Genomic DNA, 144,179 nt, shown 5'->3' on the forward strand with positions numbered 1-144,179 from the left:
ATCTGCTTCCTCAGACCATTCTTGGCTCTAACTGTTTTAGATGGGCTCCCCTGAAAACCAGACTGAGATAGTGATTTGGATGCAAGCTAATCACTGTGATATGCCATTGGGATCAAAGCCTGAAATCTAAAGGAAGTAGGATGAGGCAGAGGGAAGAGTTAAACTGCAATGCAGTCATGACAAAGGCTTTAGCTGATCCCATGGGTAGCACTGGAGCTGGGATGGCCTTTCCGAGTTGTCCTGCCTTAGCCAAGTGGGTTGGGCTTTTATAACTTGGATGTAGGATGTCTTTGGAGAGGAGTCGTCGTGACTTCAAGTGAAGTAGCTCCCTTCAGCTGGTGGCAATTCTCAGCAACTCAGCTGAGTGCTCGTAGCCACCAACACTGCCAGCAGCTGAGGAAATGAGTGCTTCAGTCCTAAAGGATGCATGCCACAGCATCCACTACACCGAGGCACCTTCTCCTCTGCTTTACCCCAGAGTCCACATGCATAGCCTCGGAATTCTAAAATATCACCAGTACCAGGATTACAGAAAACAATTTAATTTGGGAGGTGGGCAGGGAAGGTCTTTTAGTCTTTAGTGGTGTATAGTCAAGAGTTTTAAAGTCATGTGAAGCAGTTCCCTTTTGGGTGATTATGCCACCAACTCATCACATAGTTCAATTTATCTGCTTTGCTTTTAATTTTTAGGGCTTACTTTTTTAAAGTTTAAGTTTGATTACTAATTACTTAAAATATTTACAGGGTTTCAAAACAAGGTACATTCTAAGAAGTCTAGCTTCTATCCCCACACTTCTGCCCTGTTTCCTCCTTCTCACTATATATATAATATATATGTTGTATATATGTGTATGTATGTATGTGTGTATATATATATGGCTTATCCTTTCATTTAGAAGTACACACAACACACACACCGCTCACTCTCCCTTTTTCTTACATAACTGGTAGCATACTGTGATGGTTAATTTTGTGTGTCAACTTGACTGGGGCATACGGGTGCCCAGACATTTGGTCAAACATTCTGGGTGTTTCTGTAAGGGTGTTTTTGGTTGAGAGTAACATTTAAATCAGTAAACTGAGTAAAGCAGATTGCCCTCCCTAATGTGGATGGGCCTCACACAATCAGTTGAAGGCATGAATAGAATTAAAAGGCTGACCTCTGTCCAAGTATGAGAAATTCCTCCTTCCTGCCTTCAAGCTAGGACATCGGCACTTTCCTGCCTTCAGACTTTGAGTTTTATAATAAATCTCTTATTTAAACAAAATCACCAACTTGATGATTTTATTTAAAAAGATTATAAGGAATGCGCCCCTGTGATTATGGAAGCGTATAAGTCTCAAGGTCTGCAGGGTGAGTTGACAAGCTGGAGACCCAGAGAGCCTAAGATGGAGTTCCAGTCCAAATCTGAAGGCTGGAAAACCAGGAGAGCTGATGGTATAGTTCCAGTCTGAAGGCTGGCAGGCTTGATACACAGGATGAACCCATGTTTCAGTTCAAGACTGAAGGCAGGAAAAAGCCAACATCCCAGTTTGAAGGCAGTCAGGCAGGAGGAATTCTTTCTTACTTGGATGAGGGTCAGCCCTTTTATTCTATGCAGGCCTTCAACTGATTGGACGAGGCCCACCCACATTAAAAAGGGCAATCTGCTTTACTCAGTCTACTGAGTTAAATGTCAATCTCATTACACACACACACACACACACACACACACACACACACACAATACTGGTTCTGGAGAACCCTGACTAATACACACACCATCAATATACTTTTTTCCATCTTGGTTTTTTTTCACTTAACATTATATTCTAGGGATCAATTTTCAGCAATACAGAGAGATATTTTTCACTTTGATAGCTTCCTAGGACTCCACAATGTGGATGTAATCCAGCTTTTCAACCAATCTCCTTCTAATGGACATTTGGGTCATTCCAGTCCTTTGCTATTACAACTAGTGTGGTAGTTACAATAATTTATTCAACCATTTCCTTACTGGTGGGCATTTAAGATATCTCCAGTTTATTATTATTTTGTTTTTAAAAGTTGATGAAATAATTACCTTTGTATATAAAGATATCCAGGAATGCTAAGAGAATAGAGAGTTCCCAAAGTGAGTCACAGGGTACGTATGATATGTGTATTTTTGATTTTTAAAAATTTCCACAGAACTTGGCATATTCTTTTTTTTTAAAGTTACAGTAAATTACATTCCCACGAGCAATGTATGATAGTTCTCATTCCTCACATCCTCTCCAACACTGGATACTGTCACCCCTTTTAATTTTTGCTAATATGACAGGTGAAAATAAAATCTAATTGTCCTTTAAACTTGCATTCCCTGGCTACTAGTGAAATTAAGCATTTCTACATATTTAGCGGTCACTGAGAATTAGTTTTCTATGACTTGCCTATTTCTATCATTTGCACATGACTGGGTTTTCTTTTTCATACTAGAATATAGTAAAAGATGAAACCCTTTTGACTATTTCTTGAGGTTAAAGTATGATCCGGCCCAGAAGTTTCCCTAATTTTGGTACATTCTAACCAAATCAAAACTTAAATCTTTCCATAATCCACCCCCACCCCCCAAAAAAAGGGAAAAGAGAAAAGTGTGGTACTGCATATATGTCCATGAGGACAGGGACTTGTTCACCTGGCACATTCAAATGACTGAAGACCAGGGACCTCCCTGCATGTTCTGCTTTGCATAACCTTCCTCTAGGACTTTTATACATCTCTGAACTGATGGAAATCCCAATAATCACAGACTGAGTTTCCTGTTGCCTCAGTAGGATGAGGTTTAGAGTCAGATTAATTTTATTTAGAAAAAACAGTGACTTTTCTTACACCCTAGAGCTTGGAGTAAAATTCATACATGCCACACATCTAAGGAAATGTTTCAAAAAATAATATTTGGGGAGGGAGGACTAGAATTAGAAGGAAAACCTTAGTCTAACTGGAAGAAGAATCCCACTCATGAATCCCAAGATAAGATTAAATAAGAAAATGTGGGCAAATTATGAGAAACCAGAATATGAGAGTATTAGGACTTAAGAAAGTCTTGACTTTGGGATGAAACAAGTGGGGCCCCAAAGGGTTTTGTGTTCAAAAGCAACTAAGTATTTGCTATGAAATTATTTTTCATCATCTTAGCAAGAAGGGATCAGATGCAAGACTTAAACCTATGTGTATAAAACGGATTTTGCAATTTCTCAATATGGATTTTAGAAAAGATTTGTCATCTCCCACTCCAGATCTCATCCTACACAATATACAATGAGATACACTACTCTTGACTTGTGAAATAATCGAGTTTTAGAATAATGAGGTTCTGAATATTAAAAATATAAGTATAAATTAAATAAATCAACATTAACAGCTGCTTAACAGTGATAAAATATACTTTTATTTACTTCGTTGAGTCAGAGGGTTGTAAAAAAAATTATTGCTAAAGTAGATACCAGGCAAACAGAACGGTGCTTTAGAAGTCCAGTTACCTTGGAGTTTATTTAAACTAAGAAAAAAAGGTCATAATGTTTTCATGCAATACATACTTCATTCTTTAAATAACAATTCTGACAAATAACAGAGAGAATTAAGGAATGCTGTATTTGTGATCCATACAAAACACCAACATTTGGGGTTATACATAATTTAAAGAAATGTCCCAAACACTTTTCAAAATACTGTAGTAGCCAATACATAGAGGCATGCCTTAGGTGGCCATAGGAATGCAGTTTAGAAAATAAAGAAAAAAATCACACTGTAACTACTCAATTTCTTCAAAATCACTGAGCAAGAAAAGCAACAATGAACTTCCATACTGATTTTACATAACTTCTATACAGTACCTTGACTTAAATCCAAGAGCAAAAGTTTAGACTCTCCTCCTCTATTTTTGGTAAACAACTGCATGGTAAACTTAGATGACATTTCCCCCGGATTTTACCTGGGAGTGGCCTTTTAAATTTTTTATTTAAAAGAGGGCAGGTTTGGCACTTTTATACTGATGTCACCAATGTTAATATTTCTTGGGATCTCAGGAAGATTCATATTCTTTACAGCTGATACAGCACGGGCTGGAGCTCCCGCTAAGCCAGCCTGTATACAGAAGCAAATAAAAGAAAAAGAAAATGTACAGCTCAGGTGTAGCCCATCACAAAACACTAAAACTGGAGGACAATGATAAAAGAGTTTCATAAAACAAGCTTAGAGACCAGATGGTAGTTTGAATTGGTATGGAATGGTTACTTTGAAATACTAATCTATAAAGAGAAAACAGTTGACACCTTAAAAAATACAGTGAATACATGCAGTGATAACAATGTAAAGATCTAAATACAAATTAACCTGACTACAGAAACATCACACACAATATTCAAATGACAAAGCTAGGTCTTCACTTATATTTTGATTTAACGGACTTATGATATAAGCATAAAGCATATTTTACATTAGTTTCCTTATTAGACATCTCTTGCAACAACTGTGATAGATTTTGGGTTTTTGTTTTTCAACTGTCATGTATTATTAATAAATGCTGTGAAATAAAAACTGAAAGTAATAAATCATGTTCGTTTAGTTTTTTTAGGGCTAAACCCTTAAAACATTTCAAAACAATAAAGTTTTTAAAAATTATTTTTTAAAATTGTAGAGGCTCTTCTAAACTTTTCTAGGAAAGTTCTAGGACATTTAAAAAAAAAATCAGGCTTTTAAAGTGAAGCCTCAGGACTTCCCTGGTGATCCAGTGGTTAAGACTTTGCCTTCCAATGCAGGGGGTGCGGGTTTGATCCCTGGTCGGGGAGCTAAGATCCCACATGCCTCGAAGCCAAAAAACCAAAACATAAAACAGAAGCAATATTGTAACAAATTCAATAAAAATTAAAAAAAAATAAAGTGAAGCCTCAATCCAAAGAGAACGGTTCTGCCTAAAAATGAAACTGCAAGAAGAGGATCAATCCAACCCTTCAATGAATTAGTAAAAATATAATGATTAAAAATATTTTGTCATATAAAGTAGATTCAACATATGTTCAGTTTACAATATGCAAATTTAGAGAAAGAACAGCATAAATGCAAAAGGTAGGATGTATATAAATAAATGAATTCTAAAATTTCCAATACCATTAGTGTACAATATTTGGCTTTCATCTTAGTTGGAAAATTTATAATTTGTGAAATAATTTTGAGAGAAAATATGCTTAAAAATAAAGAAAAATGCATATATATCACCTTTCTCAAATAGCTACATCAACAGTCTTCATATTTTTATGGTTTAATTTATATACCAATTAGATTTCATCAATTTTTATTCAGGTTATGTAATAAAGCCAACAAACAGATGTGAATTCAGTGTCATACATTATCTTGCACAAAAGCATTTAAGTAACAAAAACAAATCTTCTACTTTGCTTAGATTACATATATGAGACAGTGTCCATGTAATCAGAAAGATTAGTTTTAATGTCCCTTTTTGTAATTTAGTTTTTTTCTCTCATGTAATCCTACCTCTTTTGTTAATTAAAAAAATAATAATAATAAAGCTGTTACCTGAGAAAAATCTTGAGTGATACAAAATAGGCCAGTGTAAACTATTTGCTGAATAAAGGATACAAACATTGTTAAGCAATGAAATAAAAGCCATGGATTATCAAGTTAGAATTGGAAATAATAGAAAAATCAGTAAAATAGTATTTTATATGGTCCACACAGGCAATGATAAGGGTGATATGGATGAAAAACTCCATACCCAATTAAAGACTGAATAGGGTTGGAGAATTCAATTTCTATAATTTAATGGAGTGTAGTCGTTTTTGATGTATAACTAAAAATCTGACTGACCTCTACATTTATACCTACCTGAAGCAATGCAGTTTTTGTTATACCCCACCTCTCTCCAACTGCCCCCCAAAAGATGTTGGAGATATAGATGAATATTATTTAGGGTAGCATGAATCATATTCAAAAGGATCTTTAACTTGATCTTTTCAAGTTCAGTGTTTAGCTCCCAAAATTTAGAATGGTTGAGAATCAGAGAAGACTCTAATTCAAAGAGCTTCCTTTTGCTAGGAAGTATGTTGTTTGCCAAGGGAACAAAAATTATTTTACGGGCCTCCCTGGTGGCGCAGTGGTTGAGAGTCCGCCTGCCAATGCAGGGGATACGGGTTCGTGCCCCGGTCCGGGAGGATCCCATATGCCGCGGAGCGGCTGGGCCCGTGAGCCATGGCCGCTGGGCCTGCGCGTCCGGAGCCTGTGCTCCGCGACGGGAGAGGCCGCAACAGTGAGAGGCCCGCGTACAGCAAAAAAAAAAAAAAAAAAAAAATTATTTTACAAACTTACAGATAACCTGGAACTAAGTATCATTTTTCCAGTAGAAGGATTTTATATTTTTTCTAATTAAAAAATCAATTTGCCACTATTTCTACTTCGGAATTTCTGTACAGGGTGCTAATTATGAGTAGGCTATAGAAAAGTAATGACAAGGTATTTAACTATAAACATTTTAAAAGCATGAATTATTAGAGGATTTTATTATTGAGAAAAAGAGAGAAAAGGTAGGGTGTGTATGTGTGTGTCCGTCTGTCTGTTTTACTGGATGCTATGGTTAACATTTATAAGTAGTAAAAATACTTTTTTTAGTATTAAATGTCATTGTCAAGAAGCCTTCTTTTCCATAATATCCTGTACCATGAGCAGCTAAACTAAAGAATAAAACTTCATCCTGTTAAATGTCATTAGATTAAGTCGTTTCTTTGTGACCACAGATGGTGTTGACTGTTAGCTGCTAATGAGAATACATAAAGTCAATATAGCAATTGATTTCAATAGCATACATGTGCCAAATTCATATTATGTAAAACCAAAAGAAGTTTCTAAGTCAACAAACTACAATTTCTCTAAACATAAGCAGCAAGCCATAGACATGCAAAGGATGGTAACTACTCAGAACACGCAAATGAATCAAGAGAATCAAATTATTTCTCAAGCATGTTCAATACTTTTGTGTAGTTATGTCACAAATTTAGATAATAGTAAATTTAAAAATTGTAATGTGTACTTCAATTAAGTTTTAATTAAACTAACATTTTAAGAAATCAGATTCTGTAGAATATAAAATGTAAAGAAAAATATGAGAAGGACTGTTGATCACTACTCAGATGCTTAAATGAGCTGTCAATGTTTATATACAAAAACTCAGGGTTTAAAAAAAAAAAAACTTCATGTCACTCAGGTAGTTAACACCAGAACTGCTATAAAACACATTTCAGTTTCAGACTTCCACGAACGTGAACTCTGAAACATTTTTATTAAAGAATAAAATGTAAAAGAGGTAATTTGCCATTAGGAAATAAGTTTGCCAACACAAAGGTATAAAGGAATTTTCATCTTAGTTAAGATTTTTTTTTTAGTAAGATATACTCAGAACAACAAGATAACTTTTATTAAACACAATTTTTTTGAACACTATAATTTACAGAAATTAAGTTTACCTGACTTGTTAGTGGTATGTACAATTTAAAATGTAAAAATAAGATAGTTCTGACAGTACAGCATAGTTCTTATAGATTTAAGATTACACAGTTGACATAAAGGAGAAATAAAAAGAATGAAACCCTACTGGAGAAATAACTTGTTTCCATCTATGTTGTTATAATTGAGCACCACCATGGCAGGTAAACTGCAGCAACTCCACTAACAAAAACAAATACATGGATCCAAAGCAGTTAAGAGTATGAATCGGATGGAAGAATGAAGTACAGCATATAAAAGAATGGTCATGTTTTCTCTCCCATGAGATTAAACAAATTAACAGAATTAAGAGAAAGAAAACAAAATGAAGTCTGCAAGTATACCAAAATGAGGCCAAACAGAAGACTTATACAGACATACTCTCAGAAATTTCAAGCACTTGAATCACAAAGATAGTAATGGATGGATATGATTTGTTTTTGATTTTGTTTTTAAATTGCCAGACCCAAAAATAAACAAAATATGTGCAAGCGAAACTGAAAAAGCAGCATTACTAAAATATATTTCAAAGAATCTGAAGACTCCCTTTTCCTCATGCAATAAGCAATTAGCTTTCTCCAAGGGAAAAGGAAAGAACCTAGATATTTACTTCATCTAACACATAAAATATCCTACCATCTTAAAATATTTTTTCAAGCTTGATATATAGCATAATAAGATGGTAGTTGAAATAATTTGTACATACTAAAACCTTTACCCACCCATCCTGCTGGAAGTTGCTATATGCACATTCATAATTTTGACCTAACAGCAAGGTGAAAGAACATCAACATTAATAAACACAGTATTAAATGGTTTCAGACTCAAAATCATTAACAAAATAATGGCAGATTTTGAAAGCATGCTTTGAGCAGAATAGAAAATGTCAATATTTTAATTTCTGAATTTAAGGCAGAATAACTTTTAAACTGGGGACAGCCTTGCTCTTTGCTTTAAAGGCAGTGCTTTAATACTGCAATTATAAACAGATTAGAAATGCTGATGACGGTCCTCTAGTAAGCAAGAACTATGGCATTTTATGAAAATTTTTATCAAAATGAGAATATTAAAAAATTTTTAAACCTTTCAGTACTAGTCATTTTATGTAATCTTAAATTACAGCTTTAATTTCTAGCATAGGATTTACCTGTGTGAAATAAATATAGCAGACCAATGTCATTTATGGATTTAATATAAATAGTTTTGACCCTCACAAGTGACCTCAAGGGTCTTCATCATAATTTTGAATAAGAGGGTAACTGTGCATGTCAAAGTAGAGGGGCAGAACCAACTCACAAGCTGGCTTTCCAACATCTGTATCTTAGGGCCGCTTTTCTTGTTCTCTATTCTTTGAAAATAGATACTTGATTTAAAAAAAAAAAAAAAAGCAAATTACTAGTTCTAGTGATGGAAGACCTAAGTGATTGATGGTTCTTTGGTAGAAAAAGCAATTTAACATAAATTAAAGACTGGAACATAGAAACTGGCAGTAATTGAGATCAATGGAGTAAATGAGGCCATTACATATTTTCTATTCCCAGGATAAAGTAATACAGATCCAGGGTCCAAAAGTGGTGTCCCTAGCTTCATGATACATATCCCACTAACTTGGGATAAGAAATTGTAAAGCTACCTGTATGTTGCTGCTTCTTAAACACATCCAGAAAGTAGTAATTTAGTGTCTAAAAGGCAATGCCAAATTCCCAGTGGCATTTTTCTAATTACTAAAGTGGTTAATCTAACTTGTTAAGTTTACACATTTTTTTCCCTGCATGACACTCAATAAAGTATTTTCATTTTGAAATTTTTAAATGGAAGTATATAAACATTTTCATTTTTTTGAAATGGCTTTGTACAAAAAAGTTGTTCATCACCATCTCTACATGGAAATGTTTAAAGAGTAATTCACACAGGTAACTTATGGTGTGTAAAATGCACAGGAACTAGCAGAGAAAATTTAGTTTTGTACGGCTAGGAGTCTATTTAAAACATTTCCAATTTTTGCCAATATGCTTTGCAAAAATTTTCAGGGTTTACAATACCTTATTGAGTCTCACTATGATATGTTTGGATATCAGAAGGTTGCTACAGTGAAGATCCATTTTATTTTGGTCAATATATTTAATTCCATGTTATAGAGTATTTATTTCTATTTTAGAAGATTTCTGATCTTACTTTTTGTTGGCTACTTCTAATATTCACCTGTTAGTCAAAACTGCAAAAGCAATTGTTAAGACTTTGGAACTGAAAACCATTAGGTGGGGAGAAGGGGACTATTTAACAGTCACTGTTCTAAGCCTTTACCAGTTCCCACTTTGTATGCTAATCTCTAAAGGTTCAGCTTTTGGTTTGTAAATTCACAGCTTCCAAAACCCAGCATACAATTTTATGCTAGAATCCTAATTTAGAAACATGGGGGAAAAAAATCTGTGAGAGCTAAATTAAGGTTCTGCCATATGATGCTAAAAATAAACTCTGATTTACATACAAAGTAAATTGTCATTTCTACAAATGTAATTTGTCAGTTAAATGACAATGTTTAAAAAAAAAGAACAAAAAAACTTAAACTTTCCTTTTACAATGCAGGCACACAAAACAGAACAAACATGACATCAATGATATACTAGTAAAATACACTAAGTCCAATAAAAGATGAATAAACTACAAGGAGAAACTAGAATGGAAAATAGGCTACAGGGACTATATGGGTTCATTAACACAAAGAATTTTTGAGTCTGGCCTAAATAATTAATTGCCTTTGACATCATTTTGCTTTCCCTTTGTTAAAGTACATTTTTCTCAAAGTCAGCAATACCTTGTCTACCTGTCCTGTCTGGGAGATTGAAAGATAAAGGTCTGTAAGAGAGAAGAATGGAAAGAGCTAGAAAGATCAGGATGTTCGGAAAAAAGAGGACTGACTTTTAAAAAGTAGTGACTAAATTCAGACCCATTTATTCATCTTGAAAATCACATGAAATACATAAAAGCTAACAAGTCTCCCCAACCCCACCCCTCTACCTCCACCCCCAGGGAGTCCTTTTACTCCTAGGCAGATTCCTGAGTGCCTCTTACACTTCCCCCAAATCCCACCAACCTCCCAGCTTAAACCCTCCTTTCCCAAGACCCCAATGTTATAGTAAACCATTTATCTATCAAAGCAGGATAGATGAAAATATATTCAGAGCATATCTTTGCTTCTCGTCTCTTTAAAGATCTGGGTGATCTTTGCTTCTACCTGTCTAGGTAATGGGAATTAAACTGGTTCACTTTTGACTGTTACCGGAAATATACTACTTTTAAGATAAAATAATAAAATCTTTGATTTCTGACAAAGTAAAGGCAACTCGATACATCCATGTTATATTTTAAAAGCTGTATCTTAATTATATCCAGGCTTTTTAAAAGATAAATGATATTCTAAACATTACTTAAATTAATTTTTAAAACATGATAAACAGGTCTTTTCATCAATCATGGTATTCTGAACTTTAAGATTTACTTTGTAGCTTTTTGCTTACATGATACATTTTAACTAAAATTTTGTAAGAGTAAGATTAATAAAAGCTTATAGCTTGCTCTCAAATAATTTTGGATTATTCTGCAGTCATATATTTGGTAGATATAACAAGTTTAAATAACATGGAAAAGGAACCCATATGAAAACTCTTGACATTTCACTGCGTCTGGTATAAAGCTGGTGGCCTTCCAAACATACTTAAAATATAGGAAAATTACTGAAAAATTACACAAAATCAACATTATTTCAACACAGTTTCTTAAAGTATGATCAGAACTATATGGCTTCACTGTGACTCAAAATCCTACTTTATGAGGAAAATATTAGCAGACATCACATATAGAGAAACACTTGATAAACATATGTTAGTTTATCCATCAGTTTTAAAACATACTTTTTTTGTAAAGGAGAAAAAGAAAAATTAATTTGGTAGCAGATAACAAATGATTATACATGTTAAAAGATAATCAGTGGATGAAAAACAAATATTCACCAGTATTCAAAACCATTTTAAATAGCATGTTTCTGTTAAAGGACTTTAAGTTATAATGTTCTTATAACTATTTCCACTGAAAATGTAAATTCTGTATTTTACTGCTCTTTATAGATTAAAAAAAAACTGGCTCATTAACAAAGTTTTACTGGACAATCAAAAAGCAAATATCCATTATGTAATTATTACAGGTCCTTCATGACTTCTGTCAATATTATATATAGCAAACCTAAGGAGGAAAAGGTGGGCAGGCGGGAGGAAGGGCACCACCAATGGAAAGGAGTTAAATACCTGGAAATGTGATAATTCCAGACAAGAGGTCGATATATTTTTACAGATGATTACATGGAATTCACAAATTACCACATATCCACTCATTTTAGACTAATTATTAATGGATTGTATCACTGTCTCTTGGCATTTAAAATCTATAACCATATAGTTTTGTAAAGCAAGGTTTAACAGACATAAATTTCAAGTTATCATTTTAAGACTTTAAAAACTATACCTTAGAGTTTATGGTAAACCTTTTGCCATACTGAACAATACACTGCAAGCCAACTCTATTAAATAATATTCTTAGCCCTTTTCCTTGTCCTAAAACAAAATTTTCTCTATTAATCTAGTTTGTTTTCCCTTTTCAAAAACCAGTATTTTAAAAATTGGCTGTAGAACACACAAAATATATACAATTACTTAAAAAGAGTCATAATTTTAAGCTCTTCCCCATTACAACCCTCTCCTTTGGGAAACCAAGGAGGATGATAACTTGAGATAAGGAGAAATGAAGGACTATTTTAATTTAAAACAGAACATTAGAAAATGTTTTTATATAAAACTTCAACTGTTTCTAATCCTCAGATTTCAGATTTATCCACCATCCTGTGTTTCATTCCATTTCAATGAGCACAGCATTTTAAGCTGATCCTTTGAAGAGCCAACAAGATAAAAATTCTTCAGAACTCACCTGTTGTAAATTAATGCTAGCAAATTTTTAATATCTTTCTGCTTTTATAGTAATATTTACTTTAGATCAACCAAATAACTGTACTAATAATTATAAATAAAATTATTTACTGCATTATGACTATAAATACCAAAGGTAAGAGTATCCTCAAACATGTGTAGTATTGAATGAGATATCAAGACTATTCATCTTTCTAAATTTCTGTATAGCAATAAGAAACAACCAAAATCATGTAAACTTGAGAGGCTCAGCTACAGCACCTGTTACTGATATTCAGCCTTGTTACTGAGGGAAGAGTCATACAATTCTAAAGTAGAGTTTTACAAAAGGCTAAACTGCCGGTCGGTCCTCATTCACTCAATTTAGCAGCACAAAGTTAGCTGTATATAACTAACCAAATCTTTCTCTTCTAGAATGCAATAAAAGCCATGAATACGTGTATCATTATATGGAATGTATGATCTAGCTAACTTGTCAGTGAACTTTAGGAAGGATCCAGAATTAAAAGATTAGAGCATTGAATTTCTTCTTTCAATGTGCACTCAGGCCTACTAAGCACCCATTATAACATTACTTCCTTATGAGAATTCCATTTTCTCTCCTTTCCTTTTGCAGAAATAGTTTTATAAAACACTAAATTTATATCTCTTTAGAAAACCAGTTCTAAGACTTCCTTGATAATTAATGACTCAGGTTTAATAACAAATATTGATTGCATTATTCATAATTTCTTTTTTAAGCAACAAGAATTGGGAATTTTATCCATTACCCAAAGCAATTACGACTGTGGTTAAAAGAATACACAAACCTATTTGGTGGATAGTGGTCACAGAACATTTAACATACTAAAATGTGTATATTCCACTTCTTTTTAAAATCGAATAAGCATACCAGCTGTACCTAAAGGGTGATACTGAAGGACAAACAGTGAAAGCTACAAATCATGCATAATTTATGATCATGCTTATTACTACCTTCATTAACTAAAGCACTTTCCATTCTTACCTCAGATTTCTCCAGTTTATTTTGTGCATCAATTTGTGTAACAATCTCATTCATGTTGGTCTCCAATACCATTCCCCCCATCACCATTTCTGCAAGAATATTGTGAACCTAAAGAAAGAAAACTCACTATAAGAATGTTTCATGATCCCAGTAATTTTTCTTTCAAATACTGCTATTTTATGAGCTGTAAAATAAAAATAATTTGAAGACTCATAATACACTTATGTCACTACTGTGAAGCCTTAGGCAATTATACAAACCTCTTTAAATCTTAGTTTAATAAGCTGTAAAACAGAGATAATAATAGTATCTCCTTCATAGACTGATGAAAAGATTAAGTGAGGTCAGTGACCATGGAAGTGCCCAAAACAAAGTAAATAATCAATAAACATTAGCTACCATTATAGTATCAGGATTAATGCTAAAAAAAAAAAAAGACCTATAAAGGCCTTTTATACCTGATTCTTTTTTTTTTTTTTTTTTTTGCGGTATGCGGGCCTCTCACTGTAGTGGCCTCTCCCATTGCGGAGCACAGGCTCCGGACGCGCAGGCTCAGTGGCCATGGCTCACGGGCCCAGCGGCTCCGCGGCATGTGGGATCCTCCCGGACCAGGGCACGAACCCGCGTCCCCTGCATCGGCAGGCGGACTCTCAACCACTGCACCACCACGGAAGCCCTATACCTGCTTCTTAGTCAGTAATTATTAAGTTGTTTTATGCTCAAGGTACTCAATGAGGCTATGTGGCATTCCTACAGGCTCTAGATTTAAAATGAAGTAAAAGTTTCTTTATATTATAGGTACTTTAATAATGCTTTTACCCCAAAGCCCTCTCTATATATCTAATTACTCAGATTTTTTATGATCAAATACATCTTACAATGACAAAAAACAACATTTTCCATTGGGGAGAAAAACTATAACCCAGGTGTTTTGTCATAAAGTATTTACTGGATCAAAAATCACCAAGTCAAAGCTGGAGTGTCGCAGAACAGTATACTGTGCTATAATTTTTAAAAAATAATGTGGCAGCATTAAGAATGGAGACTCTGAAATTAGATAGGTATAAATACTGACTCTATCACTTATTAGTTGTATACCCTTCAGAAGTTAGTTACTTGACCTCTCTGTTACCTTATCTGTAAAAGAGAGGTAGAAAAAGTACGGGTACCTCATAGAATTATCATAAGGATTAAATAAATTCAAGTGAAGCACCTAATAGGTGCTTAAAAAAAAAACCTAATAGGTTTTTTAAACAAAATCTTTGAAAAATTAAATATATAATTATACTGTTTGATTTTCATTCCTTTTTAAGATTTCATGCAAATGTACTCATGATTTTTAAAATATCCTATTATTTATTAATGTTTCATTTTGCAAAGATGGACACCTCACATACCAATTTTGAAGAATTACAGAAATTACTTTTCCTTAGCAAACAAAACCAGAAGCTACAATTGTTTTAAACAATAGTGCTAAATATCATCACTTCTACTACTATCTTTTCTGTTACTAGATACCATTTATTAAAACTCCATTTTGATGCTGCACTTACAGTATCTGATTTAATTCTCACATTAACCTTTGTTACAGCTGAGAGAATAAACCAGCTTACTCAAGACGCATAAGCTAGTATGTGGTAAATCAATGACTCAAACCTAAATCTGAGTGATCCAAGTCCAATACTTTGCTTTCTTCTGTTAACAATAATAAATGAAATTGATACAGCAAATCATAATCTATGAAAATTCAATTAAAGGTCAAGAAGATAACTAGGTGATAAAATAAAATTACCTTATAATAGCTAATAGGTACTGTATGCATAAAAAGTGTTTAGAAAGAAAGGCCATGGCCAGGGTACAGAGATTCATTAAAACTTCTGTTTTAGCAGTGGAAATTCCTCTTCTCTTTTTAAAACAAATTATTATGCAACAGCATGACTTGTAATGCTGATAGAAGTGTAACAACTCCACCACCCTCATTTTGCTCAGGCTTTCTTATGGGTTCATCCCTACATATACATCGTACTATTGCCTTTCGAAACATCTCAGAACACAAGCACTAGATTGGTGGAAACTACAGATTGCAGCAATACTGAAACATCTACCAACTTTAGAGGTAACAAAATATGAGCAGCCTACAAATGTGGGTCATATGTAAGAAATTCTAAGAAATGTATGTAAATATGTCCTTAAAGTAAAAATAATTCCTATGAAAGCCAGTTCAGATCCAGAAGAGACAGAAAATACAACTGAAGGGCCTGTGAGCTAAATTCTTAAACATAATCTCACTTATTATAAAGATAATAAATGCCTAAAGAGTGTATTCTCAGTGAGGAGGTACAATATGTTATGTAGAAATTTAAGGAGAGGGCTTCCCTCATGGCACAGTGGTTAAGAATCCGCCTGCCAATACAGGGGACACAGGTTCGAGCCCTGGTCCGGGAAGATCCCACATGCCGCAGAGCAGCTAAGCCTGTGTACCACAACTACTGAGCCTGCAAGCCACAACTACTGAGGCTGTATGCCACAACTACTGAAGCCTGCATGCCTAGAGCCCATACTCCACAACAAAGAGAAGCCACCACAATGAGATGCCCGCATACTGCAACAAAGAGTAGGCCCTGCTCGCTGCAACTAGAGAAAGCCCACGCACAGCAACAAAGACCCAACGCAGCCAAAAATAAATAAATAAAATACATTTAAATAAATAAATAAATAAATAAGAAGTGTAAGGAGATAAACATCGTGGGAATGAGAACTAGTAATTGGGAGGCTACTCCAATACTATTCAGATTATGGTGTCCAAAGTAAGGTGTGTCACATGAGGAGGGGAAATTAAGAAGGTGAACATGTCTATTGATAGAAAAGTTCATGTTCCAAGAATTGACAAGAATTTTTGGCAGACTTAATAAGAGAAAGAGGACGATAAAGCTCTGCTTTTAGCTTAGCCCTAACTCTATGGTTGACATATTTCAGTATTTTGTTTTATAAATTTTACTTAAAACAGATTTTTATGGAAATAAAAGGGTAACAATATGCTTATAATACAACTCATCTACTAAACTGCTTTGATGTTTACCTAAAAGTTCAACGAGTTTTCACTCTCTCTTATGAATTTTTATAGGTATTTAAGTGTTTAAAAAGTGGCAAATACCACACTAACAGTGTATTTTTGCCTTTTTCTTCTGGACATAGACCGTAACTTCTAAATTTCATTTTTATTTTTTTTAAATCACAATATAAACCATACAGAAACTTATATATAAAAATAGTCTCTACCATCCTCTGCTTCTGTTATTAGGTCCCTCTATCTAAAGATAATCACAGTTAATTGTATCTTATATATCCTTCTAGAAAACTTGTTATGCATATACTTGTTATATATGTGTGTGTGTGTATCTAATGTACACAAATGAGATCACATTGTACACATTATTCCCACAGTTCTACAAGAAAATAAAGATTGAATTGTCGGTGCTTTGTGACCACCTAGAGGGGTGGGATAGGGAGGGTGGGAGGGAGGGAGACGCAAGAGGGAAGAGATATGGGGATATATTATATGTGTAACTGATTCACTTTGTTATAAAGCAGAAACTAACACACCATTGTAAAGCAATTATACTCCAATAAAGATGTTAAATGGGAAAAACAAAGAACGACAAAAAAAAATTGAATTGAAAGTTATGAGCATTATGAATTAATAAAATAATAAAAGTCACTGGAACCAGATATATGTACAAGAATGATCAATGAAACTGTTGGTAAGAGCAAAGAAAAATACAAAACCAAAACGGTGAATCTACACTATTATCACACACCTAAAAATGAGAAATATACAGATTCCTCAGAAATATTGGTAAGTTATTAAATGAACAAATGAGAGGGACAGAACGCTATCTATAATATGGTCCCATTGAGGTATACTAAAAAAATTACACACATACACACACTTGGATATACCCAGAAAAATTCTGGAAAGGCATGAAAATAATTAGAAAAAAAAAAGACTTTATTTTTTTAAGAGCAGTTTTAGGTTCACAACAAAATTAAGAGGAAGGTACAGAAACTTTCCCATACATACAGCCTGGCCTCTGACATGCACAGCTTACCCAGAGTGGTAAATATGTTACAACTGATGAACCTACACTGACACATCATAATCACCCAAACTCATAGTCTACCTCAGGAGCTCTCTTTTGGTGGTGTACATTCTATGGGTTTGGATAAATATGATATATATCTATCATTATGGTATCACACAGAGTATCCTAAATATCCCCTATGCTCCACCTATTCACCCATCCCCCTCCCTCCCCAAGCCTGACAACCACTAATCTTTTCAGTATATGCATAGTTTTACCTTTTCCAGAATGTCATATAGTTGGAATCACATAGTACACAGCCTTTTCTGATTGGTTTCTTGCACTTAGTAATATGCATTTTAAGGTTCCTCAATGTCTTTTCAGAGTTTGATAGTTCATTTATTTTTAGCACTGAATAAAATTCCATTGACTGAATATAACACAGCTTGTTTATCCATTTACCTACTGAAGGACATCTTGGTTGCTTTAAAATTTTGGCAACTATGAAAAGAGTTGCTATAAACATCCACGTGCAGGCTTTTGTACAGATATAAGTTTTCAACTCTTTTGGGTAAATACCACGGAGCACGATTGCTGGATTGCATGATAAGAGTATGTTTAGTTTTTTAAGGTATCGCCAAACTGTCTTCCAAAGTGACTGTATCATTTTGCATTCACACCAGCAATGAATGAGAATTCCTGTTGCTTCACATCCTTACCAGCATTTGGCGTTGTCAGTATTCTGGATTTTGACCATTCCAATAGGTATATAATGTGCTGCAAATATTTTTTAATAGATAGTAGTTGCCTAAAGAATGGGACTGGAGGACTGAGGAAGAAAGGAGACTTAGCTTTCTTTCATAGTTTTTGTTTGTTTGTTTGTTTGTTTTGAAAACTTTTAACACGAGCATATATTGCTTAAAAAAAAAACCTTCCTAAAGAGTAAGAGAGATCATTCAGAGGAACAATATTAAAGGCAATGGCCATGTACCTATTTAAGTTATTTAAGAGGTAGCTCAAAGGTGGTGAATATTTGTGAGTGGTAAGAGAAGCATGCCACTTTTTACATGTGTTAAACAGTAAGTCTTTTTATGTGTCAATGCAGAACCTGAGACTTTTGCTTAAAACTACTGTAACATATAAGATTAAGTGGTCTAGAAAAAGCCTGTGCGCAGCAACGAAGACCCAACGAGGCAAAAGAAAATAAATTAAAAAAATAAAATGTAACTACCAGAAAAAGTAAAAAAAAAAAAATTATGGCAAGCTATAGAATTGTAAATGCATACTGATCTCAAAAATGTTAAAATGTGAAAGAAAATCAGCATTTTAGAATCAACGAAGTATGATATTTTCTTGTCATGCTTTAGCTCTACAGGTATTTATAAATAAAAGCTATAATGAAAAAATTTAAGTAAGAAAATGGGTGTCTTTGGGTTTTTCTGGAGTCACTACCAACATTTAAAAAAGAAAAAAGCTTAGCTTCAGAAATATATCCTCTCAAAATATATTTATCAGAGCTTCATTAAATCTAAAAATATATTAAATTTTTGTATAATTATTCTCCAACAGGATAGCTGACATATCAAAGTGTTATATAAATCAAAACTTTCACCTGGGGACTTCCCTGGTGGCACAGTGGTTAAGAAACCGCCTGCCAATGCAGGCGACACAGGTTCGATCCCTGGTCCAGGAAGATCCCACATGCCGCGGAGCAACTAAGCCCTTACACCACAACTACTGAGCCTGAGCTCTAGAGCCAGTGAGCCACAACTACTGAGCCTGTGTGCCGCAACTACTGAAGCCTGAGCGCCTAGAGCCCGTGCTCCACAACTAAGAGAAGCCACTGCAGTGAGAAGCCCGCGCACCACAACGAAGAGTAGCCCCCACTCGCTGCAACTAGAGAAAACCCGCATGCAGCAATGAACACAGCCAAAAAATCAAAACAAAACAAAACTTTCACTTGATAATATTATTAACCTGAAGAAAGTGTTTGCTAAGGAAATAATCGGTTCTACAGGTATGTGGATAATATCTTGAGATTGATGCAGTTGAGCAGGTTCTCCTGCTAAAGAGCATAATCCCCACACAAACTTCTCTCTTCTTTAATATTATATCATGAAAGAAAAGTCTAAAGTATGACAGTTTTGTAAGTAATTTTGAAAGGAATTAAGAGTACATTTTGTTAGCCATCAAAATTTTGATAAAATTTTCAAGACAAAATAGAAAGGTTAAGTATATAACATACTTTAACATACTATAATATACTAATAATAATGAAGACATTTGCTAATTGCTGACCAATAGAAAGCAACAGTGGTATAGTAATTTAAAGCAACAGGTAAAGGAATTCCCTGGCGGTCCAGTGGTTAGGATGCAGCGCTTCCACTGCAGGGGCACAGGTTTAATCACTGATCAGGGAACTAAGATCCCACAAGCCGTGCTGTGTGGCCAAACAAAAACCAAAAATAAATAAATAGAGTAATAGGTAAGAGTAATTCTATTTTGTTACACAATGCATTTTATACTTACACTGAATATGAATGTTTCAAATCGGAAAATTCAAAATATTCAAGTCTGAAAAACTAAAAAGCTGTTCTACTTGCTATTCTATATTTTGGGTTGATTATACAGAAATCCTTTTTTTTTTTTTTTTGCGGTACGTGGGCCTCTCACTGTTGTGGCCTGTCCTGTTGCGGAGCACAGGCTCTGGACGCGCAGGCTCAGCGGCCATGGCTCTCAGGCGCAGCCGCTCTGCTGCATGTGGGATCTTCCCGGACCGGGGCACAAACTCGTGTCCCCTGCATCGGCAGGCAGACTCTCAACCACTGCGCCACCAGGGAAGCCCCAGAAATCCTTTTTAAAGGCTGTTTATCATAAGGGTCATGGATGCTCATTAAAAGACCTTAGAATACTCCTGGCTTATGTGTTATTGTTGACTTGTATTTTAATGCTACAATTTTTTTTCATTTTAATCTCATAAGTACTTTAACAGTCAATGTTCTTTTATCCTTACCCACAAATTTACTTCTTTCTTTGCTCTTCTTCCCTCTTCAACTCACTCCTTATATTTCAGATTTCTTTCCGTGTAAATTGCCCTCTTTAGAATTTCCTTTAGTCCAAAGGCTTGCTGGTTGCAAATTCCCTCATTATTTCTCAAATAATGTTTTTATTTCACCCGTAATCTTGAAAGATGGTTTTGCTAATTTTAGAACTACAGTTGACAGTTACTTTCTTTCAACACAACATCTTCTAACTTCTGTGGTTGCTGTTGAGAAGTCACTTCCCAGTCTGACCACTGCTCTTGTGAAGGTAATATGTCTTTTATTTCTGGATGATTTTAAGAGCTCTCTCTCTGCTATTCAATTTTACTATCATTAGCCTATGTGTAGGTTTCTTTTTGTTTATTCTGCTTGTGATTCTTTTATCTGTGGATTGGCATCTTCCATTAATTCTGGAAAATTCTCAGCCATCAGATACTCAGATATTGGATATGCCTTATTTTTTATCAGGTTTGACTTTCTAACAACTTGCTCAGTAGAAGGGGGGGTGCCAAGCATTTGACTAGAGCTGGCAGGGGAGGGTGAAGCCTGGCATGTCTGACTTTGAACGGCCCAGCCAGGAGCTGGGTTATAGAAAGGAAGGATTAAGCAAATTAAGTAAATGCATCAACAATAATACAAATAATAGGAATGAGAATAATCTCTCACTGTCAGAGAAGCAAAGCGCAGATATGTAAAAGATGAAGACTAGAATAAATTCTGTAGTGTTGCACTAGACGCTGGGGTATTAAGAAGAACTCAATGATTTTTAATATATATAAAGATATAGAAATAGGCAGGTGTGTGTGTGTGTACATACATCTATTTCCTAGCTTGGTTCACTGAGAACCAGAAGTAATAATCACACCTCTACCAACGAGCATACATGGTGCTAGGACTGTCATTTCTATACATCATCATCCACTAAAAGGAATCTTACAGAGAGAAAACTAACATGAGGGCTAAGGCAAAAAATATATAAGATGCTCTGCCCATAGAAAAGGTGGAGAAACAATGATCAACCTCATAATTACAAGCACCTCCATCCAGACTAGGTTTCTCCATACCATTTCCCACTTTAAAAAAAAAAAATCAGGGCTCCTAGAAGGAATGACTGATAACATATCTAGAGTAGGAAATAAATAAAGTGAATCTGGAACATCTAGTTGTACCAGAACACAAAGCAGCTATCAAAGTCCATGGAGGGGGAGAGGGGTCATGTCAAGAGAACCCAGAAGACAACGTGAAGGGGTTCCCCCACTGGCCAAAGATAGGGCAATTTGAGCATCAAAAAGAATAATATCCACAGTGGATTAAAACAAATCAATTATGTTAAAATTCATATGTCACAAGGGTACTAAAAAAAGAAATTCAATGATCACTTCTGGTGACTACTAGGGAACCAAATGTTATGGAAACTGGTTAATAAAGGGAAATACTCTAGAATTTATCCTGTCTTTCCTATATAAGCTGTACCTTTTTTTTTTTTTTTTTTGCGGTATGCGGGCCTCTCACTGTTGTGGCCTCTCCCGTTGCGGAGCACAGGCTCCGGACGCGCAGGCTCAGCGGCCATGGCTCACGGGCCCAGCCACTCCGCAGCATGTAGGATCCTCCCGGACCGGGGCACGAACCCGTGTCCCCTGCATTGGCAGGCGGACTCTCAACCACTGCGCCACCGGGGAAGCCCCAAAGCTGCACCTTTTAAAACCCATCATCTCTGACTTTTAATGGATTGTTTCATTCAATTCACACTTACTATACTGAATAATACATTTATTTTAAATAATTTCCCTTTCCCCCAAAGTTGGTTGTCTTGATCAGATTTTATTTGTATTATTTTCCCCTTTTAAATAAGAGATTCTACTGTTTATAATTTTTATTAATGAAGACTATCTCTTTCCTTGCTCTTTTAATCAAACAAATATGACTTTATTCCTATTTGTAAAATATCAAGTCTTTCTACCACTGAGATGCCTTGTTTTCCTACTAAATGCTCTGTTATTCCCTACTCTCCTTTCCCCCAGGTGGATAACAGCTTCAAAATACTTTTATAATACATGTTAAATACTTCATATTCTCATATCTTTTCCTTCATGTTTTCTATCTCTTAATCTTTCAATTATATGCTTTGAGATTATTTCCTGCATTCATCTTCTATCTGTAATTCAAGCCTCAACTGTGGCCACTCTCTTCTTTAAACTCTACAGTTTGAAAACACATTTTTAAGCCCCAGGAAGACCTTTTCGAATTGCATCTCCTTAAGCACTTTTTACCATTTTAAAATTTCAAGTGTTCACCGATCTCCTCTAGTAGTTCTTTTTCATGGAGCATATGTTCTGATTGTTCAGCCTGTTCCTCATCTCTCTTGTTGAGATGGCATTCTTTTTTCTCTGTCGGCTCACTGGTACTTAGGTGTGGTTGCTGAGATACTCTTTTTTTTTTTTTTTTTTTTTTTGCGGTACGCGGGCCTCTCACTGTTGTGGCCTCTCCCGTTGCGGAGCACAGGCTCCGGACGCGCAGGCTCAGCGGCCATGGCTCACGGGCCCAGCCGCTCCGCGGAATGTGGGATCTTCCCGGACCGGGGAACGAACCCGTGTTCCCTGCGTCGGCAGGCGGACTCTCAACCACTGCGCCACCAGGGAAGCCCTGAAATACTCTTAATGGTTAGATTTCTTCAGGTGGTGAAAGGAAAAGGAGACTCTCACTCTGTGTCCTGTGGTTTAAGGATAGGCTATCAAACTCCTTAAGAGGGACTGGGCTAGAGGAAACCTCTCCAGTCTCACTCTTAATTCTTCATTCTCCTGGCCTGGAGGGTAGGAAAGACACTGAGGCCTCCAATCAGATCTCCCTTACCCTGGTCTTTTGGGGGATGGGGTGAATGCAGGGAGGAGTAGACAGAGCACTTTTATAGCTGTCAATACATGTCATACATGCTCTAAACCAAGCTCTTTATACATCTTTAGCTCTTTCATCTTTGCCCTGGGATTTGATGCTGTGCTGCAGTAGTGGTGACAACCTGGGGCTGCCCAATTAAAGCCACAGTGCTCAGGAAATGGGCAGGTAACACAGTTGCGCAAATAAGCAGACCTTCCCAGCAAACCCACAGTGGCCATGCAGTATAAGTAAGAAATAAACCAAATTACTCATATTTTAGGTGTTATTACCACAGCATAACTTAGCTGTAATAAAGAGTCTGACTCCATTTTTGATGCCTGCCTGCTGACAGCTTTCAAGTCCCACTGTTCTCCCTTCCTCTTCTGCCCACATATGGGCAAGTTGATAAGAAAGTCCAGGTGCTCCTTCCTTTGCACTGGCAGGAAGTTTAATTTACACAAGACCTGGCCTGCATGTGGAAACCCTCAACCCAGCCCTATCCCCTAACCACATAAAACCCCAAGATAGTCGCTGTTCCTTGTTTTCCCCACAAAAGCTTATTATGTGAACGATAAACCTTTTCAGATCAGATCCTCTTGGTGTACATGTGGTATCTTCAGTCTCTACATCCAAATCAATTTTGGGCAGGGGGTGCTGTTCCACTACTTCAGGGTGACTACAAATATTAGCTTATGTGACTGATACACAAATTAGTACTTGAAGGTTTGTAATGAGAAACTGATAACAATCACAATAAAGGAAAAGACACTGACTTAGGGGTTGGGCAGTAGGCCACATGGAAACTATTATATTGGAGGCTAGAAAGTTAGTGATCCATGCTCGTAGTGGCAAAACATTTGGCAAAACTATCATGTGTGATAGTTTGAAAAGCAGATAAATTTACCCATGAAAACTCTTTTCTCTCTGACATAAAAACGGATGATTTTCCAGATACTGGCAGCTTTGTCACCATGGATTCCAGACTGACAGAATGTGGGACATGATAAACATACTGTGTGAATTAGAAATACTCTGATATTGTTACTGCAGCATAAACTAGCCCATCCTGACTGATAACAAAAGGGGTATTCTTTACAACTTCCTCCTTCCCTCTATCCAAGTGTAGTATAACAGCATACAGAGGATTGTGTACAAAACTCTGTATTTGCCCCTAGAAAGAAATGAGTTGAGCTATTTAGGAGATCTCTGACTGTTGGAAGGTCCAGGGCTGCTTGAAAGTTGAAAACAAGCCTACTTTCATAGAAGGGCTGAAAACAAGACTAGCATTGTTTTAGACACAGAGTACAGGGACAGGAAATGCCTATTTTACTGGTCTCTAACTCTTGTTATACTGAAGCTTTTTTCTCATTGCATTGAAAAAAATTTAAAACAAGAGTTTAGGCCAGCTAATTTTGGCAGGTTTCAAAACAGTGATATACTGTTGTGTGAAATGAACAGGCTATACAGACTACATATGTGATCCTATTTTTGATTTTTTTAAAGACATATTTGTTTCAGTACTCATTTGTACAAAAAAGTCTAGAAATACACATACTCTAAAATGTTAAATGTTAACACTAGTGTTAATTAAAAAAAGGAGGCGATTAGACTGAGGCAGCTCTAATATATAAGCAAAGCACAACCTCAGCCTAAGATGCCTCAAGGTTAAGAAATCAACACCTAAGAGCAACCAATCACAAACAGCCAACCTGGCTTTCCCAAAGAATACAGGTGCTTAAGCAATAGCCAATCAGATAATTCCCTTGCTTTGCTTCTGACTCTTCTCTATAAACGTCTTTCCCCTAGTTCCTGTCAGTGGAGTATTCCTAACCACTTCCGGTTTGGTGCTGACCAATTTGAATCAATTTTTACTCAAATAAACTCTTAAAATTTTTAGTGTGCCTCAGTTTATCTTTTAATACTAGGCAATCTCTGAAATTGAGATAGTGTCTATTTATTCTCCTCTTATTTATATTTTCTGATTTTTCTAAAATGAACATATATTAACATAAAATAGAAGTTTTAAAAACACTGTGTATCATGTATGGAAGTTGTATATATGTAGAGCTTAATTTTCCTATTAAGGAAAACTTTTATTCTCTGCTACAAATGTGACAACTTTACTCTGGCTACAATATTTTACAATAGAATCTTCAATTTTCTCAGAAAATTGCTAGATGCAACATATAAGCTAGTGATCTTTGAGCAGTCATTTTAAACATAGAATTTTAAACAGTTTAACCATGTACCAAAACATACTTTAGAATATTGTGAACCTTAATGCCTAAAAATAACAGGAGTCTTTGTAAGTGCGAATAGCATAAGACAGATAATAGAGAAAAGCAGTAGAAAACTAAAATAATTCTCTTAAAAATATCAAGTTTAAGTTCTATATCCAAAATGAGTCAATATATGAAATTAAATCATTTAGTAAATGAGAAATATGATCTAAAGGACCAGCTAATAGTAAATGTATTCTTTTGATGTTCACAAATAATATAATGCATTCCTTGTGCTATATCTTGATTGTGGTAATGGTTACATAACTAAATGCACTTGCCAAAACTTAGTCAAATGTATGCTTAAAGCTGCTGAATTTTCATGTGTGTAAATTACACTTCAATAAAGCTGATTTTTAAAAATCACAATTTTTTGCTAAAATTTTCAGATTATTTCCAGACAATTTTATTCAATGGCTTAACCATTCAAAACAGTCTGTTACATTATATGAACTTATAGAGAAAAAAATCTATATATAGTAAAAGTGGAATCTCTTCCTCGTAAATTTCCTATCCCCGATACCCAATAATACTGGCTAGAGAATTTCAGTCATTCTTCCTTTCTCTCACCTCCTTTCAATAGGCCATCAAGTCCTATCAATTATATACTTTCTTTCATCCCCACTCTACTGCCTTAGTTCATTTCTTTCTGGACTACTGCAATAGACTTCTAATTGATTTCCTTGACTTTAATCTCCCACCTACCAATCCAACATCCTTAACACAGAAAAAAACAATTATCTTGCCCCTGCAAAAAATGAACAAAGCAACAATAATGTTAATAGAAACTTGTTTTAAAAAACCAAATTGCTTCAGAATGAAGCCCAAAATCCATGTCACTAAAGGTACTTTAAGGCCTCATGATCAATATCAAATCCTCCCCTCACAAAAAGCATGTATTTTATATCTCTGCCTGTAGAGTCATCCTTTCCTTTTCTGTCTGTGAAATATCTACTAATCCCTAAAAAAATCCAGTTTAAATATAATTTCCTCCATTCCCATTGTCCTCCTCTAGATGTGAATTCCTCTAGGCCAGGGTCTGAACCTTCTTCACTAAGCACAGTGCCTGGCTCACAGTAAATATACTTATGAATTGAATAAAGGAATAAAAACAGTATTATTCACTAAGTCTATTTTTACTTTGACAAATACAAATTAACATTTTTTTCTAAGATAAAAAGCTTAGAAAATTTGATAATGTAGAAACTGTACCTTGTCTACATGGAAAATTAAATCCAGTTCACAGACGTTTTCAAAACACTTGTCTAATGTTTCCACAAATACCTAAAGAAAAGAAAAAAGGTTAAAAGCTTTTGAGAACTGAATAAGTTCATTCAAATCTATTACCTATAAGGCAGACAATTCTTAATTGTGAATTAAAACTTCTAACTCTATTATCACATTTCTTTTTTCAATTAAAATCTGTATTAAGTGCAAAAGGAATAATTATAGCCTGTACATCTAAACTATTTTTCAATACATTAATAAATGAAATACAATAAACAAAATAAACTTCACTGAAAATTACTAAGACCTAAAAATTGTTAGTACCATTACTTACAAAAATACTGAAAAATACTCAAATCAGGCTCCCTATCTTCATATGAGGAAAAAAGAAAGCTTGTCATAAGTATCTATCAAGCTAGATGGGCACAGTCCAAGTCTCAACCACATCTAATATAGCCAATAATTTTAAATTAGCAAATCAGTATAAAAGATCACTAAAAATTAAACTTATGGGAAGAGCACAGACTTTGGAATCAGACTTACCTGGACTCAAACTCTGGTTCAAATACCTTGTACGACCTTGTGTGGGAAAGGGTTAACTCAGTAAGCCTGGGTTGTTCAACCCCTATACATTCCCCAAAATGGCCTGTTTTCAGACTAGCCTTTGGCTAGTTCCTGGGAACTGAGCTCTGAGCCCTTGGAAAGTTCTATCTGATAAGAGTGTTTCTGCATGCCTGAGGCCCTGGGCCACACTGTACCAGTGTGAGCAGACAGTTTATGCTAACAGTGTGATTTACAATGAACATATTTTTTCTCTGAGGTTCTGGAGCTTAAGTAAACAAGGTCAGTCATGGAGGTGTCACATGCCTATGTGACTGACCCCCAATAAAAATCCTGGAAACCCAGGCTAGGGTGAGTTGCCTAGTTTGGAACACTTTGCACATGTCATCACATATCACTTCTGGGGGAATTAAGCACATCTTGTGTGACTCCAGTAGAAAGGGACAACACCTGGAAGCTTGCACCTGGTTTCCTCCATACTTCCCTTCATGTGCCTTTGATGGTTTTACTCTGTATACTTTCACTGTAATAAACCCTAACCATAAACATAGCAACTTCTGAGTCCTGTGATTCCTAGCAAATCACTGAGATGGTCTTGGGGACCTCTGATACAAACTTTCCAAAATTAATCTCTTAAATTCCACTTTGCATAGTTGTCACTATTCTATCACTATTTCTGTATCCACTACCCTTCTCAGTGGTAATTTTCACAGATAGAATGATCATAAGTTTATCATTCGAACTGGGGGGTATTAAGAGTAAAAGAGAGCATCTATTAATTATTATATTATAATAACAGTATGCAATGTTATTGTACTATAATAATAACCTGGAACAACAGATGTAAACCAGGACTGTTCCAAGCAAACTGAAATGTATGGTCACTGTATTCATAGGTGATCCTACCGGACAGAGTAAAATCTAAACAACAGGCTTCTTGCTATAACTACTCCAATCTGAGGCCAATTTACACAGATCCACAATCCAAGGCTCCTTCCTGGCATCAATGTAGATGAATAAGACAGTGAAACCATGTATTTAACTATATGACCATGATCAACATTGTCTTAGACCAAGGGTTGGCAAACGTTCTCTGCAAAGGACTAGAGAGTAAAGATTTTAATTTTAGGCTTTGTGGGCCATACAGTATAGCACAAAAGCAGCCACAGACAATACATAAACAAATGAGCATGGCTCTATTCGAATAAAACTTCATTTACAAAAACAGGTAGCAGGCTGAATTTGACCTGCAGGATGTAATTTGTTGATCCTTGACTTAGACCAGGAGAAATAAAAGATCAGTAGTAACCAAGAATATACAGCTTTACACATAGTTTCATTTATGAGAAGGCAAGTTATTAAGATGACCAAGTGTGGGGCATACAAAGGTCATCCTCAAGTGAGTGCCTAGTTTGTTTCAACTGTGTGGTAAGGAGAAAATATATATTGTTGAGTACCTATCCAAACTCCCAACTTCATCTATTTCTCCTCAAGGTCTTGGTGACATGGTCCGTGAAATGACTTTATTCATTCTATTTCTAATTCTGACTCACTTTTCTTCTTCTTATAACACATTCTTGTTATGAGGATAGAATGGGATAATGCTTCTTGAACAAAGAATAAGCATTTAACAAATACTGACTTCTTGAGGAGTCAGAGAAAATTTTCCCATTGAGAAAGATGAATTTATTTTTGACACAGTATCTCTAACATGGAAGTGGTCTGAATACATTTATAAACTCATAGTTAAATAAGTTACAGGAAATAAAACCATTTAAGTTCTGTCCTTCAGTAAATTTTTACTGAAGTATAACATATGTACAGAAAAGTACACAACACTGTTTGTAGGAATGTAAATTGGCGCAGCCACTGCATAAAACAGTATGGAGGTTCCTCAAAAAATTAAAAACAGAACTACCATATCACCCAGCAATTCCACTCCTGGGTATATAGCTGAAGAAAAAAAAAACAGTAACTTGAAAAGATGCATGTACCCCAATGTTCACAGCAGCATTATTTACAACTGCCAAGATATGGAAGCAACCTCAGTGTCCATCAACAGATGAGTGGATAAAGGCATGGTATACACACACACACACACACACACACACACACACAGAGGAATACTACTCAACCATGAAAAAGAATGAAATTTTGCCAGTTCCAACAACATGGAGGGTATCATGCATAGAGAAATAAGTCAGAGAGAAAGACAAATACTGTCTGTTATCACCTTCATGTGGAATCTAAAAAATAAAACAAACGAATGACTATAACAAAACAGAAACAGACTCACAGATATACATAACAAACTAGTGGTTATCAGTGGGAAGAGGGAAGGGGGAGGGGAAAGATAGGAATAGGGGATTATGAGGTACAAACAACTATGTATAAAATTAATAAGCTACAAGGATATATTATACAGCACAGGGAATATAGACAATATTTTATAATAGCCAATATTTTATAATAACTTTAAATGGAGTAAAGTCTATAAAAACTGTGAATCACTATGTTGTACACGTGAAACCAATGTAATGTTGTAAGCCAACTATACCTCAATAATAAAAAAAGTACACAAATCATAACAATGTACAACCTGATGAATTTTCACAAAGTAAGTACACCTGTGTAACCAGCACTTAATATTCAGGTGTTAGACTATTACCAGCACTGTAGAAGTCCTCTCATACTCCATTAGGCAGCTATCAACATCAAGGGTAACTACCCTGCTTTCTAACATTAAAGATATATTTTGTCTATTTCTGAACTACTATTGACCCTTGAACAATCTGGGCTTGAGCTGTGTGGGTCCAATGCTGCGCACATGCTTAGAAACAAGTTTTTTTCAATAAATATAGTACTATACTACCCATGGTTGGCTGAATCCAGGGATGCGGAACCCACAGATACAGAAGGCCAACTGTAAGGGACTTAAGCATCCACGGATTCTGGTCATAGCAGGTCCTGTAACCAATTCCCGGCAGATGCCAACTACCATACCAAGGGACAACCGTGTATTTAAATGGAATCATACAGTATGGAACCATATGAGTGGCTTCTTCTATTCATTGATTTGTTTGTGAGATTCATTTATTTTGTTACATAATATTAGTATAACAGTTCATTCATTCTTGTTGTTATACAGTGTGCTATTGCAGAAATATACCACAATGTATTTATCTATTCCACGGTTGACAGAAGTTCGGGTCCAGCATGGGGCCATTACAATTAGTAATGATACTAATTCTTATATAAGTCTTTTAGTGAACATACATATCTTATATAAGTGTTTTAGTGAACATACATACACATATCTACTGAATGTATACCTAGAGTAGAATCACTGGGCCATGGAGCAGATAGGTTTTCAAAGTGATTTTCAATAGATTTTCAAAGCAATTATAAAAATTTACAATCCAGGGACTTCCTTGGCAGTCCAGTGGTTAAGACTCCATGCTTCCAATGTAGGGGGTGTGGGTTTGATCCCTCTCAGGGAACTAAGATCCCGCAAGCCGTGTGGCGCAGCCATTAAAAAAAAAAATTTACAATCCAAATCATAGTATATGGGAGTTCCCACAGTGCCACATCCTTGTCAGCCCTGTATGTTGTCAATCTTTTAATTTTAGTCATTCTTTTGGGTGTCTGGTGGTCTCTCATGGTGATATTCATTTGTATTTCCCTGAAGCCTAAAGAGACGGACCACCATTTCATATTTACCATTTTGATATCCTTTTTCATGATGTCTATTGAAGACTTCTGCTCATTTTTCTGTTCAAGACTTCTGCTTATTACCTGTCTTTTTCTTATTGATGTATAGAAATTCTTTACATAGTCTAGATACAGTCCTGTCATACACACATATTACAGATATCTTTTTCTACTCTGACTTGCCTTTTCATTCTCCTAATAACATTCTTGGAAGAACAGAAGCTTTAAATTTCAATATAGTCCAACTTATCAGCTTTTTTCCTTTATGGTTAATCTTTTTTTTGTCCAATTTAAGAAATTTTTGCCTACAGCAAGGTCAGGAAGATATTCTCCCAGAAGAAAATAAAAGCTTCATGGTTTTATTTTTCATGTTTGGACCAAATCTATCTGGAATTAATTTTCGTATGTGGTGTGAGGTGGTCTTTCTTAATTTAAAATCATTATTAAACTTACTATTCAGAATAAAGTTTCCAGTATGGCTTTATTTTTTCATGTTTACTTTTTCCAGATCCACTGGTTTGATTACCCATATACTGTAGCCATTCTTTCTTAACCATCAGAAGATGATTATCTTGGTGAAAATGCTGTCTGAATAGTTTCCCTTCACTTATGTATTACTTACGAAGGATCAGTGGAACCCACTGAACATAGACTACATTTGACAAAGAGAGAAAAAAATTTCTTGGTAGCATCGAATGTGCCACTGGTGAAATATAATGTGTAAAAAGTATGAGCTGTCTATAGAGGCAGTATAGCAAAGTAGTGAGGAAACCAGAAAGACCTGGCTTCAAATTCCTCCTTAGCTACTACCTAGCTATGTGAGCCTAAGCGTCACTTAACTCCTCCAAATATCAGAACTATAAAATAGTTATACATCTGTCTACCTTTCTGGATTACCTTAAAGGTTTAGTTAAATAATTTAGATAAAGTGTTGAACACTGCCCAAAACACATCGACTAAACAAAAGCCAGTATTATTTATCTGGCTGTTCAAAACATATGATTACAAAATTAAAACAGAAAGAGAAAATTCTAATTCTGCTAATAAACATTGATATAAAAGCAAGGTAACTACATACTGTGGTGTCCAAGTTTTTGGGATTTGCTTACTAACTTAGAAAGAAAAAAGGTTGTTAATATTTAGAACAGAACAATACCAAGTATGAAAAATGTAAATACTTTTTTAAAAAGTGCCCTGCAGCAATATATCATTACAACTACATGTTCTTAACTTAGGGAAAGAATGCTTAAGATTTAAGGCATTCAAATGTTAAGTTTGGATGAAAACTTAAAAACCCACTTCAAAAAACTCTCCATTAATTTTCTTTTGAGTTAGCAAGAATTACTTAACGTAATTAGAATCTGGAGCCCCAAGATAAATATACACTGATGATTCGTTGCATGGACAAGGTCAATACAAAACTAATAATCTACAAACTGAAGTTAAGAAATTAAGAAAAACAAATTAATGGGCCTTGGGGGTTCTAGCCAGGACAACCAAAAAATAATAAAACTGCTGTTGCATTATATTTCACAAAGAGAAACATAAAAAGACTAAAAAACTAGAAGCAACATGGTACATGGCACCCTCTTGTGTTTCATTTTTAAATGATAAAAGTTTAAAGTCAATTTCAATATAACTGTTATCTACTAAGTAGCTACTCATTAATCTCTGGCCTTGGAAATTCAAAGGCTGGTGGAAGAAAAATTACTTTTAATTTATTAAGAATAATATTTTAAGTTTTCCTTCATTTTAAATAATTATATAGTTTTTCAAAAATAAATATAGAGATATTCAGAAAAATGCCACATCCACATATAAACAGAGTCTCCCTTCCCTGTGCCCTTCTATCAACAAAATTTCCTTGTGTTTCCTTTATCTTTAATTACAAATCTATATCCCTGGATCACAAAGGGTAACAGGAATCTATTCCAAAGCAGCTTAGTACTTAAGAATACTTAGTACTCTACTAAAATTCCAGCTTAGCCTCTGACTATGAAATCTAGGGCAAGTTATTTAATTCTAAGCCTCATTCGGGTATAATAATAGTGCCTATGCCATGGAGTTGTTTTAGTGATTAATAAATATAAATGGCTTAGAACAGTATCTCACCAAAAAAAGTACTCAATATATTTTAGCTAGTATTATAATACTATACACAGATGCAAAAATAAAAATGTGCACTAGATAAAATAAATGCCACAAAAATATCCTTAAGCAATATCACTTATTTGGCAGACTCTTCTTTAGAGTTTCTAGGGAAAAAAAAAAATTTCTGGGTTTGGGGAATTCTGTTAAATTTCAGGAGGAATTGCTCTTACTGTTTCTAATCTATAATATTAAATAAAATACGTAAATGTTAAACTGACATGTTATAAGACAGGAAAAGTCTTAAGCCCAAGAATAGAAGGCATAAATTTAGGAATATGTCAAGAGATTAAAAAAATTTTTTTTCAGTCAGCAGCAAGATGTTCTAGAGAGATACTGGCTTAGCTCAAGTAAGGAATCAAAAAATACCACTAAAAATGTTCCAAGAAAGCTAGGGAACACAGACTGAACTTAAAATCAGATTAATTAGCTTTGAAGAACAACTATGAATACAACACTGTTGCATATAATATTCAGAATCTTTAATGTATGGTGTTTAAGGTGTGTAAGTAGCACTCAGGCTAGCCTATGACTGGATTCTGAACTGGATTTCCACTAAACCTGACCTAGACACTAATGTGCCAGTGATGACGGATATTTTTCTAACAGTAAAAATAGAGATATTTATGGTGCATTTACTATGTACCAGTTAATTTAGACATATTAAACTCTTGACTTCAATATGAAAAAATTAAGAGTTGATAAAAGGACTGTCTTCTATATTGATGTCATAATGATTCTTTAAGAGTTCTTAAAGAACTCAATGATTCATATTGTGTGATTTATTTCTATTTTTTAAAATAAAATTTTTTTTTAAGTTTAAAAGCTAACAATGATAATAGCACTTATTGAGTATATACTATTATGGCACTGCTATTGTTCCAAGTGCTTTAAATAGATTATTTTATTTAATCCTTCACAGTAATCCCATAAGGCAGGTACTTTTTATCAACCATCTGCAGAAGAGTAATTTAAAGTACAAAGTTAACTAACTACTAGCACAGTTAGGTAGGAGAGTCCTCACTAAAATCCAGAAAGTCTCATGGCAGAACCCACACTCCTATTCACTAGAGATACTCCCTCCAACAACAACAAAAATCATCTTTTATTTTTAATGTAGTAAGAGGTGATTATTCAGAAAATTTAGAAAATACATAAAAGTGTGAAGCAAAAATTTTAACTGTCCATACTTTTATCACCTAAATTAACAACAGTATTGTGCAAAGGCTTCTTGTACTATAGGAAATTTAATTACATTGTAGTCTCTCCATTAAAGTGACTTAATATGATTTGTATGTTGGATTTAGACATCTAAGGAAGAAGTAGGGTTTTGAATTTGTAAGGCTAATATATCAAATACTAATTTAGAAAATGAAAGTAGCCTCTGAATTATTTCTTTTGGTGCACAGAAGCTACTCCAAGAACATTTAAAAAACTCATATTGACATCAATTGTTAGAACTCCATTTAAACTTCCAAGCAAAAGTTGATATTTTTAATGGTATTTGGCCTTGAAAGATATTCTCTTGTGTATAATTGAATATGGTACAATTGGTATCTTGAACAGACTTAAAACAAAATAAAATGAATAAAAATCTTAGCTTTTCCTTACAGAATATCAACTAATAAGTATAGAAAGCATGATGGAAAAATCACTATTGGGCAAACACCACAATAATTCTTTCAGGCAGGAATCATCAACAGATGCTAAAAGTAATGACCAAATTATGATTAGAAAAAGGATATTTATATACTCAAAATTATTCCCCATAGGATACTTCTAAGCACAAAGGGAAAATGGAAGTTTAAGTAGGTAAACCTGGCAGGCACCTCATTAACCAAGGAATCAGAATAAATATCACAAGTAATGGGGTAAAATGATATCATGTATCTCCTGAATATGATGCACTGAGAAGGATATAACATCACTTGTGATATTCAAAAATACATAATCCGAATTTAATCATTAAGAAACATCAAATCCAAACTGAGGAATACTCTACAAAATAACTGGCTAGTACTCTTCAAAGGATTCAGGTAAGAAAGACATGAATGGAAGACAGATGAAGAACTATAACCGAGTAAAGGAGACTTAGGAGATAAGAAAACTAACACTATATGTAACCTGAATTGAACTCTAAACAAGAAAAATTACCTTAATGGGACAACTGGCAAATTTTAAATAAGATCTGCAGATTAGATAATCATATTCTATCAATGTAAATTTCATGATTTTAATTACCTACTTGAGGTTATGGAAGATGTTAAATTTGAGGAATCTGGATGAAGATACGGTCTGCAAAAATTCTTTGCATTATATTTGCCACTTTTCTAAGTCTGAAATAATTTCAACATGAAAAGTTTTTTTTTTTAAAAGAAGAAAATTTTTGAAAAACCAAGCTCAAAAGGAACTCTTCTCCTCTATATCCAACCCCTCCCTGAAACCTACTATTCTACACTGAGAAATAAGGAATTCATCATAAACCAAAGAAAAATACCAACATAACCTGAGTTTTTCACTCTCTCAAACCTACTTTGAAGGGGAAAAAAATAAGTTTTAAGTTACTTCTAGCTCCAAAACTCTGACTTTAAGTACTTGAGTTCCAAAATACTTTCTTCACCACTATAAAGTAAGTAATAACAATGTGTCTGCTATCTTCTAGGCCCTGTGCTGACTGCTTTATATACGTTAGCTCCAATTCTTATAATAATGCTGGCAAAGTAGGTATGAATATCAACATTTACAGACAAGAAAATTGAGGATGAATAAGACTAAGTAATTTGCTCAAAGATATAGAACTGTTAGATGACATAGCCAATATTTAAACCCATACCATCTAACTCCAAACACAATAATGCCTCCCAAGAGCACTGATGAGAGGTCAACAAAACATGTAAATTAGAATGGTAAGTATCATCAAATTGTTACCTGGGTTTATCATTAAGAAGAAACAATGTAAATAACTGAAAAGTGAATTATTACATTTCCAATGACTGTAAATCAGACCTTTCAACAATGAAAATAAGATAGGAAAAGGATTTTAAGAATGCTGAATCGAGGGCCTCCCTGGTGGCGCAGTGGTTGAGAGTCCGCCTGCCGATGCAGGGGATACGGGTTCGTGCCCCGGTCTGGGAGGATCCCATATGCCGCGGAGCGGCTGGGCCCGTGAGCCATGGCCGCTAAGCCTGTGCGTCCGGAGCCTGTGCTCCGCAACGGGAGAGGCCACAACAGTGAGAGGCCCGCGTACTGCAAAAAAAAAAAAAAAAAAAAAAAAAAAAGAATGCTGAATCGAGCTTCCCTGGTGGCGCAGTGGTTAAGAATCCGCCTGCCAATGCAGGGGACATGGGTTCGAGCCCTGGTCTGGGAAGATCCCACATGCTGCAGAGCAACTAAGCCCGTGTGCCACAACTACTGAAGCCTGCATGCCTAGAGCTCGTGCTCCACAACAAGAGAAGCCACCGCAATGAGAAGACCACACACCGCAACGAAGAGTAGCCCCTGCTCGCTGCAACTAGAGGAAGCCCACACGCAGCAATGAAGACGCAATACAGCCAAAAATAATAAATAAATTAAATAAATAAATTTAAAAAAAAAGAATGCTGAATCACTCTAACAGTGTCCGATTCAAATTGTTTATAGAACTATTTTTTGGTTTCTTACGTATGTAAGAAACAAATCTTATTAAAAACAGAAGTTTTTAATACTCTGGTAACACAGTATGGTGTAGTAAACACCACAGAATTTTCCTAAAATGATCCTGGGCATTCACTCTGGATTGCCTGGAAAATAAACAAATTGGGCCAGGGCTCTCTCTTTCTCCAGCAGGAGGAACTGCACCAGAACTCATCTCTCCATGGGACCAGGGGTTTATCCCACTCAATCCTCCAATAGGTGAGCTGCAACTTCCCACAGTCCTCAAGAGCTGGTCAGCGAGTTTTCCCAGGCAACTCTTAAAGACACGTGGCACCTAAACGTGTATAGCTCAAAGCTTAAGTAATGTTTATGCCACCCCACTGACAAGGATGCTTTCAATGAGCCTACCCTTGCAATAAAAGAGAACAATGATGTGGAATGGGAGGGGTGAGGCCTCTATTGGCAAATTATTCTATGTTTAGTAGTATCTACATCAGTGCAGCTTCCTATGAGATAGTAGGAAGATCAGGGGATCTTTCCTAAGTATGCTTGGCTTACAAGTTTCCTCAATTAAGCCTATTCTTATCACATAATTCTATCACAATGCAGAATTCCTTCCAAGCATGAAAGAACATATAGGATAAATAGATTCACAAAGTCTTGTAAAAATGAAAAAGAAAAATAAAAGGACTTCTTTACCCAATTCAGTTTGTGTATTAATGAAATTATATGCCTTCCTTATAAAATACATGCTTTAACGATAATGTTAGCTAAAAACCACTGACTACTTCAGGTCAGTCATTTAGCGACAGGCTTCACATACACCATCTTTTTTTAATGCTTTCACATGTTCTATGAGTTGGTATTATTATTACTACCTCCACTTTGCAGATGAACAAAATCAGGGTCAAAGAGGTTAAATAACTTGCCCAAAGTTATATAGCCAGTACAGAGAAGGGCCTGAATGGTTTTAACCACTACTACTTTGCTTTAATTCACTGATATTTCTAACAACTCATGAGGTCTATAGGCAGCATACTGAAACAGGCATACTTTACAGGTGAAAAATGCAAGGTCTATTAACATTAAATGACTTGCTCAATATCATACTAAATTAACACTAATAGCAATAAGTAAAATAATTTCACAAAACTCAGTCTAACGCTCAGTACTGTAGTACTGACAAATGCTATATACATAACAGCTCTAATTTATATACATATTCTAACACCATGGTCAAAACATATCTTTCTAAACCTAAAGATAAGTTTAGTTGTTAGTCCTCAATTTTTTCCTAACTATAACTGAACAAGGCTGGTGCTGATATAATTGCTACATGTGATACAGAAAACTGTTACAAAATTTGGAATTATCTAGTGAACTTTTATGCCTCCATATCAGCGTGGCAACTAAATTAATGAGGACAATATGACTGCTTATAAATAACTCAAACAACCAACATTAATATTTAATTAACTTCTATTCTCACTCTGTAAATATTTTAACACTTCCAATGACAACATGCTATAACAGAAGGGACTTCAAAAACGGCTAGCTATCAACTCTGAAACTAGCTGATATTGTAATCAATATCACATTAAAATAGTACACACCAGAAACAAAAAAAGATTACCTTTTTTTTCCCAACTAACAAAGAACTAAAAGAAAACAAACAGAAGTTGATTACTCAACCTGGTGACACACTAGTATAATTCCCACATGGAATTTACTAAGAATTCCTTCTCTCAGATTTTATATAAGGTAAGAAGTCAAATCTGGGACAAGACATACATACCTTAGAAACACAAAACCTTTGCATAAAAATATAAGCTTCTGGCCTCCCTGGTGGCGCAGTGGTTGAGAGTCCGCCTGCCGATGCAGGGGATGCGGGTTCGTGCCCCGGTCTGGGAGGATCCCATATGCCGCGGAGCGGCTGGGCCCGTGAGCCATGGCCTCTGGGCCTGCGCGTCCGGAGCCTGTGCTCCGCAACGGGAGAGGCCACAACAGTGAGAGGCCCGCATACCGCAAAAAAAAGAAAAAAAAAAATATATATATATATATAAGCTTCTAATGATCATCTGAATTATATCATTTTTAATGTTCAAAAAAACAAATGATAAAATTCAAAACTTCAAAAAAGTTTTTTAAGAAGTTTTAATTCTAGATGATAGGAATATAGGTATTTATTGTTTTATCCTTTGTGTTTTTCTGTATTTTAAACAATAAATAAAAGTAAAATACAAACATTCAAAAAAAACCAAATGAAACTGTGTTTAGTTATCACATGTTGATGTTTACTAAGTTTTCTTGACCCATTCCCTAAAGAAAATACAAAACCAAGAGGCTTTGGTCTAAACTCTCTTGATTTATAATTTTCTACTTTTATTATATTTCTCAAAACTAGAGGATGGACAAAGCAAGAAAATCAGTTCTAAATAAACTCTGAATAGCTGTTTCATGAAACAGAAGCAGAAACAATAAGCTACTCCCTTCCATCTTTGTTCACTCAACCAATGTTTTTCAAGTGCCTGACTTATGCATGCTCAGCACTCCCTCTTAAGTATTTAATGATCTGTAATAACCACCGGGGAAAGACAGCAACTACAGAACTTCCAACATGTTCAAGGTAGTGACAGAATTCATCCTTGTAAGGTAAATTACAGAAAGTTTCTTTTTTTGTGACATGATAGATCAACATGTAATAACTCAATAGGATCTTCTTAAAAAAACAGCTCAAGCCTACGTTAGAAACAGGACAATAAGACAATCCTCCTGAAATTCTTTTTACTGTATCTTATTTAATATCAAGACAAATTACCAACATTTCCAATAATAATGGCTAAAAACTTTTGCAAAACACAAGACAGTTTCCATTTTCCACAATACATGATAGAATTTACTTCAGATATGATGTAGGATATTTGTTTTTTGACAACTCCCCATATAATTCCCTACTAAGATATAACAACCATGCTATCATAACCATTAAGACCAGCAACAGCATCAAAATAATAATCGATGAGGGGAGAACAATCTAGGTAGAAAGATCAGCAAGTACAAAGGCTCTGAGGTAAAAGCATGCTGATATATCTGAGGAACAAGGAGGCCAGTGTCGATGGAGCAAAGGGGAAAAGAGTAGAAAATGAAGTAAGATAAATAGTAGGGTTCGGCGAGGGGAGTCAGATCATGTGAGGCCTCATGGGTCATTTATAAGGAATTTGGCTTTTACTCTTAGTGAGAAGGAAAGCCACTGAAGAACTCAAAATGGAAAAGTATAAAATGTAACATATTTGAATAGTATCACTCCGGCTGTTTTACTGAGAAAAGAAAAAAAGGAAAGGACAGTGGAAGCAGGAAGACCAGTCAGAAAACTACTGACATAGTCAAGAGCTGATGGTGGTGTGGACCCATGTGGAGGAAGTGCAGAGAGCAGTAAGTGGATTCTGCATAATCAACAGATTTGCCAAAGAAGAAGACGTAAGGGAGATCAAGAAACTAAAATGAAGTAACTAAAGTAGTAGGATGCAAACCAGGTATCCTAGAAGCCAAGTGAAGAAGATATTTCATGAAGAAGAGAGTAATAAACAGTCTTAATCAAATAAAGGAGGACTGATGAGAACCTTTGGATTCAGCAACAGTAGAGCTGAAAAACCTGATTAGAATGTGTTCAAGAAAGAATGGGAGAAGAAAAATTTGAGACACTGCGTACAGAAAATGTTTTTAAAGTGTTTTGCTATAAAGAGAGGGAAAGAAATGAGGCAGTTGCTGGAGAAGGAAGTAGGGACAGAATTTTTTTTTTTAAGATGGAAGAACATATAAACATATTATAGACTAGTGGGAATGATCTAGAAGAGAGGAAAAAATGATACTGAAGAGAGAAAAATGCTAGAGCAACGAGGAAGAAGTAAACTAGTATATAAGTGGGTGAGTTGGCCTTAGCTAGGAGCAAAGTTCATTCATCTCTTATAGAAGAGAGTACAAGGACACAGATACAGAGTCTGTAGAAGTTCCCTTCTGAATGCTTCTGATTGCCTAGTGAACTTGGAAGCTACACGTTAGAAGTGCTACAGGTTTGAGAGGGGAGGAGAATGTATCAGCAGTTGTCTAGGAGTGTGGGAGAGTGAAATGACCAGGGAAATATAATGTGATTACTGGGTAGCATTAAGGAATCACTGAGGTCAGAGATCATGAATTTAAAGTGAGGCCAGCATGTATGGTTATCTTTTTTTTCTCTAAGTATGTTCAGATGTGTGGATTCAGGCAAAGAGCTGAGTATATACAAGTCTATGATTATCATGATTGACCATGGAGTTTAAGCTGGGCAAGGAGAGTAAGACATCAGGAGGATCAGGGACAGTGAGAAGATAGATTTAAAAGACAGAAGGTCCCAAAGACACACTGAAAAGATATAAGGAACACAGGAAGAGAATACAGGATTCTGGATATAAACATGTCTATTTTTCTGAAGCTGCCATTTATCTATTAATAAACATTGAACAGTTCAAAAATGTATAACTAGGGCTTCCCTGGTGGCGCAGTTGTTGAGAGTCCACCTGCCGGTGCAGGGGACATGGGTTCGCGCCCTGGTCCGGGAGGATCACACATGCTGCGGAGCGGCTAGGCCCATGAGCCATGGCCACTGAGCCTGCATGTCCAGAGCCTGTGCTCCGCAACGGGAGAGGCCACAACAGTGAGAGGCCCACATACCGCAAAAAAATAAATAAATAAATAAATAAAAGTATAACTATACCTAAAAAACTATCAATAAAAATTTTTATCCTCAAAAAAAAAAAAACCAACAAAAAAAGGGACTGAAGGTCCCAATGGGCTCAAAGAACTGTTGGAGTAACAGTAATTGTGATAAAAGATAAGAGATGGTAGCAGAGAGTGGAAACTGTGAAATTAAGATGATGGAGGGATTTAAGTCTGGATAAAGACATGGTCCAGAAATGAATAGTGAAGTAGGGTAACGGGCAAAATTCATTGGAGAAGAGGAATTCCAGTTTGAAGATACCAGTGTATTGAATGAACTATCCACATGAACGTTGAAATAACCAAGAACTATAACACAAGTAGTACTGGAGTGAATGTCAGTGAACTAAGAAATAAAATCTGTTAGGAGACAATTCTCCATGGGTGTTCCATTCCTGCACATCATGTGAACAGAGGTACTGACTGCCTTTATTGTGGATTATCTTTTCAAGCAAGCTCGTATAGCCAACAGCCCTGGAAAACAGATAGTGTTTCCCTCCAAAGCAAAGGGTAGGTTTATCTATACTTTGCTTGGAAGATATTCTCTTCCTCCAGGACATGGGCAGATATGCTTACGGTCCATTATAAAAGATTCCAGTTCACTAAGCTTGGGCTTCCTCTCCTATAACTCAATCCGCTGTGTGTGCAGGTCTTACCTGCACCTTATCAAGTCACACTTTAGGAACTGGGACTTGAGTAACCAGTGTAAGCAAATGCTGTCACTTTGACTACTGCTTTAGCTGTCAGAAATAAAGCCCTTGGTTTCTGGCCCCGAAATCTCCCATCTTCTGTCAGCATCCATGACACTGTGGTAGTTAACTTGTTAGCTTGCAGGTAGAGTAAAATCTCAGACCACTGAAAGTTTTTGACAAAATATCCAATGAATAGGGAGTGGGAATGAGAGATTACTGCAACCGGATTGGTAGAAGTAGGTATAGTTTGAGAACATGAGATAAAGTCTGGAGATATTTTAGAAGAGAAAAGGGTCTGGAAAATGTAATGAGAAGCAAAGAGAACACCCTCCAGACTCAATGGTATGAAGAAAGCAAAAGAGAAAACTGCTACTACTACTTGAGAGGGTGGCAGGTAGTTTCATCAGGGAAGCCAGATTTAACCTACAGCAAAAAGGTGAAGATAATATTAACAGAAGAGGTTGAAGATAAGGAGAAATTTGCTGATGACTGACCTTGAGTTCCAGGGCCATTATGAAAGATTTTCAGGAGATAGAAAGGGGTGGGTTTGGGGGTTAGATCTGGATACATATGGTAAAAGACCCATGAGTGTTGGGGTTCTTGTGGTGACTTACATGAACAGGAAAAAAGGGCATGAGGAAATCAGTTGCAGTTAGTCTTAATTAGATTAAATGACTCTGTGCTTCTACATCCCTCATCCCGCTTTTATCCACCCAACATCTACTATAGAACACTTATTTCTTACCAAACAAAACATCATTTTAGAAAATTTAGAACACAGAAGTTTTAAAAAATTGAAATGCCAAAATTGTTGTTTAAGACAGTAAGAGGCAAGTGTTAACTTACTTGAATTAGATCTAAAATGCCAAGTTCACTTTCTGAAGAATCCACACAGAAGACAAAATATAATGTTGCATAATGTCTATAAATCAGTTTGTTGTCAGATCCTCCAATTAATCTAAATGACAAAACAAAACAATTGGAATGTTATATCTACAAAATGAAAAACATTTTCATTAGTTCAAGAAAACTGACAATTTGTTTAAAACCTTCTATAAAAAGAAAGGTAACATTTAATGACATAGCATTCAAGTGAACTAGATGGTTGTTTTCTTCAGAGAAGTCAAGTAAAAGATGCCGATGCTTAACATTAGTTCATTCATTCATTCAATTATTTACTGAGTACTTACTATGTGCCAGGTACTGAGAGTGGGTAAGGAGCAATAAACAAACAAAGAAAATATTATCAGAGTGGAAGGGACTACTTAGAGAATCAAAAGAGGATGATGCCACATTGATGGATTTGCTACTTCTTATTGGGTGTTAAAAGAGTTGATGTTTAGACTGAGATCTAATGATAAGGAACCTGCCATGAAAAAATTTAGAGAAGAGCATTGCAGGCAAAGGTAGACTAATAAAAAAGCAATTTCATCAAGAACGAAATATCTGTGCTCAAGAAAGAAAAAGAAGGCCTGCGATCAATGAAAGATTAGCAAGCGATTAGGTCAGAGAAGTAGGCAGAAATGAGATCATAGGGCTTTTTTTTTTTTTTTTTTTTTTTTTTGTGGTACACGGGCCTCTCACTGTTGTGGCCTCTCCCGTTGCGGAGCACAGGCTCCGGACGCTCAGGCTCAGCGGCCATGGCTCACGGGCCCATCCGCTCCACGGCATGTGGGATCTTCCCGGACCAGGGCACGAACCCGTGTCCCCTGCATCGGCAGGCGGACTCTCAACCACTGCGCCACCAGGGAAGCCCCATAGGGCATTTTTAAGAGCTTACTAGATTTAACTCCATAGGTCACAGTATGTTACACAGCTTAACACTGATTATCAACTAGGAAAAAAAAAATGACATTTCTTCTTAAGTTTTGGACATATTTACCATCAAGATCTTCTCCAAAAACACATTTTGTTTTGCAATATAAATGCAAGAAAACTGAGCTAAGAGATACTCAATCCTTTTGCCAAATATTTTTATTTATGTTGACTGGAATTTCAGAGTTTTAAAAATAATAATTCAGGAATCATTACAAACACCTTTTATTTTTCTAAATACAGTTTAACTGTTCCATAGTTAAGTTTACAACAATTCATTCACCTTCTCAAAAGACCCTTTAACACTAACGAAACATAAAAAAATCAAGGCTAAGTATAATCAGAGCTAACTGAACATTCAAACAAGACAAAGGAAAATAACACCTATTTCTTTTTTTTTTTTTTTTTTTTTTGGCTGCACTGAGCAACATGTGGGATCTTAGTTCCCGATCAGGGATCAAACCCATGCCCCCTGCAGTGGAAGCATGGAGTCTTAACCACTGGAGCACCAGGGAAGTCCCTATTTGTCACTCAATAAAAGTAATACTAAATTCACAAGTTTTGTAGAAACAACTTCTCTAAGTATACACTCATTATTTTTTATTACTTTATATCCTCTAATACCAAAAGTGAAAATGATCTTTGACAAGAATTAAAAACTCCTACTATCTAGAAAAGGTACACAATTTAAAAATATGTACAAGCACTTTAAAGATTCTCTGAGTTGTATTTATAGACTATCATTGCAACTGTTCCTTGAAAGGGACAAAAAGAAGCAACAGCAGACTCTACTTCATCCTGAATCTGCAATTTAGTGATTATCTTAAATTTTTGTTTGGATCTGCTTTAAAAGAAGACCAAACTTTTGAAAACTGTAAGTTTCAAAATGACAATTAAAGTTATTAAAAGAAAACAAAATATTAATATAAGTACACGTTTTGTTATAATTTCATCTTTATACTATAGTACAATACTGATTCAAATTCTTGTATAGAATGTAATACACGACATGAAAGATACAGAATTTTAGAAATCCTTAGTCCAAATATCTTATTTAACATAAGAGGAGAAAACTGAGGTACAAAGAATTTAAGTGACCTAACCAAGAAAACCAGCTTGTTAGTAACAAAACTAGGACTAAACCAGATGTGTAGCCTCGTCTCTGATGCAATATTTGCTTTCTACTTTTTGTAAGGTTGGAAAAGAATAATTACAAACTCAAGTCATACTTCCTAGTTCAAACAGTGCCCTGGTTAGACCAATCAATTTCTTGCACTGTGCTGGGTGATTAATTTCCTATGAGGTTAGAAGATTAAGGAGCTGAGATAAAGGGAAACGATGGTAATGGCAAACACAACTCAACTACAGTTTAAGAGAGATAAGTAAAGTACAATTAAAATACAAAAACAGAAAGCAAGTACATCTGTCTCAACTATTACATTGGAGGCCTCGAGTTAACAGCAAAATTTACAAATCATAGGTGTGTATTTGCAAATTTAAGAGCAGCATGATATAACCTTTCAAGAAATGCAAGTAAACTTTCTACATGATAAAAAGTAATTTATAGTCAGGTTAGAATGAATTCTCTATTATGAAAACTGTTTTTCATAATATGCATCATACACCTTAAAAATACAGAAAAGTTTAAGTTTCTCAGACTAATCTCTGATTATTCATAATGAGGTTCAGCTAAAGTTTAGTTTTTGAATTGTCACTGAGGAAATATCTTGTTAAGAAATTAAACATATAAACACGGGAAGGAAAGTTTATGAAATTATTTGAGAACAAATTATTTTCATGAAACCCATTAATTTAAAACTATTTACAATAGTTGGCAAACTAATCATAAGCAATTTTTATTTATTCATTTTAAAAATAGAAAAGTCTTAGCTGAATTCGAATCTGTCTATCTAGACACACACATATATTAGAAAAGCAGACGTCAGAATTGATCATAATATAAAATAAAGGGTGCTATCTAAATTCTTATGAAAACAGGTCCATTCAGCCTAAGGAGTACTCTGTAGTCATTAAAAAGAATGAGATTGCTTTAGATGGGTTTATATGCAGAGTTTTTCAAAGTATAAGTGCAAACAAGCAACATGAAAACCAGCATACATGTGTGATCCCATAAGTAAAAATTTTTAAGGTTATACTTCTATATGTTAGTGCAAAATTAATTTTCTAGAAGGATACACAAGAAACTGGGAAGAAGGACTAAAGCTGGAGGAGGAAGACTAGGTCTAAATTTTATACTTCCATGTAATGTTTGAATTTTTGCCATATGAATATATTACCTTTATATAAAATGCCTTTATAAATTTTTAAAAGAAAAAGATTAAATATCTTCAAAAAATTATTTAAGTTAGATTTATAGTTAACATAAACGGCAATTAATTCCCCCAATCCAATTAATCAATTAGGAAATTTTAAGATAAAACAATTAAACAGTATATATTTTACTCATATAGTCAAAGATTAGAAATGTCCATGAAATGCTTTACTTACAATCCTCCTTCTAGGAAATTACAAACATTTTCATCTCTCTTAGATACCAAATGGAATGTCTCCCTGATGATTTGCTGTTGTGTATCTTCACTCTGAGAAAGAATAATTCATATATGTTAGGATCTAATTTCTAGGTTTAACAGCATTATAAGAATTAAAAAAATAAAAGGTAGTAGTATCTGTCTGGGAAATTCATCTAAGAGTGCAGTCCTTGGAGAACTAACCTATCATACTTTAAAAGAAACAAAACCTAACATTTTAAAATTAAAAACAAAACAAAAAATCAGCACTTTATAGTTTATCACTTCAATAAAACTTATTTCTCAGCTTCAAAAACCAACAAGAAAAATATCAGACACATGAATTATAGACACTAGTAAAAGGGACACTAGATATTAACTAGTCAAAGCCCGTTGTTTTACAAATGAGTAAACTGAAATAAAGAGATGAAGTTAAATTCACCAAGCAATTCATATCCCAGTAAAAAAGAGTCAGCTTCTCAAACACTGCAATAGAAAACTGGGCAAAATCACGTACAAGAATTTCACAGGAAAGAAAATATGATGGTCCATAAACAAATAAAAAGATGGTAAACCTCATTAGTAATGAAGTGAAACACAAGTTAAAGTAACAATGAGATAACTCCACATGTACCATATCAGCAAAAATGTAAAATTATGACACTATCAAATGTTGACAAAGATGTGGAGTCAAAGAAACTCATCCTACCAGTGGGAAGGTAAGTGGTATAACCACTTGGGCAAAAAGTTTTACAATCCAGCACTCCACTCCTAGGTACAATGATAACCCATATGAAACCATTGTTTCATTGTTTTTTTTGTTTTTTGGTTTTTTTTGCAGTACGCGGGCCTCTCACTGTTGTGGCCTCTCCCGTTGCGGAGCACAGGCTCCGGACACACAGGCTCAGTGGCCACGGCTCACGGGCCCAGCCGCTCCGCGGCATGTGGGATCCTCCTGGACCGGGGCACGAACCCGCGTCCCCTGCATCGGCAGGCAGACCCTCAACCACTGTGCCACCAGTGAGGTCCGAAACCATTGTTTTTGAAGGTCAAAAACAAAAGAAAATTGGTCAACTACATATACATAATAAATTCTTAACCTGTATACCAAGAAGCACGTAGAAGAATGTTCATAAAAGCACCATAACAACAACAAAAAGCTGAAAACAACCCAAATGTCCATCAACCACACATAAATTATGGTACACATTTTTAATTAATTTATTTATTTATTTTTTATTTTTTTGGCTGCATTGGGTCTTCATTGCTGCGTGCGGCCTTTCTCTAGTTGCAGCAAGTGTTGTGGTGCACGGGCTTCTCATTGCGGTGGCTTCTCTTGTTGTGGAGCATGGGCTCTAGGCATGCGGGCTTCCGTAGTTGTGGCTCGTGGGCTCCAGAGCGCAGGCTCAGTAGTTGTGGTGCACGGGCTTAGTTGCTCCACGATATGTGGGATCTTCCTGGACCAGGGCTCGAACCCATGTCCCCTGCATTGGCAGGCGGATTCTTAACCACTGTGCCACCAGGGAAGTCCCTGTGGTATGCTTATAAAATAGAATCCTATAAGCAGTAAAAATTAAATCAGTATATTATACCCATCAATATGAATGATTCTCAAAAGTTTAATGTGGAAAAAAAGTTACCACAGCTCAAGTTGCCATTAAAAAAATACCATAGACTGAAGATTTAACTAACAGAAATTCATTTTCTCACAATTCTGGAGGCTAAAAGTTCAAGACTGAGGTGCCAGCATAGTTGGGTTCTGGTGAGTGATCTCTTCTTGGCTGGAAGACAACCACCTTCTCACTGTGTCCTTGCATGTCCTTATGGGGAAAAACAGCAAGAACAGGTTCTCTGGTATCTCTTCTGGTAAATGCACTAATCACATCATGAGGGTAAATGCACTAATCACATCATGAGGGCCCCACCCTCATAATCTCATTTAAACCTAATTATCTCCCAAAGTTCCAATCCCAAACGCCATCAAATTGAGGGTTAGGGCTTCAAACTGTGGATGTGGGGGGTACACAATTCACTCTACAGCAGGGGAAAAAAGTAAGTACCAGAATGATATGTAATCATTCCATTAGTATAAAATTCAAAAACAGGCAAAACTAAATATTACGTAGTGACAGAAATTTGGGGGTGATAAAAATAAAACTATAAAGAAAATCATGGAAATGATTAACAAATTTCAAAGGATTAGTTTCAAAGGAAGAAACAAAACTGTCAGTCACAGATGAAAAGATTTTCCACATAGAAAATCTAACATAATTTACACAGAAGTGTTGTAATTAGTAAAAGGTTTTATTAAGAACACAAAGAAAGACATTATATAAAATTCTACTGCCATTCTAACCTTCTGCAATTATGAGTTGTAAAATATAATTTTAAAAAGATACCATCAAAAACCATGCAGTGCCTAGGAATAAAGGAAACAATAACAACAAAAAATGCAAGAGAAAATGTAAAACTTTACTGAAAAAATTAAAGAATACCTAAGTAAGTAAAAAAATGTACAATGCTTATAGACTGAATGAGTCAATATTATAAAGATGCTCAATCTCCCCAAAATGCTCCAAAGACTTAAAGCAATTCTAATCAAAATCCCAACAAGGGTGTAGGGGGAGAACTTGAAAACCGGATTATGACTCCAAATATGACTCCTCTCATGAAATCAGAGGACTAGAATAACAAGACACTCTCAAGTGGAATATAAGAGGACCTGCTGACCAGATTAAGAATTATTGTAAAGCCACAGTAATTAAGGCAACATATTGGTGCAGAAATAGGGAAATTGACTGATGGAACCAGAAACACACCCACATATAAATATAGTTATTTAATTTAAAACAGAATACTCACTGCAGATTAGCAAGGATGGAAGAGCATTTCCATAAATGGTGCCAGGATAAAAATTTTTCTTTTGTTCTAATACAATGAACTTCTAGCTCTCACATACTCAAAAATCAATCCCAGATTGATTAAAAATGTCAATAGTGAAGCTACAAAAATTTAAAAATATAATACAGAAGAATATCTTTATAACATTGTAATAGTGTTGGACTTTCAAATAAGACACAAATAACGATAACCATAAAGGAAAAGGTTGGCAAATTTGATCACATCAAAAGTAAGCACTTATTTTTTTAACTTTATTTATTTTATTTTTGGCTGCGTTGGGTCTTTGTTGCTGCGTGTGGATTTTTCTCTAGTTGCGGCGAGTGTGGGCTACTCTTTGTTGCGGTGCATGGGCTTCTCACTGCGGTGGCTTCTCTTGTTGTGGAGCATGGGCTCTAGGCGTGCAGGCTTCAGTTGCTCCACTGCATGTGGGATCTTCCTGGACCAGGGCTCAAACCCGTGTCCCCTGCATTGGCAGGAGGATTCTTAAGCACTGTGCCACCAGGGAAGCCCAGTAAGCACTTTTAATGCTCAAATGACACCAGAAAAAAGAATTAAGAGAGCTACAAACATGACAAACATATCTGTAATACATAAAAACTGACAAAGGAATAGTTGCTAGCATACATAAAGAACACTTAAATGCCAGTAAGAAAAAGATAAACATCCCAACAGAAAAATGACTTGGCAAAATATAAGACCTGGAATACATCAAACTAAGAAGTTTCTGTATAGCAAAGAAAACCATCAACAAATAGGTAACCTGCTGAATGGAAGAAAATATTATATACCTGATAAGAGGTTAATATCCAAAATATATAAAGAACTTATACAACTCAGTAGCAAAAATACAGAATCAATCCAATTTAAAAAATTAGGACAGAAAATCTAAATAGAGATTTTTCCAAGGAAGACATACAGATGGCCAAAAGGTACATGAAAAGATGCTCAACACCACTAATCATCAGGGAAATGCAAATTATAACCACAATGAAGTATCACTTCACACCTATTAGAATGATTATAAAGATGCTAAAAATAATGAGTATTGGCGAGGAGGTGGAGAAAATGGAACACTTGTGTATGTTGGTGGGAATGTAAATTGGTGCCGCTGCTATGAAAACCAGTATGGACGTTCCTCAAAAAATTAAAAATAGAACTACCACATGACCCAGCAATTCCACTTCCAAGTTTTTATCTGAAGAAAATGAAAATACTAACTTGAAAAGATAAAAACACTCTCATGTTCATTAGGACATTATACACAATAGCCAATATATGGGAACCACTTATGTGTCCATCGGTGTCCATGGATGGGTAAAGAAAATAAAATGTGATGTATACAAAGGCAAACCTTGGAGATATTGAAGGTTTGGTTCTAGACCACAATAAAGCAAATATTATAATAAAGGGAGTCACATGAATATTTTGGTTTTCCAGTGAGTATATGTTATGTTTAAGCTATACAGTAGTCTACTAAGTGTGCAACAGCATTATGTCTAAAAAAATGTACATACCTTAATTTAAAAATACTTTATTGTTAAAAAATGCTAACTATCATCTGAGCTTTCCATGAATCATAATCTTTTTGCTGGTGGAGGGTCTTGCCTCAGTGGCTGCTGACTCCCCAGGGTGGTGGCTGCTGAAGGTTGGGGTGACTGTGCCAATTTCTTAGACTATGACAACAGTAAAGTCTGCCTCGCTGATGGACTCTTCCTTTCATAAAGAAGGAATCATGCAATGCTGCTTGATAGCATTTTACCCACAGGAGAACTTCTTTCAAAATTGGAGTCAGTCCTCTCAAACCCTGCAAATACTTTATCAACTAAGTTTATGAATTATTCTAAGTCCTTTGTTGTCGTAACAATAAACTTTACAGAATCCTCACCAGGAGTAGATTCTATCTCAAGAAATCACTTCTTTGCTCATCCTTAAGAAGCAACTCCTCATCCACTCAAGTTTTTTATCATGAGACTGCAGCAATTCAGTCACATCTTCAGGCTCTGCTTCTAATTCTAGTTCTCTTGCTATTTCCACCACAGCTACAGTTACTTCCTCCACTGAAGTCTTGAATCCCTCCCCTGCAAGTCATCCATGAAGGCTGGAATCAACTTCTTCCAAACTCCTGTGAATGTTGATATTATGATCTCTTCTCATGTTCTTTTGATTATGATTGACTATGATTGACTATGATTTGACTATTGACTATGATTCTCAAGAATCATAATGTTCTTACTGGCATCTAGAATGGTGAGTCCTTCCCAGAAGGTTTTCAACTGACTTCGCTCAGATCCATCAGAGGAATCACCATCTATGGCAGCTATAGCCTCACAAAATGTATTTCTTAAAGAAGAAGAGTTGAAAGTCAAAATGACTCCTTGATCTGTGGGCTGCAGAATGGACACTGTATTAGCAAGCATGAAAATAACATGAATCTCACTGTACATCTCCATCACAGCTCTTGGGTAACCAGCTGCATTGTCAATGAGCAGTAATATTTTGAAAGGAATCTTTTTTTTTCTGAACTGTAGGTCTTAACAGTGGGCTTAAAATAAATTCAGTAGACCATGTTGTAAATAGATGTGCTGTCATCTGGCTTTGTTGTTCCATTTATAGAACACAAGGAGAGTAGCACAATTTTAGCATAACATTAGCATAATTCTTAAGGGCCCTAGGATTTTTGGAATGGTAAATGAGCACTGGCTTCAACAAAGTCACCAACTACATTGGCCCCCAACAAAAGATTCAGCCTATCCTTTGAATCGTTGAAGCAAGGCGCGTCCTAGATGGCATCTTCTTCCAACAGAAGGCTCTTTTGTCTACACTGAAAATCTGTTGTTTAGTACAGTCACCTTCATTCATTATCTTAGTTAGATCTTCGGGATAACTCAATGTAGTTTCTACATCAGCACTTGCTGCTTCACCTTGCACTTTCATGTTATGGAGACGGCTTCTTTCCTTAAACCTCTGCTAGCTTCAAACTTTTCTTCTGCAGCATCCTCACCTATCTCAGCCTTAATATAGAGTTGAAGAGTTAGCGCCTTGCTCTGGATTAGGCTTTGGCTTAAGGGAATGTTATGGCTGGTTTGACCTTTTATTCAGACCACTAAACTTTCTTCACATCGGCAATAAGGCTGTTTCACTTTCTTATCATCTGTGTGCTCACTGCAGTAGCACTTTTAATTTCCTTCAAGAACTTTTCCTTTGCATTCACAGCTTGGCTAACCGGTGCAAGAGGCTAAACTTTCAGCCTACCTTAGCTTTCAACATGCCTTCCTCACTAAGCTTAATCATATCTTGCTTTTGATTTAAAGTGAGAGACATGCAACTCCTCCTTTCACTTGAACTTAGAGGCCACTGTCAGATTATTAACTGGTCTAATTTCAATATTGCTGTGTCTCAGGGAACAGGGAGGCCCAAGAAGTGGGAGAGAGATAGGGGATTGGCTGGTGAGTGGAGCAGTCAGAACACACACATTTGGTTCGCTCTCTTATGTGTGTGTGGTTCGTGGCATTCCAAAACAATTATAACAGTAACATCAATGATCACTATCACAGATCACTATCACAAAGATAATAGTAATGAAAATTTTTGAAATATTGCGAGAATTACCAAAATGTGACATAGAGGCACAAGTGAGCAAATGCTGTTAGAAAAATGGCGCCAATAGACTTGGCTTGAGGCAGGGTTGCCACAAATCTTCAATCTGTAAAAAATACAGTATCTGTAAAGTGCAATAAAGCAAAGAGCAATAAAATGAGGTATGCCTGCAAATTTGTGTTGTTTTTAAGTCACTGAGTTTGTGGTCATTTGTTAGAGCAACAGTATAAGTGAATACCAGGCCATACTGAAAACAGGGGGATTAAGAAAATGTCAACAAGCCAGATGTTGAAATCTCTAGTCCTTTTCTTCAATCAGTTCCCAGAATTCCTACAGTTAGGCCTTCGTCACCCTCCAGGCTAAAGCCTGGAACAAACTTCTCCAGGAACTGTACCTAGATCTAAAGTTAATGACATTGGAGGTTCCAAATTTGGCAGAAACTGTTATCTGTTCACCAAACTCTACTTCCCAAGCACACAATTCAAGAATATTTTCCATTCTCCCTTGAATTTAAGGGAGCCATACAACTCAGTTTTGGACAATGTGATGTCGTAGGCAGTTGCAGTGGTATACCAGAGCTGGCACAATTGAAAACAACAGTGCGTTATCTCTTCCCATTTCTGCATTCAGTCACATGATGTCACTACATCATGCTGGTAGCATGAAACTGACCATAATGGAGTACTTACATCATGTAGCCAATACTACAAAATAGAGTTCTTTCCTCCCAAGTGAGCCAGTTGTTAAAAATATACTGTCCATGTACCTACTGGTCATCTGTATGCCTTCTTTAAATGCAAATCAAAACTATAGTGAAGTACCACCTCACACCAGTCAGAATGGCCATCATTAAAAAGTCTACAAATAACAAATGCTGGAGAGGGTGTGGAGAAAAAGGAAACCTCCTATAGTGTTGGTGCCAATGTACTGATAAGCTGGTGCAGCCACTATGGAGAACAGTATGGAGGTTCCTCAGTAAACTAAAAATAGAATTGCCATATGATCCAACAATCCCACTCCTGGACATATACCCGGACAAAACTATAACTCAAACAGATACATGCACCCGTATGTTTATAGCAGCACTATTCACAATAGCCCAAACATGGAGACAACCTAAATGTCCGTGGACAGATGAATGGATAAAGAAGATGTGGTACATATACACAATGGAAAAATACTCAGCCATAAAAAGAACGAAATAATGCCATTTGCAGCAACGTGGATGCAACTAGAGATCATACTAAGTGAAGTCAGAAAGAGAAAGACAAATGACATGATATCACCATATGATATCACTTATATGTAGAATCTAAAGTATGGCACAAATGAACCTATCTACAAATCAGAAACAGTTTCACAAACATAGAGAACAGACCTGTGGTTGCCAAGGGGGAGGTGGGTTGGGGAGGGAAGTACTGGGAGTTTGGGATTAGCAGGTGTAAACTACTATATATAGGATGGATAAACAAGCTCCTACTGTATAACACAGGGAACTATATTCAATATCCTGTGATAAACCACAATGGAAAAGAATGTAATAAAAAGAATGTCAACATGTGTTTAACTGTGTCACTTTGCTGTACAGCAGAGAATGGCACAACATTGTAAATCAAATATACTTCAAAAATAACTTCTTTTAATTTTAAAAATATATTAAAAAAAATTTTAAATACACCATGTAGGGGCTTCCCTGATGGCGCAGTGGTTAAGAATCCGCCTGCCAATGCCAGGGACACAGGTTCAAGCCCTGGTCTGGGAATGCTGCGGAGCAACTAAGCCTGTGTGCCACAACTACTAAGCCTGTGCTCTAGAGCCCGCGAGCCACAACTACTGAGCCCACATGCCACAACTACTGAAGTCCGCGTGCCTAGAGCCTGTGCTCTGCAACAAGAGAAGCCAGCGCAATGAGAAGCCTGCGCACCGCAACAAAGAGTAGCCTCTGCTCGCTGCAACTAGAGAAAGCCCGCATGCAGCAACAAAGACCCAATGCAGCCAAAAATAAATAAATTAAATAAATTAAACAATACACCATCTAAGCCTCACTCATAAAAATTCATGCACAATCTTCCACGTTAACTAGATGCAGAAGTTCCGTTAACACCATCTCAAGAATGACAAATAAGTGCCCACAAAGAAGGTTCTAGCTGATCAGAAACACCAATACTATACTTTATGTGAGTGAGAAATAAACTTTTATTATGTTAAGGCACTAAGACTGGGGGGATTGTTGTTACAGCAATTGTTACCCTAGCTAAACTGCCTAGCCACACTGTCTCAAGTAAAGCTCATATAGATAACCTCTACTCATGGATTCAGCGTTTCCAATTAGTTTTCAGTATCCTATCTTTACACAGAAGTCAACCAAAGATTAGTGGACATCTGAAGACAGCTCGAACATAAAAGCTAAGGACAAAAGTAGGGGAGAAAAGCAACTGAGAGGAAACAAACCAAGTAGGAAGAAGAAAATTTTTAAGTATATATCATTAATACCAGAGAGATAAGAAAAGATAATCCAACTAGGAAACAGGAACAGGAACAGCATACCACAAAACAGTAACATTCAGAAATTTTTTAAAAAGAGTTCACGTAAATTAAAAATATACGGAGAAATTTTAAAATTGGGGGGAAAGAATGGAAAATCATTCAAAAAATAGGACCAAAGGGCGCAAAGACAGAAAATAGAAGAGAAAGGATAACAAAAGTAGAACAACAATCCAGAGGAATGCTGAATAAAAGGAGATTCAAAAAGAGAAGAGAGCAAACTGAGAAATTTTTCAAGGAAAGAAAACAAGAACTTCCAGAATTAAAGAGCCCATCAAGAATCCAGCACAACTAATGAAAACAGACTCATAGCAAGGGTCTATGAAACTTTAGAAATTGCTGACAAACAGGACACTACATATTTTCTGGACAGTAAAAACAGATCATACACAAAGAACAGGTAATCAGAATTGCATCAGGCTTTTCGATAACAATACTGGAAACTAAAAGGTAATAGAGCAACGCCACCAAAATTCTGAGGAAAAGTTATTTCCAACCAAGAATTCTATAGGCAGTCAATGTAAAGTTATACTCTTTTCAGACATGCAAGATCTCAAAAAAAATCTACCTCCCATGACCTTTCTCAAGAAGTTACTGGAGGATAACTCCTGTAAGCTCCACCATGGTAAGGTAATAAACCAAAAAAATCAAGCAACAAGGGATCCAACACAGGAATAGGCAAAAGGAATAACTAAGATAACAAAGATCCTAATATGACTGCCATAAAACAGGTCCAGGTTGGACCTAGTCAAAGGATTCCAGGAGGGATTTCTTCAGGAACATGAAACTGATAGAAGATGTATATGACTGAGACAACTGGCAAAGACATGAATTAGTGATAAGTAAATAAAAAACTTGATCAAAGGAAAAGGCGACTGTATCCGCAAGGAAAATGAAATGTCAGGAAAGGAAAAACTAAGCACAGTTTACAACATGGTTCAGCTGAGGATGTTTACACAAGAAATTAATATAAACACCAAATACTGATCTAATCAAAATTATGCCGTAACTATGAAAGGACTGGTAGGATACAGATGCTGGGCGGGAGGGGTGGAAAAGGAGCTAAATAATCATTTTCAATAGCAGAAGTCAACAGATCATGCCCACAAGTGAAAAATCAGGCAACAAAATAAGCATGTTATTTAGAGACATGTAATAATCACTGAGTTATCAAATAAAAGTACGTACCTGTGGGAAGGGGGAAATGAGACCATGTTGTTTTTTCATTATAAACCTTATAGAACTATTATATTCTTTAACCTATGCTAATGTATAACTTTGATAAGCAAACTAAAAATTAAAAAGGGAGGGAGGAGAGTATGGATTCTGCAACCAGACTATTGGGGTTTATTCCTGAATATGGTCTGTATTAACTGGGTGACTTTGAGCAAGTTACTTAACCTCTCTGAGTGCCTGAGTTTTCCTCATTTGTAGCAAGAATAACAGTATCTACCTCACGGAGTTGTTGTGAAGATTGAGTTAATATATATAAAGCTCTTAAAAACAACAGCTGGCACATAATAAGCATGGATTAACACTGACTTACTTTAGAAAATCTACCTCCAGGCCTTGTTAGAATTCTAATGATAGTGTAAAGGTCTTAGAGGAGTTTTATTTTAAGGAAAGTTATCTTTTTGCATTATATTATTGTTTATAAACAAATAACAGGTTAAATATGCTAAACCTTAATTATGTTTCACTATTTTAACAGTGAAAAGAATTTCTCATATGAACTTCAAGACTGCTACTTGGAATCATCTTTCTTAAAATACCAAGCAATACTCAACTAAGAAAATCAATACTGGTAAGAAGTCTTGAAATTTTAATCAAATAACCAGTCTAAGTTAAAATTAAACAAATTAAGTCTCTGCTTACATAAGACAACTTCCCTTTCTTTAAAAATCAATTTAATTTAACAGCTTTCATAAAGAAGCCTAGAGCTTGCCTCAGGCTGATGAGATTTCCTAACACTGTTTCATAACAAAGGTATACATACATTTCAGTCAGTCACAACTCCTAGATTACATCAGTCTAAAGACAACTAGAGTTACACAAAGGCAACAACTTTTATTTTAAATACTTCTTAATGCATACTGAAAATTAAATTTTAAAAATTCAGTATCCCACTAATAAAACCTTATCTTTTCCTATGCTTCTTCCTTGTTCCTACACATATATCATAAAAGGCAACTTTAAAACCCAAACTTTCCTCTAATCAAACAGTAAATATGTCATTATCCTCTTCCCTCCCTCCCACACACGAAGAATTTTTTTCTAAAATGCATTCATTCGGGCTTCCCTGGTGGCGCAGTGGTTAAGAATCCACCTGCCGGACTTCCCTGGTGGCGCAGTGGCTGAGAGTCCGCCTGCCGGTGCAGGGGACACGGGTTCGTGCCCCGGTCTGGGAGGATCCCACATGCTGCGGAGCGGCTGGGCCCATGAGCCATGGCCGCTGAGCCTGCGCGTCCGGAGCCTGTGCTCCGCAACGGGAGAGGCCACAACAGTGAGAGGCCCGCGTACCGCAAAAAAAAAAAAAAAAAAAAAGAATCCACCTGCCAATGCAGGGGACATGAGTTTGAGCCCTGGTCCAGGAAGATCCCGAAAGATCCCACATGCCGCGGAGCAACTAAGCCCATGCGCCACAACTACTGAGCTCGTGTGCCACAACTACTGAAGCCTGCATGCCTAGAGCCCGTGTGCCACAACTACTGAAGCCTGCGCACCTAGAGCCTGTGCTCCACAACAAGAGAAGCCACCACAATAAGAAGCCTGCGCACCGCAATGAAGAGTAGCCCCCGCTCGCCGCAACTAGAGAAAGCCCACAAGCAGCAACGAAGACTCAATGCAGCCAATAAAAAAAAAAAAATGCATTCATTCACTCCACTGAATGTTAGAATATCAAGAATTACCAAGATAAAGAGAAAGTTTCTTTTCCCAAAGAGCTTAAAGCAAGAAATAAAATGAATATAACTACTTAATATTTTTATTTCATGTTCTGTATCTTGCCTTTTTTATATTTCAAAAAAGAAATAGATGTCTTTATAATAAAAGGGGGCAATCCCTGACATAAGAACAGCACAAATAATATACTATAAGAAGGGGAACAAATGATTTTCAGCAGCAAGATTATTTTCAAAGAAAAGTGACAGATATCTAGGGACGGCCTTAAAGAACAGATAGAATTCAGAAATGCAGAGAAGAGGGAATGTGAAGTTACATGATATTGGAGGCAGAAGGAAAAGTTTGGGCCAAAGCATGGAATCAAGAAAGCGAGCAGCATATATGAGGAATAATTAGTTCATTCTGCAAAAGGAAGAGGACTGTCTTTTTCCTAAAAGGAAGAGAAGTTTGAAAACTAAGCCTCAGAGCACTCCAACATTTAGGAATCATGAAGAAAAGAAGGCCCCAGCAAAGAAAATTCAGTGGTTTTTTTTTGCCAGACCTCTCCCAAGCAGGAAGTCTGGCTGGAGACTTGATATATGTGAGTAGGCTTCACTTTAGCCTGAGTGTATAAAGAACAAGCAGTCATCATGGGGCTACCCTTAAATCCCAAACAACAAGGAGGGAAGAGGGCACCTGCAACAGAAATTATATTAATACTTGCCCAGATATTTCATTAAATTTCTTTGAACTCTCTGGCATTTTCCCCCACAATGTATAAAACTGTATTAAAAATACTTAGCACAAGAAAGCACTCAATAAATGACAGCTATTATTAACACTCTAAAATTAACATCTACCATACTAAACTGTTTCCCACTTTCAGTGGCAAAAACCTTATTATTTAATTTAAATAACAAACAGCTGAGAAGGTGATAGACAGAGTTTGAAATATTTAAAGAGAGAGCCTGAACAGTGGTGGAAGCTGAAAGGTCTGAAAACTCAAAAACAAAGTAAAATTTGGGGAGGAAAGTTGGAGTAAGGTATCTAGACAATTCAGTGGGAAAAGAATAGTCTTTTCCACAAATGGTGCTAGGAAAACTGAATAGCCACATGCATAAAAATAACGTTAATTCCTAGCTCACACCCTGCACAAAACTTACTCAAAAAGGATCACAGACCTAAGGGTAAGAAAACTACAAAACTCTTGGAAGGAATTATAGGTACTAACCTATATGACCTTGGATTCGACAAATCTTTCTTAGATGTGCAAAAAAACACAGGCAAAGGAAAAAATAGATAAATTGGACATCAAAATTAAAAACCTTTACACTGCAAATGATATCAGCAGGAAAGTGAAAATAGCAGAACAGGAAGAAATATTTACAAATCATACATCTGTAAGGTACTTGCATCCAGAGTATATGAAGAACTCTTACAAACTCGGTAACAAAAAGACATATAACCCAACTTAAAAATGAGCCAAGGATTTGAAAAGACTTTTCTCCAAAGATATGTAAACAGCCAATAAGCACATGAAAAGATGCTCACTGTCAGTGTCATTAGGAAAATACAAACCAAAATCACAATGAGATACCATTTGACATTCACCAGGATGGCTAGAATCAAAAAGACATATAATAAAATAACAAGAGTTAATTAGGGACTTCCCTGGTGGTACACTGGTGAAGACTGTGCTCCCAATGCAGGGGGCCTGGGTTCAATCCTTGGTCAGGGAACTAGATCCCACATGCATGCTGCAACTAAGAGTTCACATGCTGCAACTAAGGAGCCCATGAGCTGCAACTAAGGAGCTGGCAAGCCACAACTAAGGAGCCGGTAAACTGCAACTAAGGAGTCCACCTGCTGCAACAAAGACCTGGTACAACCAAATAAATAAACAAATATTTTTTTAAAAAAAGAGTTAATGAGGATATGGAGAAATTAGAAGCTACATACATTGTTGATGGGAATGTAAAATGGAATAGACAATCTGGAGTACAGTCTGGTAGTTCTTTAAACAATTAATAAACAAAGTTACTGTATGACCTAGCAATTCCATTCCTAGATACACACCCAAAAGATGTGAAAATATATGTTCACAGAAAAATTTGTACATGAATGTTCACAGCAGCACTATTCATAGTAGCCAAAAAGTAGAAACAATTCAAACATCCATCAACTGATAAAGGGATAAACAAATGTATATCTATACAATGGAATATTACTTGGCCATAAAGAAGAATGCAGTACTGATATGTGCTGTGACATGAGTGAATCTTGAAAGCATCATGCTAAGTGAAAAGAGGCCAACCACAAAAGACTACATATTTCATGATTTCATTTATATGAAATGTCTAGAATAGGCAAATCTAAAGACACAGAAAATAGATCAGTGGTTGCCAGGGGCTGGGGGGAGTACAGATTGGGGAGTGACTATTAATGGGTATGAGGTTTCATTTGGTTTGATGAAAATGTTCTAAACTTAGATTATGGTGATAGTTGCACAACCATGATTACCAAAAACAAAATCACTGAATTGTACACTTTCAATGGGTGAATTTTATAGTATGTGAATTATAAATTATATCTTAAAGTTTTTTTAATGTTAGGTAATTCTTAAAAAAAAAAAAAGCTGGGCAAGTTTTTTAGCTAACTTTCTCCTTAAAACATCTCTCAATGAAACTCTTCTCTGGAAGAATCTTGTAGGACTTTGTATTTTGTAATAAGAAGGAAGTTCATTCCAAAACAAGGTCTACAATTCATTTTGAGGAAATAGAGTATCTGAGAACAATCTCTGGAATGTTCTACAGTCCCTAAATTATATAATTTTCCAACCAAGGATAGGAATTAGAAAGAAGTAGTAATAATAAAAGTAATAATAATAAAAGTAGTAATAAAAGTTATTATTTATTTAGGTACAGTATTGAGTCTTTATTATGCATCAGGTTTTATAAGTGTTTTCTTATTCAATCTTCATTTAAAAAAACATTTTTCAAAATAGAAGTCCACAGTAGAAGTCTGGTTAAATAAATTATGATACACTAGACAACAAACTATTATGTGGTCATTAAAAAATTATTTTCTGGATATAACACCAAAAGCATAAGAGAAAAAAAAAAAGGTAAGTTGGACCTCACCAAAATTAAAACCTTTTGTGCATCAAAGGACACTATCCTTTGAAAAAGGATACCATTCCTTGGGTGAAAAAGCAAACCACTGACTGGGAGAAAATATTTGCAAATCATATATCTGATAAGGGATTGATATCCAGAATGCATAAAGAACAGCTCAACAACAAAAAATCAAACAGCCAGATTATAAAGTGGGCAAAGTACTTAAACAGACATTTCTCCAAAAAAGCTATACAAATGATCAGTAAACACATGAGAAGATGCTCAACGTTACTAGTCAGTAGAGAAATGTATCCTATGACCCGTGTTCATAGCAGCATTATTCACAATAGCCAGAAAGTGGAAGCAACCCAAGGATCCACTAACAGATAAATGGATAAACAATGTGTGGCACATACATATATGCAATGGAATATTATTCAGCCTTAAAAAGGAATGAAATTTTGACACATTCAACAACATAGTTAAACCTTTGAAGACATCATACTAAGTGAAATAAGCCAGTCATAAAAGGACAAACATTGTATAATTCCTCTTTCATGATATTCCTAGAGTAGTCAAATTCATTGAGACAGAAAGGAGAATGGTGGTTACCAGTGGCTGGGAGAAGGGGAGAATGCGGAGTTAAGTGTTTAACAGTGTACAAAGTTTCAAGTGGAGAAGATGAAAAAGTTCTAAAGATGGAGGGTTAGTGATGGTTACACAACACTGAGAATTTACTTAATGCCACAGAGCTATATACTACCTAAAATGGTAAATTTCAGATTACATATATTTTAGCACCATAAAAAATTATTTTGTAACAATTACACTAAGATATATTGATGACAGGAAATGGAAGAATATATGTGTGGTGGGATACACTAGCAGTCTTCCCCACTTAATTAGACAGCACATAGTAATCAAAACAATTCAGTGGGTCTGACACACAGATAAAGAGCCCTCTCCTTCTGGGTAACAAAGGGAACAATGACTGACAGCTACTCATTCTTGAATGACAAGGCTCGAAGCAAGGCAGGAAAGATGTAGATGCTTCGCACAATATTAGAGGTGGTTTAGTGGCATCACATAAACTTTGCTCTTCTATAATCAAGGCTGTGAGATGTCTGGGAAAAATAAATGCTTTTTTTCTTGAGCTGTATTACTTCACAGGTTACTTAGGAAACAAAACCAGCTTGATCACTGGTCTCATTAGTATAGAGGTTGCACAGAATTGAGCACTCACTTTTACCTTCATTCACTAGGTTAGCTCTCCTACCTCTCCAAACCAGGTAGAGAAGAATATAATTGAGCAGAGTCTCATTATTGAGCAACACTGACTCTCCTGCAGAGGCCAGAGGCATTGTTCAATTGTGCAAAATACAAGTAGGATTCAAGGAGAAATACCACTTCTTGTGGAGAGCATGTTAGGGATGATGTCATCAGACTGAAAGATTTGAAGAGACTGTGTGATTTGGCATATGGGCGTGATCTGTCCCTGTCTTTCTCTCTGACTCATCTCTTACCACTCTTCCCTGTGAGCACTCAACTTGCCTTCTTGCTATTCTTCAACACAAATTTCGGACCCATCTGAGGGATCCTGAACCTCTTTCTGCCTGAAACATTCTTTCCTCAGCTGTTCTCAAACACTCCCTCACCTCATTCAGTTCTCTTCTCAAATGTCAGGTTTTTAAAGAGGCTTTCCTTGATGATTTTATTTAAGATAGCCTCTCCCCCATCATTCTCTAACCCCCTACACTGTTTCGTTTTTTTTCATAGACTAATCACAGTTGTTACATAATTTGCCTATTTCCTATCACTAGAATGTAAACTCATAGGGCAGGAAGGACATCAGTCTTACTCATTACAATATTAGCAGTGCTTAGAACAGGGGCATACAAACAACAAATAGATATCTGTTGAAGGAATATGGGCAGAGGAAGAGAGCATAAAGAGTGAAATGGGCAGGTCAGATAGTATCCAAAAAGGCCACTCCTACTTTCAAAGGACTAAGTCCAGATGTGCCTCCCCTTGGAGACTTAAGAACTTAACACCTGATGGCTAGAATACCAGCCTTTATTCCTCCTACACTGCAGTATTCTTGAGCGTTGCCTGATCCTTCAGTAAATAAAGTAGTTTATCTATATTGCAGTTCAAAGGATTTGGTAAGGGGAAGGCTCATATGGCTGAATGGGCCAGGAAAAAACGTGTAATTTATCCTAATTTGAGAGTTTTACACAACAAGAAACTGGAAGGGGACTGGCTCCTCTAGATGGTCTACAACTCAGAATCACCTTGGCTTAGCAGCAGCTGTGAAGAAATCCATAATCCAAAAAGCACAAAGACAACTCCAAGTGTTAAAGAATGAATTCTTTGACTTTATAACAAAAATTAGCAAATATTGCCCTTTGGGATCAAAAAAGGGAAGGGCCCTGATACACTCAGGTTACTTACAGAAGTTAAACTATGTGGGGAAAAAAAAAAAGATATACACAGAGAAAAAAATACATGCAAATTATTAAAGTGCAATTAACATACACTATTGTATTTAAACATTTAACAATAGAACAGCCAGACATTAACCAGATATTTGGTTATCTTAAAGCCACAAATGTTCCATAAATCCAACAACAGCTTCAATGCATTCTTTGTGTTAGTAATGTCTAAAGGGTATATACTCTTCATCGGAATATTCTGGAAGAAAAAATTTAAGAAAAAATAAACAAGAAATACACTATCAATAGTTATTGATGGGTGGTAAAATCAAGGATGTCCCTAGTGATCTTTTTTTTTTTTGGGCCACGCCATGTGGCATGCGGGATCTTAGTTCTCCAACCAGGGATCGAACCCGTGCCCCCTGCATTGGCAGCGTGGAGTCTTAACCACTGCACTGCCAGAAGTCCCCCAGTGACCTTAAAACTTAAATATTTTCCATGTAATCACAATAAAGAAACTTATTTAAAAATTAAAACAATAAATAATTGAACAATCAGCTTTACCAAAGAAACATAATACAGCCACGTTATACAAGACCTTTCCCAGTCCCGAAAGGCAGAGGAATGAACTATAACACTGTCCTATTTATAACCTTTTCCCCAAAACCAAAAAAATCACTGTAATGGTGAACATTCTATTTCTTCCTTTCAATACAATTTTCAACAGGTTTATTAATCTTAATTTTTTAAAGCAAGTTTTCAAGCATACTACCCACAAAAATTGTGATTATATTAGAATTTGAATCTTTCAATGATCCATTGGTGTAAGGAATACCTTGAACTAAGTAAGATCTTTTGTGGCACATGTTCAGAACCACGTATTATCAAGAACCATTCCTGATAGTAACATCCTCAGAAGCAATCTAAAATTACAGAGGAAAAAACTACCTATTCAAAAGAAATAATGTGAGCTAATGAACAGAGAATAGTGGACACTTCTTTGCCTACCCACATCCACTCTTCTCTTCCACCTTTCCAACAAAACACCAATTTTCTTCATGTTTCCACCCTCCTCAGCTGCAAGGGTGGATCCCCATTCGTATAAGCTGTTACTGGTCTTGGGTAGAACTAATCAGGCTGAAGGGAAACACACAGCCCAGGATTACAGGAACAGATCACTCTCTCCTTGTGCATTTTATTGATTACAACTGATTTCAGGGAGGAAATCAGCCTTTGGACATCGATTTTGTGAAGAGGAGGGCAGAGAAAGAGAAAGAAACTGGGTCTATGATGAAGTCATTGATTTGCTGAATCAAATAATTTTGTAGTTTGTCTACTAGTCTGCACTTACTATTCTGTATCCTAACAAAGTTCTTTTTAAGCAAATTTGAGTCAGGTTACATGAAACCCAACTTACTAGCCAAAAGCATCCTAACACATATGGAAGGAAATCAAACCATTTTGAATTATCTTGTTAACAAAAGTCAAATACTATATGTTAATATGTGTTAATACCTTAATTAATACTTAGAACTGTTGACAACTACGTCTCCATCATAAAAATAAGTTTAAGTATCCCATCTGTCATGTTGTCTTAATAGCTGCCAAAAAAAGACATCAGTAAACACCAATGCATCTTTCTTAAAGATTTTTTTAAAAGAAAAAAAGTTATACATACTTACACTTTATATTTTTTATGTAAATACATTCAAAAAAAAAAAGGAAAGAACAATCTGAGAGTTCCTTCTAGGGCTTGCATTTGGTTGACAAACAATAATCAGACATAGTTTATAAGAATATTGAGACAACTCATGTATGTAAGAGTTTGAAAACTTTCCTGTTTGCACTTTGTGCGCATGCTTATACATACACAATTTTTTATATGTGTAGACACAACTAAGATAATTAATATTAAAAAAAACTTTTATTTTATTACAGATATTCACCACAGGATATGCCATGGTGCACTGATAACATGAGAATCGTAACTCCAGAGATTTTTTTTCTCTTGCTTGGTGGTTATGTAAAAATATATCTGGTGGGGCTTCCCTGGTGGCGCAGTGGTTGAGAGGCCGCCAGCCGATGCAGGGGATGCGGGTTTGTGCCCCGGTCCAGGAGGATCCCACATGCCGCGGAGCGGCTGGGCCTGTGAGCCATGGCCGCTGAGCCTGCACGTCCGGAGCCTGTGCTCCGCAACGGGAGGGGCCGCAGCAATGAGAGGCCCACGTACCGCAAAACAAAACAAAAAAATATATATATATATATCTGGCTTATGAAATATAAATCTCATTAGTCATTTATAGTAATACACAAATATTGCCAAGCAAATATAAAAACACTAAAGTTTACTGTTGCCAAGTTGCTATGGCTAAATATCAATTAAAGAAACAAACCAAGAAAAACATTTGAACTTCTGCAGTCATAGCTCAAGGATACAGAAGGTGAAAACAAAAGTGGATGCATTCTGATGTAAACTGGTACAGCCACTATGGAGAACAGTATGGAGGTTCCTTAAAAAAGTAAAAATAGAACTACTATATGACCCAGCAATCCCACTATTGGGCATATACCCTGAGAAAACCATAATTCAAAAAGAGTCATGTACCACAATGTTCACTGCCGCTCTATTTACAATAGCCAGGACATGGAAGCAACCTAAGTGTCCATCAACAGATGAATGGATAAAGAAGATGTGGCACATATATACAATGGAATATTACTCAGCCATAAAAAGAAATGAAATTGAGTTATTTGTAGTGATGTGGATGGACCTAGAGTCTGTCATAGAGTGAAGTAAGTCAGAAAGAGAAAAACAAATACTGTATGCTAACACATATATATGGAATCTAAGAAAAAAAAAAAAGGTCATGAAGAACCTAGGGGCAAGACGGGAATAAAGACGCAGACCTACTAGAGAATGGACTTGAGGATATGGGGAGGGGGAAGGGTAAGCTGGGACAAAGTGAGAGAGTGGATGGATATATATACACTACCAAACGTAAAATAGATAGCTAGTGGGAAACAGCCACATAGCACAGGGAGATCAGCTTGGTGCTTTGTGACCACCTAGAGGGGTGGGATAGGGAGCGTGGGAGGGAGGGAGATGTAAGAGGGAAGAGATATGGGGATATATGTGTATGTATAACTGATTCACTTTGTTGTAAAGCAGAAACTAACATATCATTGTAAAGCAATTATACTCCAGTAAAATGTTAAAAAAAAAAAAGTGGATGCATTCTGAGTCCACCCTTGAAATCTTAACGTCTGACTCTAGCAGAATGAATCAAAAATTTCAGTTTAAAAAAACTGGTTTGGGGCCTCCCTGGTGGCGCAGTGGTTGAGAGTCCGCCTGCCGATGCAGGGGATACGGGTTCGTGCCCCGGTCTGGGAGGATCCCATATGCCGCGGAGCGGCTGGGCCCGTGAGCCATGGCCGCTGAGCCTGCGCATCCGGAGCCTGTGCTCCGCAACGGGAGAGGCCACAACAGTGAGAGGCCCGCGTACGAGAAAAAAAAAAAAAAAAAAAAAAAAAAAAAAAAAAAAAAAACTGGTTTGACTTCGTATGTCCCTCACATAACAGCAGGTTGGAGGCACAATCAAACCTAAAAATCTATTACAGCGGGAACTGGAAATCTGTACTGTTAAAGGGTAAAGATGAACATATAAATTGTTGTATCATGAGGGAGGATAAATAAGAAATGGAAATCCAATGCACTAAGGGAAACTGGTTCGCAAATGGTTAAACAGTTTTCAAACTCCTCAGTGTCAAATCATTATTGTTGGACTCAAACCTCAGCATCCTATCAGAGTACAGAACTGGTACCCCAGCCACACACCTAGATATCCCTTAATAAATTAAACTAAAAACTGTCAATATTATTGGATATCTACTTCTTAAAGACTTCTTTCAACTAAAAACAGAAACAGTTGCAGTTACACCTATTTCATCATTACTTCTGTCCTAAAGGCATGGATTCTTAAAACTTCTAGTTAGTAAAGGACTGAATTTTAAGAGTTGGAAGGGGGACTTCCTGGGGGCACAGTTGTTAAGAATCTGCCTGCAAATGCAGGGGACACGGGTTCGAGCCCTGGTCTAGGAAGATCCCACATGCCACGGAGCAACTAAGCGCATGCACCACAACTACCGAGCCTGCGCTCTAGAGCCCGCAAGCCACAACTACTGAGCCCGCACGCTGCAACTACTGAGCCCACACGTTGCAATTACTGAAGCCTGCGCGCCTAGAGCCCACGGTCCTCAACAAGAGAAACCACCGCAATGAGAAGCCCGCACACAGCAATGAAGAGTAGCCCAAGCTCACTGCAACTAGAGAAAACCAGCGTGCAGCAATGAAGACAAACGCAGCCAAAAAAAAAAGAGTTGGAAGGAACCTTAGGAAATCATTTCTAATCCACACTCCATCTCAAGGTAGGAAACTCTGATGAATGCATTTAGCAAAGATGTATGGAGTTCTTTACATTCAAGGCTGAATGTTTATTGCTGGGGGTAACACAAATATATCTAAAACCTGATACCTTCCTTTAAGGAATCTAGAATGCCCCAAGGAATTTTGGGATGTGAAATAGAATATTGTACTATAATAAAGATAAAAATAAAATCCTAAGAGATTTTATTATAAAAAAAATAAAATCCAAGAGAAGTCTTTAAGCAAGATAAAAGGATTCAGTGGATGCTTAAGTGATGTTTGAGTTAAGCCTGGAATCTAGACATTTGGCAGTGGAAGGGAAGGACATTCCAGGCAGTGAGAATAGAATAAACTCTGATGCCCTGTACATGCAGACTTCATTTCCAACTCCTCTTTCCTTACATAGTCTGCTTTTGCCAGGCCAGTCATCTTGGCACCTATTCTTCCAATAAGAGAGGTTCTTCAAACAGGCATTCCCTCCTCAGGGCCTTTGTATCTGCTGCTTCCTCTGCCTGGAAAGAACTTCCCCCAGATACCTGCAAAGCTGGCTTTCTCACCTCCCTCAAGTCTTTGCTCAAATATTACCTTCTCAGTGAAAACTTACCTGACTATCCTATTTTAAAGTGTCATCCTTGCATTCCCTATCACCCTTCCCTGCTCTATTTTTCCCACAGCACTTATTATTATCCGGCATGGTATATATTCTACTTATTAGCTTTGTCTATGCCCCTGTTGAAAGAGCAGAAGTTATCTGTTTGTTCACCTCCAAATTTTAAAACACTGCCTGCACATGGTAGGCAAGACATCAACATTTGCTGACAAACAAATGGAATAAAGAGTGAATAAATGAACTGACTGAATGAAAAAGATTTCTGCCCTCAAACGGGTTATGATCTATCAGAGAAAGCAAATAGATAAATAAATAAATAATCTTAAATTATTCCTGAATGACAAAAATAAATACCCAGTTGGCAAAACTCAATTTATAAAAGACCAATAACAGTTCCTAGCATCCCCATTTCCACACGTCCAGCAACCACTAGATTCTTCTTTTTTACATCTCTTAGCTCCCTGCCCCCCCCCCATAACACTGTCATGGAGCAATGACCAAAAATGACACCAGAAGCTGCCACTGCTGCAACAACTGTCTCTTCCCACATTAACCTTCACTGCTACCTACTGAGTAAAGGTAAAAGATATTTCTGTGGCCATCATTGGACAAGAGAAAGATGTATTCCTGGATTTCCAAATTCAATACATTTTTCTGTATGTGGTTAAATTTTACGCTACAGAAGTGGTTACACTGATATTACAGATTAGCCACGAAATCTTCTACTTTGAATAGTGCTTAGTTATTAAGTGGAGATATGGAAAAACACATTTTAAAATTGTTTCACTATTGGAACACACTGTTTCTACACTGCAAATGGATGGCACAGGCAAAATGGCTAAAGGAAAGATTCCTTCAGTAAAGGCTAGTACAGTACTATATTTTAGGCAAATGGGTAACAATGTAAAGTCAAGGGGATTTTTTCCACTCAGAAGAATCAACTAGAATTTTATCCTGGATTAAAGAATGATGTAGAATTCTTAGAGCATTAGTATTTAAATTATGCTACACTAAAACCAAACAGGAGTAGTAGAAAATATTCTTTATCGCCAGCAAAAGCAAAACTACTTAAGGAAATGAGGAATGAGCTCAAGATTTCTCACTTCAGCTAACACCTCCACAGACTGCATTATCATTTTAGGCAAAGTGACATTTCATATTTAATTTTTAACGGCAGGAATGATTTCCATCTGGGATTTATCTGCATAAAAGTGTTAGCCTTGGCACACTTTCAGTATTTAGCTGAAAGCTCATTTTTTGGCTCTAAGCAAAATGCCCAATACTACGCAATAGGTATTATCTCTACATTAATCCCACCACTGAGAGCCTAATATTGTGTTCTACATAGTGGTGAATTTTGTCCTCAGATAAGCACATCTGTCTGTAACCCTCCCTCAAACACTGATAAATTACTTATCTTCACTACCTTAAAATCTTCTGCATTTTTCAACAATATTTACACTTCTAAAAGAGTTTAACAGATATTACTATTCTTCGTAAGGAGAAAGGAAAACTATAAATTAGGGCAAACTCCCTTACGTAGAAAAATGCCAAACCAGCCGCTGAAATGGTAACTTTCAGGTATAGCATCACAGTTCTAACTGGTCAAACTACAATCCTCGCCAGTTATTGCAGGAGTAGATAAATTGCAGCCACTGGGGGTAAAGCCACAAAACGTTAGGTCCTCACTTATCTTTTTCGTTAAAAAGGAGACACCTGAAAGTCACAGGGGCAGTAGATCCCGTAAGGCAACCTACTGGACAGACTGTACTGAGCGACAGGATGGCAGCGAAAACCAGTAGCCCATCCGTCCACAGGAGAAGAGAAAGAAGTCCACCAGGAAAGGCTGGGAGTCACGGAGGTGGGGCTGCGAGACCTACCGGCTCCGCGCCGTCTCCCTCGGCTGCTAACAGAAGCCGCGGGCTGCAGAACGGCGAGAGCGCCGGGTGGGCTCGCGGGCGCAGGGGGGCTGCGGCTGACTGACTGGCTTCGGCCCCGCACCGGGAAGTCTCCAGGGCCTGGCCCGCGCAGCCGGGAAGCCACCCAGCCCACAGACAGGCGGAGGAGCCACCTGGGCAGAGCCACGTCGGAGGAAGGGAGCGCGGCGGGAGGTGGGCACCCGGCACACCCACGGGGAGGCTGACAGCCCGGAGCGCGAGACGGCCGGGCGCGATAAGGGCCGCGGCGCGCTTGAGGGGGTCGCCCTGAGGGCGCCGCCGGCCGCCAACGACTCCCCCTAGCCCGAATCGGCGGCAGCGGGGTACTCACGTAGGGCTGGTAGAACTTGGAGAGCCGCGGCTTCCCGTGGTTGTTAAAGATGAGGATCGCCTTGATCATGGCTGAGCCGCGCCGACCGGGTGAGAGCTGGGGGCCAGGGCGGGGGCGGGCGCGCGAGCCTCGCCTCGGGATCTCGCTGGCGATCCTTCCCCACCCGCCCCCTCCCGCACACGCGCGCGCGCGCGCGCGCGCCCCGGAGCTGCGGGGCAGGACTTGGATAGGGCGGGGCCTGGGCGCGGTCGGCGCGGAGGGAAGCGGAAACAGCTCCAGGCCGGAGCTCGAAGCATAGGGGCGCTTGCGCTCCCGGCGGCTCACGGGGACGTTGCCTACCGACCTTTTCCGGAAACTTGCTGTTGAGGGGGGCGGAGAAACCGTAGTTGGTCTATCAGCGGTCAGGGGACTGCAACAGGTTCGACGCATAGGACCAACCTGCAATTCCGACTCTCACTGGTGGGTTGGGTTCTCCCCGCCCCTACTCCGGCGCCTCCCTAGCGCCGCTCTCCGGCGCAAAGCCCGCCCACTGTATGCGCTGAGCCACCACTTCCGCCCTCACCTCCTTCCAAGCAAGATGGCTGAGGAGCCGGAGTCTACGCTGCAGCTGCCTCCCTCAATTGCTGCTGAAGGTGAAGGACCCACGGAGGTCTCCCCAGAAACAGCCACTCCGGAGCCCCCTTCTTCCGCTGCAGTCTCTCCGGGAACAGAGGAGCCTGCCGGTGACACCAAGAAGAAAAGTAATTTTCAGAGCAGTTTCACTCTGGGCAGAGGCGGGAGGTTGAGGTTGTCTTCGAATAGGGATGGCGGCTAATAAAGAAGCAACATTTAGAGGAGGGCTGGTTCCAGACGAGGTTTTTGAACAGTCAGGAGAGAGGAAGTATACTTTTCGGCTTTTAAGACGTTTGAGTTAAGTGCCTCGAAAGAAAGCTATCTCAGGACGCACCTTCGCGGTGTGGTACCCAGTTTTTGAATGTCACGGCATTTTATTACGCTGTACTCTCATCTTCCTTTGAAATGACCAGACTGAGAGCTCTTTGAAGGTGGGAACTCTGTGGGATCTTGATAGTTCCAGGTACTTAACGCAGGATCTAATTATTTGAATAATGATTTTAGCTGATAAGGATGGTCTGTGGCAAATCTGAATTAGAATCCACACCTTCCGACTAGGTCGCTGTTTTTTATACCAAATGCGTGTGAATTCACACATTGGACCAAAAAACTGGGGTTTTACCCAGTATGAAGACTGCTAAGGGAAAACTAAAGGCAGAGGCATCGCCTTTTTATAAAAAAAAAAAAAAACCACTGTTTTGGAATCTTTGTAAATGAATCATTTCGTTGCTTGAACTGGACCCTTTATTGCTTGAGAATTAGTCCTCAACCCTTTATTGCTTGAGAATTAGTTCGCCATTGTAAAATACAGTAATTCCTAAGTGGAGCATTCCATGTAGAGTTGCCTATGAGAAAATCAGGAATTCGTTTTCTCATGTTGTGCTCAGTGATATCATGCCCTTTCATCCATCTTCACTTTCTGCTGCTGTGGAGGATAATTGTCTCTCCCAGCACCGTCCCCCTTTTAAGTCAGACTGACTCTACATTTGGGGGAAATCTGTTCTGTCATTTCCACATTATTCACCAATAGATAAACAAAAAACTATAATTATTTCTGTAGGTAACCACTAGACTTGTTCTTCAGACGAATCCCATGAATTTTAGAGATTCTTTTTCTTTTTTATTGGAGTATAGTTGGTTAACAATGTTGTGTTAGTTTCTGCTGTACAGCGAAGTGAATCAGTACTGTTGTTCCTTTTTTTCCCTTGCAATTTACTATAAGCAGAAACATACTTTCAAAGAGTTTGTCTTAATATCTAGCAGCCTTAGTCAACAATTAACTACGTACTTGACCTTGAAGATTGCTGTGTAATACTGTGGCTAAAAAATAAGGCCCACATTCCCAAATATGGCCTGAGGTTATATGGCATGTTTTCTTGAGTCTGCACAATTTATGATTTTTAACTATCATTTAAAAATCGAATTTTCATCTTCTGGCTCCTGTGAGCGTTTGAGTTAGCGTCTGTGATAGAAAACTTACTTTCTAGCTATTTAATGTCTACCCTGAAGTTGTCATCCTTTTTTGAGGACCTTTTCTCATGGAAAAAACTTAAATATTTCATGTGCTCCACCTTTGGCTTAATGTACATATTACTGAAGCAGACCGAGCTTGTTAGTTATGGCGGCACTTTAGGATCACCTGAGGGAGCTTTTAAACATAGCAGTTCCGAGGCCCTATTTCCAGAAGATTCTGATTTAATTGATGTAGACATCTGTGTTCTTATACATGTTCCCCCAGTTGAGTCTCCTGTGTAGCTAGAGTGGAGAACTATAAGCAAATCACCTTTAGAATTAAAAAAAGTAATAATAAAGTACAGCTATAATTATAATAAATATTTTTCCTTCTCTAGCTTCTTGCTCTCACTCTCTTCTTCAGTAGTACAACTCACTATTCTTCACTTGCAATACCCAGTTACAGTTGACTGATTGATAGCCCCAGGGGATTGAAGGAGCAGGGACAGGGAGGTATGGAAGGTGAGCTAACCAAAATCTCCTTAGTTATCTCCCAGTTCATCTCTTTTGCTTAGATAACTGAGGGTAGGATTACTAAATGGAAGAAGGGAGATAAACTTTAGTAGGGAGATAAACTGTGCATTATGTGTTCTAGATGGCTTCATTCCAGGGGTAAACTTCAGTAAATTGATCTCAGTAACCTCATTGGGACCCAATTTTTAATACCAAGGAATGGGACAGGAAGTTTGTAATAGAATAGAGTTGACTTTAGCAGGCAGCAGAACTTCTATCTCTGCTTTCAGTGTTTCCTTTGATTGTGGCTGTCTTTTTTAAAAATTTTTTTAAATTGAAGTTTAGTTAATTTATAATGTTGTGTTAGTTTCAAGTGTACGGCAAAGTGATTCAGTTACACATATGTGTATATTTTCTTAATCAGATTCTTTTCCATTATACGTTATTACAAGATGGTGAGTATAGTTCTCTGTGCTATAAGCAGGTCCTTGTTGTTTACCTATTTTATATATAGTAGTGTGTATATATAAATACCAAACTCCTAATCTATCCCCCCATCCCCCCCATAAGTTTGTTTTCTGTTTGTGACTATTTCTGTTTTGTAAATAAGTTCATTTGTACCATTTTTTAGATTCCACATATAAGTAATATCATATGGTAATTGTTTTTCTCTGACTTCACTTAATATGATGATCTCTAGGTCCATCCATGTTGCTGCCAGTGGCATTATTTTGTTCTTTTTATGGCTGAACGATATTCCACATCCTCTGTACCCATTCATCTGTCGATGGACACTTAGGTTTCTTCCATGTCTTGGCTATTGTAAATAGTACTGCTATGAACATTTGGGTGCATATATCTTTTCGATCATGGTTTTCTCCAGATATATGCCCAGGAGTGGGATTGCAGGGTTTTATGGTAACTCTATTTTTAGTTTTTAGTTTTTTAAGGAACCTCCATACTGTTCTCCATAGTGGCTGCAATTTACATTCCCACCAACAGTGTAGGAGGCTTCCTTTTTCTCCACACCCTCTCCAGCGTTTATTATTTGTAGACTTTTTAATGATGGCCATTCTGACTGGTGTGAGGTGATATTTCATTGTAGTTTTGATTTACATTTCTCTAATAATTAACAATATTGAGCATCTTTCATGTGTCTTTTGGCTGTCTATGTCTTCTTTGGAGAAATATCTATTTAGGACTTCTGCCCATTTTTTGTTTGGGTTGTTTGTTTTTTGATATTAAGCTGTAAGAGCTCCTTGTATATTTTGGAAATTAATCCCTTGTCTGTTGCATCATTTGCAAATATTTTCTCCCAGTCTTTTCATTTTGTGTATGGTTTCTTTCACTGTGCCAAAGCTTTTAACTTTCATTAGGTACCATTTGTTTACATTTGCTTTTATTTTATTTTATTTTCCATTACTCTAGGACACTAATCCAAAAAAATATTGCTGCAATTTATGTCAAAGAGTGTTCTGCCTGTGTTTTCCTCTAGGAATTTTATAGTATCCGATCTTACATTTAGGTCTTTAATATATTGAGTTTATTTTTGTGTATGGTGTTAGTGAATGTTCTAATTTCATTCTTTTACATGTAGCTGTCCAGTTTTCCCAGCACCACCTACTGAAGACACTGTCTTTTCTCCATTGTATATTCTTGCCCCCTTTGTAGTAGATTGCTTGACCATAAGTGTGTTGGGTTTATTTCTGGGCTCTCTATCCTGTTCCATTGATCTATGTGTCTGTTTTTGTGCCAATACTGTACTGTTTTGATGACTGTAGCTTCACAGTATAGTCTGAAGGCAGGGAGTGTGATTCCTCCAGCTCTGTTCTTCTTTCTCAAGATTGTTTTGGCTATTCAAGGTCTTTTATGTTTCCGTACAGAATTTAAAAATATTTGTTTTAGTTCTGTGAAAAATGCCAATGGAAATTTTATAGAGATTGCATTGAATCTGTAGATTGCCTTGGGTAGCATAGTCATTTTAACAACACTGATTATTCCAATGCAAGAACACAGTATATCTTTCTATCTGTTTGTGTTGTCTTCAGTTTCTTTCATCAGTGTCTTACAGTTTTTGGAATGTAGGTCTTTTGCTTTCTTAGGTATGTTTATTCCTAGGTAATTTATTCTTTTTCATGCAAATGTAAATGAGATTATTTCCTTAATTTCTCTTTCTGATATTTTGTTGTTAGTGTGTAGAAATGCAACAGATGGGACTTCCCTGGCGGTCCAGTGGTTAAGACCCTGCGCTCCCCGTGCAGGAGCACAAGTTTGATCCCTAGCCAGGGAACTAAGATCCCGCATGCCTCACAGTGCAGCCTAAAAAAAAAAAAAAAAAAAGGAAATGCAACAGATTACTGTACATTAATTTTGTGTCGAACAACTTAACCAAGTTCATAACACAACTATTGTTGTGTTACTGTCAGTTACTCCTTTTATGTTTGTTAACATTTGCCTTATATATTGAGATGCTCCTGTGTTGGGTGCATATATATTTACAATTGTTATATCTTCTTTGATTGATCCTTTCATTATTTTATAGTGTCCTTCTTTGTCTCTTGTAACAGTCTTTATTTAAAAGTCTATTTTGTCTGATACAAATATTGCAACTGTGGCCTTCTTTGGAGTTCCATTTGTGTGGAATACCTTTTTTCCATCTCCACACTTTCTGTCTGTATGTGTGTCTAGATCCTAAATGTGTCTCTGATAGGCAGCAAATATATGGGTCTTGTTTTTGTATCCATTCAGCCAGTCTGTCTTTGGTTGGAGCATTTAGTCCGTTTTCACTTAAGGTAATTATCGATATGTATGTTCCTATTGCCATTTTGTTAATTATTTTGGATTTATCTTTGTAGGTCTTTTTTTTCCCCCTTTTATTCTTTTGTTCCCTTCTCTTGTGATTTGATGACTGTCTTTAGTATTATGTTTGGATTCGTTTTTCTTTTTCGTGTGTGTATCTATTATAGATTTTTGTTTTGCAGTTAACACGAGGTTTTTGTATAGGAGCCTATATCTGTACGTGCTTGTTTTAAGTTGCTGATCTCTTAATTTCAAACGCACTTTAGATACCCTGCATTTGTACTCTTCCCCTATCATGATTACTGTTTTTTTTTTTTTTCTTTTTGCGGTATGCGGGCCTCTCACTGTTGTGGCCTCTCCCGTTGCAGAGCACAGGCTCCGGACGCGCAGGCCCAGCGGCCATGGCTCACGGGCCCAGCCGCTCCGCGGCATATGGGATCCTCCCAGACCGGGGCACGAACCCGCATCCCCTGCATCGGCAGGCGGACTCTCAACCACTGCGCCACCAGGGAGGCCCATGATTACTGTTTTGATATTATATTTTACATCTAATTGTTTTGTGTATCCTTTAACTATTATGGATATAGATGATTTTACGATTTTTGTCTTTTAACTTCCCTACTAGCTTTGTGCGTGGATGATTTCCTGCCTTTATTATATGTTTGCCTTTACCAGTGAGCTTTTCCGTATCATAATTTTCTCATTTCTGGTTGTGGCCTTTTATTTTCCACCTACAGAAGTTCTTTTAGCATTTGTTATAAAGCTGGTTTGGTGGTGCTGAATTCTTCTAGCTTTTGCTTGTCTGTAAAGCTTTTGATTTCTCCATCAAATCTGAACAAGAGCCTTGGCGGGTAGAGTGTTCTTGGTTGTAAGTTTTTCTCTTTCATCACTTTAAGTATATCATGCCACTCCCTTCTGACATGAGTTTCTGCTGAAAAATCAGCTGATAGCCTAATGGGAGTTCCCTTGTATATTTCTTTTGATATTTTCTCTTTACCTTTAATCTTTGTCATTTTGATTACAATGTGTCATGGTGTATTTCTCTGTGGGTCAATCCTGTATGAGACTCTCTGCACTTCCTGGACTTGGGTGACTGCTTCCTTAGGTTAGGGAAATTTTCAGCTGTTATCTCTTCAAATATTTTCTCAGGCCCGATCTCTCTCTCTTCTTCTGGGATATAATGTGAATATTACCATTTGATGTTGTCCCAGAAGTCTCTTAAACTGTCCTCATTTGATGTTGTCCCAGAAGTCTCTTAAACTGTCCTCATTTCTTTTCATTCTATTTTCTTTATTCTGTTTGATGGCAGTGATTTTCAGTATTTTGTCAGAAGAACTAATACATTCTTCTGCCTCATTTAGTTTAATGTTGATTCCTTCTAGTGCACTTTTCTCTTCAGTTATTGTATTCTTCAATTCCATTTGGTTGTTCTTTATATTTTCTAATTCTTTTTAATGAAGTAACTTCAGGAGACAGATTCATAGTCTTTCTGTTTGCATCTTTGTATTTTAAATTATTGAAACCTTTGATTTCTCAGAAACCTTTTTGGCCCCTAGTTTTTGTATATTCTTTTTAATAATTTTTATTGTTTTCCTTTATTTAAAAGTTTATTGTAGGGGCTTCCCTGGTGGTGCAGTGGTTGAGAGTCCGCCTGCCGATGCAGGGGACACGGGTTCGTGCCCCGGTCTGGGAAGATCCCACATGCCGCGGAGTGGCTGGGCCTGTGAGCCATGGCCACTTAGCCTGCGCGTCCGGAGCCTGTGCTCCGCAACGGGAGAGGCCACAACAGTGAGAGGCCCGCGTACCGCAAAAAAAAAAAAAAAAAAGTTTAGTGTAGAAAACTTGGTGGTTACAAAAAGCACAAGTAAAATCAAGTGATTATCACCTATAATATCCCTACTGGGAAATATCATTTTGGTGCATATTCACATTTATGTGAATATGTGCCTGTGATGGTTTTAATGAAATTGAAATCTTACGCTGCTTTATATTTAGTATTTTTTGATAATTTTTTCATACTATTAAATATGCTTTTATAGTATCTTTAATTGTAGCTTAATTATCTTAAGGTTTAATAAGTGAGTTATGATCTGGTACTGTTCTAAACACTTTATATGTATTCACTTAATCTTCATAACAGTCTTATCAGGTTGCTGCTATTATCCTCATTTTACAAGTGAAGAAACTGTGGTACAGAGAGATTAAAGAGCTTATCTAGATATATATGTACATACCTAGCAAGTGGCCGAGCCAGGATTTTGAACCCAGGGAGTTTAGAGTGTGCTTTATATCTATACTACAGTATGTACATCCTATCATAGAGTATAATATCCTTTACTTAACCAGTCTCCGCTAAACATCTTTGTTGGAAATTTAGGTTTACCTTTTTTTTTCAATAAAAATAAATGTTTTGATGAAGGTGAAATTCTTCTAAGTGAATCTTTTCATATCTTCCATTATCATCTCAGGCATACCTCCAGTGTCATAAATACATAAACTGTATGTTGATTGAAGGTTTAAGTTTTCTGAAGTCTTTTATATCACATTCTCTTTAGATGTTTCAGCGTACTTGTCAGTCTAGCTTACCATTGAACAAAATGGGTTTGAACTAAGCAGGTCTACTTACACATGGACTGTTATCAATAAATACGTACTAGAATACTACATAATCCGTTGTAGGTTGAATCCGCGATGCAGAACTGTGGATCCAGAGGGCTGAGTGTAAAGTTATAGGTGGATTTTCGACTGTGTGGACATTGATGCCCCAATTCCTGTTTTGATTGTGTCAACTGTATTTTTTTTTCCTTTACAGTTGACATCCTGCTAAAGGCTGTGGGAGACACTCCTATAATGAAAACAAAGAAATGGGCAGTAGAGCGAACCCGAACCATCCAAGGACTCATTGACTTCATCAAAAAGTTCCTTAAACTGGTGGCTTCAGAACAGTTGGTAAGAAAACAATGGTGATCATTTCCCTACAAAAATTCACAAAACATTTGTCTCAGTATTCAAGGGGGATTTCAGGAGCATCCTTTGCAGATGCTCAGGTTCCTTATATAAAATGGCATATTTGCGTATAATCTGTACACATTCTCCCTTATACTTTAAATCATTTCTAGATCATTTATGATACCTAACACGATGTAAATGCTGCATAAATAGTTGCTGGTACATGGCAAATTAAAGTTTTGCTTTTTGGAACTTTCTGGAATTTTTTTCTCCAAATATCTTCCATCACATTTGGATGAATCTGAGGGAGGATGCAGAACCCATAGATATGGAGGGGGTACTGTAGTTCCTAGGCAACAATGAATAACTGTTGTATATAGAAATACATAAGGAGCCACATATGTTACTTCAGTAATGTCCTTTTATTTCTTTTGTTAGTGGAATTTCTGTGCTTTATTGAAGGATTCTGTGGAGAACCATGAAAAGAAATGAATTTTAGATTTGCTTTTAAAGGTGGACTGATTTTTTTTTTTTTAACCTACCGTATTGGTTGTTTTCCTCAAAAAGTCACTGAATGCCCATGCAGAAAGATCTATCATAGAATATCGGTACAGAAAGTTTTGGGGTTTTCTTTGTTTTGGTATTAATGTTGCTTCCTTCCCATTCTTCTCAAGGTAATCAATATACCTTTGCCATGTGCTGTGGAAGAACTAAGAGGTATACAGTTGACCCTTGAACAACATGAGTTTGAACTGTGGCAGTCCACTTATCCATGGACTTTTTTCAGTAAATACATACTATACTACTACACAACCTGCAGTCGGTTGAATCTGCCTTGTATACACAGATTTTTGACTGTGCAGTGTGGGCGCCCCAACCCCCTCGTTTTTAAGGTTCAGGTGTACTTATTTCATATTATGATACCTGTTAAGCATTTCACGGTGAGTTGTTACGATTAAAAATTTAAATGCCACAGGTTTTTAATTTGGTATTTGGCCACAGAAATTTAAATGTCTACATGTATTTGACATTTTGTCACATGTTATGTTAATATATAGAACGCCTTTATCTTCAGACCACAGTCTTGGTCATTGTTAACTCAGGTAATGTATATGTGAATAGATAATTGAAGAATCACTAAGTATTTTTTAAATACAGTTATGTGTAAGGATTGGGTGATTATTTATGAAAGTGAGGTGTGTTGGAATTTATTTCTTTTTGTCAGTGAAGAGGTGGAAACTACTCTGATCTAAGATTTTGTTGGTAAGTGGCTTTCACAAAAGTGTTACGTCATGGGTGCAAAAGTAAGTGCAAGATAGGTTAATCACTAGAAGTTATTTGAGGTAAGGATAGCATAGAACCAAGGATTCCTCCAAAGGAAGTTGTAAGGGAAAACTGATGGGGATTTTTGAGTTTTACAGGTGAACATCTCTGTTTGTGATCACTCGGAATGAGAAAAGATCTGTTTTATAAGAGTGCCGTATAGAACTTAATTAAATTTCAGAGATGGGCAAGAATATTATAGTGTCATCCACTTGCATATGGTAGCTAAAACCTGAGGAGCAGAGGACCTTGCCTAGAGTCCAAGTCTAAATGGAAAAGTTAGGGTAATGAGAACATACACTTAAGAGAAATGAACAGAGGTTATCTCTACTAACAGTATACCATGAAGAGTTGGAGAGGTAGGTAACCAGAGGAGTAGTACCAAGTAATTAAGGCATTACTTTTAGAAATTTGTGGATAGAAGAAAAGGTGAAAGAATGCTGTGTTCTATGTTAATGTTAGAGTTTTGACATTTCGTATTGCTTATATTCAGTAATCTGAAAGGACTTGGTTGATGTCAATATATATTAGGTTGAACCATGTAAAACTGCCATCAATCAACCTTTTTTTTTTTTTTTGCGGTACGTGGGCCTCTCATTGTTGTGGCCTCTCCCGTTGTGGGGCACAGGCTCTGGACACGCAGGCTCAGCGGCCATAGCTCACGGGCCCAGCCACTCCACGGCATGTGGGATCTTCCTGGACTGGGGCATGAACCTGTGTCCCCTGCATCAGCAGGTGGACTCACAACCGCTGCGCCACCAGGGAAGCCCCCAATCAATCATTTTAACCAAAAACTCAGCAATTTCATATGGTCCAACTTTAAACCTTTGTAGCAAATCTGATTATTTCTTCCCATTTAAACAATAGGAAACATAAACAAAAGTAGTCTTTTTGTCACTTTTCTAGATTAAACTAGAACTCACATCTTCTGGCTTCATAGAGCTGTACCCTACATTATTTTCACAAAATAAATGTCAAAAGAAAAAGTAATGCTGGGGATCCTGGGAAGATAGCAGGGGCGTCAGAAGGCATGAATTCCCACAAAAATATAGTCAACTAGAAAGCAAAACCGAAACCCCATGATCAGTATACTTATAACAGAACTTAGATGACAAGTATCCTGAAACCTAAGATTCAAGTTGGTGGGAATACCCACCAATGACCACAGGATCTGCGTCCTATTAGCAAATGTGCTGAAAAAAATAAACAGTAGGATTGGCATCTGATAGCACTGAGAAAGGGAGAACCTGGAAATAGCTAACAGGCATTCACTGGAAAGTACAGTGGGCCAATTTAAGAATAGTAGCTGAAATTGAGAGTGTTTGATTCTCTCCAATAGCAGGTGATTACAATATATCTGCACTAAGGAGAACTTAAGGGACTGGAGCAGACTAGCCCCTGAGAACTCTCAAAACAGACTCAGGCTCCCTTCCAAGACAAGATCCCACACTGAAGAGGAACTTCTGGAAGTGAAACACATTTAAGCAGGGAAAGGAAGGAAAAAGAAGGACCAGGTCAAAATGGAGAGGAACAACCTGGAAAGCTCAGAAAGCAGACCTCCGGGACTTCTCTGGTGGCGCAGTGGTTAAGAATCCGCCTGCCAGTGCAGGGGACATGGCTTTGAGCCCTGGTCCGGGAAGATCCCACATGCCGCAGAGCAACTAAGCCCATGCGCCGCCACAACTACTGAGCCTGCGCTCTAGAGCCCGTGAGCCACAACTACTGAGGCCACGCGCCACAACTACTGAAGCCCGCGTGCCTAGAGCCTGTACTCCGCAACTAGAGAAAGCCCACATGCAGCAACGAAGACCGAGTGCAGTCATAAATAAATAAAAGTTAATTGTTAAAAAAAAGAAAGAAAGCAAGCAGACCTCCATATTGTTCAACACTATACAAAAAACAACAGTAGAGGGAGCGCTGTGGAGTTAGAAAAACTACACTAACCCATTTCATTCTAAAAGCTGAAGAAAACTGATTTCATATACAAGTAAGCAACAGAGAAGTATCAAGGTCAAATCCCGCACAGTGTTACAAGGAAGCAAAATAAACAGAGTAACATCCCTAAAGACAATGAAAGCATGCCAGAGAAAAATGTGCCTACAAGCAGGTCAGTAACTGATTTATTATGTCAAAACAGGTGTCAAAAGAAAGATGATACCAGACATGAAAGAACAACATAAATCAGCAATAGTAAAACTTGAAGTGACAGAGCTCAGGAAAAGAATTATAGGTTAAATTTCAGAAATGGAGACTAAACTAGATGGAATATAAGAGCAAATAAACAACAGGTAATGGCTGAAGAAAAATAGAAGGGAAAAAAAAGAATTTTCAAAATCAGAAAGATATACCTTAGGAATAAACATACCTAAGGAGGTTAAAGACCTATACTCTGAAAACTATAAGAAACCGATGAAAGAGATTGAAGACAACACAAACAGAAAAATATACTGTGTTCTTGGGTGGAATAATCAGTGTTGTTAAAATGACTATGCTACCCAAGGCAATCTACAGATTCAATGCAATCTCTGTAAAATTTCCAATGGCATTTTTCACAGAACTAAAGCAAATATTTTTAAATTCTATATGGAAACATAAAAGACCCTGAATAGCCAAAACAATCTTGAGAAAGAAGAACAGAGCTGGAGGAATCACACTCCCTGCCTTCAGACTATACTGTGAAGCTACAGTCATCAAAACAGTACGGTATTGCACAAAAACAGATACATAGATCAATGGAACAGGATAGAGAGCCCAGAAATAAACCCATGCACTTACGGTCAAGCAGTCTACTACAAAGGGGACAAGAATATACAATGGGAGAAAAGACAGTGTCTTCAGTAGGTGGTGCTGGGAAAACTGGACAGCTACATGTAAAAGAATGAAATTGGAACATTCACTAACACATACACAAAAATAAACTCAAAATATATTAAAAACCTAAATGTAAGACCGGATACTATAAAATTCCTAGAGGAAAACATAGGCAGAACACTCTTTGACATAAATTACAGCAATATTTTTTTGGGTCAGTCTTCTAGAATAAAGGAAATAAAAGCAAAAACAAACAAATGGGACCTAATTAAACTTAAAAGCTTTTGCATAGCAGAAGAAACCATCCACAAAACAAAAATACAACCTACTGAATGGGAGAATATATTTGCAAATGGTATGACCAATGAGGGATTAATATCCAACATATATAAACAGCTCATACAACTCAACATCAAAAAAACAAACAACCCAATTGTAAGGTGGGCAGAAGAACTGAAAAGACATTTTTCCAAAGAGGAAGTGCAGATGCCCAACAGGCACATGAAAAGATCCTCAACATCAATAATCATCAGGGAAATGCAAATCAGAACCACAGTGAGATATCACCTCACACCTGTCAGAATGGCTGTCATCAAAAAGAACACAAATAACAAATGTTGGTAAGGATGTGGAGAAAAGGGAACCCTTATATACCGTTGGTAGGAATGTAAATTGGTGCAGCCACTGTGGAAAACAATATGGAGGTTTCTCAAAAAACTAAAGACAGAACTACCTTATGACCCAGCAATTCCACTCCTGGGTATACATGTGAAGAAAACAAAAAAACTTGTTTGAAAAGATAACGTGCAGCCCTGTGTTCATAGCAGCATTATTTACAGCTGCCAAGATATGGAAGCAACCTAAGTATCCATCAACAGATAAATGCATAGAAGATGTACACGTACACGTACACACACACACACACACACACACACACACACACACACACAGGAATACTACTCAGCCATAGAAAAGAAATTGTGCCATTTGCAGCAACATAGATAGACTTGGAGGGCATTATGCTAAGTGAAATGAGTTAGAGAAAGACAAATACTGTATGATATAACTTTACACGGAATCTAAAAAATACAACAAACTAGTGAATATAACAAAAAAGAAGCAGACTCACAGATATAGGGAACAAACTAGTGGTTTCCAGTTTGGAGGCGGAGGGACAATATGGGGGTGGAGGAGTGGGATATACAGACTGAAGGATGCAAGATAGGCTGAAGGATGTGTTGTACAACATGGGGAACATAGCCAATATTTGGTAAAAACTGTAAATGGAAAGTAACCTTTAAAAATTGTATAAAAAATTTTTTAACTTAAAAAAACGTTAAACAGCATCTGGTTGCTCAGGCTGGGGGATGGGATGGGGGGGTAGAATGAAAGGTAAAAAGAATTTGAGAAAATGACAAATTGAGTATGAACAAAGGAGAGTAAACATAGAAATAGGAGTCCCTGAAGAAGAAACCAAAGCAGAGGAACAAAACAAATACTTAAAATTATAATTCAAGGGAAATTTCTTCTAAAAAGATTTGAAACTACATATTAAAAAAATGTACCAAGATCCTGAGAATACCAACGCGGTGTAATAATCACGGAGACACATTCTGGTAAGATTACTGGATGTGAAATAAAAAGAAAAATCCTTTGGACATCTAGGGGGAAAAGGACATGGCTTAGGAAATTAGGTTACCATCAAAGTTGAGCAGCAAAGTTACAAAGAAAGTGTGAGATAAGGATTTTATATACTACAAAACTGACATTTAATCAGGGCACAAAACAGTTAGCAGCGTGCAAGAACTCAAGAGAATGCTGTTCCCATGAACCCTCCCTACAAAATCTCAAGTTTATAACAACCAAAATAACTAAAGAGACATCTATAGAAAGACTGGTGATTTAAAAAGAAATCATTATTCTTTAAAATTTTATCCTCCTAAGCTCTAGCATTTAGCTAAAGATTGTATTTTGAAATTTTTACCTCTATGGAACTTCCATTTAAACTACCTTAACTGCTTTTTTTAAAATTAAAGTCACTTTTAGTTGCTAACTCCTGTTACAGAATTACATTAAGTTCTTATAGTTCTCTACTGTATCTGCTGTACTGTCCCCTCAACACTCACATCTTATTTTTGTTTCTTTTGCCTGCAGAGTCTTAATTATTACTCTCTGCACCTAGTTAAGTCCTAATTTGTTCCTCATTTTTTTTTTCCAGAAAGCCTCTCCTGACCAAAAGGCTAGGCTAAACTAATGCCCCATCTTTGGGCTACAGACCTTGTCAGATGCATTTTCCCCATCTATATTCTTATCTATTCAGGTATGTTTGCTTATTGAGGGGAGAGATCATATTAATCTTCATAATTCCACACCTTGTGCATTTCCTAGCACATAATAGACATTCAGGGATTGTTTGCTGAAATAAACTAAATTGTTGTCCAGAGCCCTTTTCCTAATTTAAAATGTTCCAAAGAGTAAAATCTATGTTCACTCATAGTTAAACTGTCAGGAACTAAACACAAATTATTATATCCTTATCACAGGAAATTCACATTAAAATGCACACTGATTTCTGTTGTTTCTGAAATTATGTTAGAACCTTACTCAGCCTTAATAATGAGTTGATATTTAAGCATGAACTATTTTTAAATAATTTAATACGTCTAACTAATGTCTATTGAGTACATATATCAAGCACATACACTTGATGTGTACTGTCTCATTTTATTTTTCCCAGCAGCTTCAAGAAGTATAGGTCCTGTTATTTTCTGTATTTACAAACAAGGACACAGTTTGAGAAAAGTTATTTGTATTTATAGCCAGAATTCAAACCTAGATCTCAGTAGAGCCCCTACTCTTATTGCCTGAAGGAGAAATATAAGTGATATTTATTCTTGTTCTAGCTGGTGTCCCAAATAGTATCTGTCAACCAACTATTCTGATAGATACTTTTAAGGTCTTTGTGAAGCCCAGGAAATTTGTCTTAAAATTTGATTGTAGACAAGGAAAATTGAGTATGTTAACCTGCAAATGTTTTGTTTTCTAAAAAGAAAACTATCAGAAGTCACTTTGACACTGTGATCTTTTGTTTCAGTATCTTCAGGAATTTTTTAAGTACTAAAAATGTTTTAGTAGAAACAGACTAAACTGAAACATTGAACAGTGAATCCTTTAAGAAACAAGGTTGTAAGGACATTAGGTTTCAATTATGCTACATTTTTGCTACTTCATTGGGCTGCAAGTGACTTTACAGTGGTCTCACCCAGCCTGAAATTCAGTACTTCTCAGAGTTTTCAGAGGTGGTAATGGTCAAAAAAATCCAACCATGCATGTCATTTACTCAAGAAAAATGCACCAACTATCTCAATTATTAGATGTTTTTATTTGAGGCTGTGTGTGTAAAATTTTGTTAGGAGAAATTCTGTCTTTAATTATGAATAAATGAGAAAATTGATATTTTTACTAATGTAATTTCTTGGATAAACCTTCAAAAGCTGTTTGTAAAAACAAAAGTTTCTTAGTTATAAAAAGCTGGGAACAAAAATTCTGTTATTCCACCAGAGGAAAGACATGCTCTTCATAAGATCTCACTAACTGACTAATTTATGAGAATTAGAAAGAAGGGGTTTAGGGAAGCTTTCTTCAGTTCTGAAGACAAACAATTGGAAATAGCTGGCTGATTGGCACCCAGAAAAATGCAGATTAATCTGGATACCATTAAAAATAAATCACCATAATTTTCTTATTTCTTGCAGTTTATTTATGTGAATCAGTCCTTTGCCCCCTCCCCAGACCAGGAAGTTGGAACCCTCTATGAGGTAAAACATTACTGCTTTATTTTCTTCATGGAATATGCTCATCTGTGTATAGTATGATCATTAACTCACATCATTTAAAGAGATGATAAGCCATTCTTAATTGTCTATCAGGAAAAGAGATTACTTTCTTGTTCTCTGTTATACCTCTAACACCTTGAACTTAGTTGGATCTCAATAAATTATACAGTGATTGAAGAATTAAATAATGAATAACACAAACAGAAGATGACTATGAAATATGACCAGAAAGTAAGATCTCCTTTTTTACCTACATGTAGTATCTTCTACATTGTCTTTATAATCAGTAATCCAGATCTCCCTCCAAGAAATTGAAAAGGAGACTATGTAAGAATGACTTTATTCAGCATTCTTAGAGCACCATTACTAGAAAATAGTACATACATTATAGTCAGATGTAGAGAAGGGACAAGGTTAAGATATGTCTGCTTATCTATGCTTAAGGTGCTTAAAGGACAAGTTCTATTAAACATTTATGATTACTAATATGTGTCCAATAGTAGCTTGCATCTGTTGAAAGAACTAGCCTTATAGATACATGTACATGTATGAGGATGTTTATGATCAGTATAACATTTTTTTTCTTAGTTTCATCTAAGAATAACAAAAATTGAGTTTAATTTATTGCCGTTTTTCTTTTTGTAGTGTTTTGGCAGTGATGGTAAACTGGTCCTGCATTACTGCAAATCTCAGGCATGGGGATGAGCTACAGAGGAAAAGATATTGCTAACTTAAAATGAATCTTCACAAAGCAAACAGCTCTGAAAAGTTTTGATCTTGTGGCAAGAGACTTGTGGATGTGATCTCTTCAGCATGCATCTACTGGGACCCATGTCTATACATTTAAAATATCCACAGAGTAGATGGACTCACAAAAATGTGATTTGTATTAAAACACAAATCAGCATAAAAGATTGACATTAGGGTTTACCCAATACTACAACTATTGCTCCAGAGCTGCCTCCAAAGTGTTGAAAAGGAGACTAAGATTATATAAAGCTGCTTTTGTACCACTTCTCAAAATGACTGAAATTGTTTACTTGAAAAATTAGCACTCTGCTGATTCCCCCCCCCCCCCATAAAAGTCAATTTACTAAAGGATTCTTTTGGGGCTTATTCAGGGGAGTGCAATTTGTTTGAGGTATGTGTTTTGCCTTTTCTCATTTACATTTCTATCTACAGTGTTACCTTGTGAAACAAAGTTGCATTGACCTGCTGGCTTTATTACCTTGCGTAGTCCAGTAGAGGGCAACCCAGCTGGCAGAAAGAGTTAGGCAGTTTGGTTTTACCTCTTTGCCAAAAGATAATAGCTATTCCTGCTAATTTCTAGCAAACATCTAGCCAAGAGAGCACACATGTTGACACACTGGAAGATTGCTTTAGAGAAAATGTGTGGTTTTGGTTTAACTGTTTTATTGGGAAACAGAAGGAACTTTACAAATTTTGGACAAATGAGTCATCTAACTCTTTTCAATCTTATCATTTAATGATTCTTGAGTCCCAGTGGTTATAACTGTGGTATTAAACTCTCTCTTATTTTTACAGTGTTAAAAGCACTCAGTGAGTAAACAAGGCAGCATCTTTCAGTTTTTATAATGTATTTTCCAACTTGAAAATGCTCAAAGAATAATTGGAAAATAGCTAGATTTTATGTGTATTTCATGCCATGACTAAAAGTACCATTTTTTACTGATGCTATTAAACTGATAATTGCTTTAAATAAGATTCAACCTTTTTTCTTCTTCTGTATTGTATTTGTAATGCAGCATTTTTTTTTAATCCCAGTAAATTGAATGGAATGTTCAAACAGGATCTAAGGTGTATACAAGAATTCTAAGTGTTGATTTTCAAAGGTGATTAGAATGGTATGATTTTGTCAAAGGACTCTGAACTACATTTATGTCCTTTAAGTCCCAGAATGTACTTTATGGTTAATGATCTGCCATACATTATCATTAAGGGATGCTAAGGAACAGTTCAGTTTAAGGTGATGAAATCACTGTTCAGTTCTCATTTTCTGCCCGAGAACAAATTCCTAAGTCCCCTTATAATGATGTCCCTGTTTAATAAATTAATGCAGCTAGTATTTAGCATTGAAATAATACAGGTTGAATTGTGTAAAGGCTAAGTAAGAAATTAGTACGTATGTTGAAAGCTGGAAAGAATATTATTTTCAGGTCAAATAAGTTGAATATGGGAAGGATCTGTTCTCTAGTTTTGTGCTCTTTCTGTTTACTGAAGGATATGAATATATTTATATGCATATATATTTAACAGATAGGAAAAATATGTTTAACCTATGTGTATCTTACGTTTGCTGCTAAGGTTTCAAATGATAGACTATTACCTTAACAGTCAAAACTAGTTGAGTTTGAATTTGTGTCATCAACTTAATTATTCTTTTCTGATCTAAATAATTTACTAACTTATTCAATCTGAGGTTAGCTAAATAGGTATACTTTGTTTTTTTCACTCACAACCTTTAAGAATATGTAGGGCTTTACACTTTTTAAAACCGTATTTACATTATTCTGTGCTGACTATACAACATTTATCATGGGATCATAAGCCTGGATCCCATAAGTTATTTGGTTATTAGAACCTAGAACGCAATTCACAAAATATTTTTGCAGATGTCTGGTTTAAATGAGCTTGGGGGGGGGAACTAAACCCTCAGGTTATATTTTAACTTTTCCATATTTATGAATGAGAAAATCAACATCAGTAATGCCACGCTTTATCTTACTGTGCAAAGATGACCCATTCTACATACAGTGTATATAATGTTAGAATAGTGTGCTTTGCATCTTTGAAGCTGCCTATGCTGAGGCCTTCACAGTGAGTTCCCCATATTTAGGGTGTAAGGTAAGCTAAGAATGTTTATCTGGAATCAAAATAAGATTGAATACTTCCTGGAATCTATGATTTCTGTAGAAGTTTGAACCCTGAAGGGACCTTTAATATCATCTACTCTGATAAGATTAGAAAACTCAAAGAGAAGTGCAGACCATGCTTTAAATTATATAGCATTAGTCAACCAGTTTAGTTGTGTGTAACCCAAAGCGGGAAAGTACAGTGTTCAGAGGTATGATAATGAAAATCACCTTTTATGCAGCTTCTGCTTCATTTTCCAAGGATCGTAATATACTTAGTAAGCTTCTGACACTAAGGGAATTCAGCTACAGACCACATAATGGAAGGAAAGCATTCAGAAAACAGTTCAGCAGGTTTACTTTTACAAATACTATTTTCCTTCAAAATTGTCCAACCCACACTGGATTATTCGCTATTTCCTGAACGTGCATTGTTTGTTTGTTTGTTTGTTTTTGTGTCCTACACCTCCACCCCTTCAAATCCTACCTCTCTGCCTAATTCATTTTTTAACTTCCTTAAAGCTTATCTGAATCTCTCAAGGAGGAGATACTCTCTCCCTCATAAGAACGCAGCAAACTACCACTATTACAGCAGTTACTGCGCTTACTCCCTTATAAGCATGTCCAACACCCTTTCATCATTGTAATATCCCTGAAAATAGGATGTTTGGGGTTTTTTTATTTGGTACCCACACACATAATAGTACATTTCCTTATGCACATATAATCAGTAATTCATTATATATTGAGTTTATGATGTGGTTTGCAGAATGATTTAAAGCAGCAATAAAGGAAATGTGCATGTTTTTAATTTTTGTATGGCAGAAGATGAAAATGTTTGCAACATATGACAGGGTTTTGATGTCCAATAATTGAAGAGCTCATTTCAGTTGATAAGAAAAAAGACCGTCTGAAAAATGGGCACAATTCATTAAAATGTAATTCCAAAAAATAAAAATATAGATGGCTAATAAAGCATGAAAAGTGCTGAGCATCATTAGTTATAAAAAGTACAGATAGGGCTTCCCTGGTGGCGCAGTGGTTGAGAGTCCGCCTGCCGATGCAGGGGACACGGGTTCATGCCCCGGTCCGGGAAGATCCCACATGCCGCAGAGTGGCTGGGCCCGTGAGCCATGGCCGCTGAGCCTGCGCGTCTGGAGCCTGTGCTCCGCAACGGGAAAAAAAAAAAAAGTACAGGTAAAAACTACGAAATGCTGAGTATCACCTCTCATAGTATCAGTAGTTAAAACAATTATCAGTATTGGCAACATTGTGGGGAAATAAGTCCTGTCATATTCTTGGTGAATGGAATGTGAATTGGTACTACAATTTTAGGGGACATTTTGGCAATCTCTTTCAAAAGCCTTGAAACTGTAAATTTCCATTTGTGTATTCACATAGAGTGCCTACTATGTCCTCAGCATTGGAATAAGACATAAGATTCCTGTTCTCCTGGAACTTTCATTCTAATTGGAAGGTAGATTGTCAGGTACGAATTTAAATAATTCTTGAAAGTTTAAGTTGATTTTCTGAAATAATAGAAAGTAAAAAGATAAAATTTGATACCAAATATTAGATTTACCTGTCTTTTTTTTTTTTTGGCCGCGCTGCGCAGCTTGTGGGATCTTAGTTCCCTGACCAGTAATTGAACCCAATCTCTCGGCAGCGAGAGCGCGGAATCCTAGCCACTGAACCGCCAGGGAATTTCCTGTGTTTCCTTATATGATATGGATGAAGGAAAGAGAAAACATGTAGGTATATGAGTGTGATTAGAATCTTGAGTTAGAGGAATCCTTATAAATCATAGTTCCTTCTATGTTCTCATATGGAGCAGATATACCTGAAACTTATTGGTTACTTAGTGATAGCCATAAGGAAAGCCCTATCCATTTTGAGGTGGATTTATTCTTTATGGAACCCTCTTCCCTCTGCCTTCCTGCTAAAACTGTTAGGAGGTTCTATTATATATCTAGATCTATGAGGCATATCTTTTCCCCCTTTCCCACCTCAGTTCTCCCAAGTCTTCTACTATCTTAATCATGGCAAATCCATTCCTTCCAATTGCTCAACTAATTATTAATCCCACTCTAACCCACTTCCAGTCTGTCAGCAAATCCTGACATCTTTACTAAAGCATGTTCAGAATCCAACCATTTTTCATCTATTCTCCCACTCTAGCCAAGCCACCATTATCTTTCACTTGAACTGTAATAGCCAGCTAATTGGCTTCCCTTTATCTGCTCTCTGGCCAAAATCCCCAAGTGGCTTCCCATATCAGAGTAAAAGTTGAAGACTTTCATTGTCCTATGTGATCTGCAGTCCCCATTTCTACAGCTTACCACCCACCTCTGTGTTCATCTGTGTTATTATTCAAACACTAGACTTGCTCCCATTCCAGGGCTTTTGTGCTTACCATTTCCTCCACCTGGAAACTTCCCCCAGACAATTATATTTCTCACTAACATCCTTCAGTCCCTGTTCAACTATCACATGACACCTCCTCACCACCTTCTACCTTCTTTCTCCTGCTTTATTTTTCTCCATCGTGTATTGTGTACGGTACTATGTGTCCATTTCTCCATATGTACCGTATTTGTTGGGGTAGCTACCCCCAGCCCCATTAGAACATATGCCCTCTGGGGGCAGAGACTTAAGTTTTGTAAGCAGTGCCAGGCATATAGTACATGCTTGTGAAAATGTGTCAGATGGATAGACCAGTATTACTGAACCTCTAATAATTCTAACTCCTTTCTCTGGATATCTATCATATGTCAACGTCTGGCTTAAAATGTGATGATCATTGACCTGGGCAATGCAGAGTGCGGTAGAACTACCACCTCTGAATCTAGGTATTCTACTTATGTCAATAGAGCCTGTAATGTCAGTCACTTTGGGGGGAGGGGGGAGGGACAGTAGTTAAGTTACAATGTGCAAGTCTGTGGGGAAGAATATGGGTTTTCTTTACAGAGAAACCAGAAAGGAAAAAAAAAAAAAAAACCTTGAGAGAAACAAGTCTAGTCTGCTGGATTTGAACGCACAGCCCTAAGGATCCTTAAAACTAGCAGTTGAATTACTCTAGCCAATTACCAGTATGTTTTTGCTGAAGTCACCATTCATGCATATGCAAGGCACTGTGTACTAGGTGTAGAGAAAGGAATACAAAAATAAAATGTAAAAGGAGCCTGTCCCAAACGTCTCACGGTCAAGATAATCCACATAAGTAACTACAATACCTGCTGCAAAGTGCTAAGTGCCATAAGAAAGATACTGATTATTGCCTTAGTTGTTCAAGAGGAGATACAACTTATTTGAGAGGAAAGCACTTGAGCTAAGACCTTAAGGTAGGATCTGGACATATTGAAATGTCTTTCTAGTGTCTAGGCAGAAGGAAAAGCTTAAAGCAGAAGAATGGATTTGGTAACCACAAGAAATAGTGACTAATATAATCTGGCTGGAAGACATTTGGTAAAGAAGAAAAGTAAAGGTAAAAGATGAAAAAGGAAATATAGAGCCAAAACATGGAGAATTTTAAATGCCAGGTTGACAAACCTAGTATGTAGGAAATAAGAGTTATTGAAAGTTTCTGACCAGGAAACATAAGCAGTCTGAACTTAAGTATAATTAGTGGGTGTGAATAAAGGATCTGTACTGGGAAGGGCCAGCATAGTAATCCACCCAAAACTAGAATAGAGGCTTGAGTGGAATAGCAATAAGAATAGAAAGGTGGAAAGACATAAAAGATATTCTGGAGGTTTTAAAAAGTTAGCTATTGGTTGAAAGAGCTTGAGAATGAAGCGGGAAAGAGTAGGCAGTGGTGGATGAGGTTCTTGAGCTCGGGTAGCCTCACTGTGGAAATAGAACCTCCAGGAAATGAAAAGCATGTTTGAAAGGAGTTTTAAATAGTTAAGCATGTGTTCGATTTTTGTTGTTCATTCCCAATATTTGTGGATTAAAATAGCTTAAATGAAGTAATTAAGAGACTCAGTAGAAAACACTGACGAGAATAAAGAAATTATGAGTAAATGATGAAAAGGGTACGAGTTACTCTGTCCCATAATTCTTTAACCACCTCTACATCACAAAAGGTAGGCCTCTGGAGTGCTTTCTACCTGTAGCCCTTTTGGAACAATGATGATTGAGGTGTTATGTTTACTTCCTGACAACATTGTTAGAATACTTATAGTGTAATCGGTTTAATCAGGGGTGTTTAAGACTGCAGGTGGCACTAGTAAACTTAAATATATACAGTATATACACATATACATACATATGTACATACATACAAATACCTTGGAGCGAAGTCTGGGAGAAACAGACCAATCTTCCAGAAGTCTAGACCTTTAATAACCCTGAATCCATCTATAGTAAGAAAGAAGGAATCTCTACTGGCATTTCTTCTGTCCTTCACTTTTTCCTTATTTTCATTCATACTTAATTTGTGTTCATCTCAAAGCTGCTACGTGCTATGCACAACATAGAAATGCATTTCCTTGTGTGTATTACCGGTAGGCTACTTCAAGCACAAGCCTACAATTGAAGGATTTAAATAATCTGATTAGAACCCTTTAAATTACTGTATTAGGAATCAAAAAAAATCATCATTTCTTTGACCCACTACTTGAAACATCAGGTCTTTGCCCTGGATATATTATCAATATTTTAAAGGAAATGTTTGATTTTTTTAAAAAAAGAGGGATACCCGGCCTTCTATTGTTTCACCAGTGTTGCTCTAGACCCCAGCCTCCCTTGTCAAACTGTAGTTTAAGCACGGCACATTTAAATTTTTTTAAAAGAAGACTTTGATTTATTTTCACCTAGCCTTGGGGCATATTATCGATGGTTTCAATCGACAGAACAGAAGCTCTCCACCTTGGGAGCGGACTCCATACTCAACCTTTGTAAACTGTTCAAAATCAATCCCTCGGCTCCATTTGGAAGGAAGCGTCCGTGTCCTTCCTCAGCGTCCTGCGCCCCTTCTCCAGACCCCTTCTGTCGACGTCCTAGCGTCGCAAACCAAGGCTGCACACAGGAGCCTCAGGGAGCGGGGGAGGGGGGAAGAGGGGTTGGGATGGGCGGCCGAAAGACGGCCTGCTACGGTGGGGGAGAGATTGCGCGCAGCCCACCGCGAGCCCCGGGACCCGGGAGAGAAGGGTTCCGCTAGGGCCGGGGTGCCGAGGGAGCCGGGGCCGTGTGCGTGGGCGTTCCCCGCACGCTCTCGCCGCCTCCGCCACCCTTCTCAGGTCGCTCCCCGCTTCTCCCCACCCTCCGAGGAACGTTGGTACATTCCCGGTGACTCCGAGAGCTTAAAAAGGACCCGGGGAGGCCGAACCTAGCAGGTTTGGTCCAGATTTGTGTGCGCAGCCCGTACTCTGATCCGCCACGGTGGGTATCTTGGCGGGGGTTTCTTTTACGCTGTGGCACTCGTGTATTTTGGGGCTTCGTGTCTGTGTGTAACTGTCTGGCTAGCAGCTAGGAACTCTCGCCTCCGGCTCCTCGGCTCGCTCAGCTCCTCCGTCGCAGCCCAGCAGCGAGACGCGCGCCGCCAGTCCGCAAGGGATGGAGCGGACCGAGGTGCTAAAGCCACGCACCCTGGCCGATCTGATCCGCATACTGCACCAGCTCTTCGCCGGCGAGGAGGTCAATGTAGAGGAGGTGCAGGCCGTCTTGGAAGCCTACGAGAGCAGCCCCGCCGAGTGGGCAGTGTACGCCAAGTTCGACCAGTACAGGTGAGCGTGCTTTCGCCCTGATCGCCGAGACTCTCCGGCGCCGACTCTTGAGTCCGAGCGGGCGCCGGCGCGGGCGCGTGGGGAGCGGGTCTTGACTCCCGGAGAGCGCGGGCCGCCCGGCGCCCGCAGCGCCCACCCTCTCAGTGCTCCCGGCCGTTTCCCGCACCCCAGCGCCGCGCCTCCTCGCCCGCGAACACGGGGGCGGGCGTTCGGCGCTTTGGGCCGAAGGCGTGTCCCACTGGCAGGAGACTGCGGCAGGCTCCCAGAGGGGAGGCCACCGAGCGGTGCAAGTTTTCTGTTCTTTTCTTGTTGATCAACTCCTCGGCTTCCGAACGGCCACTCCTTCTGCCACCCGCCACCACCCCCACCCACCCCACCCCCCCCCCACGGAGCCGTCGCTAGCCTAGGACACGGAGGAGATGCGGGGAAACCCCGGTGTCTGGACGCCCTCAGACTCTAGCTGTCTGGACTAACCGGGGTGTTCTCAGGAGAGCACTCCAACAGCGGTCCGGAGAGAAGGGTGGACGGTAGAGGACGCAGTTAAACGACACCACTTCTCCATCACTTCTCCCTCGGTCGCTTGCAAGCAGGCGTCTGCCAACAAGCATTTTTGTTAATACAAAATAACGACTTGGGGTTGTCAGCTGCTATTTTTCAGTTTAAGATGCCCCCTCTCCCAAACCAGTTGGACTCCCCGGGCTGGGGGTCTATTTAAACCCACTGTCAGGTTCTCAAAATAAACGAGTGCTTTTCTTTCAGCCCCCAAGCAATATGCTTTTCCTTATCCTTAGATCTGAGGGTCTGGAATGTAAATTGGAGACCCCTGCTCCTCAGAGGTGCTTGAGTGAGATGCCTTGGCTTGGAGATTAAGTAAAAAATGAAACAGCCTACCAATCCTCTGGGGAGAGAAGTAAAATTTAATCACCCTGAAGAGTGAGGGTTTCTTCCGAAGGGTAACCAGCGCTTCAGTCTTAATGGTTGGTCGTGATGAGGTCAGGGAAAGGAGCATAGTTGAAACAGAAGAATAAGAAAAGATGAAGCTTTCCTTTGAAGCCGTTTCACTTAGCCACTTTATGTCAGCATATACAGTGTGTTTGGTAAAGTTTTGTCGCCAAGGGCTGTTTCAGTTGTACTTTAGGAACTGAAATAGAAAGTGAAGTCTACTTAGGATCCTATTTTCCACTTGCAAGTGGTTCTAGGCAATTCCTTTGGTTCCTGTCATTCTGTGGCTGCCAATAAAGCTACCAGAGTAATTTTGCCATTAGCTCCAAGTAATTGAGGGCTTGTTATGGGCTCTAATACTCTTCCAATCACTTGACACATGTATTAACTGATTACCTCACAACAGCTCTCTGAGATAGGTACCATTCTTATCCCTGTTTTACAGGTGAGAAATAGTAGGCAATGAAAAGGTTGGATTGCCTGCACAAGGTCATACTAATGTCCCTTAGTGGCTCCAGGATTCAAATTAGCATTATTGTTCTAGAGCCCACACTCTAAACCACTGCTAAACCCCCTGTAGACACAAGGTGGCCATAATAGTTTTCTTCTGCCTAGATTTATTACTGACCAAGTGAAATTAATTAACCAGGGTATGCTGTATGGGCTTTTAATCTATAGAACAAGGACATTTCCAGGGGCCTTGAATTTATCTTGATTGACAAGCTCTTGAAACATTTGGATTGACCTATTCCACAGATTTCTGAAGCACAGCTCAGTAAAATAATGGGTGCACTCCTAGGCGGGCAGTTGGAGTAGGGAGGGAGGGAGATGGGAGAGCAGAAATCAATGTGGTAGTATTTTGCGCATGTAATAAGTGTCCTAGTACTGTGAAGGAATCTGATCTCTGACCTTGGGAAGGCCAGTGCAGAAGAATCAAGACAAAATATGTTCCACTGGGGGCCAAGCAGTAAATTGTCTGGAAGAAGCCCCAGACAAGCAAGACCCTAGGGCTGGAGGAGGAAAAAGTAGGATCCCTGGTACAGGAACCATTTACTGTGAATTAAAGGTTGTGTGCACAGCTGCCTGCTAGGTCATTAAAAGGGCTCCAAAGTAAGGATGACTGATATCTAGAAAGCACTTACTAATCAACTCTCTCAGTGGTCCTACTCTGCCAGCACCTGGCCTCCAGCCTAGGGGAGGAAGGGGCATGTGGGACATAAGTGAACAGATGACCATGTGAACAAACAAAAAGGATAAAGATTCCTTTCCTTAAAAACGAGTCTATCGTAGAGATCAAACGTCTGGATACCAAGGGGGAAAGGGCCGGGGGGCTAGGGGGATGAACTGGGAGATTGGGATTGACATACATACACTATTGAAACTATGTATAAAATAGATAACTAATGAGAACCTACTGTATAGCACAGGGAACTCTACTCAATGCTCTGTGGTGACCTAATGGGAAGGAAATCCAAAAAGAGGGGATATATGTATATGTATAGCTGATCCACTTTGCTGTACAGTAGAAACTAACACAGCATTGTAAAGCAACTATGTTCCAATAAAAAGTTTTTAAAAAATTAGTCTAAATGAATGTCATAATTATCGAACTTTGTTAATTAGATGGTGTCAAGAGTACCTGTGGGACCAATAGAAACTTTAAAGTTGATTTTTTGGAGGGGGTGGGGGGTTGGTGTGGATGTGGTTGTTTTGGTTTGGGATTTCTGGGGGCTAATTACTAATTTCTCCTCATTGTAAAAGGTTTAGAGTGTTATTTTACTTCCCAAGTGTAATTGCTTTTGTTCTGGTACTTAGGTCAATGTCCACTCTATTTGTGGAGGATGTTTCAACATGATGCTTTTGAATGTGGATGTCACTTGTGTCTGGACTCTAGTAAAACTAAGGAGAATTCTAGAACAGCTATTTAATGAAACCTTGTTTCTCAAATTCTGGTTTAGCTACAGGGAGGGGGAAAAAAGACAATAGCAACATTCTTGCCTAGAGCAATAGTGCACTTTGAAAATGCTTTCTGTGAGAAATTTTTATTCTTTTTATCAGTTTGAGGCTGTCACATGGAGACTCAAGGAATTTAATTTTTTTCTCTTACCTTTTTCGTGCCATTAATTAGAACTGAGCAGCTATAAACACAGTGATTCAAAATACAAAAATGTCTAAATGAGCTGTGAAAAAATATTTGCTTTCATTTGTGCTCGATTTCTAATTAGACAACCACATTTAAAGTTGCTTCGAGGTAAAAATATTAGCATTTGTAAATGAATGATACTGTATGACGCACTTACTTTTCCCTGTGTTTGTCTCATCGACCAAATTCAAACTTCTGAAAACGTTCTTTTCAGATATACCCGAAATCTTGTGGATCAAGGAAATGGAAAATTTAATCTCATGATTCTATGTTGGGGCGAAGGACATGGCAGGTAATACAGCTATTCATTCAGATATTTATTCAGTATTTATTCCAGCATATGAAAAGTACAGTGCCAGGCTGGCCACATGCCTTGTGAGCACTAACAAATCGCATGTTGTAATTATTTGTTCACAATGTCCCCTAATCCCAGCAAAAATTCTCATGGGAATTAGCGTGAGGGGGTTTAGCATATACCATGTATTATGACAGACCTTCCCCCAAAATGAGTAGTAAGTCAAATGAGGTGGAGGTAAGTAACCAGCTTAATTTAATCTCTCTGTGTTCTGTGGAGTTAAACTTTCTATGAAGTTGTGCTAAAACTTGACCTTTGTGGTGCTTTGAAGTGTGTAAACAATTGTCGGACCAAAGACCAAAGCATGCAGATTTGGAGCTAGGAAAGCAATTCACAAATTCAGAAACTTTCTTTGTACTTCAAGCTAATTGTTTATTTTCTGTATACAGAAGATAAGACAACTTAGACTAATACCAATTATTGAAACTTGGTCCCTTAATTTTTCCTTAGTTTATACATTTGCAAGTCTTACTACCAGTCAAGTATTGTTACCTCTTTAAGCAGATCCTTCTCAGTCTCTTGAGAATGGTTAAAAAAAAAAAAAAAAGCCAATAATCCAGACCCATTTTTGGTGGGAAAAAGTAAACATGAATTTACAAGATTTTGGAAAGTTAGGTCTATAGAGTGCATTTATTTACTCATATAGAATGAAGTTGTTTTCATTCTCTCAATATTTTTTGAAAGCACATTATATGTCAGGAGTAGAACAAGGCTCTGTGAATTAGGAAACAAGTTCTCATGGTACATATATGGGGTAACAGAATTCAACATATGAAATACATGCTATAGCATATACAGGTTCATATTTTTTAATCAACCCTATAGCTAATACTACTTAATAAACTTAAATGCTATTTAAGATTATAGGAATAAATTCTTTCCCCAGATCCAATTTGCTTTTTTTCTCCCATCAATATTGGGAGGTAATCACAGATAGGATACTCTAAATGTATAAAATATTAACATTTCATATGCTTTATAGTATAATTTTCAGCTGGTAACACACATGTGCATACCTTTTGTCCCCCAGAGGAAGGAGAAATAATGAAAAGCCTGGGGAAAAAACACTGTTATGTGATCTTCTCAGTGTGATGCAGTTACAGATAAAGGATCTTTATCTGCTCTAAAATTTCTCTAATGTAGTTTTTAAGTCAAGTTCTAGCCCAGCTTAATTGAGTTATTAAAAGCTATATTTTGGAGAAGATAAATGGTTACTGGTTTTGTGTTTCTGTTATCAAAGTAGTATTACAACAAGGTTTAAAAAGATGAATTGTTCTTCAGTAGGGGTATGGATCAAAACTGTACCCCTTATATGCATTGATATGGAAGACATAGTATTTTATTACTTTGCCCTGAAAAATGTTGAATTATAAATTGATGACATTTAAAACTCCAGCTGAAATGGATATTGGCCTGGGAGACGTCCTATTGACAGTTGCAGCTGTAAGCTCTGGACAGATTGTTACACGTGTGGGTTCTGGACCATCTACTGAGTCTAGTTGTCATTTTGTGTATATATAGCAGTATCCACGATCACACTGACTCCCACTGCTTTCTGAAGATGCTGCAGGGAAATCTAAAGGAGACATTATTTGCCTGGCCTGACAAAAAATCCAATGAGATGATCAAGAAGTCTGAAAGAATCTTGAGGGAAAACCAGTGTGCCTACATCAACGGTAACATCCAATTTTTCTAACAACAAGTGGGAAAAACCTTGAACTCCCACTTGAAATATTGCTTGCTTACATGTGTGCAATAGAATTTGGATCGTGGAGTCATGATTTCATCTGCTTAGGAAGTGATCTAAAAGCAGTGGGTTTTGTCTTTTTAAAGATTTGCATGTGGATTAGGATCACTTATTAAAAACATATGCATGCAAGTTAGTGTCCACTGAAGAGTCATTAACCTACCAAGTCTTAGGATAGTTAGAATCGAACATGAATTTACATAAGTAGAGTCTTTTAATAAAGGCGTGAGGCCAACTTGGTAGTGTTAGTCTTTCATTAGAAAATGTAAAGAAATGTTCCAGAAGTGATTAAGGATGCTAGTAGCCGTCCCTGTTTTACTAAAGTGCGCACAGCTTACTTTAAAAAGAGTATTCTCAAGAGAAACTTTTTGAAGCACATTGGGTTTTTTTTTTTGTGTGTGGTACGCGGGCCTCTCACTGCTGTGGCCTCTCCCGTTGCGGAGCACAGGCTCCGGACGCTCAGGCTCAGCGGCCATGGCTCACGGGCCCAGCCGCTCCGCGGCATATGGGATCCTCCCGGACCGGGGCACGAACCCTTGTCCCCTGCATCGGCAGGCGGACTCTCAACCACTGCGCCACCAGGGAAGCCCCTGAAGCACATTACTTAGCAATGATTTCTAGATGTCTTACAAAGAATTCATTCTTTCTTCTAAATGTGATATGGGAGAGCCAAATGCTCTTCAGTAGAGGCAGTGATTAACATCTGTGTTCCTAAAGGACTTAGTAACTTTCCAAAAAGCTCCTTAAAGCTTCCATGAGCTAACTTTTGTTTATAATTAATTTATTTATTTTTGGCTGCATTGGGTCTTCGTTGCTATGCGCGAGCGTTGTCTAGTTGCGGCGAGTGGGCTTCTCATTGTGGTGGCTTCTCTTGTGGAGCACGGGCTCTAGGCACATGGGTTCAGTAGTTGGTGGCACGTGGGCTTAGTTGCTCTGTGGCATGTGGGATCTTCCCCTTCCAGGGGTCGAATCCATGTCCCCTGCATTGGCAGGCGGATTCTTAACCACTGTACCTCCAGGGAAGTCCTGAGATAACTTTTTATGTTATTCCCACTTACAGATGAAATTGCCAACACATAGGAAGATTAAATAACCTGTCCAAGGTCACTCAGGATTTGAACCCAAAGAATTTGATGCCAAAGCCCATAGTCTTAGTTGGGATGCTATCCCACTTATATAAAATAAAATATTACAGAGGTTTTTCTGGCAAAGCAGGTTCTTTCTTCTTAGATCTTAACGTTCAGTATTGGCCTTGATACTTGGCCTAAATTTGTTCAGTTAGTTTAAGAATGCAAGTCAGTTACAGAAGTCAGATTGTATAGGAAGTTTTTCCCCCATTCACATAACAAAGGAGTTAGTTTCTCAGGTGGTAGGAAACTCTTTATTTGAGGGTTGCTGTATATAGCAGGCACACCAGATTTCTATGAACAAGATTGCTGGTACTGCTCACAATAAAGCCAAAAGCCTTTCAGAATAATTACTTTCAGCTAGAGTCATAGAGTCATTATAAAGCTACATTAGATCTTGGAGAACATCTAAGATTTTTTTTCAAGGGTCTTCAATGCAAAAGTCTATAGGAGCCAAGCAGGTAAAGTGAGTGAGTGATGCGGGCCGGAACTAGGCTGTGGGAACTGGTGTGCAAGCTGCCCTGTCTAAAGGGACAACGTGGTCACCCAGCTCCAGTGAGATCGTCCTGACTTCTTTTTCCATAGAGGTGGGAAATTCTGATTGTTATGGGAAATTTTGCCAATCAGTAAAATACTGGATAGGACAAGCTAAATATTTCTGTAGATGCATTACTCAAAAGCCACCAACTTTTAACCTTTGATTTTTTACAGATGCAGGAGGAGAGCTAGATGTGGATAGTGATTAGGGGGGAAAGATGTTTCAAGTACAAGAAAGAACATGGGTGAAGGCACAACCCATGTTCAAAGAACGTTTTTCATTCAAGCGTTGCAAAGAATGAAGACTATGCAGGAACGGTCTAGCCGGAGGGGAAGATGAATGGGCTTGGATAGGAGTAGTAGGAGAGTAAAGTAAGATCAGGGCCTTAGCCTCCAAGACTAGCTTAAAGTAAAAACTTTCTTTAGTCAGCAGAATTTTGTTCGGGAATATCTTGATTAATCCAGTAGCAGTATGCGTCATAGGGTGGAAGAAAGGGAGAGTGGGTCAAGGAGATCAAGTTACTTATTGTAATAGGCAGAAGGTGAACATTGCCTCAAGCAAGCTGGCATCCCTAAGTATCACCAAGAAAAGTCCGATATTACTGTGACAGAGAGTACATCATTTGCATAAAGGAAAAGGAGGCAAAGACATAATAATGCTGTGATTACTAACATTTAGGGATCAGACATGAGCTTTGGGGATTTCTAAAGGATGGGTGACTTGTTTTTGTGGGATCTTTGCTTGCATTGGGTGGTCTATTGGAGGTGCAATTGGAGAAAAAATGTTATTTGTATAAAGGGCAGTCAGTTCTTCAGAACGTTTAACTTTTGTTCAAAAGCAAGCCAGTGTATTATAAAAGCAGTAGCCTATAGAATCAAAGAGTTTGCAGATCTGAGAATTACGCCCCATTTCTTTAAATGAGGAAGACAGAAGATCCAAGAAGTTCTGAGTTGTTCAATGGTAGTCAGTCTAGCTGGGAGTAGAACCAAAGTCGTCTGCTTCTGGGCTTTGCTCTTCTTTGTCATGCAAGCTCATGGAGCTAGATCGTAAAGCATAAGGCCAAATTAGGTGCCTATACTAACTACACTAATACACTGAATTCCTTCCTTGATTAATCTTCCAACTCTCTCCTTACTATATATAAATTTCTTATCAACATAGTTATAAAAATCAAGTATTTTGTTTATTTTAATCTCTTGAAGGCATCTCCCCCACGCCTTTTGACTTCCTTCAGTGTGGATTGGTTGGCCAGGGCTCATCCTGTGGTCCCCTCACATCATCCAGGCTTTCCCTATACTGTCTCCTGGTGCTTATCCCCTTGTTTCCTGGTCTCGTCTGCTTTGTCTTGGGTTCGTGGCCTTGTTTTGGTGGAACATATCCTCCAACGGCCCTATGAGAACGGGTTCATGGAAGGTAAATTTCTGAGACCTCTTATATCTAAAAATCTCTATATACAACCCTTGCAACTTGATAGATAATTTAGCTGAATATGAAATCATGACCTCGCAGTCATTTTCTCTCAGAACTATGAAGGTAATCTTTTGTCTTTTAGTTTCCATTCTTCTTGTTCAAAGCCTGGTACCATTCTGATTTTTGAATCTTACTATGTATGAATCTTATTTTTTCTCTCTAGAAACTTTTGGGGACTTCTCTTTGGGTGTCTTTTCTCTGTCCCCAGTATCACAGTGATGCAGTTTGTTTCATGACACTCATTGTGGTGGGAGCTCTGTAGGTTCTTACAATCTAGAAATTCATGTCCTTCAATTCAAGAAAATATTCTCAAGTTGTTTCTTTGATTTTTTTGTTGTTCTGTTTCTGAAACTACTGTTGATCAGATATTAAACCTCCTGAACTAGTCCTCTAGTTTTTTTGGTTTTTGGGTTATTTTTTTAATCTTTCCTATGTTCAATCTTTGGCCCTTTGTTCTTTGAGTCTTTGTCAGCTTTTTCTTCCAACCCTTCTATTCGGATTTTTATTTCTGGTATCATCTTTATATTTCTAAAAGCTCTTTTTTATTCTCTAGTCCTTTTTATATAGTATTTTCCTCATCTCTTCTTATTTTTTCTTTTTTTTTGGCCACGCCACGTCGCTTGCAGGGATCTTAGTTCCCTGACCAGGGATTGAACCCATGCCATAGCAGTGAAAGCGCCAAATCCTAACCACTGGCCTCCTAGGGAATTCCCTTCCTCTTAGCTCTGTGAAGATATTAATGATAAGTTTTTGGTTTTGTTTTTTTAAGGCTTCTCTTGAGTAGTGTCTATTTCATGTTGCCTTTTTTTCAGGTTGCTCTGGCCTCTTTTATACTAGAGGCTCTGCTCACAGGTGTGATGACCTTGCCTATGTGCTAATATTTAAACACCAGAGACAAAAAAGTTAATTGGTAGCTTTCAAACATGGATGGTGTTTGCCAACTGGACTTCACTCTAGGAACATCTGGTAAATCTTTTCCTTGAGGAAAAATCAGTGGTGATATCCTCAGGACTTTTTTCTTGAGCTGATCAGATTCTCAGAGAAGCTGCTTCCCGTCTCCTGCCTGGAGAAGAAATTCCTGTCTGCCAGCATTCTGGCAGCCATGTGATGAAGAAAGTGGAGATCTTACCACTCAATGTGTAAATTTTCACTTAAGTCACCTGTTTTTCACCGGGTATCCACCAATCCTGAGTTTATCTGTTGTACTCTTTCTAGAGAATAGATCTTCGATTTCTACCAGGGATGGAGGGAAGGTGAGGTGGTGAAAAAGCTTTGTGATGAAACTTAAATAGGCTTCAACCAGTTCTTGTATTTATAGCCCATGTTTACCTTCATTTCAGGAAGTACATGTGGTGCCAGTTCCTGAGCTGTTTATTAGTTTCAGGACATAAATCAGGTTATTTCTTGGCCATCTCCAAGGGTAGCTGAGGATTTAGCTTTCTCTCCTCTGCAAAGCCATCCATCTACTTCTAACCTTTCAAATGTTTAAAGATTTTTTTTAACTTTAATTAAAAAGTTTCTTCTTTTCCCTTTATCTTTGTATGTTGATGTCTTTTTTATTCTTTTGCTGCAGTTGTAGGGAAGTTTTTAGGAGAAAGCAGAATGCGTGTCATTTACTATTTTTAACTGGAAGTTCAATTCTAACTAACTTTTAATAATTCATATGTATCAGTTGATTTAAGATCTTGGGCAATTGACCAGATTTTTACCTACAGCTAACATCTAAGCTCCTTCATCTACCCATCCCTCTTCAATATTGTTTAGATTCCATTGGCTTACATCGAGTAGAGAATATTAGCCATACAGAACCTGCCGTGAGCCTTCACTTGTACAGTCCGCCTTTTGATACGTGCCATGCCTTTGATCAAAGAACAGGACATAAAAACAAAGTCACCATGACATTCCATAGCAAATTTGGAATCAGGACTCCATTTGTAAGTATAATTTCTCTCTCCTGTGTTTAAATGCTTTGTGGGTTGGCAGCATTACACTGATGCATTGCTTTTTTGTTCTAGGTATTATTTAAATATCTTAAGTTTTAAGTATTTTAAGTATTCTTGAGATAGGTCTTAACTTGGAGAAAAGGCCCATTATATTCTATTATTTTCTTTAACTTTGGAGACTGTATTTTCAATTTATAAAATAATACTTAAATTAGATGCAAAGAATTGCTTATTCAAAATTTCAAACTGTATGCTTATTCCTAAAGAAAATATTTTCTCTTCATTTATTAGGGAAATAAGAGTGAGAACTATATTGATAAAACTGCTACTACTGTGACTTAATGTTCATAGTTCCAGTTTGCTGAGATAATACAAATAAATTACAGTTAACCTTTGCACAGTTGAGACCCTATTCTGATAATAATAAATAAAGAAACTTGCCTGTTTTGCTGGCCAAGTTGCTTTGTCTTTGAGTAGTGATGGCAACCAACAATAATATGATGTGGCAATCTTCTATCACTGAAATAAATTGGCCATTTAGGGGAATGGTCTTTAGTTAGTCATGGGAATGCCCAGAAATACACAATGCATGAAAACAAAGTCTGAACATCCTTATCAGTCTTATGAAAGTACAGCCTTTGAAGGAAGCTAGGGCAGAATTTTCTCAAGTGATTGCTCTGTTTATTTCCTGCATTCCGAGCCCCAAGAGATACTCTTATCACAGGAACGAAACAACAGGGCTCCATTGCCATGCAGTGGACTTTCATATACTGCCAGAAAAGCAGGACTACTTAGAACAAGAAATGTCTCATGTAAAGATTCTTACACAGCTTGCTTTTTTTCTTTCTTACAGACAAATTCAGGATCACTGGAGAACAACTAAGGAGCACTAGACCCTCTGAGGTTTTACTTTAAGGTCCAGTGAAAGTTTTGCCTTGGACAGGAAGCCCTCCTTCCATTTGGTCCAGTAATATACTTTACAAGGCCAATACTTAGATCTACTATAAGGCAGATGCTAATTATAAGGCATTAAGTAAGCAAATAGTGCCCTGAGCTACTGTAGAAGAAAAAATCCCACTAAAGGTAAAAAGGCTTGTGATTTTAAAGGCCAAATCAAGTGCTCCACTCATTTTACCCTCTAAACCCATTGGAACTATACTGGGAATGTCAATGAAGGTTTTTATAGTTTTTGGAAACACTGGTCTCTGAACTATAATTAGCAATAAATAAAAATAAGACATCAAACCACCCACCTTGCTACTTGGAGGACTAAATGTAGATGTCTTCATTATACTTTGTATGTTCTTAATATTTGAAGAGAAGTTTTTGAATCTGTGCATTTTATTTTTTCAATCTTATTTTACAAATTCCTGCTCTATAAATAATAGGGTATTGTAGATAGAGAAACTTAAGGCGCTTTGCCATTTGGTAATGAAATGAAGGGCAGAAGATTTAGAAAAATACATGTAACCAAACCCACAACAAACCAGAATTATAAACTCATGTCTAATGTGTCCAGTGGTCAAAGACTTTGTACTGCCAGAATTGCCAAATAATTTTAATAAAAGTGGATTTGAACATAATTTGAAGTTGTCTTTCTCTTTAACATGACAAGAATTTCATATAATTCATGGCTTCTTAGGTTTATGCAGACTACCAAAAGCACTGCAAAAGATGCTTTTATGATGTAAGAATATAAGAAGACCAGGGCTTCCCTGGTGGCGCAGTGGTTGAGAGTCCGCCTGCCGATGCAGGGGACACGGGATCGTGCCCCGGTCCGGGAAGATCCCACATGCCGTGGAGCGGCTGGGCCCGTGAGTCATGGCCACTGAGCCTGCACGTCCGGAGCCTGTGCTCCGCAACGGGAGAGGCCACAACAGTGAGAGGCTGCGTACCGCAAAAAAAAAAAAAAAAAAAAAAAGAATATAAGAAGGCCAAAAACTGCATTCAAAAGGAGCTTACCTTTTGGGGCTTTTATATGTGTTCACCAACTGGCCAGAGATACCAACCCGAGGGTCTCTGGCCCTAGGGCAGCTCATAGACAATCAGTTTAGCCTGAAAGCTGTGTGTGGGGTCTGTATGTGTTTAAATATGAATTGGATTCCAACAGTTAAAAACCAGAGATTTCACAGAAGAAGGAATGGACTTTGAAGTATCTGGCAAGACTGAACCTGCATTGCATTTTCACTGCTATCACTTAATGGGGCTGGGATCTGCCCCTTGGATGGGGCCGCCTCCCTGATCTGTGGCAATCCCCAGCTTGCCTGTTTCCCTTATTCACGTTACCTACAAAGCCCACACGTGCATTTGCTGCCCCCACTTCCGGCAATTTTCTTAGGAATATCTGTCATAATCTTGGAATTTATTACCTCTGGGAACTTAATTAGAAAGTAAAGTCCTTTGAAGATGGTTCTGGTTAGGCCATTGATTGTGGTGTTTATACCACGTCATAGAATTATTTACATCATTATACCTGTGCTTCCTCTCACCTTTGAGAAGGATGTGAACATTTACTGAGTACTTACAACATACTAGGCATTGTTACAAGTTGTTTAGATGTACTAACAAACTGAATTCCAGAAAACTTCCTTGTGAATTAGGTACTGTATTCGTTTCCTACTGCTGCTGTAACACTACCACAAACTTACTTTCCTACAGCTCTGTTGGTCAGAAGTCAGAAGCTTCATGGTGCCATGTGCAAGGCCCATGTCAGAGGCTTATCTTTTGGTGTGGGTTCATTAACCATATACTTGGACAAACTGGTTGGTGAATGAAGGCCTCTTACCTGTGTTTCATGGGAAGGGACAGCATTACATTTAGTAATGGTTCTTAGTCTTTTTTTTTTTTCTGACTGCAACCACTTAGAAATCTCAAATGCGAAAGAACTCTTCAGAAAGGCCCACGCACAACAAGTTTGCATGCAATTTCAGAAAAGATTCCTGGACCCTGTGAAGGCCTTTAGGCCCCAATTAAAGAGCTCTGCCATGTGTGAGGCTTTCCCAAGGCTCGTGGCAAATGGTGGCTATTTCACTTCATTTTCTGAGCGAGGAAGGTGTTAGCAAGCTGGGCTACTAGCTAACCTTTTAAAAGTTACAGTGAGGTTTCTAGGAATCACCAGAGGCTGGTGCAACCTTGTCTGAGACATATCTACACATTTCACAAGGTCAATTCTCTCTTTCTAAAGACATTGCAGACTTTCACAACTTTACCTAGTTGATAGATGTTTCCTTGAAAAGTGTATGTGGGATACTGAAATAAGCCAGACACGGAAGGACAAATAATATATGATTCCATTTATACAAGATACCTAGAAAAGGCCAATTCGTAGAGGAAAAAGTAGCCTAGAGGTTACTAGAGGCTAAGGGGTAGGAGGAAATGGGAGTTATGGTTTAACAGGTCCAGAGTTTCTGTTGGGGTTGATGAAAATGATTTGGGTATAGATAGTGATGGTACACAGCATCGTGAATGTATCTGATATGACTGAATTGGGCATTTATGAATAATTAAAATAGTAAATGTGTATTTTCCCACAATAAGTTATTTCTTTAAAGAAAGTGTATGTGGGAGAAAAGTGTGTGTGTGTGTGTGTGTGTGTGTTGGAATAGATAAGACTTCCTATCATAGAGAATACAAACGATATGGAAGGCATTGTGGTGAAGAGTATCTTTTTCATCCCATCCCCAGGCTCTCGGTTTTCCTCTCTCCATGTAACCTAACCTATAATACCACTCTCTTGTGTTTCCTCATTTACTTTTCTCCATTGTTTACACAGGGTAGCATTCTAAAGTCCATATGGTGCACTTATAAGAAGATCTTTCCATATCCGAATACAAACAGTTCACTCATTCTTTTGTACTGATGACTGGCTGCGTGGTGTTACACTGTATGAATGTATCATAGTTTAGTCCACCAGTCCTCTATTGATGGACTTTGACATGATTTCCAAACTTTAACAGTTACAAACAATTCTGCAATGAATAACCATGTATGTGACGTCATTTCACAAATATCAGTTGACATGTCTTTATTACAAAACAACCAAGATAACTCAGCCCCAAAAAATGAGGTAATAGTGGAAGGTCATGGCAAGCTGCCCTGGCTGGAGAGGACCACTTGAGTGCAGAAGCTGTCACCTGATGTCATCACTTCAATTCATCCACTTCCACCTATTCATTGGTCAAGTGTGTACTCTTGAAGCCTCCAACTGTCAGAAGCTTGATACTCACAGAGATTACTTACCACAAATAGGAAAGCCCTGTGTTCATGAGAAAACTAATGATCAATTTAGGATTCTGCCCATGCTCCATAGGAAAGCTGATGTGTTCCTGACATTTGGTTTTTGTTTGCTTTTGTCACTGACCTTTTTGAATGATTGAAGATGTGATGGCTTTATGTGCTATTTGAAAACATGCCTCAGGTTGCTTAATGAGGGGCATTTTGTTTATTTCTTAAGTAATTCACAAAGAGATGTAAAGAATCTCAGAGACTGAGATCTGCTGAATGTGGTTTTGAGCACTGACTTAAGCCTAAGTCAGTAGTCTGAGGGGTATCCTTATACAAGGAGATGGTCATCTGCTTGACATATTTAAATCTGTATATCATATGCTGCAGTGGGATGTATATTTACCTAAAAGTGCAACCAGAAAAATTCCTTGCACATGAAGGGGAGAAATATAGAACTAGAAAGTAATCTAATGCAATTGAACATTGATTAGCCTTCCATGCCAAGAGCCCTCCTGGACATGTCATAAGAAAAAAAGTGTCATTAAAGCAATAGATCACTATGATGCACCTTACAGTGAATGAAAGTATGATTATAATGAGTTTAAGCAGGATTCATCTAACTGATAAATATAATGCTAGCATGGAATCACGAAGATGAAATGTACTTGAGTGAGCATATTGTCAAACAAATCTTTTGATACGTGAGGAAAATGAGGCAGGTGAGGTTAGGGTTAACTGCTGTCCCAGAGCAGCATTGTGCTGGGCCAGGTTCACACAGCCCCGTGGGAGCTGATATTGAGGAATCTCACAAGCTGATTGGTAGATTAAAATTGGCCATAATGGAAATATTTACATTGTGGCAATCTGTCAATACTACAAATCAAAGTATGTAATTCTCTACCTCAAGGGAGTCTGCTAAATATTTGACAGCATATACCACTATATCTAAGGCTATTCAGCGAATTCCAAATAAATACAAGGTTTTCCTGGACTGTTTAAATATACATTTTTATCCTTTCACTGTTATTGGATTTTGGCATATATAAAAAATGTTATTGTCACTTCAGAGAAATCATTTAAAGTGAGACAGGGATATTATTTCTCCCCTCCCCATTTCAGAGATGGGGACATGTAGGCAGATGTAGATAAAATAGTTTACCCAAGGACACACTGCTAGGCAACGGGAAAACCAAAATAGATGTTGGTTCTGCCTGGGACACGTTGGACCTTTGGCAGAAGAGAAAAACAATTAAGCAGGGACAGAAAGTTAACAACGCAATGGTGATTCTATGGCTTTCCTGTCTGAAATCTGGCAACTGGTTCCTGACTTCATAGTTAAAGAATAAATAAATAAATACTCAGGAGGTACTCAGGCTGAACGGGACAGTAAAGAGTTGTATTTTCCCCAGGTGGATCCAATTAATTATTCTGTCAGCAAAGGTTGGGAGCGAGCTGTGCTTTATTCCTACTTATTTGAAAGAGCACAGGTTATAATCTTTGGGACTATGTTCATAGTTATACCCCATGGCACCAGGCCAGTATTCGAGGTTGTTTTGATTAGGACTCACTCAACTGCAAGTGACAACATGTGACCCAACTGACTTGAACAAAGTGAGCTCATGTAACTGTCAAGTCCAGGGAGTCCTCAGGCAAGGGGGGGTCAAAAGCTTCAAACAGCTTTTCAGGACTCTTACCTTGCTCTCCGTATCTCCTGACTCTGAAGTCTACCCTTGTGGCGTAAGATGATTCCCAGTATCTCCAGGCTTATAATGTCCATTTCAATTTTGGCAGAATAAGGGGTTATTTCTCTACAATCTTTCCATAGAAGTTTATGGATTTAGCTATGTGGGCTCTGATCTGCCTCACATGCCCATCCCTGACCAAGTCTCTATGGACAGCAGGATATGAGCTCAGCCCTGGCCTGAGTCATCTGTTTGTCTCTGGAGTCAGGGGTGGAACCAGTTCCACCAAATGAAATGGACTAGAGTGGGGGGCAAGGTCACCAAGGGAAATCAGAATTCTGTTATGAGAAGAAAGGGGAAAGGGGAGACTAGAGGCTAGGCAGATAAAATCAACAGGTGTTTACTACTTGGGAGGTCAACAGATAGTTGTTGAGTTAATGAATGAAGGAATGAATGAAAGATCATAGCAACTACATCACCGTCACCTTTTTACCCCTGATAACACTAATTTAAACAATTCAATGCTAGCTGTTTTTCTTTCACTTTCTAATGAAACTTGTATCCATCACTCCAAAGACAGGAATTTACAGATAGACTTATGAGTGTTCTCCAAGGAAACCTCCAATAAGGAAATATCCTTCATCAGTTCTAACCCATGAATAACATTTTTCCACCAGAAGTACAGCTTTATGTTAGGAGGCAAGTGGGCTTTTTTCATTGTCCTAGAGTCTAGCTAAATCCTAAAGTTGAAAACAAAAGGTGTCAAAACTGTCATATTCCAAAGTGACCAGAAAGTCACTTAAAGGTAGGATCAGGCATTTCTCTTCAGGGCTTATTAGGAGTTAGTAGACCATGCTCTCCCAGCAGCAACACTACCCCGTCACTCCTACCCGGCCTGTATAAAATCAGACTGAGGAGTTGGGGTCTTGGCATTGCCGTTGTGAGTTACTCAAATCCTTCTCTTAATGTTCATTCCTAAATCTATATGACTGCATAAGTCTGATAGAACTGCATTCCAGCTCCTGCTGGAACCACACCTCATATATCTCCTGCCCGTCTCCTGCTCTAACTGCCCCCTTCTCCTCCCCAGATGAGCCATATTTTCCATTCAGATCTTAGGCTTCCCTGCGCTCTGGCCAAATAACACTTTCCTACCCCACTGACTTTGTTTTCCTGTCTCCTGCCTAAAATGAGGTCTGTCCCAGTACCCTCCCTTCTGAGGGTAACAGCAACTCTTCCTTCTCTCAGGCCCAGCTCAAATACCAATTCTTTCAGAAGTACCCCCAGTGAGAGGGAATCTCTCCATCTTTGGGCTTCCATAGAATTTCATTTTCACTTTCTTGTAGCTGTGAAATAAAATTCACATTTTATGGCAAGACGAGAAAAATTTTAACAGAAAAAATTTTCTCTGCCCTTTGGCCTCCTCTTTCCCCGCTACTGTGCATTGTGTATCTGCATTATGCATCAGCCAAACCTCCCCCATCAGCAGAAATGCCTGCTCAACTATAAAGAGCAACATTCTCTTAACATCAACAAGACAACTGAAAAGATAACATTTCTTCTTGATCTTATAAGCGGCCACGATGAGGCTTAGATCTGGATTGTGTAAACTCGATAATGCAACATTTAAAGTACAGCCCTCTGTCTCAAAAAACTTATCTAACTGTGCCTTCACTTTTCTTTTTTAATAAATTTATTTATTTTATTTATTTACTTTTGGCTGTGTTGGGTCTTCGTTGCTGCATGTGGGCTTTCTCTAGTAGTGAGTAGGGGCTACTCTTCATTACGGTGCGCATGCTTCTCATTGCTGTGGCTTCTTTTGTTGCGAAGCAGAGGCCCTAGAGTGTGTGGGCTTCAATAGGTGTGGCATGCAGGCTCAGTAGTTGTGGCTCACGGCCTCTGGAGAGCAGGCTCAGTAGTTGTGACTCACGGGCTTAGTTGCTCCACAGCATGTGGGATCTTCCCGGACCAGGGCTCGAACCCGTGTGCCCTGCCTTGGCAGGCGGATTCTTAACCACTGTGCCACCAGGGAAGTCCCTGTGCCTTCACTTCTAAAGGGTGGAACAGTTCTCTGAGCTGTCTGAGATGCTGTTTCCATGTTATAGTCCTCATATTTGGCTCGAATAAAATTTTCCATTTCTTCCTTAGATCAACTGATTAGTTTTTCTTCGACATAGCATTTACCACATTCTGCTCTAGGTTATAGGAATTTGTGTTTGTTCTACTACCAGATAACAGACTCTTGAGGCACTGGACAGCCCCTAAGACAGAGTCCCCTTCAATGGGCCCAGCTAATTCGTATTGTATCGAGTTGTAGGAAGACAATTTTTTTTTTTTTTTTGCAGAATATAATTTGTCTTATTTTTGCTACTTTACAGAAATCGGAAAGAATATGGGCCATTGAGGTTTGTTTTTTTTTTTTCTGATTGTGTCTGCCCTTGAGTTCTCTTGCCTCAGGGGATAAAGAAGTGACTTCAGAACAACCTGTCCTGGCCTTTTTTATTTTATTTTTTCCCCAACAGCCTAAAGCCTAAGCTGATTGAAGAGACTATGGAGAGTGTTCAGGAGTTGGGTATGGTGGGGATGGTGGATGGTAGCTGAATGGAGAAGGACATGGTTTCTTTTAGAAGGGCTTGTGCCCCATTCCTTGGAAGTATTTTGAAAAGAGTGGATTTATGGTGCCCTTAGGAAGGCTAGACTCTGATCACAAGCACAGAACAGGATCTTTCCAGGGACAATACAGCTTTAAGCAATAAGCCTATCAGTGACTACAAAGATAAACTGAAGCCTAGAAGTATTTACTTTCTCAGCAGCACATAAGCTTCCTGAATTCTTGTGTAATCCTGAGTGGGGGAAGGAACTACCTCCAATAAAAACCTAAAAGTGAGTTTCCCACCAGTACAGTAGAATATTGGCCAAGAGTTGGAATTAATTTGATTCACAGAAAAATAAAGTAATACAGCTTCTGGTGTTGGATAAGAGCCTGGCTGCTGTGACCTGAATGCTGAGTCAAAAGGATTTTCTTTCAAGCTAGGTTCAGATTCATAGACTTGCAGTCCAGGACCCTGGGGCAAGAAACTGCTATGAACACCTAGGCTTCTAACTCAGAAAAGACCCAAATCGTGAGCAAAAGAGCACAAATAGTGTAAGAACAGAGGACAACGTCATCCAGGTGAAACCACGCAACTCAGATTGGGACTTGAACCCATGGGATGGGACTCAAACCCAGCCAAAACCCAGATTTGGACTTGAACCCACTGTCTTTTAATTGAGATCACACAGCTGGTCTCAGGACTTAATGAAGATCAGGTTCTTTAATGTCTCATCACAGAAAGAATTCGGTGAGAGAAAAAGTGATAGGTAAGGGGCTTCCCTGGTGGCGCAGTGGTTGAGAGTCCGCCTGCCGATGCAGGGGACACGGGTTTGTGCCCTGGTCCGGGAAGATCCCACATGCCGTGGAGCGGCTGGGCCCGTGAGCCATGGCCGCTGAGCCTGCACATCCGGAGCCTGTGCTCCGCAACGGGAGAGGCCACAACAGTAAGAGGCCCGCGTACCACAAAAAAAAATAAAATAAAATGATAGGTAAGAAGTGGATTTATTTAGAGAGATACACAGTCCATAGACAAAATGCAGTTCATTTCAAAAGATGAGAGCAGCCCCAGGGCAAGGGGTTGTCCCCGAAAGTGAGAGTGGCCAAGGAAGAAACACGCTCCACAGACAGAGTGTGAGCCATCTCAGAAGGCGAGAGACCCCAAAATATAGGGCAGTTAGTTTTTATGGGTTGGGTGATTTCATAGGAGGATTATTCCAACTATTTCAGGGAAGTGGCTGGGATTTCCAGGAATTCGGTCACCACCTACTTTTTGGCCTTTTATGGTTGGCCATGGAACTCTCATGGCGCTGGTGGGCATGTCCTTTAGCATATGCTAATGTATTACAGTGAGCGTATAATGAGGCTCAAGGTCTGCTGGGAGTTGAATCTTCCACCACCTTGGGTCTTGTAGGTTCTAACCAGTTACTGTCATATCCACAACAGCTCTGTAATTCATAAAGGGTTGTGCCCTTCCCCCCTCCTTCCTGTTTCACAGGGATCAGGTGGGTGTCTGCCGACTGTGGAGCTGAGAGATGCACTTAGTTTTGCCTCCTTCTGAAAATGTGCACCTCCTCATTATGGCAGCTTATACAGTGGTCATTTTTGGTCCCTGGCAGACAACAGGCACTTATCAGAGGTTCAAAATGTGCATCATCATCAACAAATATGGTAGTTAACTACCACCTATAACATGTGTGAATCATGGGAAACCTTCAAATCTTTGTCAGGTAGAAGATAAATAAGTGTTATGGGATACCCTGGTATTTTTAGAAACTTTGAGGACAATAGAAATTTGGGGGAAAATATGATTGAAAAATTGTTAGAACTTTCTAAATTTATGTTTGCGAAAGACTAACTTTTTGTTCTTGGAACGTATTTTCAGACAGTCTTTTAATAACATAAATACAAACAAATCAAGGAACCCCTACATCTTTGCTTTTAGGAAAACTGTGGTGTTATCGTTTCTCTCTCTACAGGTGTTGACATAAATATGCTAAATGCTCTGGGTGTCATATAAATTTGGTTTCTGTCTTTGTAGACTTTGTTGTTACTTTGGAGCAAATGGATCTTTTGTCTGTATAACGTGTATGGTCAAGCTGGGGACTACAGGAGACTAGCTGCAGAGACCTATAGGAGGAACAGGACAGCCTCACAGTCACGGTCACCTCACTCTGCGGAAGATGGTGGAAAGGAACTGGACTGGCTGGAAGTCATTCTGCAGGTATTTCTCACCAGACAGAATATGCCAGACTTTGGCAAGGTATTTCTGTTGGACTGTTTTCTGTTGTGGGTGTCCTGCTGGAGCCAGAGAGCCAGGTCATATCTGGGGACAGGAGTGGGGGACAGGGTAGGGCAGGCTTTTCCTGAAGGGGGTGTCTGTTTTCTCTTAGCCATTCTGGGAAAAGGCAGATTCTGGCTGAGGGAAAGAGAAGGTGGGCCACAGACTAAAAAGGGTGAAAAGTTCCTTCTTCTTCCCCAGCAGAAGAGTATAAAATGTGGCACAAGTCTGGGGACTTCTGTAGGGAGACAGGGCTGCTTTTTCCAGGTGGAGGCAGGAGACGGCCCTTTAAGGGACCTCAGAGCAGGTCTGAGCCTGAGGTCTCAGGAACCCATATCTAGCAGTACTATGAGGCTCTGTTCTATATACAGTCCATTTCATTGTGCCCAACCCTTCAGTGATGTCCTGTTCATTTCAACTTAGTTTTTGTGGTGGCATGAGGATCAAAGGAAGATTTGGGTTGGATCTGCAAAGGGCCCGTGGTGTCCTCTCCTTGAGGCCAGAGCTGGGGATACAGGGATGGGCCCAAGGCCCAGTAATCTTCAAGAGTCATTGGCAGCATCAGTAGGTAAGGCAGCAAGGAGGAACAAAGGGAATTTATTGCACACACACAAGGTATCATCCTGCATGTTCTCAAAAATACCTAGGCATCACTTTACAATGACTAGAATCCAAAATCATGCTGGTGGGGTCTGGAAGCTTCATCACGAATATATATAATAGAATGTGGTGATCTAAGGTTAGAGTTGCAGGCTGGTGAGAGGTTGTTTTTTGGACCCAGTGCCTGGGCAGCATCCCAGGTGAGGCAGGCCACCAGGCCAAGCAGGTCTTATTCTGTGCCCTCAAGTTTTGCCTTTCCATGAGATGCTTCCACTCCAGTTCCTGTTGCCACGACCCAGCTTAGTCCCAGGGAATGATGCTCCCTCGTCAACACTTTGGCCTGAGCAAGGATAAAGCTCAAATCTCTTGAACATGGTGCTATCTCAATACTAAGAGAAGTTAACTCACACTAAAATAAATAAATTTAAATTTTTATCTCAAAAAAGATCTGTAAACAAATATTGAATTCTAATTAATTACAAATAGGCTAAATTGTTTTAGGCTATATGTTTGTAATTGTGCATAATAAAATATTGGCAAAAAATACTTTATTAGAAAAAACATTGCACACAATACAAAGTGGGTTTTTTTGGCATTTTCAGAAAGTTTTTCTTTTATATTGGAGCTGATTTACAATGCTGTGTTAGTTTCAGGTGTACAGCAAAGTGATTTAGTTATACATATACATATATCTATTTTTTTTTCAAATTCTTTTCCCATATAGGTTATTACAGAGTATTGAGTAGAGTTCCCTGTGCTATACAGTAGGTCATTGTTGATTATCTATTTTTTTATTAGTTTCTGCTTTATAACAAAGTGAATCAGTTATACATATACATCTGTTCCCATATCCCTTCCCTCTAATACAAAGTTTTTTAATATGAAGATCCAGATCCTACAGTAACGTCACTATCGTGCTAGGACAATTTCACCAATATCTTCTCTGAATTCTTTTTTCCTACATTCCAGCCTGTCCCCACGGGCCAAGTACCATCATATTCTCTACCACAGGGCAGTGGTGTCCTGAAAGCTTTGCTCTCTTTCTCATCCTAGTCATCTATCTCGGTGCCCACCCCAGCCCCTTCCTTACTTTCATGCTAAAGGACAGACCTTCTTCAGAGTTGAGAAACAATCCAGAGGAATGGCTACATAAACTCACAATATCATAAGCAATGACCTAATTGTAACATATTCTCACAATGGCAGTTATACAAACGTAGTAAGAGGAAGACAATTTCTCTTATAACCTGCTACTCTGTGTGGCAGATTATATTTTCCCGAATGGCTCCAGCAGTACTTCTGGGCCCACATGCTCTTCCAGAACCTATCCTATTTCCTCTCCTCAAACCTGGTTCAGTGAATAGAACATGGCAGAAGTAATGCTGCATGGTTTCCAAGGCTAAGCTATCACTTTCTACCTGGTTTTTTTGTTTGTTTGGTTGGTTTTTTTTTTGGCTGCGCTGGGTCTTCGTTGCTGTGCACGGGCTTCGTTGCTGCACACAGGCTTTCTCCCCGTTGCTGCCACAAGCGGGGGCTACTCTTGGTTGTGGTACCCCGGCTTCTCATTGCTGTGGCTTCTCTTGTTGAGAAGTCCCTTTCTACCTGTTCTTAATCTCTCTCTCTCTCAACTCTCTCTCTCTCTCAGCACGCTCACTCTTGGAACCCAGCCACCATGCTTCAAGGAAGCCCAAACCAGCTCATGCAGAAAGATCACATAGAGAGTCCCATGAGAACAGGGATTGAGGTCTTCAGCCAACAGCCAGCCTAAACTGCCAGCCATGTGAGTAAATGAGCTTTCAGAGAATCCCAGATATCATAGAGCAAAGAAGAATCATCCACTGTGTGCGCTGTTTGAATTCATGACCTTCAAAATTATGAGCATAACAAATGGTTGCTTTACACCATTATATTTGGGGGTAATTTGTTACTCAGTCGTCATAACTGGGATGTGCTGGGAGATTAGAGATACAGATATCTACTAAATCCATGTTCACTGTCTTCATGGAATTTACACTCCCATATTTCTGAGATTCCTTTCATAGCTGCACACACTGTGGGAGTTTCAGCAGGCCTGAGTTTGGAACAAGTTGAGAGACATTCTTAGGAGTCAGACATACAGAGTTGAAAATATCAGCTTTGTTTCTGATCTTGTTAGTTGGTGCATATGGCTTCAGGACAGTAGCCCGGTGTGTTTGCTAATATCTCACTCCTTGATTACACTTAGTCACTCATCTAGGCGCTGGTCCAGCTGGAAAACTTCAGGCCTCCTCCCTAACCACTTTCCCTTCACACACCTTTCCCAGGAGCAGTTAGTGCTGCTGAGCAACTTCCACTGGGAAACAGGAATGTCATACCTCCTACCATATTAATATTAAGGGTTTATTATGTTTCTTAAACTTTTTTCCACTTTAACCTTGTCCTAAGCAAAAATTCCGATGAAATCAGGGATTTGATTTGCTAATTATACATTTTTCCAATATACATTAAAAATAAGTACTCTTTTAATCAACTATTAAAAATTGTTTGTCCATATACCATTTAAAATAATTTCAAATGTATCAGTGGATGTATATTACACTTGGGGAAATCATGCTATGTGATATTGATGTGATGTCATCCCACGAAAGGAGTAAGGTCCAACTCAGGCAGATATACAGTTCAAGGTTTGGTCAAAGGCAAATATAAGACATGAAAATTGATAATGAATTTTTTAAAAAGTTAGAGATTACATTTTACTGTTTTTTTCAACAGTATAATCCTTAGGTAGAAAGGTACAAGATTCACGAAGCAGGAACTAGAAATCATATGATATTATAATGGAGTCTCCTGATTCTTCCAATAATTCCAGCATTGTGGGCATGATTCAGAATGATTCTATATTGTTGTGGATTCTGAACCTTTGTGCATTTCCCAAATGCCATTCTATGAGCCTTTGAAGCAAATTTTTGTTGCCTTGCATGTGCTCTCCTCAACCTTGGTGACAACAGCTGTTGTCCCATTTCTCTCTCCCCCTTCTTCCTTTCCTTGCTCCTGAAGCCCACTGCAGAGAAGTCAGAGGGGGATGCCAGCCTAGAGTGCTGTCATGGAACCATAGCTGGATGGGGCTTAGAGTGTTCTTGGTGGCTACTAGGGTCTCTTAGAGCTGTTTCCATATGTGATATTAATGTAAATTTTAAAAATTGAGGTATAAGTGATGTACAATATTATATGAGTTTCAGGTGTACAACAGTGATTCACAAATTTTAAAGGTTATACTCCATTAATAGTTATTATAAATTATTGGCTATAGTCCGTGTGCTGTACAATATATCCTTGTAACTTATTTACTTTATACATAGTAGTTTGTACCTCTTAATCCCCTACCCCTATCTTTCCTCCTCTTTCCCTCTCCCCACTGGCAATCACTACTTTATTCTCTATATCTGTGAGTCTATTCCTGTCTTGTTATACTCACTAGTTCGTTATATTTTTTAGATTCCACATGTAAGTGATATCATACAGTATTTGTCTTTCTCTGTCTGACTCATTTCACTTAGCATAATACCCTCCAAGTCCATCTATGTTGTTGCAAATGGCAAATTTTCATTCTTTTTTGTGGCAAAATTTCATTCTTTTTTCTTTATCCATTCATCTGTCAGTGGACACTTAGGTTGCTTCTATGTCTTGGTTATTGTAAATAGTACTGCAATGATCATTGGGGTGCATGTATCTTTTCGAATTAGAGTTTTCCTCTTTTCCGGATATACGCCCAGGAGTGGGATTGCTGGATCATATGGTAGCTCTAGTTTTAGTTTTTTAAGGAACTTACATACTCTTCTCCATAGAAGCTGTACCAATTTACACAGAAATCCACACTTTTAACAACTTTCCCCAGATATCCAGGACATTCTGATGCAGAAGGTCTACAGAACACACTTGAAGAAACACCCCTCTCATTACCATTGTTGGGACTTTCTTCTGCTATGACACATATGCCTAAACTATTTCTTAATAACTCTTCTGAATTTTAGTCTGTTTCTCTTTTGACTTTGTTTTCCTATCACAGCCGTGTTCTAGGAGGAATAGAAAGAACACTCAGCCAAGAGACTTGTACTTCTGACCTTGCTCTGTTCCCAGCTGGTACTGGGCTTCTAACTTCTTTGGGCCTTCGTTTCTTCATCTTTCAATTAAAGGAATTTTTAAATACTGTGCTCCATTTAAACCCTGGGATACCTGGATTTTCCCCAGACCCAAAGATTTAATGAGGGGGAAAGGATAGGCTAATAATCTGGGATTAAGCTACCCCTCAACCCCCAACTCCTTCAGCAACCAAACCAGCTTGGCTTTGAATTTTTACTTTATACCTTGGAATTCCAATAATGGTTTTGTTTCATCAGGGGAGAGACCTCACTGCTGACTTTTTTTTTTTTAATCTGCAGGATTTAGAGGTCTTTAAAGAGTCCCTTGATCTCTAGTGTCTATGATACCAGAAACCCTGGGTGGAATCCCTGGCACAAATCCGTCTTTGTGGGAAAATTCCACCCCATCTCATGCCTAATCAATGGTGGCTAGCTTTATTAGGCTGGGGAGAAAGGATTTACTTCTGGAAAGCATGTTGTATTAAGAGCCAGAGGTGTGAGTGGGTGACATGGGCATTGTGACAACCAGTGCTTACCCAGTGATCAACTCAAGAGTCATTTAAGCCCAATCATCAGAGAAGGACAATGCCCCATCCGCTCCTGCTCAGTCTCCACGAGAGTTACTGCTTCCCCTCCATGTTACCCGCCTCACACTGATGTCTCTGATAAACAGACTGTTCAGAGGACATCTGGACATTTAAAAGGTACAGTTCCACTCTGAGAGACATCATATCATCTCAAAACAAGATGATTCCTCTGAGTTCTTGCTTTCTGTTCAAGGACAGTACGCTATCACACCAGCAAGAAGGCCGTTGGACTGGCAGCAAACAAGGGAGATATCACCCCAGTTTGGGCAGGAGTGCCATGTTCAGCCATGGAAATGTGCTATCTAGGAAGAGTGAGCACCAGCAACTTGGCAGGAGCAGACAAAGGTCTTCCTTTGGCCAGAGAGCTTGAGGTACTGAAGGCATTAATGACTTCCATTAACTGAAGAATCAAGAGGTATCTTTTCTATGCATGGGTATACATAAGGAAAGTACACTATAAAGAAATCCTTGCCCTCTCTGGACATGTTGGAAGACACCAGTGGTCCCTGCCCTAGTCTGCCAGCATCATCACCTGCTGGGGAGTACTCTGTCCTCTGCAACAAGCACCTTGTCTACAGAATACAGCCTGGCAGCCACAAGTACTTACATGACCGTGGACTAACTTGTCCCCACACCAGTCAAATCATCTCCTGGCCAGTAGGACATATAGCATCACTGGCAGACCCTAAGTTGGCTATTCTGATTGTCACCAGTAGAAAAAAAAATACCCATATGTATAAAACCTGCTTATATATAATTAATACTTTCTTTATCTATAATGCAGTAAACTTTGCCCAAATTTCAGGAAACCCTATTAGGAAACTAAACTTTGGGGTTAAATAAGTTGCAGAAAGAAAGTCTTCCTTGGCAAAACCCAATTCAGTAAATGAATTCATTTATTCATTCATTCAACAGACATCCAGACCTGTGTGGCCAGTTGTAGCAAATCCAAATAGAACACAGCCTCCATCCTGAACAGGAGTATATCACACACATACACGCGATAAATGTCAAACTAATGAAAATAATGATACATGTCATGAAATAAATAAACCAAGAACTGTGGAAATGGAGAATGAGAAGCTGCTCTGCCTAAAGGACAGGTAGGATTTTCACAGGTAGACATGAAAGATAATATATTGTAGAAGGGAAAAGTCTCACAATAGCCAAGGCTCACAACCTTCCGTGACACATACATTTAAGGAGGCTTTACTATTTAGGAGAATTGTGAATCCAATTTGACTAGAGGGCAGGGTGGAAGTGGAAGTGTGAGGAAAAAAGCAGAGGGCAAACGCTGAGGACTTTGGACTTAATTCTGAAAGCAGTGGAGAGTGACCCAAATAGAAGAGTCATGTGATCAGAGCTGGGTTTTAGGAAGTTTTACCCAGTTTTTGGTGTGAGTTGGGTTGGGGGAAGGGGAGAAGTAAAGACAGGAAAGTCATTTTAGAGGCCTCTGCAGCAGTCTTGACGGGGAGATCTGGACTAGGAGTTGGCAGTTGAAAGGACAGAAGCCAAGGAAGAGAGGAGCCATTGGCCAGGCCAAATCCTCCGTGGATTGGCTGGAGGGAGCAAGTAATCAAAGATGACTCTGACATCCCCACCAGGCTCCCGGGAGGAGCGATAATATGTATTTACTGCAGACAAGTCAGCAGGAAATGTACCTCGTAAAGATAAAATTGTTTGATTTGGGGTAGTTTCATAGGGACATAAAGTTTATGAGCCGACCTGCTTCATGTTAATTCTCTTATTAAACTGAATTGCACTGCTGTTGCACAGCCTGAAGGGAAACATGAGTAAGGTGGGGTTAGGAAAGTAAATGCAGTCAGTGAAGCTGCTTCACAGGGACAGCCAATTCTGTGTGGATTGCCAAGATAGCAACATGTAGATTTGCTTAATTTATTTAATTCATTCTATTAATAACAATTTTATTCAACTTTATTGAGGTATAATTGACAAGTAATATTATAATGTATTTAATATGTAGAACATGATGATTTGATGTATCTATACACTGTGAAAGAATTCGCACCATTGAGTTAATAACACCTCCGTCACCTCATTTATTTACCTTTTCTTGTGGTGGAGGCCGCATGGAGGCGAGAACAAGTAAGTTCTACTCTCTTAGCCAATTGCAGTTGTATAATCCAGTGTTATCAACTACACCATGTTATACATTAGATCCTCAGACCTTATTCATCTTGCAAGTGAAAGTTTGTATCCTTTTACCAGCCTCTTCCTATTTCTCCCACCCCCAGGCCCTGGCAACCACTATTCTACTCTCTATGAGTTGCACTTAAAAAAAAAATTCCACATATAAGAAGATTCACTTAATCTATTTGGGTCACTAGATTGTTGCGAAGTAGATATAACAGAGTCTAATTCTTAGGCACATGATGGAAAGAATTTTCAAATTAGTTTCTTTTGGAAAAAAAAATCCCCATGCAAATCATTAAGGGTGGTTTTAAGGCTGCCTGAGAAGCTAGTTCTCCTTATTTTGCTATGCTTTATCTTTCTCCAAGATATAAACTTGTCTGCCTGTGTTAATCCATTCCTTGTTTGAAAGACCATCAATTTTTTTTTTCCCCATCTACGATATTTTAATTTACAGTTTGGAGTCTGACGCGTTCTTTCTTTACCCAGACCAGACATCGGCAGGGATTTGCAGTGACCCCAGTTGGGAAAAATTTTATCTTTAATTTACAGGTTTCACTTTTAGTCTGGGCAGGTCAAACCCAACTTCAATTGTTTTTTTAACTTCAAAATGGTCGGAAATATAGAACTGTTTTACTTTATAATTTTCAGATATTTTTTTCAGAATAGTCATACAATGATCTCTTTTGACTCCCTTTACCATATCATCACTTCACAAAATGTAAAGAAACTGATCAAGTGAACAGAGCTCCAAAAAGCCAGTCCAGTCTACCTCCAGGCAGGAGGTTTTATCCCGGAAATGTCCTGGGTCTCAGCATGAGAGGGTGGTTTTGGAATTACAGAGCAAAGTCACATAGAGAAGAGCTAAAACAGGGGTCAGGGTGTTGAAACCGAAGTCCCTGGCTAACCAGCTGAGTCCAGTTGGCCCCTGGGCTCCAGACCATCTGCAAGGGCTGAGCTAATCCCCTCAAATAATAAGAACAATAATAAAGATAAAAATCACTACTGTAGCATAGCTACTTACACTAGGCACTGCATGCATATTCACATATTATTTCACCCCATTTCACAACCTTGTGAAGGGTTACAGATAAGGACAAGCTACAACTTGCAGACTTCTGTCTGGGATCAAGTTCTGACTGACTCCCAAAGTTCATGCTCCATGCAACCTGCCTCTCTGGCTCTCCAGCAGGTTTTACTCACACTCTTGAGCTGGAGGCTAGATATGCATCCTGGCTTCAGGCTGAGCTGTTCAGATGCTGTGAGCCAAGAAACTGATCCCTCGGGATAAAACTGAGACTCTGTCCAAACTCTCCTGGCAATTGGCCCTCATTTTAGTTCTTACTTACGTTGCCATTGCACTGGAGGTTGTTTTCTAATTTCTCCTACTGATAAAATAGATATTTTTCTACTATTATATAAAAACAAGATACTAAAGTGTTCTATTGCCCTTTTCCCCATCCTCATGTTTTTGCTTCCTCGTTCACTAAAGGAGAGCTTTAGGATGCAAATAATTCCCTTACTTCGCACTCGTGCCCAATTCCTATTGGCTGAGATCCTTTGGTATTTTTAATTCTAAACTATTTTTAGATTTTTCACTTGCCATATGTGTCATCAGCGTCTTCAGTTTTGAGACTCTGTATTTGCCACTTACATTACACATTTGCAACCTCTCTGCCACTATTTCTTTAAAATATAACAATATGGGACTTCCCTGGTGGTCCAGTGGTTAAGACTCCGCAATTCCAATGCAGGGAGCACGGGAGAAACTAAGATCCCATATGCTGTATGGCGTGGCCAAAAATTAATTAATTAATTAATTAAATACAATATAACAATATGTGTGTCAAGGTTCATTGCTCATCACTCTTGCATCTTCTCTTGAGATTCCCTTAGCTTGAAATGTTCTTCCTTAGTGTTTTCCTCAGGTGAGATACATGTGGGATATATATAATCTAAATCATCCCATATTCATCAACAGGTTTCTTTTTACTCTGGGAGGTGGATGGCATCTTGGCTGAGTGTAGGCTTTTGAGATTTCCTTCCTTTCTTTCCATGCCCTGTAGATATTATCCTACCATCTCCAGGCTTCCACAGTTGCAGTTGATACTTTGTCTTTTGTCCGGAAGCATGTAAAATTTTCTCTTTGTCCTTGCAATTCAGAAAACTCACCAGTTTTAGAAATAGATATATTATTTATGTATGTTTTATATATTATATATTATTTCTTTTTCTCAACCTGCCTGGAACTCAGTAAACCTTTTCAAGGTGATGACTTCAGTCTTTATTTAAACCAGAATTTTTGTTCTTTGTTTTGAGATAAGTCTTCAGCTTGATTATCACAACATTAATTGGATTCTCAATTGCGTCTCTTCTCTTTCCATTTTTTTCACTGAATTATTTAGTTTCAAAATAATGCTTTTTAGGCCCAGAAAGTCCTGTTTATGCTGTAATAGAATCTCCTTGAGTGAGTGTTTGTTTATTATTAAAGTTGTCTTCTGTATCCTCTAGCAATGACTACAGTAGAAGCTAACCTAATTCTGGGTGTTCTGGCTGCTCTTCATTCTTTTTCGGCTGCTGGGTTGCTTAAGACAATTTCTTTGGCTTAGGAAATTTGTCTTGGCTCTATCTTCCCCTGAGGTTTAGTCCAGCTCTGGAGGTATGTTAAGCAGAATGATAACTGCAGTTGCAGTGGTCTTGGCTGCAGTGGGCCTGTGATGGACAAGCAGGCCAGTTGTGACTCCTTCCTTGGTCAAGGACCAGAGAGTAGCTTCCTGCTCTCATTCTTCTCACAGGTAAACACTGGTGTTCCTCAGGGGAAGAGGAGAACGTGCTCCTGTTCAGCTGCCTCAGGGTGTCCAGCAGTTTTCCACAGGCTACTTGGAGGCAGATTGGTACAATCCGTCCTCTAGAATGGAGGTCTACAGATCTCCTCAAGGCATTCTCTCACCAAGATCCAGGCCTCATCCCAGGATTCTTCCCCCATATTTCTCAGACTCAGATCTGATTTGCAACAAGGTTGCCAAGACTATTCAATGGGAAAAGAAGTCTTTTCAATAAATGGTGCTGGGCAACTGGATAGCCACATGCAAAAAAGAAAGAAAAAAGAAATTGAATGCTTACCTCACACAATATACAAAAATTAACTGAAAGTGGGTCAAATACCTAAATTTCAGAGCTGAAACTCTAAAATTTTTAGAAGAAAGCATAGGGGTAAATCTGTAGTACCTTGGATTTGGCAATGAATTTTTAGATATGACAACAAAAGCATAAGCAACAAATGAAAAAAATACATAAATGGAACTTAAAATAAAAAACATCTATGCTCCTAGGGACACTGTCAAGAAAGTAAAAAGACTACACAGAATGAGAAAAAATACACTTGACCCTTGAACAGCACAGGTTTGAAATGTGTGGTTCCACTTATATGCAGTTTTTTTTTAATAGTAAATTCTATACAGTACTACATGATCCACAGCTGGATGTACTCTCTGATGCAAAAGCACAGATATGGAGAGCCAACTCTAAATTATACCTGGATTTTTGACTGTGTATTTGCAAATCATGTATCTGATAAGAGACTTGTATCTGGAATAAGTAGGGAGTGCTTACAAATCAATAATAAAAAGATAAATAAAACAATTTTTTAAATGAGTAAATGATCTGAATAGAAATTTCTCCAAAGAAAATCTACAAGTGACCAAGAACTATGAAAAGATCTTAGACATCATTAGTCATCAGGGAAATGCAACTCAAAACCACAATGAGATACAACTTCACACTCACTAGGATGGCTAGGATCAAAAGGTCAGCTAAAACAAGTGCTGGTGAGGATGTGGAGAAAATGGAACCCTCATACACTGCCAGTGGGAATGGAAAATGAAGCCACCACTTTGGAAAACAGTCTGGTAATTCCCCAAATGATTAAACTTAGAGTTTCCATTTGATCCAGCAATTTCAGTTCCAAGTAACCTAAATGGAAAAAAATGAAATGTTCATCAACTGATGAATAAACAAAATATGATATATCCATACAGTGGAATATTATTTGACTGTAAAAAGGAGTGAAATGCTAATTCTTGGTATAGCATGGATAACCTTGAATTTATTGTGCTAAGTGAAAGAATCCAGTTACAAAAGACCACATATTCTATGATTCCATTTATATGAAGTGTCCAGAATCATCAAATCTATAGAGACAGAAAGTAGATTAGTGGTGCTTAGGGCTGGGTGGCAGAAGGCAGGGGTGAGGTGAAAAGGGAGGATGGGGCACAAAAGCAAATAGCTACACGGTACAGGTTTCTTTCTGAGGTGTTGAAAACGTTCTAAAATTGACTGTGGTCATGGTTGCACATAACTGTGAATGTAGTAAAAAACCATTGAATTATATACTTCAAGTGGGTAGATTACATGGTATATTAATAATCTCTCAATTAGGCTGTATAAAAACATGCTATAATGAAAAAAAAGAATAATATTGCTAAAAATACCATGTAAGAACAAAGATTGAAATAACCTCAAGCCTGTGTATCCAGTAAAAAGGTAAGCAATATTCCCAGGTCTTAGAAAATTGGCAAAATTATAATATGCACATTGGTACACAAAGTGCCATAATTTATTAAAAACTATGAATATAACACATACAAATAAAACAATTAAAACTTAAATTTGAACTAAATATAAGGTCACAGATTTAGCAAATAAAAACAGGATTCCCAGTTAAATTTGATTTACTTTTAATTGCCTTGGCATATATACATTTAGATAAATGAAAAATACCACATGGGATATACTTTACAATAAAAGTATTTGTTATTTATCTGAAATAAATTATAAGCATCTAAATTATATACCACTTCCTTTGATTTTATTTCTCTGATTTTATTTCTCCTTAACAGTTCCTTGTTTTGTAGCCTTTTGATTGTAGAATTCCTTGTGGTTACAATCTATTTTCCATTTACATTGTCCATTTCTTTTGTCATTTTAACATTTACCAGTAAGAACATGGGTAATATTAACATTATAAGCCAGTATACTAAACATATACTGGCATAAAGTTAAATTCTAATCATTGCTCTTCAAATTTTATTTGTTGAAGCATATGCCATCTTTAATGACATAACTTGCTCCTCTATTCTTGAAGACTACATTGCATCTCTTTTTTTTTTTTTTTGTGGTACGCGGGCCTCTCACTGCTGTGGCCTCTGCCGTTGTGGAGCACAGGCTCCGGACGCGCAGGCTCAGCAGCCATGGCTCACGGGCCCAGCCGCTCCGCGGCATGTGGGATCTTCCTTGGCCGGGACACGAACCCGTGTCCCCTGCATCGGCAGGCAGACTCTCAACCACTGCACCACCAGGGAAGCCCTACATTGCATCTCTTGATCAATAACTTTATAAAATGTTGTCCACTGTTATGAAAGAGCATTGTTGTCCATTTTTATTTCCTTCTTCTTCAGCAAGCCACCTGATTCCACTTGTTCTCATGCTGGTAGAATTGTTAGTAATATCCAGTAAAAGAATAAAATTCTTCAAAGGAGGATATCAATTTTAAAGCCCACTTATGACTAGTGCCATAATAATTGTCTACATCAAGTTGGAATTTCTTTTCTGTTCAGAAGTACTACTACCCCTTTTAAGAACAGCCTCAAAGGCTTCCCTGGTGGCGCAGTGGTTAAGAATCCACCTGCCAATGCAGGGGACACGGGTTCGAGCCCTGCTCCAGGAAGATCCCACATGCCACAGAGCACCTAAGCCTGTGAGCCACAACTTCTGAACCTGTGCTCTAGAACCCATGAGCCACAACTACTGAGCCCGTGTGCCACAACTACTGAAGCCTGTGCACCTGAAGCCTGTGCACTGCAATGAAGAGTAGCCCCCGCTCACCACAACTAGAGAAAGCCTGCGCGCGGCAACAAAGACCCAACACAGCCAAAAATAAATTTTAAAAAATAAAATAAAACAACCCTGATAATGAAAGAGATAAATTTTTCATCACTTCTTTCTTCAATTTCCTTTGAACAGTGGAGTACTTGAAAAATGTTGTTTGCTCTTCTTTCAATTTGCATCATCTTCTTGCTAAATTGATTAAAAACTACGAACAAGAAATAGGTAGCCTTCACTTAACAGATTATTAAAAACTCAACAAGAATTTTAGGCCCATTTTCTTCATAATTAAAGTATGATTTCATACTTTGTGACAAACTGAGGATTCCTTCAAATGTATTTGTTAAATAGAGGCAGTAGATTTTTTGAGATAACTGAATAATGCCAACAAAATCGCAAACTTTTTAAATTGCTTAATACAAATATCATAATGTCATTAGAAAGCATAAATGCTAAAGTAAAAGAATAATTTCATAACAATGTCATGGAAATGTCTATAGAAAGAACATCATATGCCCTCTGAGCAGAATATAGCCAGGACAGCCAGCACAGTCAGTGGAATCTCATGCTTTGCTTGAACTTTGAAGAAACCTTTCTTTGCACCTTTACGCAAACATCTGCATCATCTACATTGAAAGCAGGAAAATTGATCTCATCAACTCCTAGCTCAGTAAGAGAGTCCTTCCTGAAATTTGCTAGTGTTTCTGAAGTCTCATCTGGAAGATATTTCACTCACGATGACTTTGTGAGCAAGCCTTTTTCACAAGAAAAATATTGCAGGAGCAAAAGGAAAATTTTTTTCTGATTGTGATTATTTGTGGCTGTGCTGCAAAAAGGTGAGGAAGCATTTAGATCTTTGATAGCTTGTAGTAGTAAATGCAGCCATGACACTCCTTATTATGGCTGTAGATTTTGTCCCAGCACTTGAGTGTTTGCTTGCAGTTTTGGAATCAGAAAATCCTTCTGGTAGCAGTACATTTAAACCTTCGAGCTAAAAGACAGATGGTGACATAGACTGTGAAGGCCACTATAACTTCTGCTGTGATTATTTTATCTTCATCTGAATTTCTCGCAATCAAAAAAATTTATTATTTTATCATCTTCTTTGGTACTAGTTGAAGAAATCATACATATCTTATGCTCAGCTGTTAGTATATGCTGGTTTATACCTAATGGTTTTTATATTGAATGAATAATTGTGTATTACAGAAAGGCTTCAAAAGAACTTTTTTCTCATTTAATAAGTGTCCTCTGTTTGGAAATTCACCACAAAATTACTTTTGTGTTTTGGCATTTGACGTTTCAAATATACACAAAAAATTATCGATGTGCTATTATCAATTACTGGAAAATTTGAGACAATTGAATTTGATAATCTATGTCTACATCAATGCCATTGGTCACTCACAAATCTGAACTCAGGAACTACACACAGGCTTGCAAGGTTGCCAAACAACAATAAACTGAACTCGATATCTGATGCAAAGAAGGTAATCTTCCTGCTTGCCTGCAAGGGAGAGCTACACGTGTAAGACAGTTTTCGTGAGCAAAACCACAGTTAATCTTACATAAGGTTTTGAGAAGCTTGACGTTCAGGGACTAGTGGACTTTCAGAAGCAAGAGTACACACAGCTTGTAGGACTTTTTGCTGTGTTGGGATGGTCACTGGAGGAAGGCGGCTGTTGGTCAGCTGACCAACCTCCAGGAGTACGGCTACTGGAGAGAGGCACTTGCTGTTTGGTGTTGTATATAGAAACATGGGCTGTCCCAGAGCGCTGACTTTCAGGACTGGGGATTTGTCACTGATTGGCTGGCATTCAGAAACTCAGGCTGTTGTTAATATGCTTGCTTTTAGATGCTTAGAGTGAGGCTTTTGACTGGCCAGTTTCCAGAAGCAGGGCTGTGGGAGTGAGCCTATAGCTATTTGGCTAATATTCGGAGCATATAAACTGGTACCAAGTTATCTTGAATTAACAGTGGTTACTTGTTCGCAACTTGGCAAGTTGGCCAGAGAAAAGTGTTTCCTTTTCTTGAATATGAAAAGTAAATATTTTTAATTTTCAGTTTCCCCTTTTGATCTCCCTTCAGCCAAACCTGCAGGAGAGACAATAAGAGATTGTCCAGATGTTTGTTTGTAGAAGTATGGTTTTCAGCTGGTATTGCCATTTAAGTGATTTAAGCACCAACCGCTGTGGTGGAAAAATAACTCTAACTGATGAATTTTTGTAATTTCTCCAAAAGAAGCTGAATACAGGGCATTTGATGTGTACTGACAAAGTCTATACAGGACATAGGACATGATTAAATACAGAGCTTGTCCCACATATACAGGAAGCCTGACAACCCTATTTAAATATATTCTAGTTAAAACAAGCATTAAACATTTTACGTAACAGTAAAAAGGTTTGCTTTCTAAAATTAAAAAAAAAATTTAAGATCATTTTATTGACCTGGGTATCTTTAAAAACATCAAATTAAATTGAGCTTATGCCTTTTTCTCTCTCATTTAATCTCCCCAAACTATACAGAGGTATTTAAGATCTATTCTGTTAAAGGAGGTGCTAAATTTTTTTTTTAATTTTATTTATTTTTGGCTGCGTTGGGTCTTCGTTGCTGCGCGTGGGCTTTCTTTAGTAGTGGTGAGCGGGAGCTGCTCTTCGTTGTGTGTGTGGGCTTCTCAATGCGGTGGCTTCTTTTGTTGCAGATCACGGGCTCTAGACATGTGGGCTTCAGCAGTTGTGGCATGCGGGCTCAGTATTTGTGGCTCATGGGCTCTGGAGCACAGGCTCAGTAGTTGTGGCGCATGGGCTTAGTTGCTCCGTGGCACGTGGGATCTTCCTGGACCAGGGATCGAACCTGTGTCGCCTGCATTGGCAGGCAAATTCTTAACCACTGCAGGAGGTGCTTAATTTTTTTGATGTTGATGATGGTAATAATTTCCTACCAAAATGTTCTTAAAATAAGATCTGAGTTTGCATGTAACTATTTTGCTTTTGCTTACCTCTTAGTTTTTATTCAAAGCTATAATTCTACTTTCTAGAGAAAAAGATGCACCAATAAATAAGAGATCAATAAATACCACCAGGAAAGTGATTAATGGCTAATGTTGCCTTTTTAAAACAGCAAGCTGAGAGTTTCATATTTCTTTAGAAGTTTTTAAAAACAATTTATGCAGGTCATAAAACAAAGATATTTTTTTCTTTTTTTTTTGGGTCATGCGGCTTGTGGGATCTTAGTTCCCCGACCAGGGAGTCCTAACCACTGGACTGCCAGGGAATTCCCTAGCAAAAGCATTTTTAAAGAGGCTTCAAGAAATCTCATAAATCTCTCAATGGTGATTAAATCTTAATAATAATACTGATATAAATGTGCTTCATTTTATGCTCTGTGTAAATTCTCTAGAATAATAGTTGTTGTTTAAAGGAAATCTGTTTTAGGTAACTGTGAAATCTAACTGTACTTCCAGGAACCTGTAAACCCATTCAACAGATGCAATGAAGCAGAGGGAGGCCACAGATATTAACTAGGGAATCCTGTGCAGAGAAGCTAGACAGGTCAGCCTCTCCCCTTTCTCTCACTCACACTAACAGTGGCGGCAGCAATTTGACACTCACAATGGACCGTGGGGATAAAACAGCACAGCAGTGCTCCACAGAGCTGTTGACTTAGTGAGGGACAGAAAGACCACTCACACAGAAGATATCTATTGGGACATCTCCTCCAGGCCACATGTTCTGTCCCACCCACGATCCCTGGAAGCAAGTTGTAGTAAACAGAAGCCAAATCCACAGACATGTATACACAGAGCCATAGATACAAAGATAAGCACACAACTGAGAATCACCACTTGAGGAATACTGTGAAAGAGAGGCACCAACCTCAACCAAAAACCCAACACTCAAAGAAACAGATATAAGAGAACAAATAGAAAAGACTCCAAAATAGTTATAATTAATAATTCTTGTGTGATGAAAGAGGACTACAGATATATATTCCATACAAGATAGACAATTATGAAAAACTCCAAAATTCTTAGAAATTAAAAATATGATCACAGAAAATTTTAAAGCTCAGTAAATAAGCTTAATAAGAGAATGGACAAAATTGAAGATTAAATATTGGTTAGAAGATCTGGGTGAGGAATTTGCTTATAACCTAGCACCGTCTTGAAGTTCTGATGTCCACCTTCGAGGAGGGAGGAAGAGAGGGAAAGGGGAGAAAACAGAGGGGGCTCTAAAATATAAAGTATTTTTTAAAAGATTTAAGTAAAGAATTAATAAAAATAGAGTAATGAAATAACAGACCTTTAACAGATATTAGTAAATATTGACACATTTAATGTATTTATGCATAAACTTCATTGTAACACAACATGTTTTTCTTCTCAGCTAAATAGACAAGCAAGTCAAATGACTAGAGTTATACGGGCTAATTCAGACTATAGAAAGTGTTCCAGGCATACATAAAGATGAAAAGTTTCCTACCTCATTCTATTAGGCTCAAATACCACCACCACCACCACAAACAACAAACAAACAAACAAATAAAACTATAGGCCAACACCACTTGTGTACCCAGTTGTAAAAAGCACAAATAAAATATTAACAAATGAAGGTCATTGGTGTATTAGCAAGTAGAGTTTATCTCAGGAAAGCAAGGATGATTCCATGTTACAACATATATTAATGTTAATTACAATAGTAAGATACCATAAAGAAAAAATGTTATGATCTTAAGGTAAGAAAGACATCACTTAAGCAAGATTCAGTCAAAGCTTAGAAACCATGAAGGTTAAAAAAATAATAAATTATATTTAAACTGCAAACATTTTAAAACTCTATAGTACAAAATTTACCATAAACATGTAGAAGACAACAACCAACAGATCTCTCAGAAAATATCTGAAACATAGGATTAATATATCAAATATATAGATTTCCTAAAATATATAAGAAAAAGACAAAGGTCCTGTGAAAAAATGGAAGTAAATTAGCAAGTCACAGAAGAAATTCAGATGACTAAGAGCAAATTAAAAGATGCTCCTCTTCATCAATAATCCACAAACTGAATATTAGAACTTATATTCTTCACTCCCAAGACTAACAGAAGGGTGGAGAAAGGGCCATTTTGGCAAGTACATGGTTAAAAGGTATTCTGTTATCCTTTTGGTGAGGGTTCAAATCGATTCAGGTTGTGTTTTGCTGTAGTGGTGGTGGTTATTGTTGTTGTTGCTTTTAGGGTAATCAGCTGAATCTATTAACATATTAAATGTGTATACATTTTAAGCCATAAACTGCACTTACAAGAATGTCTCCTAAAGAAATTCTAATCGCACAGGTTCTCAAAGGTGTAGTTCAGTGAGGTGACAGTTTGAGAACTTGGACATTTTAATTTACTTTCCAAAATCCCTTCCATTTCTCTACTATTGAAAGTTGCAGGGCAATTTGGGGAACGGACGTCAGCACAGATGGTGGGCCTGAATAGTCTGAGTAATCCCAAACTCATTGCCATCGATTGGTTCAGAAATGAGCAAATTTAGCCAGTGAAATGTGAGGAACCTTGAGTAAACGTTTCTGAAAAAGTTCTTTCTCACTCTTGAAAGAGAACTGCGGGAAACAAATCTTTTTCCATTGGCTATGCAAATTAGAAAGCATATAGCTCTGGTCACTGTTGTCAGTCATTTTATGTCCAGAGGTGAGCCAGCCTTGGGATGAAATGGATGCTGAGACTGGCAGGGTAGCATGATGGAAAGGACCTGGCTCCATGATGGCATTGTTTGTTTGTTTTTTAAAATTTATTTTATTGAAGTATAGCTGATTTATAATGTATTAATTTCTGCTGTGCAGCAAAGTAAAAATTCAGTTATATATGTATACATTCTTTCTCATATTCTTTTCCACTATGTTCTATCACAGGATATTGAATATAGTTCCCTGTGTAGGACCTTGTTGTTTATCCATTCTATATATAATACTTTGCATCTGCTAATCCCAAACTCCCACTCCATCCCTCCCCTATCCCCCTCCCCCTTGACAACCACAAGTCTGTTCTCTATGTCTGTGAGTGTGTCTATGTTTTGTAAATAAGTTCATCTGTGTCATATTTTAGATTTCATATATAAGTGATATCATATGGTATTTGTCTTTCTGTTTCTGACTTACTTCACTTAGTATGATAATCTCTAGGTCCATCCATGTTGCTGCAAATGGCCTTATTTCATTCTTTTTTAGAGCTGAGTAGTATTCCATTGTATATATGTACCACATCTTCTTTATATATTCATCTGTCGATGGACATTTAGGTTGTTTCCATGTCTTAACTATTGTGAATAATGCTGCTATGAACATAGGGGTGCATATATCTTTTCGAATTATAGCTTTGTCTGGGTATATGCCCAGGAGTGGGATTGCTGGATCATATGGCAACTCTATTTTTAGTTTCTTGAGGAACCTCCATACTGTTTTCCATAGTGGCTGCACCATTACATTCCCACCAACAGTGTAGGAAAGTTCCCTTTTCTCCACACCCTCTCCATGATTTTTTTTTTAAATAACCAACATTTTCACAAACCTGTTTTTTTTTTAATTTTGTTTATTTATTCAGTTGCACTGGGTCTTAGTTACAGCAGGTGGGCTCCTTGGTTGTGACCTGCAAACTTCTTAGTTGCTGCATGCATGTGGGATCTAGTTCCCTGACCAAGGATCGAACCCAGGCCCCCTGCATTGGGAGTGCAGAGTCTTAACCATTGCTCCACCAGGGAAGTCCTCCAGCAGTTGTTGTTTGTAGACTTTTTAATGATGGTCATTCTGACTCGTGTGATGTGGTACCTCATTGTAGTTTTGATTTGCATTTCTCTAATAATTAAAGAAGTTGAGCATCTTTTCATGTGCCTGTTGACCATGTATATGTTTTCTTTGGAGAAATATCTACTTAGGTCTTCGGCCCATTTTTCCATTGGGTTGTTTGGTTTTCTGTTGTTGAGTTGTACGTGCTGTTTGTATATTTTGGAGATTAAGCCCTTGTCAGTCGTATCATTTGCAATTATTTTCTCCTAGTCCATAGGTTGTCTTTCCGTTTTGCTTATGGTTTCCTTTGCCGTGCAAAACCTTGTAAGTTTGATTAAGTCACATTAGTTTATTTTTACTTTTGTTTCCATTGCCTTGGGAAACTGACCCAAGAAAACATAGGTATGACTTATGTCAGAGAATGTTTTGCCTATGTTCTCTACTAGGAGTTTTATGGTGTCATGTCTTTTGTTTAAGTCTTTAAGCCATTTTGAGTTTATTCTTGTGTATGATGTGAGGGAGTGTTTATTCATTTACACGCGGCTGTCCAACTTTCCCAGCACCACTTGCTGAAGAGAGTGTCTTTTCTCCATTGTATATTCTTGCCTCCTTTGTCGAAGATTAATTGACCAAAGTTGTGCGGGTTTATTTCTGGGCTCTCTGTTCTGTTCCATTGATCTATATGTCTGTTTTTGTGCCAATACCATGCTGTTTTGATTACTAGCTTTGTAGTACAGTATTGTCTGAAGTTTGAGAGGATTATGCCTCCTGCTTTGTTCTTTTTCCTCAGGATTGCTTTGTTAATTCTGGATCTTTTTTGTTCTGTGTACATTTTAGGATTATTTGTTCTAGTTCTGTGAATAATATCATGTCATGAGAAATGTGATAAAGATTGCATTCAATCTGTAGATTGCTTTGGGTAGTATGGCCATTTTAATAATATTAATTCTTCCAAACCAAGAGCATGGGATACATGATGGCATTATTGAGCCAATAAGTCAACCAGCAATAAAGCCTGCTTTATCTCTGAAATCCTAGTTATGTGAGCTAAAAATGTCTTTATTGTTAAAGCAGTTTGAGTCAGAGTTTCTATTACTTTCAGCCAAATGCATCCTAACTGATGTAATGTATACTGCAGCACCATTGGTAATAGAGAAAAATAGCCAAACAACCTAAATGCTTATAAGCAGGGGAATGGTTAAATAAATATAGCATATCCATACTGTGGAATATTAGGCAGTCACTAAAATAAATAAGGTAGGTCTGTATGCATGGATTTGCAAAATTCTTCAAGACCTTGATACGTGAATAAAGCAAATAGTGAAACAATACATATAGTACATAATCCCTTTGATGTTTTAAAAATTATATATGTAAACATTTGCAGTCAACTGCATAAAAATAGAACTAGAAGGATACACAGCACTGGGGAATAAGGTGGGAGTGTGGGGTTGGAAGTGAAAGAGCCCAGTTTTATGTTTATTTTTCATAATTATATATGTCTTGGATATTTTACGATGTCAGTGAAGCCATACATTAATCTTGTGTTTAAAAAATGCACAGTTCATTGTACTACACAAAGCTTCATGACTGACCCTTCTTTCATAGCTTATACATAAGGCCTCATAGGTCTATAAAAAGCAATATTTATTTTTTCCTTTATTTTAATAAGTGCTGACAGAGAACACCTCAAAGGTGTTCAACATAGTTGACAATCACTAATGCTTGTCTCCAAGAAAGATTCTATACTTTCTATAAACACTAGCCTCTAACTATAAGCTCTGTCTTTTCATTGGCTTTGACCCTAATATATAATATCATAGGCTAAGGAAGATGTGGCTTCCTATGGATTCTTTCGATTGTGTGAATAAACCCAGAAAACACCATCAACCAAAGTTATCCTGGAAAATGTTTCAGAGCAAATGGAAAGTCTCTAGCTAATTCCAGGAATAAATGAATTCCATCTTTCCCTAACGCTAGTGGGAGTTTTTATTAATCTCATAGCTAATTAAATAAGAATTAGCATTGCAGCTTCAAGATGTGTGACTTTTCTGGTGTCTGTTCAGGATGCCCAAGGCACTGAGTGCATCCCTTGAGACATCATAGTTGCCTTGCTGTTTTGTAATAGTGTATTTACATGTTCATCTCTTTTGCTAGACTGTTTGCTCCCTGAAAGCAGGGAGCCCTTCACTAACACATTCATTTATTTATTCATTCATTCCATAAATATTTATTGCATGTTGTGATGGTTAGTTTTATGTGTCAGCTTGGCTAGGCTATAATACTTAGCTATTCAATCAAATATGAATCTAGGTGTTGCTATGAATGTATTTTGTGAATGTGATTAACATATACAATCCATTGACCTTAAATCAAGGGGATTATCCTGAATAATCTGGGTAGATATCATCCAGTCAGTTGAAAGTCCTCAAGAGAAAAACCAAGGTTTCCCTGAGGAAAAAAAAAAATTCTGCTTGTGGGCTGCAGCTTTAGCACCTGACTGAGAATTTCCAGTCTGCCTTCCTGCCCTATGAATTTCAGAGTTGCCTCAGCAGCCCTCACAATGCATAAGCCAATTCCTTGCAATAAATCTCATACATATATATGACATATAATCTCCTACTAATTCTGTTCTTCGATAGAACCCTGACTGAATCACATGTCCACTATGTGATGGGCACTAAATGTTCAATGATAAACAAAACAGAGATGGAATTTACCATCTAGTATTGGCAGAAACAATAAATAGACAAGTAATATATATATGTGCAAGTTGTGGTATGTACTAAGAAGGAAAATAAATAGGTACTACTAAGAGGAAATTAGAGGAGGAACCTAATTAAACTCGGGCGATCAAGGACAGGCTCTTGAGGAAGGTGACATGTAGTGTGAAGTGTGAGGAAGCATCAATCTTGAAAAATGTAAAGAGAAGAGAGTCCCTGGCAGAAGGACCAGTATGTGCAAAGGCCCTGGGATCAAATGAGTGCTTGACCTGTTCCTGGAACTGCCAGAAGACTGAAATATAATGTGTCCTGACCTCTCCTTTGAAATCCTGTGACTATACCAATTATCTATTTGCCTTACCCACATTTCTTTGAATAATTGGTTTTCTGCCTGTCTTGCCATTACTAAAATGAAATTTCCATAAAGGCAGGGATTTTGTCTGTTTTGTTTCCCTGCTGTATCATCAGGAATGAAAAGTTCCTGGTACTTAGCAGGTACTCATAAATATTGAATGAATGAATGAACAGTTAGTAACAATTGCAGGAGTCCAGGCAAAAGAGGATGTTGGCTTGGTTAAAGTGGAGGTGATGGGAATAGAGAAGGGCCAACAAGTCTGAGGTATCTTCTGGTGTTACAGTCAATAGCACTGGTTGATAGATGAGAAGTGGGGTGTAAAGGAAAAGAGGTCAAGTGGCTCACAGTTTTCCGGCCTGAACAAATAGGTAGATGGTGGTGCCAGTGGCAGAAATGGGAGAGCCTATTGGTAAATAAATTGGTATTTCCAGGACCTAGCTTGCAATGTTTATAACTGTTTGATAAATGAATGAATGAAATGGTGAGTTTAATTGCCATCACTGTGTTTAGCAAAAGGCTAATGTTCACAGATCTTCCAAGTCCTCCTTTTAAATTGTTTATTTTTTCTTAAAAAATTTTTATGAGCTTTAATATCTTTAGCACCTTCTAGAAGAAAACACTTTGTTTTTTTACTTTCATGATATAAAGTAAATACCCTATTAGTAGGCTGAAGGACTCTGTCTGGATGACTTTAAGGGACTTTTAGCTGTGGTGAAATCCAGCAGACAGGGAAATTCTACGTGCTGCATGCTCCCAAGAAGACACATTCTTGGGGCAATAACCACAGAACAGGCCCACGTATATCCCAAGAAATGGGTCTCCCCTTTCTTGGTACCTCTCTCTGTTTTAGGTATTTTCTTTCATTTCAAATTTTAAAATTTCATTTCACAAAAATGTGTCTCAATTTTGCAAAGTACCTAAGCTATTTTTTTTTTTTCTCCAAAACGATTTTCTCAAACAATCCACCATGGATTAGTACTACCTGGGGGCAGAGGAACCGGAGTGGGAACTTGTTAAAAACAAGTACACATTCCTAGATCCCGGTTGAAACTTAGTGTATCAGCCAGCTTTGGGAATGGGGGCCCAGAATCAGTATTTTAAATATGCCTCCTAAATGATTCTTTTATTTTTTCTTGGCTGAGTTTGGTCTTCATTGCTACGCGCGGGCTTTCTCTAGTTGCAGTGAGTGGGGGCTACTCTTTGTTGCGGTGCCCAGGCTCCTCATTGCAGTGGCTTCTCTTATTGTGGAACACGGGCTCTAGGCACGCCGGCTTCAGTAGTTGTGGCAGGCGGGGTCAGTAGTTGTGGCTCACAGGCTCAGTAGTTGTGGTGCACGGGCTTAGTTGCTCTGTGGCATGTGGATTCTTCCCAGACCAGGGATCAAACCCATGTCCCCTGTGTTGGCAGGTGGATTCTTTTTTTTTTTTTTTTTTTTGCGGTACGCGGGCCTCTCACTGTCGTGGCCTCTCCCGTTGTGGGGCACAGGCTCCGGACGCGCAGGTTCAGCAGCCATGGCTCACGGGCCCAGCCGCTCCACGGCATGTGGGATCTTCCCGGACCGGGGCATGAACCCGCGTCCCCTGCATCAGCAGGCGGACTCTCAACCACTGCACCACCAGGGAAGCCCGGCAGGTGGATTCTTAACCACTGAGCCACCAGAGAAGCCCCCTCCTAAATGATTCTTAAGCACATGCACCAAAAGTTGAGGACCACTGTTGTAGGAATATGAAAATGCATAGGTTTTTAGAATAAAAACTCAAAAGATAGTTTAATTGCATTTCCTTGTTTGTTTTTCAATATAAATATATGGCTCTTGAAGCTAGTAGTTTTCAAGGTGTAGTCCAAGGGACCCCTGGGGTCACCAAGACCTTTTCATGGAGTCCACAGATTAAAACGACTTTTGTAATAATACCAAGACGTCATTTGACATTTTCATACTAATTCTCTCATGGATGTGCAATGGAGTTTTCCAGAGGCTAAGTGGTGAGTGGTATCACCACAAACTGAATGCAGAAGCAGAGAGGAGGATGTAGCCTTCCTTTATTAAGCTAACTAAACATTAAAGAGAGTCTCAAAAAATATAAAACAATGCCACACTTCTCATTATATATTTTTTGTTTTGAAAAAATAGGTATTTTTATAAAAACATGTTATTTATGTTAACATATGATGCATATTTTATTATTTTAAAATAAGTTAATAAACATTTTAAAAATTACTTAGTTTTAATTTCAGATACAGTAAATATCAGTAGATATAATTAACATAAACACAAGCTGTTTGGGGTGTTCAATAGTTTTTAAGACAGTAAAGTTGTCCTGAGCCAAAAAGTTTGAGAGCTGTTATCCCAAATTTATGTTTCTTCTATAAAATCATCCTAGGGGATCTCAATGGAAACTCTTTCCCGGTCCTTGATCCTCTGTGCATTTTGAATCCTTGTGACTTATGACCAACCAACTGCTTGACCAGGTGAACAAATATACTGTGGGGACTTTGGTGAAGCCCTTTGTCTATTCAAGGGTAAACAGTGATGGTTTCCATGAAGACTAAGTAAAAAGCTAGAAAAACAAGCTCTCAGAATTCCATTCAAGTAGCCAAGTCTGGTCAAACGCTGAAAGAGGAACAGATGAGGCATTATTAAAACAAAGATGTTTTAGGCATGCATAATATGACACAGCAAAAACAGCATTGTCCTTGAAGCAAACACTCTCGGGAGTTAAGATTTCTATTTCTTGCTCTCTGCTCTTAGGCAGATCAAACCTCTCTGGGCCTCAGTTTTCACATCTGGGGTTTATACTGGAATCTAACAGTCATTCATTCATTCATACATTTATTCATTCTTTCTGTCTTTTATTCAACAAGTATGTATTAAACATCTTCTTGGCTCCAGATACATTAAGTATTGGAGATATATAAGCCGATGATCTAATGTCTGACTCTAGCAGTCTATGAGGAAGATAAATTATTTAAATTATTTAAGTGACTCTGACTAAAATAGCTCCCCATGTTCACAACTTTTTATCTCTTTACCCTGCTAGGTATTTCTTCATAGCACTTATTATCACATAATGTATTATATATACATATATATATTTTTTTGGGGGGGTACTTATTTCTGTGCTGTCACCAAACTATAAGTCCCAGGAGGAGAGCAACTTAGTCATGTTGACCAAGGCTTTCCAAGCACATGGTTGACATTCAGTAACTCTTTGTTGAATGAATGAAAGAAAAAAGGAATAAAAAAGAAGATAAATATGGGGGAAAGAAAGAAAAAGAAAAAAGAGCAAGAGAATGCCTAGGAAAACAAATCAATATACTTATTGAGAAAAGAAGGATGAGTTAAAGTTAGGTGAAGTATTGGAGAGACAGAAAGAATTCCAGGCAGGGGGAAGAGCATGCATGAAGACTTAAAATGTGGAGTAACATGAAATTGTA

At 37.8% G+C, this 144,179-nt stretch overlaps 3 protein-coding genes across 3 annotated transcripts; 2 read left to right on the forward strand and 1 right to left on the reverse strand.

Annotated features, from left to right (window-relative positions):
- Nucleotides 1–3,387: 3,387 nt before the first annotated feature.
- Nucleotides 3,388–71,958, reverse strand: AP3S1 (adaptor related protein complex 3 subunit sigma 1). The gene is given in 7 exon segments (XM_082621885.1): nucleotides 3,388–4,009; nucleotides 4,012–4,105; nucleotides 13,496–13,603; nucleotides 26,981–27,052; nucleotides 43,339–43,450; nucleotides 46,816–46,907; nucleotides 71,607–71,958. Coding segments are annotated over 7 exon segments (576 nt in total). The 5' UTR covers nucleotides 71,676–71,958; the 3' UTR covers nucleotides 3,388–3,980.
- A 138-nt stretch (nucleotides 71,959–72,096) lies between these two features.
- On the forward strand, nucleotides 72,097–89,713 carry ATG12 (autophagy related 12). Its single transcript, XM_082621893.1, has 4 exons — nucleotides 72,097–72,346; nucleotides 79,795–79,931; nucleotides 87,821–87,883; nucleotides 88,547–89,713. The coding sequence occupies exons 1-4, from the start codon at nucleotides 72,184–72,186 to the stop codon at nucleotides 88,604–88,606; spliced, it is 423 nt and encodes a 140-aa protein (XP_082478019.1). The 5' UTR covers nucleotides 72,097–72,183; the 3' UTR covers nucleotides 88,607–89,713.
- Nucleotides 89,714–95,922: 6,209 nt separating this feature from the next.
- CDO1 (cysteine dioxygenase type 1) lies at nucleotides 95,923–108,348 on the forward strand. The gene is made up of 5 exons (XM_082621892.1): nucleotides 95,923–96,500; nucleotides 99,800–99,877; nucleotides 101,462–101,616; nucleotides 106,587–106,756; nucleotides 107,619–108,348. Exons 1-5 carry the CDS (start codon nucleotides 96,331–96,333, stop codon nucleotides 107,646–107,648), a joined length of 603 nt encoding a protein of 200 aa, XP_082478018.1. The 5' UTR covers nucleotides 95,923–96,330; the 3' UTR covers nucleotides 107,649–108,348.
- Nucleotides 108,349–144,179: the final 35,831 nt, after the last annotated feature.

Source organism: Mesoplodon mirus (genome assembly GCF_964341445.2).
Source record: "Mesoplodon mirus genome assembly, chromosome: 5".
NCBI classification, from domain to species: Eukaryota; Metazoa; Chordata; class Mammalia; order Artiodactyla; family Ziphiidae; genus Mesoplodon; species Mesoplodon mirus.

Excerpts from the sequence above, each read along its gene's own strand:
- ATG12 (XM_082621893.1), top strand. The coding sequence starts at position 72,184 with ATGGCTGAGGAGCCGGAGTCTACGCTGCAGCTGCCTCCCTCAATTGCT. Across the intron at positions 72,347-79,794 it reads CGGTGACACCAAGAAGAAAA|TTGACATCCTGCTAAAGGCT; the intron begins GTAATTTTCAGA and ends TTTCCTTTACAG. Across the intron at positions 79,932-87,820 it reads TGGTGGCTTCAGAACAGTTG|TTTATTTATGTGAATCAGTC; the intron begins GTAAGAAAACAA and ends TATTTCTTGCAG.
- CDO1 (XM_082621892.1), top strand. The coding sequence starts at position 96,331 with ATGGAGCGGACCGAGGTGCTAAAGCCACGCACCCTGGCCGATCTGATC. Across the intron at positions 99,878-101,461 it reads TGGGGCGAAGGACATGGCAG|CAGTATCCACGATCACACTG; the intron begins GTAATACAGCTA and ends GTGTATATATAG. Across the intron at positions 101,617-106,586 it reads CCAGTGTGCCTACATCAACG|ATTCCATTGGCTTACATCGA; the intron begins GTAACATCCAAT and ends AATATTGTTTAG.